At 31.6% G+C, this 141016-nt stretch overlaps 4 protein-coding genes across 8 annotated transcripts; 2 read left to right on the forward strand and 2 right to left on the reverse strand.

Moving 5' to 3' along the window:
• Nucleotides 1-363: 363 nt before the first annotated feature.
• Nucleotides 364-16442, reverse strand: ave (Protein aveugle). Of its 2 annotated transcripts, none has more exons than XM_067264901.1 (6): nucleotides 16371-16442; nucleotides 10797-10900; nucleotides 8209-8374; nucleotides 7882-7948; nucleotides 4515-4591; nucleotides 364-1047 (listed from the first exon to the last, which is right to left on the reverse strand). In XM_067264901.1, exons 2-6 carry the CDS (start codon nucleotides 10878-10880, stop codon nucleotides 1016-1018), a joined length of 426 nt encoding a protein of 141 aa, XP_067121002.1. In that variant the 5' UTR covers nucleotides 10881-10900; nucleotides 16371-16442; the 3' UTR covers nucleotides 364-1015. The 2 variants fall into 2 exon arrangements, with proteins under 2 accessions (XP_067121002.1, XP_067121009.1); XM_067264908.1 differs by lacking the exon at nucleotides 16371-16442 and adding an exon at nucleotides 16135-16197.
• Nucleotides 16443-19245: 2803 nt separating this feature from the next.
• On the forward strand, nucleotides 19246-63448 carry LOC136970390 (NFX1-type zinc finger-containing protein 1-like). 3 transcript variants are annotated; one of them, XM_067264832.1, is made up of 6 exons: nucleotides 19246-19569; nucleotides 34528-34695; nucleotides 37498-37560; nucleotides 40341-40403; nucleotides 53063-53119; nucleotides 58666-63448. In XM_067264832.1, exons 3-6 carry the CDS (start codon nucleotides 37520-37522, stop codon nucleotides 63026-63028), a joined length of 4524 nt encoding a protein of 1507 aa, XP_067120933.1. In that variant the 5' UTR covers nucleotides 19246-19569; nucleotides 34528-34695; nucleotides 37498-37519; the 3' UTR covers nucleotides 63029-63448. The 3 variants fall into 3 exon arrangements, with proteins under 3 accessions (XP_067120933.1, XP_067120945.1, XP_067120940.1); XM_067264844.1 differs by having other exon boundaries at nucleotides 53066-53119; XM_067264839.1 differs by having other exon boundaries at nucleotides 19246-19404.
• Nucleotides 63449-88303: 24855 nt separating this feature from the next.
• Nucleotides 88304-100633, forward strand: LOC136970367 (NFX1-type zinc finger-containing protein 1-like). Of its 2 annotated transcripts, XM_067264803.1 has the most exons (3): nucleotides 88328-88379; nucleotides 89264-89311; nucleotides 96305-100633. In XM_067264803.1, exons 1-3 carry the CDS (start codon nucleotides 88354-88356, stop codon nucleotides 100605-100607), a joined length of 4377 nt encoding a protein of 1458 aa, XP_067120904.1. In that variant the 5' UTR covers nucleotides 88328-88353; the 3' UTR covers nucleotides 100608-100633. The 2 variants fall into 2 exon arrangements, with proteins under 2 accessions (XP_067120912.1, XP_067120904.1); XM_067264811.1 differs by lacking the exon at nucleotides 89264-89311 and having other exon boundaries at nucleotides 88304-88379.
• A 137-nt stretch (nucleotides 100634-100770) lies between these two features.
• Pex13 (peroxin 13) lies at nucleotides 100771-134249 on the reverse strand. Its single transcript, XM_067264877.1, has 5 exons — nucleotides 134034-134249; nucleotides 121173-121693; nucleotides 113898-114089; nucleotides 107075-107200; nucleotides 100771-101183 (listed from the first exon to the last, which is right to left on the reverse strand). Exons 1-5 carry the CDS (start codon nucleotides 134099-134101, stop codon nucleotides 100963-100965), a joined length of 1128 nt encoding a protein of 375 aa, XP_067120978.1. The 5' UTR covers nucleotides 134102-134249; the 3' UTR covers nucleotides 100771-100962.
• Nucleotides 134250-141016: the final 6767 nt, after the last annotated feature.

Below are 141016 nucleotides of genomic sequence, written 5' to 3' on the forward strand. Positions count from 1 at the left end.
CTATTTTATTAGGCAAAGTGTAAAAGTCACATTCTTTTTTTCAAAATATGTAAAATAACTTCATTTCTATTGATACCAATGCTATTTTTACTTGCTATCTAAGTATAATCCCAAAGAAAGTTTTCAATGAAAGATAAACTACACAAATACAAACTCTGATAAAGTCTTATTAACAATAAATTCATTATAAAATATAATCTAACTTAAATATAATTATACTTTTATTCAACATTTAACAAAAGTACATTTGTAAATGTTATTAATTAATCAAATACATCCTGATTAATTTAAAAATAAATTGAAATGCCTGGTAAGTCATATCAGGCATTTTTAGTGTTTCAAAAAATATTTTAAGAACAAATATTGATCTAAAAATTTTCATATCTTTATTTTAATTTGTATTCATCAGTAACAAATTTTACATAATGCAGTTTTGTACAAACACACACACACATATATATAAAATAATCAAGTGTTGTTCAGTGTTTTTACTTATTTATATTATAAAAATATCAACTTTAACATCCAAACAGTGCTCAATAAAGGTAAATATATTTACAAAATTCTTATTTATGCAGTTTAAAGACAATAAACATGGATAAAATAATTAAACTGTAATATATATTAAGTAAATTATACATTCAAATCTCATTTGAGAGAACTTATTATATTTAAACAAAATCTTTTAATATTACTCAATTACAGACAATAATTGAAGGAATGCTAAAGGTTTATAAAAAATAATAAAAAATACTTTTAATATAAATCACCAAATATGTGATACAAGTAAACTGTATATCACAGAGCAGGAATTTATCTGAACTTTGTTTATTGTATTATTTATTTCATATTTTTTATATAAAATTCATTGAAATTTAACAAAATTAAAAATTGGTATTGTATACATTTTCAAAATATATATTTTATGAAAATAGTATAAATGTATATTAATGAATGTATTAACACTCTGGTAAGCTCTACCAAGATTTTGTATGTTGTAAATGTTATCTTGGTACTAACTCATTCCAAAAGTTGCAAATTCAGAACCTGTAAATAAATTATTTTTTCATCAAAATATAATTTAAAATTCAAAATTAATATATTTCTTACAATTACTTTAATATTTAATATGAATGTGTGCTTTTAACTTGACATTTTATTTTTGAACACTGTCGTCTTTGGTCGTGAGAAACAACAGCCCATTTGCCTTTGCTGCAACAGATATTCAAATGATTCCACAGTCATTAAAATATTTGCTACAAATTGCATTTCCCAACCAACAAGATCATAACAATTTTCAGCAATAATAAAAAGGTAATTCTAATAGAAATGTTGTCAAGTGATCAAGCACTAAAGAAACTGAAAAGTATTTCAATTAGGTTCATTCCTACTTGAATCACTGTATATCCTAAAGGTCACAACAAAAGTTTGGTGGACTATCTTGCCTCATCCACACACAGCTTTGATTATGCTCTTTTTCATTATTATCTAAACAGTCCTTTAAAAGAGCAATCTGCAGCAAGAAATTTGAGGATGGTGGCAATCTCTGAAGTTAACAGTTGTAATAGACTGCAAAGCACAACCACAAAGATATGTAGACTGTCAATCTCAGTGGTACAATAAAATTTGAAAGAAGACTACATTCAAAAATACAGGCTGTCCAAAAAGTTACTTTGCAGTGAAAAATTTGTAATGACATTAAAGTTATACATATGGCATTGCATATGAGATCTGCATCATGTCATAAAGGAAAAATTTAGACATTTTTATTTTTTCTAGAAATGACTGGAAAAGAGTTCTAGATTGTTCAATGTGAGTATATAAATAGAGTAACCAAAGGGCATTTTCACTATCTCACTGGAAATAGATGCATTGGCAATGTCTGATAATATGAAACTTTCAAAAGACTGATGATCTACATTTGCTTGGCATCATCATGATGGAGCTGCTTCAGTGGCGTAGTGAGAGAGGTGCAAAGGGGTGTATCATGCACCGGGTGCCACTCACAGAGGGGCACCCAAATGGTCTCCAAGACAAACTATATGTGTTTCTGGAGGGGGGTGGGGGCACCAATAAAGTGTTGGGCACCAGTTATGTTCACTACGCCACTGAGCTGCTTCCAAGTTCCAACTAACACTATCATGAAGGAACTCTGCTGTGAACAATTGGATTGTTCGAATACCAAGATCAAAGAACTTCATCCAAAAATTGACAAAGTCCAATACATCAGCACATAGAGCAAAGATGATCTGAGAGAAGCTGGTCAGTCTGAGCTATAAGGTTATGCCTCATCCAGCTTACATTCCAGATTTGATGCAAACTGACTACCATCTATTTTGTGCCCAGCAAAATCACATTGCCCAAAACTCAAGACTTTCTTCAAACACCAGTTATTCTAGACCCATGGGATTGAAAGTTTGCAGCAAAGATGGCAAGATGTGATTGATATTGATTGTGATTACTTACCAGGCTGAATTGTAATTGTTGTTGAATTAACTGTCAATGAAGCTTTTTATTCAAAATGTCTAAATTTCATCTTTACAACCTATAAATTCTATGTCCTGCATTTTCACTTTGTGATACTGGCATTACTGCTTGTTCAAAGACGTTCTGGTTTTGGGACTACAGTTTCTGGAAGACTTCTTTGCCAATTACATAATCTCCCATGGAATCTGGCCTGTTAAATCTCTGGACCTCATATAAATCCCCCAGATTTTGGAGCTCTGGGGGACATTTCTAGCATTTACTGTAAGGAAAACTGCAATATCATATGTAAAACTTTGATTAAAACTTTACTTAAACTTTTTCCATTGCACAGTAACTTTTCAGACACCCTGTAGTTTGCTGTATGTAACCAAAAATTCAGTTATGATTGTGAAATTATTTTTTTAAATTTTAAGCATTATTCAAGCCTACTGAATATTTTCTGAGCAATCCTCACATTTCCTAACTTGCAATCTAAAAAATATAATTTAAGTTTATGAGAATCAAATGAAAACACTAAAAGTTCAACATAAATTAGAAAAGAGATTGTACAAGCTATAATTTTTGTCATTAGCAACCATCCACAAAACATTCGGCTGATGGCAGCAAGAATTGTACAAGCTGCATAACACAGTTGCAATTTAAAGATGGTAAGACTTACATGGAACTGATGTTTTCTATTTTTCACATTCTAATTGATGTGTGATAAAATCTGTGTCCACTACCACCAATCAGAAACCAAGAGAACAAGTGAAAAGTGACATCCATTATCACTAAAACCCCAAGTAATTCTGCTTGCTGCTATAGCAGGAAATGTAATACCAATTCTTTTTTCAGATAAACAAAGCTTTATCATGAAACACTATGCATCTAGAGAGTACACTATTCTCAGAGACACACATTTGGCTATCCTCAAGATTCATATGCAAACTGTAATTGGCTCAAAATGATTTGGACTTCTGTGTACTAGTGTCTTGTTACAGTATGACCGTGCATAGCATCACATTGTACACCAACACTGTTAAAACCATCAAAGACTTGCAGTTTAAATGTACTTTATCCACATTCTCACCAGACTAAATCTGATGATAATGAAGGATGGTTTAGTCCAAAAACCATCCTCCATTATCATCCATTAAACCATTAAAAGAGACAATGAGTGAACAGAAGCAGTGCAGCACAGAACCAGATAAATTCTTTTCTAGAAAAATCTGGCTATAGTTAAAGACTGTAATTTTGATAAAATGGAGATTGTCAATGAAACACATTTATACAGGAAATTTTTTGTTCGTTCAAAATTCGAGAGACGAAGTAATTCTGACTTAGAATTTTTCCAAGATTTACATGTTTCTGCACAATATGCCAAAAGCCATGTCAGATAATTTTATAAAAAGTAAAGCAGAATTCCTCAAAATTTAGCTCAAATTATCTTTAAAGTGGCCCAAAAAGTAATAAGTTGCCCAAATGTAGGAACCTAGAGTCCTACAAATAACTCAATCTTCTACTTGTAGCCCAATCTTGCAATTCCAAAAACCAGCTGTATTTTATGAGATAAGAGGAAAAGCATGTAATCTATGGGTAAGATGACACCCAAAAATGTATTACTGTTAAAACAAACCTACATTAGAGTTGTTCTTGGTCGATTGTTCTCTTATAGCATGGGAGGCACTTCAATCTAAATGAATGAGTTAACATATGCATATCACAGTACAGACAGAATTTTCACTTCAATTTTCAAAGTGGCTGTATTTCAAACTAAGTAAATTCCTTAGCAAGTAAATCTCTGTATCCTGGCCAGGACAAAAGTATTGTTACAAGATAACAGAATTTCAAACTATCCAAGTTTGAATTAACAAGGATTTCCTGTACCTGTTTGTAACAATAGGAAAAATTATGGTTTTCTGGGATTCTGCTTTGTAAATGCAAGACCCAAAAATGAAGTATTTGTTTCATTAAATAAAATTAAACTTGCATAAGAAATTATTTAATATACTCATAATTTTGACTAATATAACATTTTACAAACAAACCTTTTCTTTCAAGATCCTTCATTTCCAAAATATCACTTTTCAATTTCAGTTTAAGAATTTCACGACATAATTCCTCTCTGGAAAATAATAATAATAAACAATTAAACAGTTAAACAACAAAGTAAATAATATTTTAAAATATTCATATTAAAAAACAAATTAACCATTATACTCCACTGTCAAAAATTGAAGTTCCAAACTATAATTTTGGCTATTTTATCAAAACAACTGAATAAAATATAAAAATTTTAAAAAAATGAAATTGACTCATCTAGTATATATAGTTGTAATAAATGTACTTTTTCTAAAAATATAAAAAATTTGTATTGTGCATCCAAATTTACTTGAGAAATACTTATATAAAATAAAATTTGCCTATTAGAAAGCAAAAAGACAATATACAAGTCAAATAAGTTGCTTACATAAGCCTGACAGACAGCACAATGAGATTTCTTTGAATGACTGCAAAAAACTTTGTTGCTTGCAAATGCTTTCCATATGCCTCATGTGTACCTGACTCAATGCAATGGACAATCTCAACTCAGGGTGCAAAGGAAATTGAATATCCATCCTACAATGATTTCACAGCTGTGGTAACAATTCAATGCAATTAACGAAGTATCAAGACCTTGTCAAGGTCACCGAAGTAGTACAATGCTAAGAGTAGACTTATTTAGCTTTAATCACAAGGTACTATAGATTGAATGTTGCAGGCAACTGTCTCCAGAGCTTTCTACAGCCACTGGGTTAAACATCAACAAGGCAAACCATATCACAGGCTCTATGAAGTTGACCTTTATTCCAAGAGACCTGTAGTTTGTATACTTCTTACCTTCCACATTCACAGGAACAGGACAACTCTTTTGGAAGCAATACTTTATTGATTTGAGATGGCATTTTAGTAGTCACACAATCCTCTATATGTTCAAGAGAAACAATTGAACATTGTATGTTACAGTGATGCAATCCTACTGCCCTGTCAGGCTTTTATGGAAAGTTGTTGGTCCTCACCTTTCTTTTAATAGACAATAGTACTCAACCTCACATGACAGATATTTTTCATAAGTTTTTAGGAAGTAAAGACATTCATAGCAAGGACTGGTCAGTCAGGTCTCCAGGTTTGATTGAACGTAATAAAGCTTGAAACTACCTGGAGAGGGAAGTTGGAAGACCTTGTATTTCCAAACAGGTACAGTACCTGAGTGTTAATATAACTAAACTTTTGTTATGGAATCATTTGAATATGTTTATTTATACTGGAGTAACCTTAAGAACTTTGCAGACAAGACTGCAACATACAAAGTGACATAAGAAAAAAAATAACTACAACAAAGCTCTCAGAATTCATGAATTCAAAGTTATGAAGTAAACGATAAAAGATAAAATTACTCAGAAAAGTGGAAAAATTCATCTCTTATTTTCATGAAAAATCATCATCATTAGGTCATATAACTAATTTTTATTCCAACTTATAACTTTTTCCCTACATTGCATGAATTGCTAAATATAAAGCTGTCTGATGCTTTAATTGACTTACATAAAATTGTTAAAATTCAATTGAAAAAAAATAAAATTTATTGTAAATATAAAACTATTTTGCTAAACTGACATCTCATAATTAATATTTTAGTAATACTTAAAATGTGAAAAAAACAATTGTGTTTGAAAACAACATTTGTAAATATTTTTAAAAATATCTTCACCTGCATATACAGTACATTACTGCAGTACCAATAATTTGTATCTATTAAAATCTATATTAGTTTTAGAATTTGTAAACTTGAAAAGTTGTTAAAGACCAAGTACTTATCTTTAACATCTATTTTAGTATATTTTAATATTGTTTATAAGTAAGTTTTAAGCTTAATTTAACCAATTACATTCATTGTTGTTCTGTAAAAATAAATATGTCAAAATTTCTCAGAAATTAAGCTGTTAATTGTTGACTGGCAACTGATTTATCGTCACAAAATTTAAATTTTTGTCTTGAAAAAACAGAGGAATGTTGTTTAGGATTGACATCATATTTTGGTCATAGTCATAATATCACTTCTGGTATCATATTACTAATAACTATTGGGTTGTTTGAAAAGTAATTTTGTTTTTTTATTACTAGAGGAATTAGATGTATTTTTACCAGCCAATTTTATTTTAAACCACATTTTCATTACATACTTCGACAGCTGACATTTTAAGGCTCATTTGTAAAAAATTTTGTTTGATTCTGTAGAATTGTTGGTTGGATTTTAAAGAAATTTTTTTTGAGCTTTTACCAGACAATTTAACAACTAATTCAAAAATGTACTGCCATCGAGTAAACAAATTGAGTAATATCATCAAACAGAAAAGGCCAGAATTGATCAACAAACAAAGTGTAGTGTTTTACCATGATAATGCCAAATTTCACACAAGTTTGGTAACTCGTCAGAAACTGTTATAGCTTAGATGGGATGTGTTATCATACCAACCATATTCACCAGATCGGGCGCACTCAGATTATTACTTATTCCGGTCTATACAATTTTTTTTTAACTGTAAGACATTTACTTGAAATGACAATGTCAAAAATCACTTGGATCAGTTTTTTGTAAACAACGATCAAAATTTTTATGAATGTGAAATCATGCTACTACCAGAAACAACGACAACAGGTATTTGACCAAAATGGTCAATATATAATTCAATAAAATATTTATTTATTATAAGAATATTGCATTTATTTTTCTATGGAAAAAACGAAATTACTTTCCGAACAACCCAATAATTCAATTAGTTTGCTATTATATAATAAACAATTAACCCAATAGTTATTACAAATACCAAAGGAACAGCTGGATTCTTTATCAAATTATAAGGCTAAATACTTACTGAGCAATTTTGCAGGAGATAGGCTATCAAGCCAACATCGCCTGTTAAATATAATAACAAATTAATTAATTAAAACTTAATTAATTAATTTGAGTGAAACTTGAATTTGCAACTCCTGCTTACCATGCAGAATTGGCAACAAATCTGCACGATAAAGGGAGTGTGGTTCAAGTTCAGCTCTGGGCTGATTATTTCTTCTAGAGTATTTTAAAATTTAAATTTAATTAATTAGTTTATTATTATATTTAACACATGGCAACCTGATGACCTGCCTCCTGTGTAACTACTTAGTAATTATTTAGCCTTAGAGCTCCACAAAGAATCCAATTGTTCCTTTGGTAGTTTGTCATTATTTTTAGAAATTAAAAAATGATAGTATTTAAAGTAAAAATTTAAAACTTGGCTGACAGTATTTAATATTTAAAAAAAAATATTACAAATATACATAGAAAAAATATTTTTTTAAAATTCTTGAAAAATAATAAATAAATAGTATTACCTATGGAGTTTGTCAACAATCCCCATCTTTTCCAAAGTAGAATCATTCATTCGAACTAATGAACGTCCTGAATTAAATTGAGATATTATTGTTTAATCATTAATTTCTGCTAATATTAACAATAAATTACATATTTTAACTAACAAAATAATATAAACTATAATAACAATTCAAGTGAAAATATTTTAACAAAAATTTCCAAAATTATAACAAAATAATTTTAAATTTAAATATCAGTTAAAATTAACTGGGATTAGTTAAGAAAAAAGTTTAGTTGTTTTATTCATATTTTTGCCATCATATTCAATTATGAAATAAATACATTACCAGTAATATCATGCTCAAGAAACAATCCAGCATACTGATTGTGATAATCCTGACAGTGACGTCTTAACCATTTTAAAACATCGGCATTACTCCAAAAGAAAACTGGTTTAGGACGAGTATGAGCTTTTTTCTGTCCATCTTTCTCTTTGCCTGGATTTGATACTGGCTGAAAAATTTTAAATATTAAGTATTAAATATTTTCATCTCTAAATCATTTCCAAATTTACAACAATCATCTTTCCACCTTACATTTTTCACAGAAATTTGAACAATTATTCCTTGAATGTTAGAACTAGATAAAGTTTGTTTTGTTTGAACATGAACTAAGAATTGAATCAAAACACAAGTAAGTCAATAATATTGTTTTGGGGGCCATCTGTGACAACCACTTGCCATTACCTTGGCAGTGATGTCACCACTGGCATAAAAAGAATAAAAAAATTGTGCATGCTCATGCTAGTGAGCTTGGACATTGTCACTTTGACCCCACTGTAACTCAAACACAAAGTCATGACTGCCATGTTTTATTACATTTTTGGGTTCCTCACCCCAATTAATTTAAAATGGGAAGGTTTTATCAAAATTAACCCCCAAGTTTGAAAATGAACTCAATGCTATAACCTATATAAAAATGGTTTCACTAATGCACCACCTTAATTAAATGTATACACTACTCTCTTCTACTTGTAATAGAATGTAATGAAAATATGAAACAGAAATTAGCAGTAGTGTATATATTTAATTGCATCTAATGCCTTTAATAAAAAAATAATTATTTGTTTTCAAATTTATTGATAAATTATTAAAAACTTGCTTAATTAAATTTATATCCTTTGTTAATCTTAACGTATTAGTTTCAATATCAATGTCTACAATTAACTAATATTGTACATGGTGATATCTGTTGAGATTATGTTATAAAAACTATATATTTTTAATTATTATAAAATAGCAAAAGACTTAATTTTGAAAGTAGAGACGAGTTTTAAAAACACTGTAAATGCTAATAAGTAAAATCTTCATTAAGTCTGACCCCTTGTGAGATATGACACATGACCACCTCCTATCTTTCCATCCCCTTGACCTTTCACAACCAAAATTTAATAGCATCAACACCCCTTACATACAAGCTACTGTGCCAAATTTTGTTTCTTTAGCTTCACCCCGTAATAAGATATTGAGTGAAATAAACACCAACACACATATCCACAGAATTTTTTTTGCTATTTTTTTTACTTTTTTGGATTCAGCAGGTCTCAAAACATGGAGATTTGCAAAAAAAACTTTGAGGATCAAATATGACCCAATTACCATACTTTCCCTTGTTATGTATATATAACAGCCGGAAAAGTAAAAATAAAAATCCTTAATAGTCTTTCAGAAAATGATTTACAGAAAGGCTATCTAAGTTGGCAGCATAGTATAAAACCGTGTATCAACACAAAAGGGAACTATTTTGAAGGAAAGTGTAGTTGATTTTCTCAACTTCTTAAATAAAAAGAGAAATAGACACAGTCTTGTTTTTTGTGTTGGACCTCATAATTCAATTCTTCATAATTACAAAATTTACCATTTCATAAGCTCAAACTGCATAACTGTTTTAATTGAAGTTATAATAGGAAAAACTGTTCAATGCTTTTGGCTATCACAATATCTCCAGTCAAATGATTGCTGTACTGAATCAGTGTACTTTACTGCTACTGTTGATAATTAATTTCTAAGTACTTTGGTATTAGAGGTAGGCACTTAATACCTACCTCTAGTACCAAATCAATACAGCAACCATTAGGCTTCTTATTAATACACATCAGGCTTTGGGATGTTCATAGATGTTTATATACACCATGCTGGGGTAAAGCAATAGCCGGCTCAGTGCCATAGTGTGTGATTATAGACCAAAAACATAGGAGTCATTCAGTTAGTAATTAGTGCTGTAAGTAACTGTGGATTGTTGTATCTATAATTAAATTTGTCTGAAAGCAGAGTCAGACAGAGGTCTGGGTACCATATTTGGCAATGCATCCACAAAGTAAGTGGGAGCTGTAGATTTGAGTCTTGCTCTGACAGATTCTTTTCTTCCAGAATTTTCTAAATTATTTAATAAAATATTAATTTAAATAGAATTATTAAATTTAGTAAGAGATGGAGCCTAATGCCTACCTCTAGTACCAAATTAGTTAGAAATTCATCATTAATAGTAAGAGTAAAGTTCTCAAATTCAATATGGCAATCATTTGGCTAGTTACTAATAAACATCAAGCCTTGAGATGTTCATAGATCTCCAGTTTTATCAGAAAAGAATAATTTGACCAAATGGTATTGTCATGAAGATAGAAAATTAACAACAAAGCATATCCATAGTGATATACTCTGTTTCTATGACAACACCTTTTGTCACAATGGATATGTTGCATTGTTGATTCTCTATCTCCATTGTAATGCTTTTTAAATAAGCCTAAAGATGGCAACAGCTAGAAATGTTTGCATAATTTTTTCTATTCATTCCAATTAAAGTGTTATTTGTATAACTTTTCTTTCTGATAGAGAATCCTTTCCTGTCTCAATTAAAATATTTAAAATATACACACCTTATTTTTATTTGTCATGTTGTCATCAGTTTTATTGTTTGCTGAAGACTCTTTCTGTCCTCTTTGAGAGCTATCTGCCATCATCCATTTTCATTTATTTTTATCTGTATTATACAAATAAAGTCAATAATTATCATTCAATATTGATTAAAGAATGCTTATTCAATTAAATTGATGTGATTAAATAAATAAAATATGACTAGAATAAAATATTATTTATTTATTTTCCATGTCATTAGTTCCATGTGAATTTGTAATATTTATTTATTGTATATAGTTTAGATTCTAACAAAAGCATAAATTTGCAAATAGTTCTTAAATTTAATTTAAAATCTTTTTGATTAGATCAGTGGTTCCCAGTTTCTCCTGCAGCAAATACTAAAATGTCCTCCAGAGGCCCCAAAATCTGGGGAGTTAGGTCTGGAGATGTAAAGGACCAGATTCAATGGGACATTATATGAATGGCAAAGAAATCTTCCAAAAACTGTAGTTTAAAACCAAAATGTCCATGAGCAAGCAGTAATGCCATCTATACAAAGTAGTGTTACTACCCGTCCGGTTTTCACCCGAACAGTCCAGGAATTGACTCACTATCCGGGTGAACTATTAATTTTGTCCGGGAATTTCATAGAAATTGTGAAATTAAATGAAACAAAGTTCTTGCAAATATTTTTATAAATTTACACCATTTGAACAGTGAAAGACCTCATACTCACTGAAACTCATCTGCCATTCCACCATGTTACTCTGATTATGCCAACGTGTGACGCGCAACCTGCCTCTCGACATTTTTTTTTTGCTTGTACATCCATACACATCTTCTATGGAGCTAAATTATCTGTTCTTTCTTTCTTAATTTAGGTTACATAAGTTACTCCTACACAAGTCTCTAGTCCCTAACTGTAACTGATTTAGGATCAGCATGCATATTATTCTTCGCATTGTAAAATGACATTGCCCAAAGCATCAGGAACTTCTGTTCGAACAAACTTGACCTGCCGTCTGGGTCAGAGATTTTGTAAAGGTGGCAACACTAATGCAAAGTGGAAATGTAGGACAAAGTTACTGGTCTTGTATGCAATGCTGCATGTATTATGTATAATGTCATTACAAATTTCTCACTGTATAGTCATTTTTTGAACATCCTGTATTATGTCAAATAATTTTACTTCTCAATATAAATTTGATATGCTTTTACAATACTTTTTCTTTTTTCTTCATTAGTCTCATCTCCTACATTATGAAACACACAAGATAAAAATAATTATTGTCCTTTCTCATTTAATCCTACTATTTTATCATTATCCTTCATTGTAAGTTTAATCAATTAAAGTATTAAGAATTTACTTTTTAAGTATTTTAAAAAAACTTAAACATGCTTCATTTATCAAGTGTTACAATATTTATTAAAATATCTAAGTTATTTCTATAAACATTGAAAGCTCTAATATATATCCAAATTGTTCATAGAGTTTGCAATGATAAGTAATCAGAAAAAAATTGCTAGAACAAAACTAAAACATTTGCTCTGTCATTAAATTTGACAGAAAGATAAAGTAAATGGATCAATTCTAGAACATTCTGACGATAGAAAGGTCAGAAAACAAACTGAAAGCAAAAAAAATTTTTTCCTATACTGGCCCATCATATACTGCATACCTACAAAAATAGCCATTCTCATAGGGCCCAAGGTTGTGATTGCACTTTAAAATCAGTATATAACTCACTCCATCACATAGCCTGCACCCCCTTTCAAACTGTCTTTTAAATACAGATAACCTGCAGATTATATGCACAAAAATACAGTATATGATTTTATTACATAAGACTACATTAACAAACAAGTTAATTAAAACTGATTTACTGTAGTAAGAAATCAAATTGAACAAATAAAATCAGTAAGAGCTTACAAGCTTATAACTCATCATCACGTCAAACAACACATTTTTAAAATTTTGCTTTTATCATCATCATCATCAATCATCATCATCATCAACCCTGGGCTCATTGCACGTTGGTGTCATATGCCTTTTCCACTATTTTCTTCCATTTCTCTCAATCCATTGCCAATCTTTTCAATTCCCATACATTCGTTCCACATAGGGATTGCAATCCAGCAGTGTTTTGAATCCAGCTGGATTTTTGCTGGATTGAAATCATTCCAGCTGGATCCAGTGCGAATCCAGCGTTGGTGTATTTTTGGTGCAATAAAGTGTTATCTATCTATCTATCTATCTATCCTGCAGTTAATGTTTTTTTAATGAAATAAAACATTTAAAAAAAATACTTTAAAAGCTTTTATTATTTAGACTGGTCACTATAAATCAGTAAAACTTCTTACACATTTAGGTAGTAAAATTAATTTTGGTTCGGTTTAACATTTGAGATAGAGATAATTAACTTTAAACGTTTAGTTAGATTATAATTATAATGTAATCTTTAAGTTAAATAATAGCAAAGGTAATTCTACTGATTAATTTATATTAATATATTATAATAATGTAAGGACGGATAATCAGTGGCTAAGTGGCTATCAGTCTTACCAGTTTTCATATATATAGGCTCTACATATTAGTCTGTAGTTATTTATAGGTATGTAAAACTATGTACTGGAAATAGAATAAGTTAAATAAACTACACCTTTATCAATCCAGCAAAATTTAATAAAATAATAACATTTTCAATCGTTTTTAACGATCTTCCTCGGTTACAAAAAAAATAGAACATTAAATATAGAACATAAAATGTGTTCGGAATAAATATGAAAATTAACGGAAAACGGCCAAACGAACAAAATATAGATAAATAAACAAAATAAATAGCGGAAAAAATATATAAAAGGTTTTTTTTTTTTAACTGACAGTACTCAGAAACATCTGTAAAGCAATCTAGCAGCCGAACTGTCGCCAAATTTGGGAGAGTGACTAAGGACGACATGGAAAAGAGATTCCGCGAAGAAAAAAGTAGTACCTAAATTCACCGGTAGAGGAGGATTTGGCACTGTTGTAGCAAAAAAGCTACCAGCACTTCACTGAAGAAAGGGTCATCAGTCGCTTTTTTCCACTTGCATGGCCGCCTCGCTCCCCGGATCTAACCCCGTGTTACTTTTTCCTGTGGGGTTACTTAAAGTCCAAGGTCTATCTTAGTACTGTCCCAAACTTGATGACTTTGAAGGACAACATTTCTCGAACTGTGATAAACATTCCTGCGGACATGTTACGTTCGGCCATAGAGAACACGGTGTTCAGGATGCAATGCCTTTTTCAGCAGGACGGTGATCACATTGAAGAAGAGAGAAAGTTATTTGCTGATTAATTAAACTTTCGTTATTACACTGAAACCTCTGTCTGATTATTCATTCGTGTGTTTGTTAATTGCAGCTGGATTTTATGCAGATTTTTAGCTGTTTTGCTACAACAGCGCCAAATCCACTCCTACCGGAAAATTTGGGTACTACTTTTTTCTTCGCGGAATCTCTTTCCCATGTCGTCCTTAGTCACTCTCCCAAATTTGGCGACAGTTCGGCTGTTAGATTGCTCTACAGATGACTCTGAGTACCGTCAGTTTAAAAAAAAACACCCTGTATATAAGATCCAATGAAACCAGCATTGTCCGCTAATAACATTAATTAATGTAAAAGGATCTCCACATGATAGACAATGAGTCCACATCTCTATGGTTTATACAACCAGTTGTCATGTGCGCCTTGCAGATTTCCAATCTCTCAAGATGTTTGACCGTTTGCCTATTCGTCGTCGTTTTTATAATTGCCACTTGATCCCATTGGACGTTAACATCCTTCTGTCTTGTGTATGATGCCAGCACAGTGTTGTCAAGGTTCTTACTGATTGTATATTTGTGCTCTTGAGCCTTTGTTTTAAACTGCGCATCGTTGCACCCACATAAACAAGCTTGGAATTGAAACGTTGGTGGTGTAAAGGCACCGAATATATACCCGTTGTTGAATTCCGATCCTCTTTCTTTTTATCGTTTCTTAAAAGTTTGAAAACAGTGGGATTAGGTCGGTATATAATACGAAAATTATCAGACCTGGCAGTACATCTATGTATCTTGTTTTAAAAAATGGGATGTAATTAAGCACTATTTTTTTTTTTATATTTATTCCAAACACACTTTATGTTCTATAGTTAATGTATTTTTTTGTAACTGAGGAAGATCGTTAAAAGCGATTGAATACGTTATTATTTTATTAAATTTTGCTGGATTGATTAAGGTATAGTTTATTTATGAGTAATTTAATTATTAGTGTTAGTAAAGTAGTGAGTAAGTAATTAGTAGCAGTCTAGTAGTCAGCAAAGCGGCAACGCGATGACATAGACTTTTTCGCAATTATTTAGAAAGTTAATTGAGTATTTGCGGATCCGCAGCGCTGGATCCAGCACTTGGTGCTGGATCCAGCAGGCCGAAGAATGCGCTGGATCCAGCTGGATTGCTGGATGAGGGATCCAGCAATTGCAATTCCTAGTTCCACACCATTTCTTTACGTCATCAATCCATTCTCTATATGGTCTGCCTCTTTTGTTGGATCCATCCATAATACCATAGACGAAAGTCTTAATTTTTCTGTTTTCATTCATTCTTTAATGTGTCCTTGCTTTTATTGATCAGGCAAAATCAGTACTATATTTTTTAAAGTATCTAAAAAACTGTTTTTAAAAGACTTTTATAGCATTGCAAAGCTATAAGTCTTTTAAAAGCATTGGAAGAATTCTTTTATTTTGACTTTTTATTTTTAATAATGATTACTATAGTTACTGTATCATTATATTTACATCAATACAACAGTTTATTGCTCTTATAAGCAAAAACAAACTGGCACACATAAGAACATACTCTTATTTGCACTGAAATACAGTATGTAATTCAGCCAGTATTGTTTGCATTCTATGATATTTTTGAAATAAGCTATAATAACAGCAATTTAAACTATTGTGTAGAGAGTAAATAACAGGTTAAAACAATCATTGTTTAAAGACCTGATAATGAGTACACATGATCAGTCTACGGTGAGAGTGATAGCATGAAAAGATAGCTTAAAAATTTTACTTACCCAAAGATGAAAACAACAAGTGATATGGTTATAATAAGCAACATTTCATAAGTATATTTTAACTGTTAAATATTGGAACCTGCTATTTGTGATAACAATATATGTGATTAAATGGAACAAACAAGCTAAGTGCAGACATATTCCTTTGAATGATATAGCATTGTTTTCTTTGTGTCTAGCCATATAGTGTTACAATTGTTTGAAAGGCATCATACATATACCACATATAAAACATCACACCAATTACTGTTACATAGATGTAATTACATCTTTAATTAGGTTACAATCTTAATTTTCATTCTCTGAATCATTCATAAGTGAATGTAATTAAGGTAGGTAAATAAATTGAATCAGTTTATATCTATAATAATTTCTTAGTTATTAGTTTATATAAATTGTTCTGTTAGTTTGAATCACATACTGAGATTAGAAGTAAATAGGATTCACTAATTACGAATAAGGAAATATTTTTACTTATTAATTTTCTAATTAACACTAAATACCTCATGAATTTCTTTCTGTACTTAACATTCTCACACAAACAGCAACAACCCCTAAACAAACATCTACACCCTGAATGAGCATTAGTTCTAAATTATGCCGCTGCGGCAAGCAGCGCCAACAGCCCTACTCACGATTTGTAGTATTTTCTGGTCATAATTACAAATTAAAAATGCTTTATTCGTAATTACTATTAGTTAAATTTTAAGATAGACAATTTACTTATTAGTGAATGATTTTTACATAAAAAAATTAATACGATAATGTTTAGAACGGAATGCTCTTAACTTGTAAGATTATAAGATGGGAATTATCAATAAAATAGAATATAAGGCGACTTAAAAGTTGATATTTTCTCACTCTGAGATAAGCTTCTGGAAATATTTTCTGGCTACGAACTTCTACAGTTTCAAAGTTATTGATATGTCAGGTCTGTAAACAAGAAATCATTATACAGTGAAACTTCCATTAACGAGCACTATCAAATAGCAAACACCTGTACTTAGCGGGCATTCTTACAATCCCCAGACCTTTCAAATAAGACATTTATATTTACCTTTAAATAGCGGACGCTGACATCCTTAGCCAACCTTACGAAAACGAAAAGTCCCGCCTTCAATATTCTGAAAGAATTAATTATGTACGAAATATTTAAAAACTAAAGCAAGGAATCGGTTCAAATAGCCTACTCTTTCAGAAGACGAATTTTGACCGTAGGAGTCTAGTAAAGACGCTGAAAATGGGAGTGGAAGAAGGACAGGTTGGGAAAAGCCGAACAATACTAATCTGGTGAAGTTGTCGATCATCACTTATCGTTATACATATTGATGTTATATTTACTTCTGTCTTATTGTTGGAATTAAGCTTGCGGTACCAAGAAACCATAAACTTTTCCCGCGTTATTCATTCATTTGGCAAGAACCACAGTACACCAGTAAAAAGAAAAACAAAAAAAAAAAAAAAAAAAACACTTAAAACGGTTACAACAGCATTTATGTGGCAAAAGTTCAAAGGTCGTGTTACGAAGGCGATTTGCCGTAAGAAGTTATTCGGTATTCTCGCATTCATGATGTCGTTTATGATCTTAACAGTTTTGTGGTAACTTAAGTGTAATTGGGCTGCAAATTTGAAAAAATTGTAGATCTATAAATTCCCACTATCTTTCCTTAATCTCGGAGTTATATGAACGGAGTTATATGAAATGAAATCCGAGACCTGATGTGGAAACCTTATGGTCAGGAGACCCCGATTAACTATATAAGAACTTCCAATGCAAACCGAAAGTTACGTTATTTCAATTCAAAACTTTTCCCTTGAAAGCAGTTAATGGATGACCGGCACTACTCTATTGTTAAAGGAAAGGTATAATATACAGGGGCAAGACACTACATTACTAATTTGAGGTGAAGAGTATATATTTTAAATTAAATAAATTAAAAATATGATTAAAAATTGCAGCACTACATTGTGATGATGTCACAATAAATAAATATTTGTTCTTATATCGATTTTTATTAGTCGCTTAAATCATAAAAGATATTATAAATGCAAGAATATCGAACACATTGCCTACCCCTGGAAATGGCTAACAATTTGCCTTCGAAACTCGACATTCGAACTCTCACCGTCTAAACCGACCTACATCTGCCTTTCGTTAATAATAACAATTTCACTTTTCTTTTACGTTATTTCTGCCCACGTCGTTGTTGATGAATTAATAGTTAATCAACATACGAATTTATACGTTTTGTCGTAATTTTTATGTTCCATTTAAAGCGTACCGTCAAATCTGTTTGCTATTTATAATTCAATTAAAATAAGAGTTTTACAGGCGAAAAGATAAATAATATAATGTATACACACCCCGTATTTTAATTACATATGTTATATATATTGTCTCCGATAGAATAATATATACTGATATTGGGAACGTCGCTATTAAAAAAAAAAAAAGAAAAATTCTTTCTTGTGATACGAAGATAAACACAACTTGCCAGTGGCGCACCCAGGGGTCCTGGCACTCCAAAGTAAAAAGAAATGAAACACTAGTAAATTTTCCAAAAATATTTTTCTAATTAAAATTTATTACAGTATTATTATTATTTATTATATTGTCTCGTGTGTTCTATTTTTATATTATTGTGAATTAGCGGTCACATAAAGCGGAAATTTTATTGAGTTCTCATTAAAAACTTTTTTATTCGTTTAATTCGGCTCCCCAAGATTAAATCTTGACTGCGCCACTGCAACCTGCACTTAAATACTTTAATATTTTTATCACTGTTGTTGCCTTTATATGCTTGCTTGCCTTAATATGCCCGTTTAAACGTTGACTATATTTTAAACCACACTCCCTACATTCCATTTTATTAAGCTTATAATGGTGATATAAGCTAATAATGATAAACGCGCTTGTTTTACTCTTCGGATCGGGCGAAAAAGCTGACGCCACTATGCGGAAGAAATTGGCATTAATGCTCGCTCGGAGTCTAGACATTTATCCACTCCTGAATAAAAACTACATCGTACCAAAATGCACCACTAGAGGCGCTTTCGTCTGTTTCTTAAAATAAAAAAAAATTATCAACATTATTATCATATTAATTTTATCTCTTAAAAAATAAACAAACAATAAGTATTCTTAATAATATTTAATTACAATTATAAATATATTGTACAAACATTAATATTAAGCGTTTCCCAAATTATTGGAATAAAATTTATTTTTATTGCATTAATTTTTATTTACAGATTTTAAAATTTTAATTATGTACTATAAATTTTATTTATATTTAAAATAATAATAAGTACATAAATAATATTTTCGTTTTTATATTTTACAATAATCTCGCTCATGCGCAATCATAAAATAAAGATTCCATTCAATTCGAATTGAATTATAAAATAACGAATTTACCTTATTTATTTACAATTAATTTTCACATTAGGAAATTTTAAAATATTTATCATTAATTAAACGTCTTTTAATATCATAATATAATTAAGACTTAGACGATTACAATTAGCCATGTTAATGTAAGTATTCAAGATTCTTATTGGTCCATTTGTTAACAGCGTTTGTATCATTGACCAATCGTAAAGGACAAGTGAAGTGGCAATTTCAGTTTTAGTTTCCTACTTTATTTGACGAAACGTCTTGAATTTTTCGTATAATTTAATAAATGAAAAAATTAATTTAAGGTAATTTTTTATGAAAACAAATAATTTTTTTACTTAAAATTAATAAATATAAGCATTATATATCCATTATATGAATACAGATTTAATAATTAATTTTTTGAATAATTTTAGTTAATAAATTATTCATTTGTGGATTTAAATACATTTTTTGTTCTTTATTTTCAAGGAAAATTATTATTAATCAATGATCGAATGGAGAAAACCTTTAATTCAATAAATTCTGTGTGTAAAATATATTTAAAAGGTCATCCTGTTGAGATGCTTTATCATCATTACAACTATGAAGGAAGCATCTGCTCAATGCCAAATCCTTATTCATGCTACTTAGAATTTATCTGCTTATTTCTCCCCCATTCACTGCACAAATTCTTATTATTTTCTTGTGATCTACTGCTTATATCTTCCATGTTGATGGTTAAAAAACATTAAAGCAGTTTTTAGGTCTTTGAATGTTGTAGAGTTGAGGAATTATCTCCGCAATGTCTTAAAACAAATTGTCACGTCTCCCTGACGTAGCCAGAATTTGGCCGATTTGCATGGACTTATCCTGCCTTGTAGGTTAAGTGGCCAAACAGAGTCGGATTGAAATTTGAAAATATATGCTTTATTAGTATTGGAAATGCATTTTGGACTTATAGTCTCTTGTCAGTTTAAACGGCAAGTAAAAGCAGAATTTCTGGGTATATATATATATAATGTGATGATCATGATTTCGAATTGTTAACCAAAGACTGTACATTTACCTTCTGAATAACAATTTTAAATCAGTAATAACACAAGTAAAAAATTAATTGTACACAGTAGTAGTTAAAACACAGTTGAGTAAAATATTTTCTTTTGCATGTTTTTAATTTAAAAAATTGTCACATTATTAAATTTGGACTTTAAATACTAGGCTATATCACATGGATCCACATCTAATCTATTGCCCACTAAATTTTCTGGATGTATTCTAATGTGCAGGACATTGTAACATATCTGTGAGCCTATATTTGTGTCATTTAAAAATAGCAATATTTTTTTCTTTTAAATATTGAAAAATAATTTTTATTGTGATAAATGTTATCAATTGGATTGTTTGTTACTTTAAATATTGCTCTTAATAGGTTTATTAAAGATTAAATAACTCTAAAGATGTCTCATAAAAGATTTGTATCATAAAAACATTTCAAAAATTAGTCCAAGCTTTGTTCCAGTGAAAGAACTAAAATCTCAGATTGTAATATCTACAATAGACTTATTTAATTTTTAAACAAATTAGAGAGAGAAAATTTTGCAGATGGTGAGTATCCTGCTAAGTTTCAATGATGATCTCAAGGTTTAGAAATAATTTAATATAGAACACAGTTTTGATAAAAATAAAGATTTGCACAATTCTTAGAAATTGCATTGAACTTATATGCTCTTGAGATAATTATCTTATATTCAAAATATATATTTTAAAAAATCATGCTTGTAGATTTCTTAATGAATTTTTTTTGTTTTAACTTTAGGTTGTTCATTAACAAAATCTTGAAAGAATTATTAGATACAGGGTAATTATTTACAATCAGTACATATATAAAGTATATAGATTTTCTTTGTCCTTGCTTTTTACATTTTTATATATATATTGTCTACTTGGACTTTGTTTATTAGTAGACTTATTATACTAGTGAAGTTTGATTAACAAAGAGGAAATCTGAATCAAATGTCAAAACAAAATATCTTTGTTTTGATGTTTGACTCAGATTTCCTCTCCTTGTTAATCAAACTTCACTAGTATAATAAGTCTACTAATAAACAAAGTCCAAGTAGACAATATATACACAAAAATATATAGATTGTTTTCTGAAGTGTTGAAATTATCCTTACTTCTTTGTAGTAATCATTACAGAACTGTATTCATTTTAAGTGATATTCTAATATTTAGGACTGAATCCAGAAAAAATGTGTCATATGTTTATTTATATATGATAAATTTTTCTTTGTTTGTTTTTCTTATATATATACAGTAGAGCATCGATTATCCAACTTAATTGGGAACCGGGGTTGGTCAGATAACTGAAAAGTATGAAAAAATACATTATTAGTATAGTGTATTAGGCCTGGTTTAAATACTAGTCTTCCTTTCATGGTCGAGCCAGTGCTGCCAGCTAAAGCATGCAAAAATTTAACAAAAATAATATTAAAGTAGACAAGACATAACCAAATATTGTAGCGCCACATCACTAGGGGACATTTGAATTTGCCGACTAGAACATAGTTGCCAGATCTGAAGGTTAAAAAGTAGCGTGGTTGTGCTCCAAAAGTAGCGGATTTCTACTGTTTGTAGCCCAAACAATAAAACTGAATTATTTTGCAACTATCCACTTTTACTAATGAAATAAGTTTGTAATATATATATATGGACATTTGGTGTATCTGCATCAATTTTCTCTAAATCAAAGCGAGTCATTCGCAGGCGCGGCGATTCATTTTTTGAACTTGGAAACTTAGCGACTGCGACTTTTGTTTTCAGTTTTAAGGCCTCTCTGTTTACACTGTATCAAGAATTGTTGTATCTGTTAGACTAGTTTAGAGATTGTCGGAGAGATTAGTAGAAACTAGTTAGACTCGCGTAACTGGTTATACAACAAAGAATACACAAAGATTACACTGTCTTGACTCACGGAAGGTCAGCGCTGGAAAGGGGAGTGTGAAACGAGGTCACCATCCCCGAAGGGTTAACAGCGTCACCAACCTTTTATTACGTAACGGAAGAACGTTTACAAAACATCGCGACACAATTCGTTGTACGTAACGATGTCGTATAACATTTGACAATAATTTCGATCGTTGATTTCAACAATATCAAAATTTAATAACTTTTGGATCGCGTATTGGGAGAGAAAATTGGCAATTCCAACAAGATAATGCTGCCATTCATGCATCAAAGTCAACTAAAAGTTGGTTTGCTGAAAAAAAAATTAATGTAATTGATTGGCCATCATGGAGTCCTGATATGAACCCAGGGAAATGTTAACAATGGAAGTGTTAAGAAAAAGCGACATGCAATATTTACAGGCGCAGATGCGTTTTTCCGGGAAATCAAACATATTTTCAGACCAATCTAAAAATTCTCAAATTAGTCTGGAAACAGGGAAACCTAATTCTTGCATTCTGTGAAAAAAGATGAGATTGGCTATAATGTAATAATTTTAATCTTCGCTGTCGTTACTTTTGCCCGAGCAACACTGGGCCTATTCACTACATTTTGAGTAGACGTTTCCTTTTTTTTAGGTATTCCTTGGAATACCTAAAAAAAGGAAAAAAATGAAACGTCTACTAAAAATGTAGTGAAATCGTCAAATTAGAGAAAGGAACGTTCTAAAACAGACATAGAATCAAGATGTCAAGCGGGAAAAAACAGGAAAACGAAGTAGAAGTACAAATAAATTTGTGAGTAGCATATTTTCGTTTTAAAAAAAGAATTAAAAATAGGCCCATATTGATAGATATATGAGAGGAAAAAATTAATAAAATTAGCAGTGTCAGTGGCAATGGATTGTGGATTACTGGAGCGAACGACGGATAGAAAACGGAAGCAAAGTATCTTTATCTTTGTTAAACGTTGCAACTTTATTTATACAATTAAGTGTAATAAAATTAAAACTTTATTAGTTTTGTATGATACAATAAATATTATGCGATTTTATATATGAAAATAAAGAAGTAGCGTATTTTTAGGAATTGTAGCCTGAAGGTAATTATTACTAGCCCAAAAAGTAGCGTGTCGCCCAATTTAAAATTTTTATAGCGAGGGCACTTAAAAAGTAGCCCAATCCGCTACTTGTAGCCCAATCTGGCAACTATGGACTAGAACGCTGTCGGTTAATCGGGGGTCGGATAATCGATGCTCTACTGTATTTAGGTGATTTGTGTTAATTATTGTTATAAAATTAAATAACTGTATTAAAATTCAAAATATAACTTAGTAAATAAATAATTAAATTAATATATATTAATTTAGTTACAGTTTGAATAAATAGTTAATAAACTAAATTTATATATATAATTTAGAAAAGATTATTTTATCTTAAATGTAGCAATTATCATTCTCATTAATAATGTTAATACTACAATCAAAATTTGTGAATTTAGATATTGATTTTCAAAAAAATTAATTGTTTAAAATATAAAATAGTTTCCACAACTGGATTTGCAAACTGTTAAATCATTATGAGAACCATTTAACAACCTGCTGTTTGTAAAGATCATCTGTTAAATTTATCATATAAGAATATCTTTTGCAGTCTCATACCTGTGTGTATTTTCCCATTCTATTTGCTATTAATTATTCAGGTTTTCTTTTAAAAATGATTGTATAATAATTGATTTACTTTTCTTTAATATTTGATAAAGGAAAACTCTTTGATATATTGAATTAAAATCAAGTTTTTCATTTTGTCTTTTTGATAAAATCTTTCAATGAATTCATTTAATCATACATTAAAATATTATAGCAAGCTGTATAATGAATATATGCTGAATATTTTGAATATATTTTTTTATTAAAAGAAAATAGGCCTAATGTTTTTCAAATTTTTCAATAATAATGGTTTAAGCTCATTGTTGTATTAAATTTTGAAATTTAGCTGCAACTCTTTAAGTAATTTTTTAATCTATTGGAAAAACTTATTTTATAATCAGAAGAAAATTATTCATAACTATAGAAATTGCATTTATTTTCATAATTCATTTATAAAACTGCTTATTTTGTAAAACACATGAGTTATGATTAAAGATATATTTCTAAAGAAAAGAAATTTTTTTATAAATTAAGTAAAATCATTGACTCCTTTTCTGGTTGTTTTATGGAATGATATACTTTTCTCATACTCCTGTTTTCTTTGGAAAAACATTGGATATATACAACAACTTCAACTTTGAGCTCATCACTATTATAATATAATATATGGGAGACTATCCGATTTTCTTTTGAACAATTGGTTTGAATTGCTGTTTTTTTTCTTTTTCTAGAAGGGACATTTGCATATGTGGTGTGGCGGACTTACCATTGGATGCATTTCATATTATTGCTGTTTGTTCTCTTTTGTCAAAATTACGTGAGGAGACTTTTGGGGTTCCCAATTTTTCATTTAATCAGTTTAAAAAAGTTATTTCTGATTTTGATTTATTCTTTAAGGCTTAAAGCGAAAGCTGTGCTTATTTATGTAAATTACGTTTTGGGGCGTGGTCTGCCTACTATTTAATCTGTGGCTGCTTGGACTGCTTGGGAGACTATCCGATTTTCTTTTGAACAATTGGTTTGAATTGCTGTTTTTTTTCTTTCTAGGTAAGTCTAGTTTATAATTATGTCCCAAGCTCGGAAGAGGAAGACCTTTTCTCCAACCGTTTCTGAAAGATCAACAGCTAGGTTTAGGGGTGAGACTTCTTCTGGTGAAGAGGATATTGCGAATTTATTACAGGACTCAAATTTTGATGTGGCAGAGGGAGTTAGGCTTTTATTGCGATTGCATGTTTCGCTGAACGGTAAGGTTGATGAATTTATCAGAAGACTGGATCATCTGACAGAGTGGCTTCAGAATGTAGATGAGGCGTTGATTGACTTCGAGATGAGGTTGGGGGAGGTTGAGTCAAAGGTTGGAGGGGAGGTAACTGGTGTTGAGCATTCGTTGGATATGGATAAAATTTTCACGAAATTTTCTTTTTTTGAGAGAGAACTGGATGTTATGGATAATCAGAGAAGGATGAACAATGTTGTTATCCACGGATTGGAAGAGAGGAAAGAAGAGACTTCTTTGGAAATATTTGACACTGTTAATTCTTTTGCGGTTAATACATTAAATTTATCCTCGCTGCATATTGTAAATGCGTATCGGGTTGGGAAGAGAGTTGGAGATAAACCCAGACCAGTGATTTGCCAATTTGGGTCTTTTAGTGATAAATTGAGGTTTAAAAAGACTGTATTTGAGAATCGGAATCTTAATGTTTCTGTGTATGATGATTTTTCTAAACGTTTGCGAGATATCAGATACAACCTAAGGGTATTTGGGAAGAAAAAAAGGGAAGAAGGAGCAAGAAGTGTTCGGTTAAGTTATGATAAGTTACTGGTAGATGGAGTTCGGTATAAAGTCGATGAAGTATCAGCTAAGGTGGTGCCGATCTCATAGCAACCAGTAATGTCTTCTGTGTTTTCTATTATGGCGTGGAATTGTGCTGGGATTGGTAATAAACCGCGGTCTTTTTGGAGTTATTTATTGAAGTATGATGTGGTCTTTTTATCGGAAACTTGGTTTATTAAGGGTGGGAGCAGATGCTATTGGGAGGAATTAAGAGAATATCATTGTATTGTTGGTGATGCTTTGAGGGCTCACAGTAGGGGTAGACCTATGGCTGGTTGGTTGCTTTGCATTAAATCATCTTTGAAATTTAATATTATTTATAGGGATAGTTACATTGTATTGATTAATATTCTGCTACCATTAGGAGAGTTTAATATTGGTTTTGTTTATATGCAGGAACAAAGGTGGCAAGAAATTTTTGATGTACTGTCCAGGTTTGAGGTCGACGAATCGAATTGGATTTGGTTGGGTGATTTTAATGCACGGACTGGGAACGATAATGTGATTTCGACAAATATATGTGATAGTAGTGGTATTGCTGTTAATAAGAGAAGTAGAGCCTCCAAAGATGTAAATATGAATGTGAGAGGACTGAAAGTTCTTGAGTATTGTGCAGATAATGATCTAATAATCTTAAATGGTCGTGCTTCTGGTGATGAAGCGGGAGAGTTTACTTTTGTTTCCAACCGAGGGTCCTCAGTAATTGATTTGGGAATGGTTACTCCTTCTGTGTGGAACTGTATTAAATGTTTTAGAGTAGAGAGTTGTTTTTGGTCCGATCACTGCCCGATAGTACTTTATTTGGAAGATCGTGCCATAGATTCTTTGGGCGGTTCTGGTACTTGTTACCAGAGGATTTTCTGGGACAGTGGTCAGCTGGAGTCGTTGTCCGCTGATTTGTGGCGTTGCTTGGAGCAGACTCCCAATTTATCTTTGTTGGAGCTAAGTAAGGTGATATTGGATTTTGCCAAAGTGAAAGGATTGACTCAAAGGAAAAAGACTATGGTTGGAATTAATGATTGGTTTGACTTGGATTGTCGATTAATGGTTAGAGCCAGAAATAGAGCTTGGTTAGAGTTCAAGAAAAATGGTTTGCCGGCTCAGAGGAGAGTTTTTGTGTTATACCGAAGTTTGGTAAAAAAATTATGTTTAGCAAAGAAGAAAGAATTTTGTAAAAGGTTACAAAATGTTAAAAATTTTTATAAAAATAATAGATTATTTTGGAATTTATGTAAAGCAAGGGGAAATTATGCTAAGGTTAATATTAGTTTATTTGATTGGTTCAGTTATTTTTTCTCCCTTTATGGCTCTGAAAGTCCATATGATGTTGATTTAGTGGTTTTTAATGATTGTGTGACTTGGTCAAACGAAATATTGGATTCTTACATCTCGGAGGAGGAATTTAGAGTCGTTTTAAGTAAGTCGACTGTTGGCGGTGCTCCGGGAATAGATGGTATTCCTACTGAATTTTGGAAAATTGATAGTGTTTTTCTCTGTTTATTAGATAATTTTAATAAGGTTCTGAGAACTGGTGTTATTCCAGATGAATGGAAGAGTTCTTTATTGGTTCCGGTGCCTAAGGGTGGCTCAAGGTCGGTGCTTACTAATTACAGAGGTATTTCGTTGTTGTGCTGCGTCTCTAAGATTTTTTGTAGAGTTTTGTATTACAGGTTAATAAGTTGGTTGAATTTGAGAGATATTCTGTCAGAGAGTCAGGCTGGTTTCCGTGCAGGTTACTCTACTGTTGATAATATTTTTATTCTGTATACTGTTATCTCTAAGACACTAAGTAGGAAACGGCGTAAGGTTTATGCTTTTTTTATAGATTTAGCATCAGCATTTGATTCTGTTGATAGGGATTTATTATGGAGGAAATTATTAAAGTTTGGATTAAGCTTTAAGTTTGTATCTTTATTGGCAGAGTTATATAGTGGTTCGAATGTTAGGATTAAATGGAGGAATTTTTGTTCTCAGCCTTTCTTTTCTGATAAGGGTGTTAAACAGGGTTGTATCTTAAGCCCTATTCTTTTTAGTTTATTTTTAAATGATTTATTAAATTGTATTGATGATTCCGGCGGAGATGGTATAGTTGTCGGTGGTGTGTCTGTTAAAGTATTAGCGTATGCGGATGATGTGGTAATTGTGGCGGATTCTCCGAGGTCATTACAGAGGTCGATTGACCTTCTGGATAATTATTTAAGCGATAATAGTTTACAATTGAATCTTGCTAAATCAAAAATTGTGGTCTTTCGAAATGGTGGTAAGGCTTCTAAGGCTGACAAATGGTGGTTTCGAGGTGTTCCAATTTCGGTTGTATCTCAATATAAGTATTTAGGTGTAATTTTTAAAAGTAATGGTTATTTTAATACTCATGTGAGGTCTTGTCAAGTTAATGCTGAGATAAAAATGGACAAAGTTATTCATATGTGTCAGTCTGCTAAGTTGTGTAATTTGAAGGATCGGTTAAGGTTATTTAATGCCGTGGTGGGCTCATCTCTCCTTTATGCTTCGGAGGTATGGGGGTTTCAGGCGGAGAGTTTGGATACGGTATTAACTACTTTTGTTAAGAGAATGTACGGGCTTCCAAGGTGTACTCCTAGTTATCTAGTGTCTATGGAATGTTCATTGATTCCTTTGTCTTGTTTGATCCTGAACAAATCTGTTAATTGGATTTTTAGAACGTTGAGTTTAAATGAAGAACGCCTTAGTAAGATTTGTTTGCGTTATGTTGTGAAACATGTTCAGTTGCCTTTGTCGAAGTATTGGTGGGCTAGTTGTTCAAGGAACGGAATCGATTTTGATAATCTGTTACAAGATTTTAATAGTGTTTATTTACTAAAGTTAAATAATTTTGATAATTATATTTTGAAGTTGAATCATGGCATATTATTAAGTTCTTATTGTGAATGGTATAAGAGTTTGAATAAACCTTTTTTTGATTGTTCTATTTATAATAGTAATTTTTCTTCTAATGTTATGGCCGTATTAATGCAAATAAGATGTAATTCATTAAGTTTTTTATGTAATTACAGAAGGGACATTTGCATATGTGGTGTGGCGGACTTACCATTGGATGCATTTCATATTATTGCTGTTTGTTCTCTTTTGTCAAAATTACGTGAGGAGACTTTTGGGGTTCCCAATTTTTCATTTAATCAGTTTAAAAAAGTTATTTCTGATTTTGATTTATTCTTTAAGGTATTTATTTTCATAAAGAGGGTTAAATTGATTATTTCATAATGTTTATTGTATATTTGATTTTCGATTTCTTTTTCATTGTTTTTTTTTAGGCTTAAAGCGAAAGCTGTGCTTATTTATGTAAATTACGTTTTGGGGCGTGGTCTGCCTACTATTTAATCTGTGGCTGCTTGGACTGCTTGGGAGACTATCCGATTTTCTTTTGAACAATTGGTTTGAATTGCTGTTTTTTTTTCTTTCTAGGTAAGTTTTAGCTCTGTTGGTTGTTAATTTCTTTCGGATAGTTCTCCCAAGTAGTTCTTTAAGTTTTATTTTCTGATTTGGATTTAGTTTATAAATTTTGCAATTATAATTTTAAATTATTAATGTTATTACAATTGATGAATATATCTGTGAAATATGTTTTGTTATTTTATAAGATTATGTATACTTTGTTTTGTTCTATCCCCGCATCAGGGTCTTTGTACCAGAATGCTTAAAATAAATAAATAAATAAATAAATAAATAATAATATATATAATATAATAAATAAATATATAAATTTAATGGATGATGAAATAGGAATGGTAATGAACTTTGATAGTTTGTATCTGTCTATTATTAAATTAAATCTTGCTTTGATGCAATTATTAAGTTCATGATTCAACATAAATCTGAGTTATCTGCTCTTGCCCAAATGAAATTAATGAGTTAGCCTCATTAGTTTGCCATCAGTCATTTTTTAGATTCAATGTAAAGTTTTATAAACAAAATAAAGGGGTTTTAATGGGACCCCTATGAAAAGGACTTTTATGCAAACTAGTACTATATAAGCTCAAGAAAGATATTCTCAGATATTTCACAGAAGACATCTTATTTTGTAAAAGGTATATGGATGATGTATTGATAATTTGGAGAAATAGCTGAAAGGTTCAGGAATTTTTGAGCATGGTCAACAAGAATAGACTCAGTTTTAACCTAAAAATGGAACAAGAGAGTACTAGTTGTCTACACTTTCTAGACATTGACATGCCAACAACACATTGCTGCCATATTGTAACAATTCAGCAGATATTCCATCCATACCTGCAGCTTTTCCCATTTTTAACTTGTTAATTGCTCTTCTCACCTCTTGTACACTGATCTCTTCACATCCATGATGGTCCTCATTCAGAGACATCCTAACCTCACAGTTAGTTACCTCATCATTGACAACTGCACATCTGAAAAGCTCACTGAAATACTCTCTCCACCTTTCCAATACATTCTCACTCCTCCACAAAAGATTACCATTCCTATCTTTCACACTTTTTGTTACCACATATGCATCACTACCTTTCACTTTTCTCATATACTTCCAGAAAGCTTTCTGGTCATCTTTAAATACCACTTTCAATTTCTATGTTCTTTCATCAACACATTCTTTGCTCTTTTTTGTGATTCCTTTGCATTCATGGTTACACGTTCTGTACTCATCCTTCCACCATTCAAATATCTTAGGTAAGCTTCTTTCTTTCTCTTTACAGCATCAGCAACCTCTTCATTCCAGCATACAGTGCTTCTCATTCATTTTCCTATCTTCACAATACCGCATACTTCTCTTGCACACTCCACCACACTCTTTTTTACAGCATTCCATACATTCTTAGGGTTTTGTCTAATATCCACACACAGCTGTTAGCTTAGCAGATACACTTTCTCTATACTTTAATTTTTGCTCCTTTAGGCACTCTACTTTCATACATTCTAAAAAATTATTTATGTAATTAAAGTGTTTTGACTATAAGAATGGCATTATTGATTATGATATTCTATGTTTAAGCTCATTTTAATGCATGCTAGAAGGGTCATTTCTCTTTTCACTATGCATGGATTATTTTTTCTTAAACATGCATTTAATTCTCTCAAGATCAACAGTAACAATGTCATATTTCATCTGCAGAAATATATTAAGAATTATAAAGAAAATAACTTAGATTATCAAAAAATTAAATGTAAATTAGAAATCAAAGCAATTTTAAATCAACATTTCATTAAAATAAGCTTAATTACATTTCATTTTTCCAATTGTTTGAAGAAATGTTTTTTTCACTTATGATTTTGTCTTGTCTTAGTTTTCTATAAGATATCCTATAATTTTTCCATGCTTTTTAAATTTATTAGTTTTTTTATTTGTTAATTTGTTTTAGCACATTTTGTATAAAGCAACTTATGTCATATTGCAAACAAATTGGATAGGATAAAAGTGTAAAATAGTGAAGTTATAAAAACTTATATCCATTAGGTGTCAGTATCTGTAGTAAGTCTTTCCAAGTTTTTCATTATATCTTAATAAATTTGATACTCAGAATATATAACTCTTTGAATAAAAATCCTTCCTCCTGATGAGTTGACAATACAAGTTTTATCACTAGAATTGTTCATAAATTATTTTTGACATGATATGAAGTGACATATTCAATTGTAATTGTTTTTAAATAGAAAACAATATATTGTTGAGAACTTTATTGCATTAAATTATAAAAATATATATTTTTATAAACATAGTGAATTTATAATGTATTTAAGTAATAATTAAAATCTGGCAGTACCATTTTGTTTGGCTATAACATGATTAATGCATTGCACAGTAAGCATGAATTGTGGATTCAAGTCCAAGTCTGGATCAATCTTTTCTTTAACAATTTACCTGTAGTCCAAACTATGTAATGTTAGAATTAACTCCAGATTACATATTATTTTGTTATATCCAGATTAAAACCAGGTAGTAACAATTATTACTATATTTGAGCTTGGTCTATACATAATTTTATTTAACAACTTAAAAATGTTGTTACAGTAATATTTTTCTAATTTCCAATACTGACTGACTGACTACATGAGGATTTTCAAGTAATTGTTATAGATTCTCAATTAATATTTAAATTTTTTTACAAAATCAAATGGAAAGTAATGAAAGATTAGTCTCAAAAGGCTGAATCTGATTGATCAGTATTGATTTTCAGTATGTATTGTTTGTAATAATTGTTTTTCACATATGCTAGTTTGTAGATGTTAATCACATTTAAGTTTTCATATTAAATAAATAAATGGCTTTATAACAGAAATCACTAGCAGAAATAAATATATAAATTTTATACTTTAACTTCTAAGAGTATAAGCCTAATACAGAATGTGTAAGAATAAAATATGCATTTAATTGTACTGAGAAATGAGTTTGTTTATACAGAAATTATGAAAAAGACAATTCTAATTAACCCTAAAGAAATTAAATTGCTTACATTTATTTTTCATCCTGAAATTATGATATATTATTAAAATTTTTGATTAAAAACTAAATATATGATTTTTAAAAATCACAAAAAAATAAGTTTATGGAAGCTGGTTACTTATTTTTACAATTTCAGACCATTAACATAAATTACATATATGTTTTTAATTATTTGTGCTTTGAACTGCACAATTGAAATACAAATCAAAAATTTAAATCTAATAAAAAAAATAATATCAGAATTTTAAAAATGCAAATAATAAATATTTTGATTATCTTTTTCAGTCTATTTGCAATAAACACAATTCTGTTTTTTGTACAGACATTTTTAAAATTTTTATTCAACACAGTCAAATGAAAAGTCACTTCTCTGTTTACTCAATATGTTTCAATAAATTTGACTTTTTAAAAATCTTCATTTGATTTTTAATTGTAAGAAAAAATATTCATACTTCCTTCTTTTTAAAAATAATTTCTTAGAATTTGAATTTAGGGTTTTTACACACACTTGAGTAAATTTTAAGATGTGGCTGTTTTCTACAACTTTGACTGTTTCTATACACATTCAAATGTCTTTATTGCAATTGAAACAGTCAGAAAAATTTAATTCAAAGTTTGACAATTTTATGATTGTTTCTTCTTTTTTTTTCCAATACAGAATAGTTGTGTTAAAAGCTAGAGGTATTTTAGTATTTAATTGAAAAAATTGAATAAAAAATAAAATTAAACAAAATTTATGTAAATAATATAAGTTTAGATTATGCTGATGAGTTATAATTGTCTCTTCTCTGATTTTATTAATTAAAATTCAAACATTTTGTTTAAATGCATCTTTTTATATTAATTGGTTTATTGTATTTTTATTACTGGTTTTTAAGGTCTGAAACCAATCTTCTATTTTTCTCCTTTTCATGAAAATAGAAAATTTCATTCACTTTTAAACATCCATAAACTGAAAATAGTTAAAAATGTTGTCAGTATTCAACAGATGCTCTATATAAATTTATATTATTTTTGATTATTATTATTATAAAATTATATATATATATATATAATTTTATAATTTTTATTTATATTTTTTATGGTTGAATACTGTATAATAAAGAAAATTTTCAATATTGAAAATGTTAAACTAGTGAACACACACACATATATATATATATAGTGTGTGTATGTGTTAAACATTTTCAATACTGAAAATTGTCTTTATTATACAGTAGAAGTTTATTAATCTGGCATCTAGTAATTCTGCACAACCTCAAGTTAACTGATAATCTATCATGTTGATATTCTGTGTATGTGTGTAGCTTTTGTAAATCATTGTGAATGCTGATTATGTGCAATAATATGTTCATTAATATTTTTTCAGGATTTTTAGACAAATTTTAACACTATATTTATGCACTGAATCATCTGAAAAATTGATTAAAGAGCATATATCATCAAGTGCTGTTACAAAATGTACAGCAATGTCTGTAATGTTTAGATTGCACATAACTTATAGAATTTTGTAAAAATTAAAAAGGTTTAGTAATTCCTCACCACTCTGGTCTCACTGTTAGGTCACTATAATTAATGAATTAATGATCATCTACTGCAGTGGTTCTTAACCTTTTTATACTTGCGGCCCACCAAATATTTCATAATTTTTTTGTGACCCCCATTTTTTTTAATAATAATTTATATTTGTTAAATTATCTATAATAAATTGATTTTTTTATTATTGCTGTATTTTTTATATAATAAATGTAAATCATAGCTTTATTATTTCATTATCTATTTAAATAACATTCAAACTTCACAATTAAGCATGAAAACTCATTAATTTTTAACAGAAAATAAAATAAGAAACATGATAAATCAATCCAAAGTTGATGCTAAAACTAAACTGAAACTAAAACACTCACAACTTGTTGTAAAGATTTTGCATATCTTTTAAAAAATATTTAAATTTTCAAAGCCTACTACTAAGTCTACTATTTTTCCTAATTATTTTTAAAATTCCAAGCATTAATAGTTTTTTAGAATTGCTTTGGAATAAAAGAAGTAAATACTGCGGTGTAAGTAGCATATTTGCATTTACTTCTTCTGTACTAACAAAATTGTATGTAGGAAGAAATAAAAAATAAATAAAAAAAACTAAATAGGAAAACTTTATCTTTCTTATTTCACTTTTCAACGCGATATTCAGTTATACATCAATTTTCTTTTTTATTATATTCTGAAGAAAATTTTGCATAATTTGGTGGCCCCTGGCAAACTTCTTATGGACCCCCAGGGGGCCGCAGCCCCCCTGTTAAGAATCACTGATCTACTGCATTGTATTTTTAATATACTTATTTTTCTTTTAAGTTTCAACTATCTTTACTATAGTAAATGTAATAGCATTATTATTTCTTACAGTTGCATTGCCGATAATCATAAAGAATATCTCCGTAATAGGTAAAGAAATTCCATATTTTCACGAACCTAACAGATTTAAAGAAAAATTAAAACTGGACAGTATCAAGAATTTAAGATTTTTGTCTTTAGAATTTATTTATATATTCAACATTTTTGTGTAATTCATCTGTGAGTAGAAAAATATTTTACTTATTTAGAGTTTAAACAAAAAGACACAACACCTTAAGTTTGCTGAGAAATTTAATAAAAAAACATAACAAACGTTTTCAGCCAAACCTGTTGGCCATCATCAGGTTAAACAAATTCAAATGTAAACAAAATGGAACAAAAATTTAAATACAAATAAAATAACAAATGAAATATACATATACATGTATAAAAAACATAAAATAAAAATTATTATAAATAACAAAATATGTATATAAATACATATATAGGTTAAATAAATATTAAAATGTATAATATCATCTTATATGAAAATGCAAGATATGCAAAAATAACAAAAATCAAGGCATTAAATTAAGAGTTCTCAAATCTTTTAATTAAGTATTTCCAGGCTGAAAGCAACCCTTCAACATCCCTAGCATTAATGCATGTATCGTGCAATCTGCTCTTATATATTTCAATTTTTTCGGCGCTAATCACCAACGTTGGTGAATGTACTGGTTTGATAATACTTGCTTTGTTCCGTTTGACCACTGAGCCCTGAACTTGCGCCATCTGTGATAGTGTTGTGGCATTAGATCTTTTGCTGACATCATACTTGTTCTCTCAATCTGACTCCTAAGTTTCTATTAGTGACACCAATGTAATTTTTCTTAATGCCTAGTTCCAAGTTTTCATATGGAATCTTGTATACTCCCACTCTTTTTTTTTTTTTTTTTTTTTTTTTTTTTAATGTCTTTGTCGTTCCTTAATAATTTGTACAGGTTGGGAGCTCTCTTGAAAACTAACTTGGACTTTTTGCAGGCTGATGAATGACATTGTGTATTTTAAAAGATACATAGACGATGTCTTTGTACTATGGAGAAATGACCAAAAAATTGATGAATTTTTTAGCAAGATCAACAACAATGATGATGGCCTCATGCTGAAGATTGAATAGAAATGTTCCTTACTAATACATTTATTAGACATTGATATGAATTCAAGGAAGGACATTTGGTCACTAAGGTGTACGTAAAACCAACACATAGCCCTCTGTACATTCCATCTCACTCGAATGATCTTTACCAATACAAAATGACTGCATTCCGTGCCCTTGTTAGAAGGGCTTTTCTCTATTGCAGTAGTGTGGTGGATAGGCAAAAAGAAATCAATTGGATATTATGTATCGCCAGAACTCTAGGGTACAGAGTGGATACAATAACAGCAGTGAGCAGAAGCTACAAAATAAACAAAACAAAGGCTCAAAGCAAAGATTTCGGCAAAATCACAAAGTTTACTTATGATAGAAAGAAAAAAGCCATCATGAAGGAAATCTCAGCTCACAAAAGGTCCAAGTTAGTTTTCAAGAGAGCTCCCAACCTGTACAAATTATTAAGGAACGACAAAGACAACATTGATAAAAAAAGAAGAGTGGGAGTATACAAGATTCCGTATGAAAACTTGGAACTAGGCATTAAGAAAAATTACATTGGTGTCACTAATAGAAACTTAGGAGTCAGATTGAGAGAACAAGTATGATGTCAGCAAAAGATCTAATGCCACAACACTATCACAGATGGCGCAAGTTCAGGGCTCAGTGGTCAAACGGAACAAAGCAAGTATTATCAAACCAGTACATTCACCAACCCCCGATTAACCGACTTATCGGTTAACCGACCACGTTCTAGTCAGCAAATTCAAATGTTCGCTAGTGATGCAGCGCTACAATATTTGGTTATGTCTTGGCTACTTTAATATTATTTTTGTTAAATTTTTGCATGTTTTAGCTGGCAGCACTGGCTCGACCATGAAAGGGAGGCTAGTATTTAAACCAGTCTAATACACTATACTAATAATGTATTTTTTCATATTTTTCGGTTATCCGACTTTTCAGTTATCCGACCAACCCCAGTCCCCAATTAAGTCGGATAATCGATGCTCTACTGTATTATCAAACCAGTACATTCACCGATGTTGGTGATTAGGGCTGAAAAAATTGAAATATATAAGAGCAGATTGCACGATACATGCATTAATGCTAGGGATGCTGAAGGGTTGCTTTCAGCCTGGAAATACTTAATTAAAAGATTTGAGAGCTCTTAATTTAATGCCTTGATTTTTGTTATTTTTGCATATCTTGCATTTTTATATAAGATATTATTATATGTTTTAATATTTATTTAACCTATATATGTATTTATATACATATTTTGTTATTTATAATAATTTTTATTTTATGTTTTTTATACATGTATATGTATATTTCATTTGTTATTTTATTTGTATTTAAATTTTTGTTCCATTTTGTTTACATTTGAATTTGTTTAACCTGATGATGGCCAACAGGTTTGGCTGAAAACGTTTGTTATGTTTTTTTATTAAATTTCTCAGCAACTTAAGGTGTTGTGTCTTTTTGATTTACATATTATTGAGTGAGTTTACTTCAATATTAGGTTTAAGTTGTAAATTATTCTATAAGTAATTTTTGTATGTTATGTTGTTATATTATGTCATAGCTAAATTAAATTAAATTGTTTCTAAAATCAAACTAATTCTTTATATATATATATATATATATATATAAATATAAAGCATTAGTTTGATTTAAGAACAATTTTAATTATATATATATATATTATTTTTATAAAATGAACTTTAAAACCTGTCATTTTGGATATTGATGGTTATTTGAGAATGTATTAATTAGTTATAACTTAAAACTGATTAGAATTGCATATAAGAAATTATTTTTCAGCATACACTATTTATGATTTTGTGTTTTAATTTACAAAATAATTAATAAATATCTTATATTGTATATAGGGTGAAGATTTAAAACAGTAAAATGCAAAAAATTAATGGAAAAAAAAATAATGCTGAAAGAAGGTATTTAATACATGTTTTTTATAGTAATTTTTTAATTAAGGTTTTTTAATGTTTTGTTTATGCTAATATATAAAAAATTTTCATTTTTGTGTCATATTAATTTTTTTGCACATTTTAAATTGCTTACTGTTTAAAAATAAATAAATATATCAAATCTAAACTTAACAAAGGATTATGATTTCATTGATTAAAGTTTGTGGTAAAGTTCATTTGCTATAAAATATAGTGAAAGTATTTCAAAATATATATTACAGCTAAATAAAAGACTATGTTTCTAAAACAATCTAATTTACGCAAATCTATTTTTATGAAATTGTGTACTCAGAACCGGTTACAGTGTGCACATAAACAAAAAATGAATGCAAACATTTCCAAACTCCACCAGAGTTGTTGTTCAGCTTTTGTAATGATTACCTGATGGAACATTCCATTGAGTAATCGTTACAAAGCCTGAAGAACAATGCTGGTGGAGTTTGAAAACATTTGCATTAGGTTTTTGTTTTTGTGTAATTTTTGGATAAAGTTATTTAAATATTATTTTCCATTTAAAACCATAGAATGTAATATCAAAGTAGGTGAAATTTAACCAATTGAAATAACTTTTTTATTTTTAAATTTGCTAAATAAATCTGTTGTTTTAGTTATTATTTAAGATTAAAGACAATAATGTTGTATGAAACCAACACAACTAAATAGAAGGTCTGAACTTAAATAAATAACTACTTATTTATTAAACATAAGGGGAAGTTTTATAAAAAAAAAACTCATTATTATGGAATTATATGTAAAATTTAATTCATTATGCCTGCTTTATAATTACCATGCATATTATTAAATGTCTACTTAGAAACATTGATTGAAATAGATATGTTAGGATCAGTCCTGTTTAGTGCCACTCTAAGCAAAAATAACTATAATAATTTTGAGTTTTGATTGATTTTCTTGAAGGTAAGTTAATTACTGCTCTGTTTAAATTGAATTAAAATGAACTACACTGTGTTAGGATTTATTAAATGATAATAGCAAGCAAAAATTATTATTTAATTACTATTTAACCAAGAGGTGATTGCTACATTTTAATTTTAGTTATCTTCATTGGTGAATGTGCATTTCTACTCCAATTGCAATAATTTTTTCTCAGAACAGTCCATTAAATTTTAACCATTTACATGGAGTTGCAGATGTAGGAGCGTAGGCTAATAACTTTGAAGACATAAGTTATTTTTAAATTGATTCAGTTAAACATAAAAAAATTCTTTAATAAACCTATGCATTGAACTATGAGATAGGAAAAGAAATGAAGCTCATCATTTTTAAGCTGAGCCTTAGTATTAGAAATTTATATTTTTGAATGTATGTGAATTGAAAAAATTATTATAAATTTAAGATTGAAGAAAAATTTCAATTTAAATATAATTGCCATAGAAATGCAAGTTCTGTTGATGAAAAGCAGTTTGCATAGAACATGACATTAATATATTTACTTATTATATTGACTTGGCTATATAGGTATATTATATGGCATTTCAGTGGTTTCTACCATGAATATAATAAGATATATTATAGTAGTAGTTGTAATTTTAATTTTTTTGTAATGAAGAAAGTAGGCAAGTTTAGAATCTAAACTTGCCTACTCAAATTATAATGAAATCACATTTAATTTTGTCTTTGATTCAGATACATGACAATAAGAATTATTCCGCTGTATAGCTATCCTATAGCTCTATGCTTCTCTCACCATAATATAATAATATAATATTTATCTTATTATCTAGGCAATATGGCCTGTTTATATTATAATAACCCAACATACAGTAATACTTATTTAACTCAAATGTCTATAATTTGAATATGTCTTTAACTTGAAAAAAAACAAAGCACTTGGCAGCAGGTCTCAATGGAACAACATAGGGATTTAATGTCTCCAGCTTGAATTTTTGTTTTTTATGGTCTCCTGACACTAATTTATGTTAATTTCAACTTCTCTGACTCAAATTTTAATATTTATTCTATCAAAAGTGATCCTAATTATCAGATTTCCTTAAAATTTTCAGACAGTTAGTTGTATCTACTCTTCAACATCAATTTTAAGACAATGTTCCAGTCTCAAGTGAGAAGTCCTCTCACTTTATCTCAACAAGATATATTTGCAAAATTGTTCAATTTTATTAGTTACATTGAACATTTTTCAGAAAAGCATCACAGGGGCTGTTTAAAACAAAAAATAACTATCAAAGATTTTTTATAATGCAAGAGAGGTAAAAGTACAAATCTATTCAGAATTGGCATTTTTTTCTTTATTAACTTAGCCTATTAGCCTACCTAACTGGAATCATGAATTAAGTAGTAGTTTTTTTACTGCTCCTTGGAGTTTCAAGTTAGAGAAGTTTTACTATATTTCTTGATTAAGTTCATAATTAGTAAAGTTTTCAATATGGTTTTGGATAAAATTAAAATCTTAGAATAGTACTTCTTAGAATAGTATTTACATTATTTTCTCTTTTTCCTTTTGATTTTTGATTACTCTGTTTGATCCTGGGAATCTAATGTGTAAGAGCATATCATTTACAGTTAGGAGGGATGACAAGTTTTAGGTTGACCAGAACCCTGAAAAAGTGAATTGTTTCAGAATATAAACCATTATATTTTCTAATAGCTCGTCTTTTATTCATTTTTCATTTGTGTATCAATTATATATGATTTGATTTAGAAGAGAGATATTTAATTAGTGAGAATTCAGGATCCTTGCAACTTGTTCCTTATGTATTTTCTAATTTCAGAAGAGCTAATGGTCATGAATCACATAATATAATGGAAAAAATGTTTCCACAGTTTCCTAAAAGGTATGTGTTATCAAATATTATTATTTTTAAATCCTTTTATAAGCTTAATTAATATTGATTGTTTACATATAAAGTTAAAAGTATTTGAAATAAAAATTTTATAATACTCCTAAATTTTATGATATATCAAAATGTAACTAGGTAACTTAAATTTTCCAGGATTTGCCTCAATATTTTGTTTTTTGTTTTAAATATTAGAGGTTTGAATGCATTTATTGCATTTAAATTTTTTTCTGAATAGATCTATCCCCATCAGTAAACCAGATAGCCACTTTATTTTTTAGTGAAATTGCTTTTGCATTTTCTTGTTCTGTGTTTGTTACTTCAGTAAATCATGTTTATGAACTGATTTATGTATGAAGTTTCACATACAACCATAGCATTTATCTGCTTATATTTGTAATGTTGGTGTTTAATAAAATTCTCTAATTGCTAATTAGAAGAAATAAAAACTGACTTTTTAAATTAATTTTATTCATTAAAATATTCTTGTTTTTAGAAATAAAACTATTTTAGCAAATTAAATTACTTTATAATTTAATTTCTTTGCCTTTAAACTGTAACTAGTTGTAAGATTCTGTGTTTAATATAGATAAATATTAGTAATAAACTAAAGTTTAACTAGTACTTGAAGGTTACAAGAGAATTTTTGTTAATTATAAAAATATAATTACAAAGGTTGTTAAATAAGTAAGTTTCCCAGATCTGGTAAGTTGAGAAAATTTGCTTGTTTAGTTAACACACATGTTAGCCTTCTCCTTCCTGCACAGATATTGTGTATTGTCAGTTATATCTGACTTTGTGTTTTAGATGCTGTAGTCCATGCTCAAAGCGTAGATGGTATAGTGGGCTCATTTTATTACTCAAGTGTACAGCATTGCAAGCATCCATATAAGAGACCACTCATGAAGAAATAAGGGCAATCATCTGGTATGAGCAGGCATATTGTTTGTTGGAAAGTGAAATTCACAAAAGCCTTGCAAAGGAGTATGAAATTGATGTGATTATCGTCAGTTCATGTGATGTGAAATGGGGTCAGATGTTTGCTGAAGGATGAACAAACATTTTTGACAAATTTTAAGCTGATTGTTCTTTAATTACTGCTACTGATGTCAAAACAAGTAAATAAATTCATAGAAGACTGGCAGATTATGGTGAGAGTTGGCTGAAACAATGAGCATTTTGCTTAATGTTTCATAGTAAGCAGAGTTAGAGACCACAGCAAACAGCATGGCCTGTTGTCATCAGGGATTGTTTTCATTCAAATAGTTCACAACCTTACACTGCTACAATTATATATGAAGTATTTTATCAGTTTTGTTGAGAAGCTTTCAATCATTCAAATTATAGCCCAGAACTTGGACCAAGGTGGCTTTAATCTTTTTACAAAAGTGAAGAAGTTTTTAGGGTGGCAAATATATGAGAACACATGAAGTAAAGGGCACTGATGACAGCTTTTTGAATGGACTGACAGTAGAATAGAATGATGGGATGCATATAACAACTGGTCTGAATATATGACAAATGACTCAATGTCTATGATGACTATATTGAAAATAAAGAGGGTTGTATTTATGATATGAATTTGTTTAAAATTAGTTTAGTTATAATACAAAAACAAGTAAACAGTTTTTCTTGAATAACTCTTGTATATGCAGTAGAATCAGCTTAGTGCAATCATGGATTCTTTTCCTTTGTTCTGTGGGTACTGAGAGGGCTCATAATATTGTCTAGTTATTTAATGTTGTTGGAATTATGGCATCCTGAAACATAAGTTAAAATATACAATGATGCCTCATATTTTGAACTGAATTCCTTCTAAGAGGTTGTTTGAAGTCCAAATCGATTTTTCACATAAGAAATAGTGAAAAATAAATTAATCCATTTACAGTCTCTGAAAATACCATTTTTGATAAACTTAAAACAGCAAATTCACATAATTTAGGGTAAAAATAACAGAATTAAATTATTGAATAATGAATTAAAACATGAAAACCATGAATAAACTGCATAAATACTGTATAATAAAGTGAAAATTGCTCATATATTGATCACATACTGTGGACTTCAACATCTTATAATAAAATCATACATCTATGTTAACAGTCCTGAAATTTAATATATAGAAGTGTGAGATTTTATTCTTTATTTAGAAGCTTGCTTTAAACTTTATAAATCACACTTTATTTGAATAACATCAAGTTGTAATTTTTTTGGATGAAAAGCATGTCGGACATATTATGCTTTATGAGTTTAGAAAAGAATATAATGCTGTACAAAGATCGAAAAAAAATTGTAACATGTACAGGTATATCTCAGGTTACATCATTTCAAGTTAAATCGTTCTCAATTATACATCATTTGTCCAAAAAAATATATGGAAAAATAAAAATCAAGTTTGTCATTTTATTTGACTTTACATATGTCCGCCACAAATATTGAAGTTGTAATATCACTAGAAAAGCATTAAAAGCACATTAATATGATTTTAAGTATGTACATTTACAGTAAATGTTTATATAATCATCATAAATCCTAGAGAATGAAATATGAAAACATCTGTGATTGTGTGGTGGTCTTATTTAGCGGATTTTAAGAACTCAATATTGGCATTTTCCCCTGTAGTTCCAATATCTACCATTTGGTGTTGTCGTCAGCGCCACTTGATATTGGTAAATTTAACATAAATTAGTTTATTTTTTACTGTTGCAAAATAATTTTAATAACTGTACAGTGGAACCTTGCTTAATGAGCACCTCACATAATGAGAAAAATAAATTATGAAAAAATGATTTGCTTAATGAGCGAATTTTTGCATAATGAGTGGCCAAGAGAGGGGAAGTCCTGGATTGTGCACATGCTCCATCTAGCACTCTTTCAGCTAGCATCTTAGTGTTGCTTGTGATCACACATTTTTCCAACACATATTACGTATAAACATCAACAACCATAGCCTGTTATATAATAAACCCGCCAAACAATATACCAAATTCTTGGGCTATGTAAAGGCTATAATTTCATATTAGAAATTAAGTAATTTGACTAGAGGTAGGTAGTTATGCTGCCATCTTGTATTAAATTTAATGACAGATTCCAAATTAAATTCCAGAAATGTCTAAATTAAAAATTAATTCATTGAATTTTTGTCCGATGGAGAAAAAATTTTTTAAAAATTAGAATAAAGACTAAGTCTGCCCAAAATGGGATCACCTTTTTTATTTTGTGTTCCAAGACAAACACTTTTCGGCGACTGACCTTCTTTTTTAGGTTGCTTGTCGCCGGAAGGTTATTAAAAAGTCCTTTTAAAACACATAAACGTCCAATTAAAATTACAAAAAATTTCTTAAAAAGGAACTGGTGACATAAAACAGACGTCTTGCTTACATCCATCTTGCCTTTTTCTGGGTGTCTTGGCTGCTTTTATCCACTGGGAACAGGCGCTGGAAAATGTAGATGAGACAGCTGACCCCTGGCGACGATATCTGTAGAGTTTTCATCATTGAATTTTCGTCCGATGGAGAGAGAATTTTTTAAAAATTAGAATAAAGACTAAGTCTGCCCAAAATGGGATCACCTTTTTTATTTTGTGTTCCAAGACAAACACTTTTCGGCGACTGACCTTTTTAAGTGACGGTTCCTTTTTAAGAAATTTTTTGTAATTTTAATTGGACGTTTATGTGTTTTAAAAGGACTTTTTAATAACCTTCCGGCGACAAGTAACTTAAAAAGGAAGGTCAGTCGCCGAAAAGTGTTTGTCTTGGAACACAAAATAAAAAAGGTGATCCCATTTTGGGCAGACTTAGTCTTTATTCTAATTTTTAAAAATTAATTATTTATAATTATTAAATTTAATATGAGATGGAAACATAACTGCCTACCTCTAATCAAATTAATTAATTTCTAATATTTAATTATAGTCTTTGCATAGCCCAGAAATTTGGCATATCAGTTGGTGTTGTTTATCGGACAAATTATCTGATTTTTTTTTTTTTTTTTGTGGTTTTCTGCAAATCAAATTCACATTTCAGGTTGATTCATTCTGCACTAGAAGAAAAGATGATGATTCATGCTCCTTAACAATGTTTATTGTATAATTTTCTTTGAATAAATCTTATACATAAAACATTTAAGTATATTTTTCGGCGTGGAACACGTTATCGTATTTTAATTTACATTAATTTCTATGGGAAAAATTGTTTCGCTTAATGAATGTTTCACATTACGAGTAAGACTGTGGAATGAATTATGCTCATTAAGCAAGGTTCCACTGTATTTGTTATTTAACCTTATCTTATTTTATAATGTCTTAGAGCAAACCACATTCACAAATGAAGAGTCCATGATGTACTGTAAACATGTACATTTACAAGTATGTACGTACATTTGTAAATTTAGATCACTTTTTTCTGTACTGTATTAAAAACTAAAATTTATTTGTTTTTAAGCTTAAAATAGATTCTTATTAACCATATATTATTAAAAATGCATTTATAAATAAAATACAGAACTGGGAATGGTTATTTGTGGTTTAGCCTAGTGACAAGTAAATTCGACTTAAGTCACCTTTTCTGGAACCAATTACCTATGTAAGGTGAGGTATACCTGTATGGGGAAGATGCTCCTAAACTTCAAATGTATCAAATGTGGTTTAAAATTTTTGGGAAATTTTAAACCACATTTAAGAAATTTGGGAAATTTTACACTAATGGATGCAAAACATACAGAACACCCAAATGCTCTCAACAAAGAAAGTTTGCAGAAAGAAATTGCTAAAAATCAACACATAACACACAATACAATATACAGGGGTTGGACAAAAATATGGAAACACCAAAAAGAAACCTATTATTAAGCCCTAATACGGTGTAGGAAAACCGTTGACATTCAAAACAGCTTGCAGTTATCTCGGAATGGATAAATACAGGTCCTGTATGGTTTTCAAAGGAATCTTGTACCATTCAACCTGCAAAATAGTGGCAAGTTCAGGTAATGATGATGGAGGTGGATAGTGATCACACACCTGTCTCTCCAAAGTAGACCACAAAGGCTCAATAATATTGATGTCTGGTGGCTGTGGTGGCCAGAGGCGATGCGACAAATCACCCTCGTGCTCACAAAACCACTTTTGGACGATGTGAGCTGTGTGAACAGGCGCCCTGTCGTCTTGGAACACAGCATCACCATTGGGGAACAAACATTGTACCATGGGATGGACACAATCGCCCAAAATGGTTACATAATCTTTGGCAGTAATGTGACTTTGCAGAGTAATCATGGAACCCATAGGAATACCTCGATATGGCTCCCCAAATCATAACTGAACCTCCGCCATGTTTCACTCTTGGCAGCAAGCAGTCTGTATCGTAAGCTTGGGATGGCGTTCGCCAGATGTAAACTCAGCCAAAGGTTGGAAATAGTGTAAAACAAGACTCATCCGACCAAATGACTCTTTTCCATTGCTCCATAGTCCAGGTTTTATGGCTTCGGCACCACATTTTCCTCTTATGGGCATTTGCGTTACTGATTAATCGTTTTGGAATTGCAGCTCGCCCTGAAATTCCCTGCTTATGGAGCTTCCTTTGAACTGTTTTGGTGCTGACAGGATTTGTGAGCTCCATATTCAGTTCGGCAGTGACTTTTGCAGCTGTAGTCATCTTATTTTTTTGTCACAATCCTCTTCAATGACTGTCTGTCACGATCATTCAACACACACTTTCGTCCACGTTGTGACTTAGCGGAGGATGTTTTTCCACTTGTTCTGTATGTAGTATAAATCTTTGATACGGTGCCTCTTGACACACCAAACACTTCGGCCACCTTGGTTATGGAAGCACCCACCATACGAGCGCCAACAATTTGCCCAAGTTCGAATTCACTTAGCTCTGACATTGTGCACTCCCACCTACACAAAACACAGTTCTAACAATGACTGACATGTGCAACGTATTGAGGAGATTGCATAGGTGTCATTAATAGTCAAATACAACAGCGCAACCTAGAGGCTTGGCTAGAATCAACATTTACGTTCAACTCTGCATTTCATGAGAGGTTTCCATATTTTTGTCCAACCCCTGTGTGTGTGTGTGTGTATATATATATATATATATATATATAACCAAAAATAAAGCAAAAAAAAAAAAAAAAAAACACTGAAAACATACAAGTATCAGGTCAGTCCATAAGTCCGTGTGCATTTTTATGACCTTGAGAAAAATCTTGTTTTGCTGTTAAAAATGTCAGTCTAATGTGATAATTTTTACACCGAAGTGTTAAATTGGATCTCATTGTATAATACTGTTCAGAATTGTGAACATTTCAGTTGTTTATTTTCGTTAAAATGGAAGTAACCGACGAATATAAAAGACACGTTTTATACTTTTTATTTGGTGAGAATGCTACAAATGCAGCCAAAAAAATAAATACTGTACAGGAGGGTCTAATGATGTGTTCACTTGTTTATAATCGATCAGCGCAAATCGTAACGGTCAAATCGTAACGGTCAACTCTTTGATAACAGGTGCGTGTCTGGGAATTGTAATGGATAAGTTACGGCGGCGCTGATCGATTATAAACAAGTGAACACATCATTAGACCCTCCTGTACATAATCAAATCGTAATTAGTTCAAGGACTGCGCAGAAGTGGTTTGAAAGATTTAGAAACAACAATTTTAGTGTGGAGGATAAGGCTCGTACGGGAAGATCCGTCGACTCGATGACGATGCTCTCTCTGCACTAGTCTGCACTGTAAAAAAGGCTATTTCTGAATATTTTGATTCAAAACCGAAATCATTTTACGAAGATGGGATTAAAAAGCTACCATCGAGATGGCAAAAAATTGTACAAAATAATGGTGAATACATTATAGATTGAAATAAAATTTAATTAAAATCTTTTGCTGCTTTTTTTGTAGATAAAAATACGCACGAACTTATGGACTGACCTGATATAACTCGAACAAGAGATAACTTGGTCGTGTAATTGATTGCATTTATGCTTCTAGCAGATTATCTCACTGCGCATATTTCGAACTCCAAGGCTAATTTTTTCAAAGTTTGCATCCAAACTTTGAAGCATTCAAAGTAAAGTTTCTAAGTACCACTGTACTTAGAAACTTTACTTATTGTAATGAGCATTTTGGTTATTATTATGATTATCTTAAAATAAGTAGGCATTTTACATTATTAGCTACAATAAGTGGCTGATAACATATAATCATTAGTTATTAGTCTTAATCAGTGCTTTACACATTAAATGTTAATCGTGTTAATTATTTTCTTGCAGTATATTACTAGAATTTTTTTCAATATATGCTGGCTAAAGGCAGTACTACAAAAATGAGTGTAGACAAAGATGAATTAATTAATTCTATTAATTAAAAACTTGCAAATTTAAGTGTGTGTAAAAATAATTGTGGTATTTAAATTTAAACTGTCATTTACTTAATTTTGAGAAAAAAATACCTTAAAAAATAAGTCTTTTTTACTTAACTGCTTAATATACAAATGCTGTTTAGAAATTAACCTCTGTTAGGCTGGCATGTCCACATTGCTTATTACAATAACCTGGCACATGTGCAGAAATAAACAATAACATATTGAGTCTGGCTACCCATGCAGTCAGCCATTTTCTTAAGTGCTTGTTGTACAGCAAGTGTGGAAACATGGCTCATGTCATCAATGCTCCTGCCAAATATGAAGTGTGCAGTGTTATCCACTTTTTGCAAGTTGAAGGACACATTGCAGCTGAGATTCACTGAAGGATGAGTGTATGGCAAAAACTTCATGAGAGTGACAGTTGTGAGAGAATAGTGTGAAATTTTGGAAAGGATGGATAGATGTGCATCATGAAGCTGGTGGAGGAAGAGCTGACTGTGGCAACTGCCAAATTTGTTGAATGCCTGGACAAAGTGGTTTGCAAGTACCATCAGTTCACAATATCCAAACTGTTGTGCCAGTTTTCTGAAATTTCACTAACGACACTATGAAATTGTGACCTTGATTCTAGGCTATCATGAGTTTTGTGCAAGGTGGGTGCCCAAAAACTTTAGACGGTCATTTTGTGACTGTCTAAGTGCAAAATCTGCATTGCAGTTTTTGCAATAATACCAAATGGAGGGCAATCCTCTTCTATTCTAGACAAAATTGTTACAAGTAACAAAATGTTTATTCAGTTTGTGAACATGGAGATAAAGGAACAATCAAAGCAATGGATGCACATCTTTTTGCTGGATAACAATTTCTTGAGTTTCTTGGGTTTGTTTGGCAAAACTTGCTAAACAATCCCAAGAAATTCAAGCAATCATTATCCAGCAAAAAGATGATGGCTAGTTTTTTGGGACCGAAAAGGAGAGTTGCTGACAAATTTTCCGGAGTCTGGGACTATGCTATTTCACAGCTGTACTATAAAAAACTTTGAAGAATGATTCAGAACGAGGAGCAAGTTATGTTGTCTTCAGGCCTACTTCTTGTCCACAACAATGGTTGCCCACATATAGCTGCATGCACAAAGACATTGCTTCAACAGTTTCAATGGTAGTTTTTTTGATCATCCTGCCTATGCCTTGATCTTGAACCAAATGACTTTCATTTGTTTCCAAAAATGAAAGTGTGGTTGGGAATGTAGCAATTAGTCCAATGAGAAAAGGTGATCTCAGTTGTTTTGCAGAGAGCGGTCACATTGGAGACCACATGTGGAAACCACAGACAAGAACCCAATAAGCTACATGGTATTTGTGGATGGTTTGAACTCCTAGGCAGAAACTTCTTTGATAGGGAGTACAGAAAGTGGTGCCACATTACAAATGTCTGAATTCTGGCAGAACTTACATTGAGAAGTAGCTAAGATATGCATGTATAATTTTGTGTGTAATAAATACAGTTTGTCTTTATTCTTGTTACTTTCTCAGCTGTTATAATGGAGGAAAAGTATGGTAATTCCACAAAAAATGACTCCCCCCCTCAGACTTTTACATTTTTGGACTCCTGACTTTGAAACGTTGAGAAATCCAAAAAAAATTGGGGGTAATTTCTGTGTGTGTTGGGCACAATTTTGTTCACCCTCTTTGAAACTTAACTTTTCAGAAATTTTCAACAAAAAGCACAAATTTTGCCAGGAGGATTGTTTATTAGGGGATTGATGCTATTCAATTTTAATGGTTAAAGGTCAGGAGATACTGGAGGTCATGTGTATATCCAGAAGGGTTGGACTTGATGATTTTACTCATTATTAGCATTTACAATTTTTTAATAAAAATCATTTCTAACTCAAAATTAAGCTTTTTGCCGTTTTTTAATACAAAACTTTGAAGAATGATTCATGACAAGAGGCAAAAGTTAAAAATATCATATTTTATTGAAAAAACGTTTTATAACAGATAGCACCACCAAAATCTTAAATGTTGCTGGGAAATTTGAGTAACTTGTTGCTGGTTTTTTTTCACTGCCTACTGGAGGTTAATTTCTGAATATCCCTTATAGTTATGGCTGTCGTATTGTCCAACTTAAAAATTCTGAATTCTGAAGAAAAATTTAAATTAAAAAGATATTTACCATGCCTATTAAAATAAATGCCATGGTAAAAACATTGTTCTCGTACATTTTCCTTTCTTAGCATAAAAATAATATATAGCCTATGTTAATCTGGAAGGAATAAGATTTTCAATAGCAAAAATATTGTAAAAATTAGTTCAGTAGGTTCCAAGATCACCTCTAGCAAACAAACAAACATACTCACTTTGGTGTGTATATATACAACAAACTAATTGGTTAAAGTATTAAAAATCACATTAAGAAACACATACTGAAATTCTTTTTAATAGATAGATAAAAGTAATGAATAATTGGATATTGAATAATAATTGTTTGCTACTACATATAAGTAACATATAAACTTAAAATATAAATGAATGATTAACAAAATAAAGATGTCATTAATCAGGTGTTACCTTCTGTTGATCATTAAAGTAAAACTGTTATTTATGAAGCCTATGGTTTTTCTATATGTAAAACACAGCACAACTTGTTTAGTTTGGAATGTGAAAATTAACTTAATACCATGAAATATTAAATTAAAAATACATCATCAAGATTTATAATGTTTTTTAGAAAACATTTCATTTCAGTTTCAATCAAATTTGTAATTTAAATTCAACGTAGGGTAATAAAATTAATACAAGACAATATAATAATAATTTTTAAGATTTATTTAAGTCTACATCTCATACAAATGACTATTACTTTGTAAATTGTTGACATTTTTTGTCCAGCAGTGGCATGCCATCATTGGAAGAGGTGGAAGCACCACTTCCCTTGTATTTTCTAAAAATTAAACACACAATTTTAATTATATGAAAATAATTGCACAATAATATTTTATTATAACTGCATTATGTATCTTATTACAAATTTCTATACCACATGTGAAAAATCGATAAGATTGCTATTGTATATTTGAATATTAGTGGCGGAATGGAAGCGCTGTATTGTCAGCTTCCAAACAGCCAGATTATACTCATTCATGCATGCACTTTACAGAGCACCAACCTTACCCAGTTTAGCTGGTGGAAGCTACACACTTATAACGCTTCCAATTCTAACCAGGACTGGTTCCGGGCTGTTATCTGCCTGCCTGCCTATATTTGGCTGCCCTCACCCGATAATGTGAATCACGAGTAGATTTATAACTTAACCCAACCGATAAGAATTTACTGGTATGATAGTTCTGTATAGTTGACAGGAGTTTAAAAAAATCCATTAAAATATTTGATATTTTTATTTTGCTCTCCCATCTTATATTACTTACGGATTTCAATATTAAACCAGTGATATTACGATTTCGTATGTCCCATCTATAAGGGTATGTAGAAAAAAACGTGTACAAATCTTGTACAATGTTAAAAAATTAACTATTACTTTGGCAGCATCGTTTACAACTAAATTTAATGAAAGATGCAAAAAAAGCTCTACAAAGAAGCTCTACAATTTATTTTCCTTAAATTTACGATTTATGTATCCGTTGTCATAAAAATTTGTCTTTCCACTTTTTCCCAAGACTACAAATATTCAGGTACAAAGTAACTGGTTTCAACTTATTGCTACTTAAGAAGTAATTAAATAATTAAGAGATTAAGAAATTGGGGACATAAATAAAACCCTGCCGAAAGAGCCAGAATTTTACTTAAACAAAAGCTTAACCCAACCAATCTCTAGCCCAGTACAGTGGGGACTGATTTCTTCGTAATATTAGATAATAAAGACAGAAATTTTTTCAGTTCAATGAGAGTGATCGAAAAGTTGTAAATTTTGGAAATTCCCTCGGACCCTGGTCCTAAAACGAATTAGTTAGAAAACAAATGACAGACAATCTATTAAGTTTATCATATTTAGATTTTTATAGCTATGGCGAGAAATGTTTAAAATATACAACAACCCTGTTGCCTCCTTTGAGGTATGCGAGTGATGCGACAAAAGAGGCATTTGACATTAACCGGTATCGGCACCCTTGGGATTTGGCATGCGCTGACTGGGACCATCTCTGATTCCATCCATTAGTCACTTGTAGGGAGCTATTTGACTAAGTGGATTGTTTTAAGATTTAAAAAGTAAAGAAGATTTTATGTTATTTTTATGTACGTTTCTTTACAAAGCTATATTTAATTATAATTTTCTTTAAAAGTATATTCATACAATTGAAGAATATTTTGTACCAGGTATGTATATCCACCACACATTTATTTCACCAAGTAAGTTTTTATTATTTTATTTATAATTTTAGCCCTTATATCGTGGCTAGCGATTCGGAATGTAATTGTGATATTAAAAATACATTTAGAGAAGTCTATGGTTTTTACTGGCTTATCAAACAAACAATACGAATGGAACCAAGATAACACTGACACGCAATTAACTTATTGCCCCCTGGAAGTGGGCTTCTCACAGAAACACAGCTTCCCTATCATCAAATGTCATGGCATGCCACTGTTGTCCAGTTGCCAATGCTTAATTTTTTTAAGATGTTCTTATGTGCTTTCTACTCTTGTATTCTTTTTTGGCAGCTGGATTTGATGTTGCAGTGGAGTTTGTCTCAAACAAACTTTTGGTTTTTATTATTTTTTTCCTTACTAAAGAACAAGTTCATATGACTATTTAATGGGATAAAATATGTATGAAGTATGAAAAAGTTGAGAAAAATGAGAAAACAAATCAGGCTACTTGTCAGACCATTTCAGAAATACATTCGGTAGTCCAAAGAAAATTTTGACACTCCAAGACAGTCGGACAACTAATTTTGAATTCTAATTTTTAGAAATCTGTGTTTTTTGGAATTTTGTGAAGAGTTCATTACAAGTGGATTATTTGTTGCTTGCTTTCAATGAATAACTAAATGTATTATTTGCTATTAACCAGTGATTTCATCATATTTTTGCAAATATTTTATATGGAAGTGGTATTTTGTATTATTTAACTTGGGAAACTTTAATTAGGAGATAATTCATTACTTATACTTCATTAATCTGTTTTACTTATATTTAAATATATGGTTTAAATAGGATTTGAATGTATTTTCTTTTATTTATTTATTTATACAATAATTAGTCATATGGTGTATATTATTGTATTTTGAGTATTATTTCCTTACTAATTTTTTTCCCCATTTCAAGCAGTCATAATGGATTTCACAATTCAGCAGATGTAAAGTTGAAAAATCTTTCTGAAAGGTAATGAAAAAATATGTATTCATAATCTCTTGGTTTCTTGGTTTTAATACTCATACTTTGTAGAGTGTGTGTGTATGTGTGTGTGTGTGTGTATTTATATTTGTCTTATAAGTATAGCACAATATTTTTTAACAAAATGATATGTGGAAAAAGTCTTGTGCTACATTCTAAAGGTTAGTAGATCATCAAAATTACTTAAGGCATGCTTTTCAAAACATCTTATATCAACTTTCCTCAAGCTTCAAGTCTTCATCTCACTTAGTAAATAGCAATTTATTATAGGAAATTGTCTTGTTTTCAATGTAAAGTTTTGTCTGTTTTTTTTATAAGTTTCTTTATTGTGATGTAATGCATCATAAAACTAAAATACAGCAAAACCTGTACAAACTGAAATTGCCTGGTACCAAGTTATTTTGTTTTTTAACAGGTTTTAGCTTTTTTTTTCTTTATTTTATTTTTAAACATCATCATACAAACATTATTGAGTTACATTCATTTTTATAGTAAAATCTCATTTATACCAGAAAATAAATTTTCTTACTAGGCTTAAATGCTGAATCCAAATTAATTGAAAGTGATTCCAGCTAAAGGTGGAAGTATTAAAATGCAAGAATTGGAAACAATTCTATTGCAAAGTGTTCTCCCTGTTCCCAAGAACTTGAGCTAGGTATTTGAGTATTAGCTCACATGACAGCAAACAAGCCAATTTGAGGTCCAGAATTAGTGTCTGCATCTGCCATCATAAATTTTAATCACACTACAGTAATACAGAGACAGAGTTATTCTGTTCTGTATTACTGTTATTCTGTGATCTAGCTTCTTGAGAAATTTTAATGCTAATCAGGGACTATTCAAGCATTATGTTAGTAGTTTATAGGTGAATTTGCTTTTATCTGATGATTTCTGACAATGAGGGATGGAATCTTTGAAAATCTTACACGATCAAAGAGAAAACTAGGAAGAAAAATAAACAATATGCCATTTATTTTCCCTCATCATCATATTTCATGTGTTTTCATTTTTCTGACAAAGTTTGAAATTGTTCTTGGAATAGTTTTCATGCTCTGCAGTGATAGTTAAAAGTTAAATTTTAATTTTCTACTTTATTCAGCTTACATTACATTCTTCATACCCAAAAACCTCTTCTGTTTTTGCTTTGGATTGGTTTCTGCTTGTAGTAAGATTTAATAAAACAAATTACTCTGTTCTGAAAAATTCTTTCTATATATGCAGGTTTCTATTTTATTCGGATTCTGTTTTAGTCAGACTTTACTGTATTTGATATAGTATTTGAACTTTATATGTTAATACATGCCAAAGAACTGTTGATGAAGAACTGAAGATTAAAAAGCAATGTTTAAACATTTTACATCCTAATGTGATAGTTTGTTAATTATATAAATGTTTTATTGTGATTTAATTACTTGTTATTATATTAGTTGGGTGTTTTGAATTGTCACACATTATAAATTTTTATTCTACATTATTTTAAACAGAGAGTCGGCATTTTTGTGCAGACAGATTTTTAAGAATGAATTATGGATGTTAAGTGGGGGATGCCAGTATTTCATATATATGTTAATTATTACTTACAATTGGAAAATAACACTATTTGTTATGCTAATTACAATGAATTATTATAAAATATGTATAAAATAATATGAAACTGTTTCATCACAAAACCTTCATTCTTAAATTAGTTAATAAAAACTAATTTAAGAATGAAGGATTTGATAATACTTCTGTTGTATTTTATCATTTTAGTATGGGGTATCAGTTTGGCCATACTATCATAAATGTATGAAAAGATTATACTATATTAATTTAAAGCCATTATGATTATTCACTATTAAAATTTTTGATATTGTAGTGTAAACTGTTAGCCACTGAACTTCTTATTATTTATTTATTTTTATTCCTGTACTGTGAGCACTAAAGAGGGCTTTTCTCCCCATACTTTTTATGGATTCAGTCAGGTCCATATTGGGGGCAGCCAGGTGTTGAGGGACAGGGTCTAACATCTCTGAGATGGACCAATTGTAAAAATTCCTGGGGTTTTTGACTGCCTGGATTTGATTCCCAGTCTCCCAGAACAGAAATCTGACACCTTAACCTCTTTGATCATCCAATCATTATCACTGAACTTTGAACTGTTAGATCAGTTACAAGTTACAATTGTATGTGTCTGTTTTATTGCATGTTCTTATGTTTGTTCAGGAAGAGTTGAAAAAAGTTCTTGCTATTCTTCCTTGCCATCCCTTCTGATGTTTAAATTTTAAAATAAATAAAAGTATTTGGAGGTTTGACTTCCTTATAGTACATGGTTTTAAGAGTAGAGGCTATTTTTCTGGCTACAAAGAGTTGTGGCTAAATGCCATCTTATTTTTGTATAATTTTAATTTTAGTTATATTCTACCTCTTTGAACCTTGTTCTTCCTTCTAATCTCCTTTGTTCCATTGTTTTCAAACTTCCGAGAATTCTGACTTGCCCCTTCCCCAGGAGGTAGGGTGTAAAACAATAGGCTATGATAAGGCTGGAGAGAAAAATCTGAATTCAAGTGGACATTCTTGGGCCGGACACGAGAGGAGACAGATGTATAACAACAAGGCTCATGAGTGAAAATCGTTAAGCGCTGTGGAAGAGGGTCTGAGAGAACCGAATCCAAGAGATAGACCTGGAGGTGAACCCTTGGAAAAGGCCAATTCATGAGAAAAGAGAATCTACAAAACTTGGAGGTTGAAATGAGGAACTACAGAGAATTATTCACCACAAAATTGGGTACCCCACTGTCCTATAACTCTTCTTACTTACCCTTTCGATCTATCCACCTTACATTTAGATTTAAGTTAGACTAAGGATCGTGCACGACCGTTAGATAAGTACTATTGTTGGGTTGGTAGTTGTGACAGGATCCAATTACCCAGATCACTGTTATGTTGCAAACACAGAATGCAATTGGAATTGTAAAAAGAGCAGGAATCTGCAAAGAACTTGTAAATATTTATTTCTATCACAAAATTAAACTTGTTTTAATTGGTTATCATGTGTTTATGTTTTCCTTTTATGTTGTATATGTTAGAGTCACCAGAATGGAGGAGGAGGGTCAGAATTTGCAAAATATTGGAATATGTAGTTTATGAATTTTCCCTTATGTCCTTTTATCAAACACTATATTATCATTCAATACTGTAAACTGGATGATGAAAACTGTATCTGTTGTCTTAGCTACATTAATTTTTATTCGTCTGAAAGAGTGCTGTTTTCTGCATTCATAAAGATGATATACCGTATTTTACGGACTATAAGACGCACCTGAATTTTGGAGGCAATTTTTCAAAGAAAAAAGTGCGTCTTATAGTCCGTAAAATACGGTAGTCCATTTCTTTAGGTTGAGCTTAAATCTATTAACTTCAGTGTTAAGTCTGTTTACAGTTTTCCAGGTAAGCTAATCTAAATCAGATCTAGGTGATTAGTGTTCATAAAATGTGTTGAATTTCAAATAGATTTTGAAAGAAAACGTTGATTCCTTGTTTATTGGTATTGTCATTAGTATTCTGATTTTTTTTTTTACAAAAAATATGAAATGGAATCATTTTCTTGCATTGGAAAATACATTGTACTGTTACAGGGTGACAATAATTAACCCATACAAGTTTATTGCATCGTAAATTTATTAAAGAAATAAAAATTAGCAAAACAACAGCAGATAGCAGTGACAATATTTTATTCATTAATCAGATATTCAGCCGATTTCAAGTGGCCTCCTTTTGCCTTGATGCATAGCCCCAAACGCATTTTGAAATTCTCGGCGATGGGCCGCAGCTCTTCTGGAGACAGTTTGTCCCACTCCGGGTGCAAGGATTGCTTCAGCGACTCTAAAGTTTTGTGGCACTTAGCGCAGGCCTTGGCCTCTAAAATGGACCACACACTGTAGTCCATTGGGTTCAGATCTGGTGAGTACAGTGGCCATTCTGCAGACGAGATGAAATTAGGAAAATGGGTCTTGCACCACTCCACAGTCTTCTTAGCCCTGTGTGCCGGTGCTGAGTCCTGCTGAAACATCCATTTCGCACCGCCAAAATGCTGCTGAACCCACGGAAGTACCATGGCCTTGAGAATGTCATGGCGGTACACATCTTGATTGATTTTGGTCCCTTGATCGACAAAAACAAGGGGTCTCTTGCCACTTGCACAAATTTCACCCCAAACCATGACTGACACATTGGATTTTGGCAATGTTTGATGACGGCTGAGCATCTGGAAGCCTCTGCAGACCAGTTCCTGTCATTTTTTATGGTTGTCCGCCTGTTGTATGGAGAAAAGCTTCTCGTCTGTTAAGAGAATGCGCTCTCATTGTCGACCTGTGGCCCAACGCTTGAGTTGACGGCATCTTTGGAATCACACGCACTTGTTTTCATTGGTGAGGAGCTGAACCTTTTAAACTTGTAGGGCTTGAGTCCGAGTTCCTTTTTAGCCATTAACCACACTGATTCGCAATTGATTCTAATCTCACAAGCAATTTTTCTCGTGGAGACCTTCACATGTCGGTCAACTCACTTTTTGATGATCTTGCAATTCCTAGACGTATTGATGGTGTGCTTTCTTCCACATCTGTAATTGTCACCATTGTGGCCAAGCTCCTTGAATCGCCGAACTGTATCTGAGACTGTCATTTTGGGAACACTGAGCAAACAAACAATTTTACATTGACACTTTCCTTGCTGGAATAGCTCCAAAACTGCACAACGTTTGTTCAATATCCTTAAAAAATTAAAGAACACTGAAAGCACATCTACACGGGCAGGAAATCAAGGAGAATTAAACACAACAGTATGTAAATTGGTGACGGTAAAAAAGTTCAGGTGCCAGCATTGCTACAAACTTTGTACGGGCTAATTATTGTCATCCTGTAATTAATGTAATATACTATTTTATATGAAAATTCTAAGATGTAGTGTAGAAGGTTCAGAGTTGAAAAATCATACATACAGATTAAGAAATAAATAAACTTACATTAACCGACAGGATATATTGATATATTACTATACAACTTATACTATTTGCCAAACAAAAACATTTTATACAAGAGAAGGGAAGTGAATATAGTAGTTGCAATTATCTAAAGTAATATGGAGTGTAGGTACCATGGATAATTAAAAACTTAAAAGCCCAGTACAATGTACAGATTTAAAAAACTGTTCTCAATATATTTATAAATTGAACACCTGTAATCACTTGTATGGAGCCCAATATTTGCTAAATTTGAAAGTCATATAGTCATACAAGCATTAATCTTGTAGCATTATTACATAGAAAATGATATAGAAAATAAAGAGTAGCTTATATAAAAATTCATAATAAATACAAAGAATTTAGTAGAGATTACAAATTGCTGTTGAATTTAATTAAAAAAAATAAATTTTTTTATTTTATCTGTTTAATTTTTTCCATGTATAATAATAATCATATTATAAAATACAAAAGCTACATTACTAAATATATATGTTGTATAACTAAATATAATTAATTTTATATACTTATTTAGGAATATCAAGAAGTTTCATCTGGCTCTGGAAATTTGGGAACAGCACCAAGCTGCTGAGAAAATAGAAGCCGAAAAATATCTGCAATGTAAATATTTAGAAAACCAGAATACACATCAAACGTTAGTACAGAAAAGTTGGTGTTCTACGGAGCAAGGTGTAAAAGATTTTTGTGTAATTTATAGACATGATGATGGTGATAAAAATAATTTATGTATTAATGGAAACTTTTCAAATCATATAGATCATAGAATGAGTTTCCACAAGGTGAAAGAATTGTTAATGAAGGATCCATCAGAAATTCTTTTTTCTCTAAATTTACCTCAAAACGGTTTTCTTAATTTGTTAAATGAAAAAAGCCTCGGACTTGAAATAATGTTTGATATTTTAATTATATTAGGAAAGTTATCTGTAGCCGAAGAATCTCAAAATTTAGCATCTATTATAAGTTGCATTGTCAATGAAAGTCCATTTATACAAACACACTTATATAATTTCATGATTTCGTTAGAGAAATACAATATATCAGATACAAAACAATTGGAATCTTTACATAATATGACATTATTTCTGACCAAGTTTCAAGAATTGCAACCAGTAACAGCTAGTAATAATTTGACATTTATTCTTCCAGTTTTAAATGATATATTTTATAAACTCCAGCAGAAAGGGATAAATAATTCATTTATTGAGATAAAAATAGAAAATCTTCAAAAGAATAAAGAATGTCTTATTAAAATGTATAATCGAAAGACAAGAAATGAAATATCTGCATTCGAAAATTTTCAAAATAAACAACCACCAGAGTATTTTGTAAATATACCTATATTCCCTACTAGACAAGATTTAATGGACAAACAGCCATTTCTTCGACCAAATATTGTATGCGGACGTTATCTCAACTTAAATCATTACCTAGATGTTCAGTTTAGGCTGTTAAGAGAAGACTACATTAGACCTCTTAGAGACAGTATTGAAAATTACAAAGTGAAAGCTTCTCATAGAAGATCAAGAAATTTTCATGTATATAATGATGTTCATATTATATACCCATACAATACAGAGGGAGGAATTGTGCATTTGATATCGTTTAATGTAAAACCATATTCTCATATTCATTGGAACACTAGTAAAAGACTTTTGTCAGGATCTTTATTATGCCTGTCTTCGGACAATTTTGAAACAATGTTGTTCGCAACGGTTGCAAAACGTGATCCAATAAAACTGAAAAAAGGTGAACTGGAAGTTCATTTTGAAAATCTGAATAATGAAATCTTTTCTATATCTCCATTTTCTACTTTTGTAATGGTCGAAAGCGAAGCTTATTTTGAAGCCTATCGTCATACATTAGCAGCATTGCAAGAAATAGCACAAGATGATCTACCATTAAAAGATTATATACTCTATGTGCAGTCGCAGGTGAAAAGTCCACAGTATTTACATTCCAATACTCTGTATAATTTTTCATCTACTTTTGATGCTCTGTCTTTTAACAGTACTTCACCAGTGATGATTCCAATATTAAATTTTGATATGTGGCCTTCAAATGAACTGTTGGATTTGGATGTTTCTCAATTCGTTGCATTACAAGCAGCTCTTACTAAAGAATTTGCAGTTATTCAAGGACCACCAGGAACTGGTAAAACATATATTGGCTTAAAAATTGCTCAGATGCTGTTGGAGAATTCAAATGTGTGGAATCTATCAAATAATACTCCAATTTTGGTTGTCTGCTACACAAACCATGCACTAGATCAGTTTTTAGAAGGAATTTCCTCTTACACTAAAGAAATTGTTAGAATTGGTGGCCGTTCAACTAATGAAAAGATTAAAAACTTGCAATTAAGTCACTTAAGGCGAGCTTCCAGGTTGGCTTGTAAAGTGCCTCATTACATCTATTTTCTTCGACGTGATTTAATTAAAGAGATAGAAGATATTGAGTACACATTAAATTATTTCACTTATTTAGTAGAAAACAGTACTCAACACATTTTGCCTTTACCCAATTTACAACCTTTTATGGAAAAGAAACATTTACAATCTTTGCAAAGTGGATTAAATTCTGAATATTCTATAATGGAATGGCTTTGCTTATCAACCTATGATTTTCAGAACCAGAATTCTGTTCCATCAGATCTTGATGATGATATAATAACTTCCATAAATGATATTGATATTGGAATTGATGAAGTTGATGATTACACAGACTTTGAACTTAGTTTAAGAGAAATTGATGAAGATGAATATAAACCAATTAATCCTTATCCGGCAAAAAATAAATTGAAACATTCAGATTTAAATGAAAATGAATTTGTTCATAATTTCCCTAAGAAAATGAAAGATTACATTAAAAAACAAATGAAATGTCAACAAGCAATGACATTATCAGAAGTAAAGCAAATTGATAATGTCTGGAAATTAAAAATTGATGATAGATGGCGATTGTATCAATTTTGGGTTGCACAATATGTTACAAATCTATTAGAAATTATATCAAGTCTTCAGTTATATTATCATAAACAGTCACAGGAATTATGTGAATTGCGCAAAAAGGAAGATAAAATATTATTAAATCAAGCTAAAGTCATCGGGATGACTACAACAGGAGCTGCAAAGTATCGAGAATACTTACAAGAGTTGCAGCCTCGCATAGTTATTGTGGAAGAAGCTGCAGAAGTTTTAGAAGCTCACATAGTTACATCACTCTCTATTAATACAGAACATTTGATTTTAATTGGCGATCATCAGCAGCTGAGGCCCTCTCCTACAGTTTATGATTTAGAATTGCGCTATGCTTTAAATGTTTCTCTTTTCGAAAGAATGATCAAGAATGGTATGAATTATTATCAGCTTTCATTACAGCATCGTATGCGTCCATGTATTGCAAAATTATTAACTCCTCACATTTATTCTAATCTGCAAAATGATCCAAATGTAGAAAAATATGAAAACATAATGGGTATTGGAAGCAATATGTTTTTTATTAATCATTCTTATCAAGAAACTGGAGTAAACGATTCTAAAAGTCATAGTAATTTACACGAAGCAAAATTTCTTATTGCTTTATGCAAATTTCTAAGATGTCAGGGATATGATGCATCTAAAATTACAATTTTAACCACATACACAGCACAATTGTTCTTACTAAAAAAATTGATGAGATCAGAAGAGATGTTACTAGGAGTTGGTGTAACTGTGGTAGATAATTTTCAGGGAGAAGAAAATGATATTATATTAATATCATTTGTAAGAAGTAATGATATTGGTTGCATTGGTTTTTTAAAGATTTCAAATAGAATATGTGTGGCTCTCTCAAGAGCAAAAAAAGGACTGTACTGTATTGGAAATTTTGAATTATATGCTGAGCAAAGTAAAATTTGGAAGGATATAAAGAAAAAACTTCAACATCAAAATGCAATTGGTAATGCTTTAGCTCTTAACTGTCAGAACCATCCAGAAACTGTAATCAAAGTTTGTACGGCTGAAGATTTTGCAAAATACGTTCCCGATGGGGGCTGTACAAAGTACTGCAATAAACGATTAAAATGTGGGCATATTTGCACGAGAAAATGCCATCCCTATGATGCAGCTCATTTAGAATTAAAATGCATGATGATCTGCAGAAAAACTATTTGCAATTCCAAACATAAATGTCAGAAACGATGCTATGAAGAATGTGGAAAATGTACAGTTCCTGTTGAAAAAGTAATTCCATCTTGTAAGCACAAAATTTTTATTCCATGTCACCTGGATCCAAAGTTGTATAAATGTACATTAACTTGTCATAAAATTTTGGATTGCAGTCACACTTGTTTGAAAACTTGTTCTGAATCATGTGTACCATGTGTCGAGATGGTTTCAAAGATATTCGATTGCGGACACCAAATAAAAATTCCATGTTATAAAAGTAAATCTGTTCAGATATGTCCAAAAGTATGTAATGAGATTCTTAACTGTGGTCATCCCTGCATTAAGGCTTGTGGATTAAAACCTTGCCCACCCTGCGAGAGTTATGTCGAGAAATTACTCCCCTGTAACCACAAAATTGCAGTCAAGTGTAATTCATTCCTTGGTGTAAAAAATTGCGATCAGATATGTCACAGAATTCTAAAATGCGGGCATAAATGTAAAGATAAATGTGGCCATAGCGGCAGTTGCAGCCCTTGTGACGAGCACTGTAAAAAATTACTTAAATGCGGACACAGGTGCGCTTTAAAATGTTCAGAAATATGCACTAGCACTTGCCCAATGTGCCAGTCTGTAGAGTTTCCGTGGATGTCGTGCGGAAATTGGATAAATCAGCTTCTTCAAATAAATCCGCTTTTGCAAAACAACCCACTTCTTCGTCTATATGAATCTAGGTAGAATTTTTATTTTCAATTTTAAAATAAAAAGTTTCCTATAAAAATAAATGAAATTTTTAAGATGATAGAAATATTGATTTAATATATTAAATTGTTTTGTATTGTTATAATTTATGCACTAACGTATTCCAAAGAAATGTTAATTTATGAAATTTTATACTGTTTAATAAGGATATGCCTCATATACTTATTGGAAAATATTTATATTTTATGTGATTTATTTTTTTTCTGTAGATTATCGTTTGCAAATATGAATGCTTTGTCTAATAAATGTTCACTTGTAAAATATTATACATATATACATAAATATTTTCTTTTAATGGGTATTTAAATAATAAATTATTTAAAAATTTGTAGGTATAAAATATTAGTCTGTTTTAGTTCACATAAATGTAGATTGATGACAATATTCATCCGTTCACCATGAGAAATGCAGATTTAAATTGGACAATAAATTTGGATTGTACTATTGGTTGCATACTTCTAGCTATTACTGTAGCCTGTTCCAGAAAAGGTGATTATTCTTATTTCATAGTATCAGGGTGGTTTAAAAGTGTTGACCTATATATTAATTATATTCTGTTTATTTAATGCTCACAAAAATATTTCTAGAGTTTCTCTACAATATTATGTAAACCCTATGTAGCATACTCCAAAGACAAGACAATAGAATATTGCAGATTTCATTGGGTATTAATTTGTCTAAAATGAAATAATGGAGCAGGAAATGAATATTCCTAGAGCTGTTAAAGGAAAGATTATTTTGCTTTAAAAAATTGAATTACTTCTGATAGGAGAATGAAATGTTTAGTAATAGATAGTAGATATCTAACTGTAGACTTTCAATTTTAAGGGCAAAAATATAAATATCTTAAATGTAATTAATAGCTAACACAATTAAAATGGAGATAAGACAATTAGAGACATTATTAGGAAGAGTATAATTAAGGTAGGATTCTCAAGAATGTCCAGGGAAGATGATATACAAACCCCCACGCTTGTTTATCGTTAGAAAACATTTGTGTAAAACTTGTGTAAAACCTTCAAAAATGCTCTTTATAATTTAAAACATTGAAACCCTTACAATTACTAACAAAGTGGACGTTATGAACGAATTTCTATTAGTTTTTTCAAGATCAAATATATTCTCAATTCTATGGAGGTTTCAAGTCGCCATTACTAGTGACGTCATGAGCATGCGCAATTGTCCGGCGCCATCTTTGTGATTTGTTTACGTTATATTTGTATTTATGCTCGCTTTAGTTTTAGTGTTGTTTATTCATCGCGAATTTCACTATGGTAAATTGGGTGTAATGCCAGTGAGGTCGGCCGGGGGTAGAGAGTTGGGAAGATACTCTTTACTACTTACTCGGCAGCCTGTTGGAGGAACAGGCCCTCTGTTGTCTAAAAAGGATGGCTTTATAACTTAAATGAGGAACAAGGGTCTGCAAAGATCCCCTGTAGGTTTGTTTTTCCTGACACCAGATAGGGTAATTAAAATAAGCGCCTAACTCGCGTTTACTTCTATTAATAGATTCTATGACGTCCGAGTGAAAACGTCCATACAAATCATAGGAAAGTTAATTTGACAAGTGGAGCGTTACATGAATTGTTAATCTTCCGAGATCAATTAATGAGACCCTATTAAAACAATAACAAAAATTTAATATAAATTAAATGGATAGATACAATAAAAATACAAATGATATGAGAATACAAATTAATGGAATTACAACGATATATTCGAGACTTATCTCGTGGAGATACTAAACTATTTATTTTATATATTAAGACCAGTGGCGTGCCGTGACATTTGATGACAGGGAAGCTGTGTTTCTGTAAGAAGCCGACTTCCAGGGGTAATCAGTTAATTGCGCGTCAGTGATGGTCTAGGGCAGTGGTTCTTAACCTTTTTATACTCGCCGCCCACCAAATATTTCATAATTTTTTTGTGACCCCAATTTTTTAATAATAATTTATATTTGATAATTTGATAATTTATCTATAATAAATTGATTTTTTTATTATTGCTTTATTTTTTATATAATAATGAAATAATAAAGTTATGATTTACATTTATCTATTTAAATAACATTCAAACTTCACAATTAAACATGAAAACTCATTAATTTTTAACAGAAAATAAATAAGAAACATGTCGATAAATCGATCCAATGTCGATGCTAAAACTAAACTAAAACTAAAACGCCCACTTGTGGTAAGGATTTTGCATATCTTTTGCAAAAATATTTAAATTTTCAAAGCCTACTATTTTTCCTAATTATTTTTAAAATTCCAAGCATTAATAGTTTCTTAAAATTGCTTTGGAATAAAAGAAGTAAATACTGCGGTGTAAGTAGCATATTTACATTTATTTCTTCTGTACTAACAAAGTTGTATGTAGGAAGAAATACAAAATAAATAAATAAAAACTAAATAGGAAAACTTTATCTTTCTTATTTCACTTTTCAATACCATATTCGGATTATACATCAATTTTCTTTTTATTATATTCTGAAGGAAATTTTGCATAATTTGGCGGCCCCGGCAAACTTCTTATGGACCCCCAGGGGCCGCGGCCCCCTGTTAAGAATCACTGGTCTAGGGTCCATTCGTATTCATTTGTTCGATAAGCCAGTAAAAACTGTAGACTTCTCTAAATGTATTTTTAATATCACAATTACATTCTGAATCGCTAGCCACGATATAAGGGCTAAAATTAAAAATAAATTATAAAAACTTACTCGGTGAAATAAAATGTGCGATGGATATACATACCTGGTACAATGTATTGTTCGATTGTATTAATATACTTTTAAAGAAAATTATAATTAAAATATAGCTTTGTAAAGAAACGTACATAAAAATAACATATTCTTTACTTTTTAAATCTTAAAACAATCCACTTAGTCAAATATCTTGATACGAGTAGCTAATGGATGGAACTAGTGACGGTCCAGGTAGGTGTGTAGTGAGTGTGTGCGTGCCAAATCCCGAGGGTGCCGATACCGGTCGATGTCAAATGCCTCTTTTGTCGCATCACTAGTATATCTCAAAGGACGCCACAGGGCTGTTGTAAATTTTAAACGTTTCTCACCGTAGTTTCAGCTACGTGAGATTTTACAGAATCTAACTATGTTAAACTTAATAGTCATTCGTTTTCTAACTAATTCCTTTTAATACCAGGTGTACACGGAAATCAGTTTCCCACTGTACTGAGCGAGTGATTGGTTCTGTTAAGCTTTTGTTGAAGTAAAATTCTGGCTCTTTCAACAGGGTTTTATTTATGTCCCCATTCCCTAATCTCTTAATTATTTAGTCACTTCTTAAGTAGAAATAAGTCGAAACCAGTTACTTTGTACCTGAATATCTGTAGTCTTGGGAAAACAGTGGAAAGACAAATTTTTATGACAACGGATATATAAATCGTAAATTTAAGGAAAATAAATTCTAGAGCTTTTTTTTGTATCATTGTATGTACTGTACGTCTCATTCATTAAATTTGGTTGTAAATGATGCTGCCAAAGTAACAGTTAATTTTTAACACTACTAGAATTGTACACGTTTTTTCTGCATCCCCTTACAGATGGGACGTACTAAATCGTAATATCACCGGTTTAACATTGAAATCCGTAAGTAATATAAGATGGGAGAGCGGAATAAACGCAGAATAAATATATCAAATATTTTAATGGATTTTTTAAAACTCCTGTCAACTATACAGAACTATCATAAAAACATGCCAGTAAACTCCTATCGGTTGGGTTGTTATAAATCTAGTCTAGGGTGGGCAACCCTTTTTATAACATGGGCCAGAATAAATTTTACGTTTTTTTCCGCGCCGTAGTAGTAAATTGACGCCTTCTTGTGACTCGTAATTTTTTTAGTCTGCAAATATGAAATAAATAAATAAAAAGTTAATTACTACATTTATTTTTTTATCGTTTTCGAAAATTACAAAGAATTGGAAAAATAACTAATTAATAGTTATTTTTCCAATTTAATGATCTATTAAAGATCTCGCGGGCCGGATAGAAACATTTCGCCAGCCGTAGCTGGCCCGCGGGTTGCCCGCCGTTGATCTAGTCTGCTCATGATTCACATAATCGGGCGAGGGTGGCCGAATATCTAACAGGCGGCTAACAGCCCACAACCGCTCTGGGATATAAAGTCGCATACTCTTTACGCGTGTGTCGCTTCTACCAGCTAAACCGTGACGTTGGTGCTCTGTAAAGCGCATGCGCCAATGCCTATAATCTGGCTGCTTGGAAGTTGACAGGCAGGCGGCTAACAGCTCAGAACCGGTCCGGGTTATAAAGTTGGACTCCGTACGCGTGTGTCGCTTCTACCAGCTAAACCGGGTGAGGTTGGTGCTCTGTAAACCGCATGTGCTAATGCCTATATAATCTGGCTGATTAGAAACTGACCCGGTTTCGACATTTTTTCCTCCACCGAATTATTCGAATATACAATAGCAATCTTATCGTTTTTTTTTCACATGTAGTATAGAAATTTGTAAAAGATACATAATGCAGTTATAATAAAATATTAATTTTAATTAATTCAAAGTACGTTAAAATATGAAAATTTATATTTTATAAAATACAAGGGAAGGTCATTGGAAGGTGGAATCGGCGCTTCCATCGCTTCCAATGACGGCACGCTACTGATTAAGACCTATCTCGCGGGGAGAGAGTTTACAATATTTCTAACACTACACTACCTCAGTAACACTTTCTTTCGTTTCGTTTATGTTGAGAGAAGGTTGTATCTTCTATGCCATTATTATTACGTATGACGTCTCCATGCACTATTATAACATCTTGCATGACGAATTCTGTCTTCTAAGAACTACCTAACTTGTATGGCCAATTCAGGTATCGACTGGATTACCCAAGAAAGGCGGGAAAATCGTCCCTTTTTATAGAGACGGCCCAGTAGCGTATGCAAAGGCCGCTTCTGACTCAACTTGCTAGTTGGCGGTCTAGAGGAAGTTCAACTTCCTTTCAGAAACGAAAGTATACATCCTTTGTTAAAAATTTATCAAATTAATTCTTTTCAGGATAATTTAAAATAGTGGTCTCCTAATAAAATTAATCTCCCTAAACCGCGGATCTCACACTTGTTCACTCAAGAACAAAGGAACGTCATTTTTTAAAATTCCCGGCATTATTTGTAATCAAGACCCCAAACTGAAGAGCTTTCACTGCGAAGACAATCTGCATGGCTCTCGAGAATTGACCAGAAAAATTTCAATACGGATAAAGTGAATATCAATACAGGAGTTTGTCGGAAACATTTCATTTCAGGTAAGCAATAACATTTGATTACTAGTCCTTTTGGTGCGGGTCGCGAAATATTAATTTTATTTAGATTTACTATTTGGAGGTCGCGGAGCTAAGAAGGTTGAGAATCGCTGGTTTAGAGTAAACTTCTCAGAGTAATAATACTCTACAAATGTAAATGTATTTTTTATGAACAATTGAATAGAAGGTTATTACATCACACCCGGTATTTAACAGCCAATCACTTTAAACTTTTGAAATCGTAATAGTTTACAATTCGCATTTTTAAACAATTCGCCTTTTTCGCCGGATGCTCGCCCTCTAGTGTTTAAAAACAAACTATTTTATCTGGGTCGTTTGAATCATTCTTATGTATTGTCAACAGTAAAGATGAATAGCAATAGAAAAAGCAAAGTTTTCTCTTGCCTTCGAAATCGCAATTTCAAATCCATACGGGAACCCAATATAAGTTTTCGTCTATTCCCACATGAAAAACAGATGATTATCGGAAATCAGAATTCGGAGAAGTCATAAATATAACTAACAGAAAGAGTGGATTCGACTGTTAAGAATTGACAAAAGCGTTTCCCGATTGTCCGGCTTTATATCAACAAGTTATTCTGTCAATTTTAAAGGATTTTTCCTTAAAGTTTAAAATGCCATTAATTTTGTGTGGGATATAAGGCGGATTTAAGCATTTCGAGACCCTAAACTGAACTCTGTGTCAAGTCCCTTACCAACCTTTCACATTTTTAGAAGTCTGTCATAAAAAAAAAAAAAAAAGAAAATTAACACAAACACATTAACTACTTTTTATTTTGTGTAGTATTTAAATATATTTTGTTGGTTTGTAAAAAAAATTTATTACAAAATTTGACTTCAATTTTCTTTTTTGTAGAAATTTTTGAGGCCCCTTGAAATTCGAGGCCCTAAGCGAAAAGGTAATATAGCTTACTCGTAAATACAGCCGTGATGGGAAATGTCAAAGCTAATGTTTTTTTTTAATACAAAGAGCATAAATGTATAGAACGATCTCGCTCATTTGTTTCTATAATACCACACGTGTCCCGCTAGCAATAATTGTTCTCCTATAAAATTCTGGATAAACACAGCTATAAGCAGCATATATCATTATATCGGACAACGGATGTCGTTTCCACTACGGAAGGTATGGAAGACTCCATACCCTTTATTCTGAGGTATGGAATTCCATACCTCAGAATACCGAAAAAATTATTTAAAATTTAATGCAAGGCAAGCCGAGGTATTTGCTCTCTGTATGAAAACAAATGTTCCTTGGAATGTTGACCAATCGAACTCTTACACTTACACGAACTTTGAATTTGCATATTTTAACGAGGCATCTTATGGGCAACTAATTCATAAACGCCTATTAACAGATGTACACACTGTTTCTTGGGCATGGATAATACTTGTAAGGCATTGTGTTGGCTCAACACAAATAGTGATCCCCGAAGCTCAGCCTTTGCATGTGTCTTGCCATCTCGTTTTATGTAGCACTGCATTGTTTTGCTGTCGAAATACACATCATAACCTCTTTGCATCATTTTTAAGACCGACAATAAATTCCCATTTAGTTGTGGTACAGTACATATAACACATTATCTAATTTTAACTTGCCATACTTTCATCACAAATTAGTTCACCATGTCCAACTCCGTTTGCAGGCACTTCTCTTCCATCAGCCACACGAACAATTTTACTGTTGTTGTTGTTCAATTTTCTGAAGTTCCTGTTGTTTGTCATGTCAGCTGTTGCTGCTGAATCAACATACCAATCTCTTGTAGTCTTCACAGCAAGACATTGTTCCATACCTAATGGCATATTTTGTGTGCTCACACATGCAGAGTTGCATTCGTGTGTTTCATCATTGTCCAATGGATCATACTCTTCCTGGACTTCAGTTAATTTTACTTTGTATTCTTTCTTTTTCTTTCCTCTGCCTAATTCAGGATAACCTCTTTTCAAATGGGGACCCCCACAATAGTAACATCCAGTTTTCTGTTTACGGACCATTGTTTTCAAAGCCGTGGCTTCATCAGTATTCATGGTATGTCCAATCGATCCTCTTGATTGCTTCTTATACTCTTCCATGATCTTAATCTTTACGAATCCAAGAGTGAGATCCGTATCTGCTCTTGCCTCAAGAGCAGTCGTTAACGTATTATAATTATTAGGCAAACTTCCCAACATAAGAATTTCCATGAGTCTGTCACTCATTTGTTCTCCCGAAGCGGTTAACTCATCTACTAAATCCTCTATACCAGTGTTTCCCAACGTGGGGCCCACGCCCCACAAGGGGGCAATTTGATTGTTAAGGGGGGCAATTTGAAACTCATTCAGAGTTTAAGTTAACCGTATAGCTGCTGTATGCCATATTTATTGTAAATATTGATTTAAGTTAGTTTTAATTTTCTTTGTTTCCCTTTCTTTCTAGAACTTTCCTTTATAACTCTTTTCCCTTGGGGTGGGATTAACAATTCTGGGAACCACTGAAAACAAAGGGAAAACAAGGCCCTGAGGCCGGTGAAAGAGGAGAAAGAACATTCTTTGCCCAGACCTTGAGGTGGGCAGACGTGAGTTGTGGTGTTCCAGGTCGCGTTTGTCAATGACTGGAAAGTGCAAGAGACTTTGATGAAGGAATTGTTTTATCGTGGTTACAATAAAACAGTGTGACAATTAAGTGCAAGAAAAAACTTCAACAAACACGGCAACGAGAGACCTTCCAAAAGAGTTCAACATATATGTCGGGGGGCATAAGAATTTTAGAAAGGCTTAGGTGGGGCATAGCACAAAAAAGGTTGGGAAACACTGCTCTATACTATTTAAATGTCTTTCCATATCCTACCCCTCTTCATACTTTAAGTGAAATAATTTCTTACACAGACTTACTTTTTGTGTAAGTGTTGATCTTCGATGGCGTTTTTCTAACGATTCCCACATTTCTTTCGAAGTTTTTGCCTTTTTGATGAGCTGTAATTGCGAATCTTCTATGAGACCGATTTTACTTCTTGCTTTTCCATCTTTTAGTTTCCATTCATTCGTCTGTGGCTCAGGTGGTGGATTGCATACAACATCCCATAAGTGACTGTCAATAAGTAGCAGCTCCATTTTAAACCACTAAGCTGGATAATTATTCCTGTTCAACTTCGTGATGACCGTTTTCACACTGTCGGCCATCTTGTCTTCGTTCTTGTACACGTACGCTAAATAAACTCTTTACATAAAATAAAACTTTGTCTCGCTATTCACTCAGTAAATACCTGTGTCTGGGCCCATAACCTGTTAAATATATCACTGTTGCAAGCAGGGCCGGATTATCGAATAGGCAAAGTAGGCAAATGTCTAGGGCCCGTAACTCGGAGGGGCCCGGCCTTAGTGTAGAAGATTGATCTGTTTCAAAACGAGTTGAAAATTATTTAAGAAATTCGATAGGACAGAAAAGGCTGTATTTGACAATTCCTACTAAGCTCCGCTCGACTAGTCATTATCTAAAAAAAAAAAAAAAAACAAACAAAAAGGTCAACAGCTAACCGTACGCCACGAGATCTCTCGCACCATCTAGAAATATTCCTAGGGCCGCATCTCGTGGTAGTACTGACGTATGGTTATGATTTATTTTCTAAATCTAAACTTTTACGTCGCGACATCGCATATTCGATATAGCGTTTAAGTCGAGTGCGAAGATATTACAATTCAATAGTGTTTTATAAAAGAGTTAAAAAGGGTGACACTACGGTGTGACTTGGGGTGACACTACGATATCCGTACCAGGTGTCACCCATGCTAGCTACGCTAATGTCACATTATATAAGATTTATTTAAAAGCAACTTATTTAAATGGGGCCCCAATTTAAATTTTGTCTAGGGCCCACTAGAGGCTTAATCCGGCGCTGGTTGCAAGTTGTGTTCACAGATAGTGAGTAGGATACCTTACAAATAAGTTTAAAATCATACACAAATACTTTGGTCCATTTCAGTCATACCGAACAAAAAAGTGGCGGGCTTGGTAGAGACGCCACGTCATGGCCGTTTATTTGTTAGAAAAAATAATACAAAGGTTATATAATACGAAGCGTTGCTTACACGATACAAATACAAAGGTTATATAACACAAATCATTGCTACACACATAGGTAATGACAGGAGAGGAATTTAACAGGGTAAAAATTTCGAGAAAAATGCGGACCTAATTTATGGACAGCCTCTTATAACCACTGTTTTTTTATTTTTTTTAAGTATATCGTTTATCAACAGCTACCTTACATGTCTGTATGCCTCTTCAAAATTTTGAATCTTCAAAAACTTCATCCCCTACATTTCTTGCTACTGCTCCTACTTTCTGCTGTACTAAGGAATTGCTGCTTAAGAGATGTAGGAAGAAAACTGAAATGGCTAGAGGTATATGTTAATTAATTCATTATTGTGAGGTTAGCCGACCGACTGCGTTAGTCAGGATGGTCACGACCAACGTGTGGGAGTAGGAAAAACTCTCAGAGACGGGTTCCCCATCGTCAAACTGTTTAACAATAATAAAAATTCCTTATAACTAAGCTGACAAAGAGGCGTAATGCCAATCCAACGGAAGGAATAAGTCCTTCACAAATAATAAAAAAGTCCAAATATCCCGACGGTCGTTTGGTTCCTCTGGCGAAAGTGAAGCGGAGAACACAGTACAATTCGTAGCGATGACCACTGATTACCAGGTGCACCTGGGTTGGTTCTTGACGGGACGGAAAAACGAATCCTCGGATGTCGAGCAAGCCTTCGGTGTGGAAGGATAGGAGTACCAAAAAATTCGGGGGAGAGGAGCGCTATCAACCAAGAACCAAGAACGTCGCATCCTTTTTTCAGACGGTTTCTATAAGTTTCTTTTGAGTCCCAGATCGAACATTCCGATAGGTCGATGCCGACTTGCCCCCGCTCTCTAATTGGTCCCCCTCCTCGTTACGATTTGTAACGAGATCGGGACCCAGATCGTGGGATGAGTCAACACCGACTGACAATTCGATCCCTATCGAAGATGTTCGATCTAAGTACTCAAATTCATCTATTGTTTTAATCTGAATAGTTCGATTTTCTCAGAAATTTCTACAGACATGTCCTTATATGGACATAAAATATTCATTTTTCGTTTCCCTTTTTTTTCTCTCGTTTGACGGTTTCTTTTTACAATGTTATAATAATAATAATAATTATTATTATTATTATTTTCTTCTATACAAAAATAATAATAAAAAGTTTCTTTTTCTTTTTGCACAAATTCTAGGCCCACTTCCGAAGCATCACATTATTGCATGTTGAATCTGCTAAGATTGTCTTCACATTTTATGGGAGCGCAGCATCTTCACGAATCTTCCAGTACTTACTGATAAACCTGTAAACCTGTCTTGGAAAAAATTTGCTACTTCTAACCAAGTTTTCGGATGTCTTATCACTGGTTCTGTTAGTAATGATAAACCCTTCTTCAGCAATTGACACTCTGAAAGGTACTTTTAAAAACACCTTTTTACCTGTAAAATAAATCCAGCTTTACATGAAGAGTGATGCTAAGTTTTTGCGTATGGCGTCTAGCGTGCAGCAAAATGACGTCAATTTAATGTTATTTCAAATCATATGGTATTCCGATAGATAAATTATTACAATAAAAATGTCACAGTGTGATTCACAACAATGATGCCAAACTTCACCAATGTCTGTAGAACGATACAATGAACGAGCAATTTTTATGACAACGTCACTATGCCGGGCTGCAATTTTTAATTTAATTTAAACTATGTACAGTACTCTCCACCTCAAATTAGTACTGTCTTGCCCATGTTACTGTACATCATACTTTTCCTTTAACAATAGAGTCGTTCCAGTCATCTAACTCCTTTCGGGAAAAAATTTTTGAATTGAAAAGCGTCTTCCGGTTTGCAGCGGAAGTTCATTTATAAATAATTGGGACCTCATACCTCTAAGCTTTCCATATCTGGTCTTAACTTTTATGTATCTCATTACGTTCTCGAGATTAAGGACGGACGGACGACAGTGGGGATTTATCCAAAAGTTTCCATAGAAGTTTAGTGCCCTGTCACTAATTTGTTATACGTATATTTTTTTCTTCCTTTTATTTTTTATGTGTATCGGGATCGGCCCTGCATTGGAACCCTACATTGTCGCGATATGTTTTTTTTTTTTTTTTTTTTTTTTTGTAAAACTTTCCGTTTGTCTCGTACCTTCGTCTTCGGCAACCACTCATTGGTCTGGGGTTGGTTGTGACGACATAACGTAACTGGCTAAAAGCCCCGGATGGCGGGGGTTATAAAAGGGAGTGTATAACATGCACGAGGATTTTTTTTCCTTGGGACTTCACCGTGGACAGAGTGGAAAATTAATCATACAACAAAAGGATAACTTGCCTCTTCTGATAAGCAACAGCAAAAGATTTAAAAATTGGAGAAAGATTGTCACTGACCTCTCTAGCAAATGCTTGAAAATAAAATCAAAATACAAAAATATTCATCAACAAACGACAAATCCTAACCTGAACAACACCCATATCAATTGGACTGAAAGCTGGAATATCAACATCCTTCCAGCAGAATGGAAAGATACCGCATGGAGGTTGGTTAACAACATTATAATGTCCAAAGATTTTCTACACAACTACAACCGCTTAAGGAACAATAAGTGCCCCCGCTGTGGAGGGGTAGAAAACACACTTCATATTTTCTATGAATATATCACTGCAAAAAAAAAACCTGGTACTGGATCCGCAAAATTTTTCATGTCTCACTCAGCTGGGACATAATCCTATATCACATTGATATCCCCGTGAAACATCAAAACAAGTATCTCTTCAACAATATGTAAGATTCGCCGACTTTAAAGGGGGATACAATTAATCCCGCGTCGCTGACACCAGTGTAAGATTTGGACTGGTGTAGACTGGGCTTAAATATCCCACGTCAGGATGAGCTTAAGGGAACCCGTGTATGTGGGCGGTGGCGAAGGAGGCAAATGATGACAAGTGTTTATAGGCGGAAAACCGTTTATTTGGACGAATACATGCTTACATCGGTTAGGTTGATCCAAATCTCGGCGATCTTCAGATCGTAAGAGTTCGGCAGGTCACTCTAGTCCCGGGCGGACGAGAAGGGCTGTACGGCGATGTCGACGGGCGGTGGCACACTTTAAGTTCCGAGGGATGACACAGCACACACTGGTTTAATCCTCAAGTGGCACGTCGGTCATTCCGAAAAACTCTGTCTTGACCTTGAAGTCCCAGTTTTTATACGTTTTTCCGTGTCCTGTCCACCTTGCGGATTGGTCCCTCGTCCCTTTCCTCGCTTCTCGATTGGCCTCCCCTTTGTTTCCAAGTGCAAAACGAGACCATGTCGGGTCGCGGGAAAGGTCCGATTCGAGGTGTCTATTTGACACCCTTTTTCGACTATGCTCCAAGATTGTTGATAGAACCACAACACCTGCACTCATAATTTAATCCGTTGTTTGCAATTGATGTCATTTTGGAATTCTAACGATCACGCGATATTTTTCTATCTCTTCAATTTTTCCCTTTTTCTGAAATTGTTTTCCTATGTTTAATTTTTTCTTTGAATACTTGTGTCAACCTTATATCTCTTTATGAGTGCGTGTGTCAGAGTTCTACCTTTGGATTAAACATTAACAGGTCGTTTAACACGCGTTGACGTCATCCCGAGACTCGTTGTTTACATTTTTCGTTACGTTGTTTTGATTAAGAGTTTTTTTTTTCCTCTCTCTCTCTCTTATATAATTTATCGTTAATTTTTTCACAACAGAATTCTGCATTTTTGCTATTTCGGACCTCGTCTGGGTCCTTACAAATATAATAACTCTCACTAAACGTTTGATCCGGAAGGCCAGGTGCGCCCTGTTCTATGACAATAAAAGATGGAGTCCAACGCTTATCGTTGACAAGATAAGAAAAGAAACTATCCGTAAAATTAGGACTGACTACAACACTTGGATAAAAAAAGACTTTAATAAACTCTACAATGGAACTAACTCAGTGATCTGGAAAAGCGTGAATAATAAAATTGTACTCAACGGCCAATGGTAGCATGTATATGCCTCTATATATGTACTTTTAAACACCCAGTGTTCTGTTGTAATATATGTACAGTGACTTTTGAATACATTGTAACAAATATACATGTTCAAATGTAACCATTCTGTGGTCTTGGTTTGCCTATGTAACGACAACTTAGTCTCTGTATCAATATCTTATTCTATTTTCGTTATTTTTAAATTTTAGCCATCTGTTAAATAGTATGTTATATAATGTCTTTCCTCAAACCCGGCATCTGTAAATATTGTAAATATCTTAGCCTCCTACGGAATTTGGGGAACTGCTTGTATGCACTAACCATACGGTCTTAATTGTTTTTACATTGTCTGTTATATTATTAATGTAACATGTTTTACAGCCAGCTAATGGCACTGTAACCGGTGTTTTACATGAATTAATAAACTATTTGAAAGGAAAAGTACGCTAGCGGAAGGATACTAAGGTGAGGAAGCTAGGACAAAAAAGGAAACGAAGTAAGGGTTGAAGATAGGACTCAGGTTTGGACAAATCCGTTTGCATCCACATGGATATTCCACCCAGAGTGTAATAACTGTTGATGAGAGATAGAGCAAGGGTGAGCAATCTTCTTAATCAACGGGCCAGTTTAAATTTTAAAATTTTTTTGGCGGGCCGCACATAAAGTAACACTTATTAATAATTTACAAAACTTTATTTATAATAAACATTAGAATAAAAAAATATAAAATTTAAAAAACAGTAAAGATTTCATATACAAATTTTAATGCAAAATAAAAACAAACAAGAAAAGAACAGAAAAACGAATTTACTTGAAATTTTTAATGAGAAATTTGGCACTTTTTTCGATACAAGCTGATCAATATCAGCCGGAATTGATGAGGTAGCTACACGTACGCAGCTTTCTAATCGTGCATCACTCAGTCTCGATCGGTGGTCATTTTTGATTAATTTCATGGTTGAAAATAATTGTTCGCAAACATACGTACTTCCGAACAGAGACATCATTTGCTTTGCACTTTTCGTCAAAAGCGGAAATTTCTAAGGGCTCACATAAGATTTATAAAAATTTTCGATGTTTACTGAGAAAAATACATTTTTTAAATCGGTATTATTCTGCATGTCAATCACTTCCATTTGAAAGTCTTCGGGAACTGTATCCACATCGATATTAAATGGCGAGGAAAACATTTTCATGGAAACCGCTGTCTTCTCAGCTTCGAACATTTGGAATCGTAATTGAAATTTGTTGATTAAAATGTCTATATATTGTGCGTATTTTTGAGAAGTAGTAACGTTTTCTTTTTCTAAATGTGGAAAGTGAGACACATTATTCTGCAAAAGATGCTGTTTCCACAATTTTAATTTGCGCTGAAAGCCCTGAATTTTATCATACAAATTGTGAATAAACTGTCCTTTGCCTCGAAATTCCACATTGAGATCATTGAGATGCTGAGTCATGTCGATAAGAAACCCAAAATCGCACATCCATTCTTTATTACCAAAATGAGGAAAGGCATATCTCTTCATATCCAAGAACAATTGTATTTCGCTTTTTAAGTTGTATACTCTTTTTAGCATTGCACCTCTACTAAGCCAACGTACTTCGGTATTAAAAACCACGTCGCCATATTCAGTTTATAAATCTTTCAGGAATTTTTTAAATTCACAGTGATTTAACGCGCGCGACTTTATAAAATTGATTAGTTTAATTATTGGTACTGTGACATTTGGCAAACTCAATCTTTTCGCGCACAGATTTTCCTGGTGAATTATGCAGTGGTTAACGAATATTTCCCTTCCTGTTACCTTCTTAATGTCTTGAAATAGCCTTCCCGATACTCCTACCTCTATGCTTGACATTGCTCGTGCTCCATCTGTCGATATACCAATAATCTTTTCTAATGAAATTGAAAAATTTTCCAACACAGACTTTAGTTCATCGTACAGGTCTTTGCCGGTTGTAGTCCCTTGGATTGGAATCAGTGAACACAATTATTCGGTAATATTAAATTTGATGTCAATACCACGTAAAAGTATAGCCAGTTGTGCTGTATCGCTAATATCGCAACTCTCATCAAGTGCCAAAAAACAGTATTCGAATTTAACAGTATGCGTTCACGAAGCGTTGTTGCTATGTTCTTGGACAAGTCTTCAATTCTCCTTGCAATGGTGAATCTTGATAAACTAATGTTTGAAATAATATTTATTTTATCAGGAAATGCTATTTCTGCAACAGCAGTCAGACATTCTTTTATCATCTCTCCATCCGCAAAGGGTTTCATTTTTTTTTGCCAGTATTTGACTGACAACAAAACTAGCCTTTACTGCCGTATTTGATAAAATAGCTTGATTTTTAAAAATAGCCTGTTGGTTTCCCAAGTTTTTCTCCATTTGATTAAACTTATCTATCCGGAGTTGTCCTGTTAAGTTTTTATATTGTTGTTCACGTTTTGTCTCGTAGTGCCTTTTTATGTTATATTCTTTTAATGTCGACACAGCCTTTGAGCGTATTAAGCATACAGCTTTATCTTTGACGAAAATGAAAAAATAATCAAATTTCCACTTTTCTTGGAAATGCCTGTGCTCATCCGCAACCTTCCGTTTTTTTGTTTGCTTTTCCGACATGCTATTATGGATTAAAAATTTGAAAGTTAAAAAAATTTGTAGGAAAACTTAATTTTGAATAAAAAAACTCGAATATTACCTTTTTGACAATAATATTGCACTCACGCCTTTCAAGAAACACAAGAATTGCTAAAATTGCTAGTTAACAGCTTACCAGTCTGACTGATTGTGTGACAGAAGCAAACACAAACAAGCACAGACGCGGCGCGTTCGTATTGCATGTTTAAACAAGTCGCCGACAAGTGAGTAACTCGTCACAAAAAATTGTTTCGGTTTAGTATGTACTACCATTTTATTATAATTAATTTTATAACAATATATTGATGGGAGAAAGTCGATAAAATAAATTCAATTTTAGAAATGCTTGGTGGGCCGCATAAACATGTTTAACGGGCCGCGTGTTGCTCATCCCTGAGATAGAGGATAAAGGGAATAACCCATACTAGTGTGTAGTGCACCTGTTCGTGTTGAAAAAATTTCTTGTTCAGATCGAACAATATTTAATTAATGTGTTGGTTCTCTCAGCACGTACTCTTCATTGTTATATACTGTAAAATTTAATATTACTATTAGGCTAAGCGGTTCTTTATTTTAGCAATTAATGTAGTAGTGTTTTGATTGTTGTATTTTTTTTTTTTTTTTGTCATATGTATATATAAAGTTTAAGTTTTCCTTCCTGGAACCTGTGTCCGAGAGATAATTCTTTGTACGACCCTTGTGTTTTCCTTACCAACTGTGAGACCGATTTTTATCGATACCATACTCACTACAGAAGGTTCATGTATTTTCCCGTATTGTAGCGCTACTGTGACGCCGCCATTAAAATACTGCTAGGGGGAGGGGGAAGGAGGAGGGAGGAGGGAGAGGAGATAGACAGTAGAAACAGATAGGAAGAACACAATCATTATCTATTCAAGCTAAAATCTGAGGTTAAAATTATTTAACTTTAGTATTAACAAAGGGCAACCGGCTCGTACACTATGATACTAATGCAAAAGTTGATTAGATTAGATTCAATGATTGGATATGATACTCATATCTAATCGTTTATTGATAACTTTATTAATAACAGTAAGCCTTACTATTACTAATTGAATTTTGACTGTAATTATAAGTGTAAATTTTTTAAAATATATAATCACATTCAGTGGCGTAGCTACATATTCAGCGCCCTGGACCCAGGGTAGCCAGATTTAAATTTTTATAGAGAGCCAACTAAGATTTAAAAAAAAGCCAGAAAAAAGCCAAAATTTATTATATATTTTATATACATTATACTTTAATTATATTTGAATGCTATTTTATTATGTCAATGCTTCTTTTTCAAAAAGCATATCTTCATGATTAAGAGAAGAAATTGATTCAGAGGAATACAGTTTCTCAAAAGTAAAATACCCTAACATTTTATGTGAAGGGACAAATTCTTTGCAACATATATTTGAGGACAAAAGTTGCAATTGTTAGGATTAGGTCACAACTAGAAGAGAAAGTTACATTCTATTCCTTGCCTTATTCTTAAAATGAGTTAAAAGTGAAAACATCCTTTCTACTGTAGCATTGCTAATGGGTGTTATTAGGCAATTGAGGGCAAAAGTCGCAAGTTCTTTGAATTGGGGATTTTCTAATATTTTTTGCTAAAAAAGCTCACTTTCATTGGGTATTCCACGTTTCTTAAATTGATCTTGGTCTATCCGATTGACAAAAGGTAATTTTCTGTATTGCTCTTCAATCATATTAAGATTGTCTTGTGCTAAATTCAAAAATGGGAATTCAGAAAACTTTGGTCGTAAAGCTTGGTTTAAAATTATATTTGGGCTTAATTGTGCTAGATCATGAAATAAATTCATTGCCGATGGAAGCCTTTGTTGAACTTGGTTTATAAAGCCTCTTCTAACATGTGAAAACACCTTTCTTTGTTTGATAATTAGAAATTATTGCTTGATTTTTTCACCATTATTATTTACTTGCAGGTATTTATCTCATTCATTCAAAAAATTCATTTCAAAATCAACTTTAGAAATACTTTTCTTATAATTACCATCATCAAGTCTACTTTTTAAAGTTTTGTAGTGCAAAATAAACTTTCATGCAACTGATAAGGGTCTGCTTTATTTTGTTGAAAAAGACCATTTAACCTTCCAAATTCTTGAACTATTGGAGTTGCAAAATGGAAATAGAGATAATTAGTCTGATCCAAGATCATTTTTTTAATAATATACAACTTAGAATGCCTACTGGTAAATATAAAATCGGATTTGTTAAAAAATAAAATTATCACGATGTTATTTGAAAAAAGCCAAACAAAACTTTTTTCACCAATCTGACTGAAAAAAAGCCAAATTTCGCAAATATGGCGTCAAAAAAGCCAATCTGGCAACCCTGCCTGCACCAAATAGAATCTGTGCGCCCCCTTAATCTTCGGAGGCTCGCGAAATTTATTTTGAACATTTAATTTAAAAACATATTTAATTATTTCGATTTAAAACCTTACTTAATAGCGATTTATTTGAGATTCAAGGCATTTCAATAATAAGATATTCATTTTAATAAATCTTATTATTATCAACCCATCTCGATTATAAGTGCAGAGCCCAAACAGAAGTTGAAAGCTGAAATTTGGTACACAGGGTACGCCATACCAATGCACACTAAGAAGAAATTTTTCGAAATCGGTTAAGGATTACCCTGAAGAACTTAGCTTCTACTGTACTATTTTAGATGCGGTATTTTGCGTTTTTGCGAGAAATCGAATATATTTTTAGACCTATCTAAAAATGCTCTAATTAGTCCCGGAAGAGGGGGACATAATTCTTGCACCCAGTGAAAACGAGTAAGATCGCCTATTATCTAATATTCTTAATCTTTGCTTTCGTTAGTTTTTGCCCAAGCAACGTCGGGCTCATTTAGTATAAATATAATAGCTAGTATAATATAATAATAAAACAAAATGTAATTCTTTAAGTACGGAGTATCTAATAATATTTACTACTACATATCATATAAACTGTAATGACAAAATGTAAGCAAGTTTAGTTTTATAACAAATACATAATAATACATAAGAAAACTTCAAAATTGTTTTCTCGCTTTTTCGTTTGCAAATCGGCCAATCACTTTCTTCAGATCAAGTTGACAAGCTATTGTTTTTTCAGTTGATATAGTAAGGGGCGGATCTAGATTTTTCGGGGCCTGGGGCTTATTGAAGTCCAATGGGGACCCATTTTTTGTTAATACAAATAATACTATAAATTATCATTATTAACTATTTTTTACTTTACGATAAATGTTCATTGTTAATAAAAAAGTATTAAAAATTGATGATGATGATTCAATTTTTGTGGGTCTTTGACACTTGGGAGCCCAGGTCTTAAGCCCCATTAGTCCCTATGTAGATCCGTCCCTGGATATATAGTAGTAACCAGAGTTAAGACAGTGTTGTGACATGCTGCTTCTTAAATAAGTTTTGATTAATTTTAGTTTTGAAAAACTTCGTTTTGCTGTTGTTGTGGTTGCTCGTAAAGTTAAAAAAAATAAGACATGCTGCAATAATGTCGGAGAACCTATTTGAGGCAGCGGTGTGAAATAAAAGTAGTTCAGCAATTCGCTTATAGAAGTAATTTCTTTTACCTGACTATAAAAACACATTTTAAATCAAAGCAGTTGAGATCCAAAACTAAGCGAATGTCGAAGGGATATGCCGATTGTAACAATTCTGATTGTTTCAGAATATTTTTATCAGATGACGCGACAAGATATGCAGGCGATAAGCACTTGAAAAGTGTACATAATTGTCGAACGGATTCAAATCTAATCGTTAATTGATTAATTATTAAATCCAAATTTTTTTACAAATGTTTTTACAAGTTTTTATTTCGCCCTTTCTAACTTGGTGCCCTCAGGATTCGTGCGCCTGGAGCAGTTTGCTCCAACTGCTCCACGGTAGCTACGCCTCTGATCACATTGCACTAATTTTATACATTAAGAAAATACCGACAGTACAAAAAATGTAATACAACTATTCCTATTATTTTATGTCGCTGCATTTATAGCGACGGGTAGAACATGCATGTATGACCAAGGGCGTCGCCAGGGGGAGGGGCAGAGGGGCAGTTGCCCTCCCCTAGAAATTCGAAAAAGTTATTTAAATACTAAGTTTTAATTAAAATAATCTTCTTAGGCTTCTTGTAAGTTAAAGAAAATGTTTTATTTGAGATATTTCTTTTCCGGTACATAGTAAATGATTAAAACTTTATGAATCGTTTCTATTTTACTTACATACAATTCATATCATCTATCAATTTACATCATCTTGCCCCCCCTTACCCATCGGCTGGCGTCGTCCTTGTGTATGACGTGAGCAATTTACAAGTTCCAACTTGATGTGTACGTGCTCTTTGTAATTTGATCCACGTATGGAGAAAATTTTAAATGAAAAACAAATGCAACCATCACATTAATTTCTTTTCTTTACATGTGTACTTATCGTAAGTAAAACGTTTATAAGTTTATAATAAATGATTTTTTCTCGTAAAATGATTTCATTATTGTCTCGCGATCCCCCTTTAATATTACCGCGACCCCCAGGTTGAGAAACGCTGTTCTAAACTATTCAAAATTAACTGTCCTTATAATTTTGTCCACTACAGATTCGAGCGTAACGACTGATTTTCTTTCCAGTTTCGAAAAATGCACGCCCTATTGTTCCGCTAGAAGAATAAGTTGACAGGAAACACGTCACGATGTCACGTGGCTAAGGAGAATGACGTTTCCAGGTAGTAACGTAGATGAGGTCACGTGACACGCTTCGTACGCGTCTAGCTCCGCGGCAAGTTTAAGAACCGGTAAATAGTCCTAAGATGTTTTGTCTATAACGTTTTTTCAATGGGTCTCCCCCTAAAAATTCTGCGTTTTTGCAAATGTCTATCAAGTTATGTGTCTTTTAAAAGAAATTTAATAGAAAACGTGTAATGGTACGAATCTATAGTTTTATAAAAAAATTAATTACCAAAATTCTTAATAAAATTATGTTTGAACAAATTTCATCGATACCACTTCATTTATTGTAATAAAAATAATCTGAATCATAAACATCAAAAACGAAAACGAAACTAGATTATTTTTAGAAGTTATAACTCAATAAGTGTGACGTCACACTGATATCCTGGTTGCCGCGGTGACTGTTTTAGTTTCGGTTTCGGTGTGAGAGGTAAGACCTCCCAGGCAACTAGCGATATCTGAGAGTTCTAACTTATTACCGGTAAGTTATAGTTAGTATGCATAAATTTAATTAAAATAATAAGTAATAGATATTAGTTTTTACGGTATTAGGAAAATACCACCAAGTTTAATTACTTATATCGTTTATAGTCGTGTATTAAACAAGACGTGTGACAGATTAAATAACGTGTAATAAATAATTTGAAACAGAATTTTAATTTAATTTACCCCTAAATTGATGCTTTTTGAATGTATTTTGATTTAATAAATTATATTTATTAGTCGGCGCTTCCATCGCTTCCAATGACGGCACGCCACTGAGGTCGTACTCTCCACGTCAAACTTTTCTCTTGTTATTTTTCTCTCTCTTTTCGGGGCTCCATTAAACTTGCTATTAGATATAAATGTGTTTAATACTTATAAATCCATAGATCACCCATCTGGCCTCCACCTGTTTTCCCAATTATCATCCAGGCTAGAGAGTTCGTTTTTGGGCTTAATTCAAGCTCCGAATGACATTAACATAGCTGTAGAGCATACTCATAGGAAAAAACAGTCAAAGGAACCATACCACATGAGCAACCCTTTGCAAGATATAGCCCTCTAAAATTACTCTGTGACATATTCTTATTGCTTTTTTTCCTATCTCCAAATCCCCCACGATGTGGCGTGCAGTGACATTTGATGATAGGGAAGCTGTGTTTCTGTAAGAAGCCGACTTCCAGGGGCAATCAGTTAATTGCTCGTCAGTAATGGTCTAGGGTCCATTCGTACATGGGTGGTGGCTGTAGAGACAAAGACGACAAGTATTTGACAAAAACCGTTTATTTTAACGTAAAATAAACATACACTATGTACAAAATAGTTTGCTTTAGGACAATTAACCGTTCGGACGTCCCGGGCGTCGACGTAATTCTTCAATGGTCGATCGAAGGTGGCCCCGGGACAGTGGCGTTGACGAGTCTGTAAGGCACGGGGAGACTTCTTCCGTTGGAGTCGGGAACACGGTCTAAGTCCAAAGTGGCACTGGTTACAGGTTGGTACAATAGACGAGAAACTGTTTTTTTTCTTTTTTTTTTTTTGCGCGTTGACACACGGCGTTTTGGTTATTCGGAACGTTAACCGAGTGCCAGGTGTCCTCGATTGTCGGGGGATTATGTCAATCTCCGTTCTTTCTTTTGTCCATTTGATTGGTCATTCTCCTTCAATCACGCTTCCCGAGTGGTCGGTCCCTGGTTACTAAGCGTAACGAGACTCTTACCTGGAGCGCGAGAAAAGTCAAAATCGAAGATAAATTCGATCTTCCATCGATCATAGGACGACTTCCTTCCGCGATTTACGGTTTCTGCCTGGCAGTTTGATATAAACAATGGATGTTCGACTACAAGCGACTTTTACCTATGTTTTTTAAACTAATAAATTTTTCTGTAAATTAACCGTTTTTTCGCGTCTTTCGTGACGGGTCAGACCTGTCCGGAACCTCACATTTCCATAAAAGTTTTAAACAAATACTGGAAATGACAAAAATAAACAATTTATGTATTTTAGTTCTAAAATACAAATAATACATACATAATACAAATTGATACGATGCAAACAACGATAGAAAAACTAGTTTTTTTAAAAAATTTTTATAAACTAATTCTATTCGGTGATTTTTCCGCAAAGTCGTTAATTACTTTATCATAAAAGTCGCTGGTCGTCGACTCCATCAACGTATTTAAAAGCACTCTTTCTATCGAAAGCAACGCTAGCGACGACAATTTTTCCTCCGACCGAGTGTTCCTGGCCAATGTATGAATTCGCTCCGTGGGTCAAAAAACTGCGCTCAGCAGACCCACTGGTAGATGGTACCATAAAAATTAATGATATTAAATCATATAATTCTTTTAGCACGTCTTTGTTCGAATCGACATTAATTACAATATGTTTTATATTTAAGTGTTACTTGTCAATATAGTCCGGGCACGAATATAAATATTGCGATTCTCTACGTAATTTAGATAAAATCAAAAAAATTCCTATAAAATTTACTTAATTTAAAGAATTAAAACACGCTTGAAAAATTGTTTTTCATAATATTAAAATTATTAACATCTAAAAGTGATAAAATTCTAAAGATTTTGTCTGAAAATCTGTCAATATAATTACAGTATAATTAAAAGAAAATTATAATTAAATATAACTTTGCAAAAAATGTACATAAAAGTAACATTGAAAACTCTTTACTTTTTAAATCTTAAAAAAATTCAAAATATTATTTATAATTGTATTTTTTTAACTCTTTTTGCCCTGTGGGCACTAAGAGGGCCTCTTTTAGTAGGCTCATTATGGGTTCGGCCAGGCCCACAATGGGGCGACCGGGTGGTGAGGGACGGGGCCCGACATATCCGAATGGACCACCCCCCGAAAAATTCCTAAAAATAAACAATTCACTTAGTCAGATAGCTCCCTACCCAGTGGCTAAGGGTTGTTGGAAACGTTACACGTGTGTAGTTTTCACCAGCTAAACCGGCTGAGTTGGTGCTCTGTAAAGCGCATGCGCCAATGCCCTCTGGCTGTTTTACACCATTCAGTTATTCTCGCCGTGGAAGCTGTCTCGTAAGCGCTTCCATTCCGCTATCGATATTCGAATATACAATAGCAAACTTGTCGTTTATTTCACATGTAGTATAGAAATTTGTAATGAGATACATAACGCAGTTATAATAAAATATTAATTTTAATTAATTCAATTCTTTGAATTAATTAAAATATGAAAATTTATATTTTAGAAAATACAAGGGAAGGTCATTGGAAGGTGGAAGCGGCGCTCCACCGCTTCTCAATGACTGGCTTATTGCTTTTTTTCCTATCTCCAAATCCCCCACGGATGTGGGTATTTCTATGTGATAGCCACCTTTCGACTGCTACTTCTGGCAGGTGATCTGGAGTCACTCCAACTATACTTTATTCATTTTCTTATTAATACACTTATTTTATAATTAATAAGTACATGTTTGAAATATTTTATTGTTAAATGCAGTTACACAAATTTGATTGGAAACTCATGGATAATGCTTGTAATCAATTGTAAGCATGAACAAACAACATGCCAGTCATCTGTCAGAATTTTGGATGACTGGCACCTTGAAATAATAACTGTTAAGAAAAATACATTGTTTAAATAAAGAATTGTGTAAGTCCCAAGATCACTCGATCACCAATTTCCAATCCCCACCTCTCTGATCGGGATTGGAAATTGGTGATGAATTCGTTGTCGACATTGATCTTTACCGCGGCCCGAGTTGGTCTCGAATTATCCCTTGGAAACGGGTAAGAGACCGATTGGGAAATGAGAACGAGGGATCGAGATCAATTGGGATGTACGATTGAGGAGCAACTCAATCTTATAAAACCCTGTGTCTCGAGAACGTCGGTGCTCTGTTTGTCCGACCTGTTGGCCTCCTTGGATTAATCTTGTGTTGATGCCTTAGGGTACGACTATGCAGACACAAATCTGGTAGTGAGCGATATAGTTCTCGCAAAGGAAAACTATGCACAGGTGAGAAATTTTGCCAGCAGGAGCAAATTTCTGGCGCTCTCAAATATCTGACAGGGTTTGATATTTATTGTCTCTCACCTCTTCTCGCTAAATACTGTGCATGCACCTTGGCATGAGTAGATGATTTCTCATATCTTTCATTCACTGTACATATAAAAAGATTTTTGTTTTTTAAACTATAGATATAAGTATTGCCATTCCATGACTTTATGTATATCTGTAATTCATTAGCAAACACGTGTAGTATGTACGTACATTAAGAGGACAGCAGTGGCAAATTTCACCCCAGTAATTGAATTTTGAAGAAAAATTTTTCTCTCAAATTGAAATTGCATATTCAGCATGATATGTATACCAAATTTGGTTGAGATTTGACCAATAGTTTTAACTACAGAAAGCTCTGAACATCTACTGTTGGAGATATAGGGTGATCATAATTAAAGGAAATCAGTATTTAATTAATCATATTCAACTATATAATAAAGTTTAATGTATTTATGCTTGTATAATGAAATATAACCTTTTATTTTTTTATTATAGAAAGTGTGAAGTAAACAGCCATGAGAAGAAACAGACAAAACCAAAGGTAAATTTCATAAATAGGAGATGAACATGATTCTAATATTTGTATAATTAAACAAAATTACTTATCTTCCTTTATAAATAATAATGCTTTTGAAATTATTTTATACTTTAACATTAATAGAAAATTACTATTAGTTTTTTCTGTTATTGATTTGTGTGTTACTGGAAATTGAATAAACCTAAATTTGACTGGTGAAAGCTGAAATAAGTTTCTAGTTTTGTCCAGGTAATCTGCAGTCTATTCAAGCCCACTTGGGTAAAACTGAATTTTATTATGGAGAAAAGATGTGGTGAAAGTGACATTATGAAAAGTGAATTTATTAGTGAAAAGAATGTTTTTATAATTTTTATAAAATTAATAAATAAATGTGTTAAGAGTATAATAAAACCTCAATGTAATGGACAAAATTTCTGGTTCTTTTGTCATTTGTGAAAATTTCCTAAGTTTTGTTTTCTTTTTTAAGAATATTAAACTTTAATTGTATTTGACTAAACAAATAAATAAACATTTTTTGGAAAATGATTATTTATTACATTATTTTACATTGATTCCCTGCAGTTATTTTAGCACATAAGCATGCACCACATGCATACACTTGTGCAATCTTGCTGGAAAGATATTTAAGTGAACACTGTGTACACATAAGCTCCATTATGTGATAATCAAACTGGTTAATCATCTTATCATTATCAAATGAAATAATTTATGTAATTAATTTTATATTAATAAATTGCATTCATATATTGGAATCTTTTGAATTAAAAGGAAAAAATTAATTATATGTAATATTTAATTAAACTTTATTTCAATTTAAATGAAATGTAGAATTTTATTTTTATTAAAATAACTAAATAATTCATTTGTTTAAAACTTCATTTTTTCAGTTTTATTGGCACAGAGAAAATGAAATTGAATGAAGAAATAAAATTAAGGTAAAATAATTTTATGGTATTGTTTTCAATAATTTTAAAGATAAGTTAAAAGAATGTTTTTATTTAAAAAAGATAATTGACATTGATGATATCTTTAGATCTCATTATAAAAATTGATTCTTGGAAAAACGTTTTTTCCCCAGTAAATCCATAAATAAATAGTATTTAGTATTAAATAAAATTATTATTTATAACATGAAATGTTATATAATGAATTTTAGTACTTGCCAAATATTAACTTGCCAGATTTTCTGGCTATAATTAAGTACAAAACTGTAATTTGATCTAAAGGTAAGCATTAGGCCAAATTATGGAGTTTTGTAAATAATCATTAGCTTTGTGCTATCATTAATATCCAGCAGTTAATATTTAGCTATTAATTGGGTTTAGTGGTTTGTGTTTGTGTGCATGCTTGAATGCATAAACTATAATTATTCTTACCTTCACAAAAGTTATGTATAAGTGGATTAAAGTGCAAAAGTGCCAGTGGAATGACTAACTCTTCATATATATTTCATAAATAGCAGGACTTGTGTGACTGAATATTTTCAAATAAAGTAGCGCCTGCAAAGTACTGCAAGTAATTTTGTAAATGGGTAGCATTCTGTAGCACAGAAACTTAAGAACATGCATCCATTATTACTGAACTGAACAGATGTCATCTATTGTATAGAACCATTCCATTGTCCTGTATTTCAGAATCCCACAAAATTCTGTTTATTTTAAAAAGTACTTCTATCTGTAAAGTAAGCAATTGCTATAAGCATTCATTAATTACTCTTGTTATAGATGTAAAAGCTGTAAAAAAAATTTTTGACATCCTGGTTGTTTGGTTGGTGATGTATATGTTGCTATGTAGATAGTTGTCAAAAACAGAAAATAGCATACCAATACCGTGTATTGTTACATATGCAGTTTGCTGGAATAATTATTATAAATGAATAATAATGATATCACAAAGTATACTTTCAATATATCTGCATGGTGTTTTACAAATTTTAATGAGAAAACAATTATTATTGCAAAAGATACATGAAAAAGTTGGGAATCCCTGGCCTAGGCTGAGTACTTTTCAGGGGATGTATCATCCATCTCCTTTAAAAGTAATTTTTCCACCAACCTTATTAAATATATATATTTTTTTAAAAAACATATATATATACATATGTTTTTAATGTTTGGAAGGTTTTGGAAATGATAAAATTCTTGAAAATATTTTCACTAAATGATATCACTTACTTATTTAGTAAATACAATTTAAAATATTATACAGTGAAACCCTGATAACATGGTTAGCTTTCCAAAGGTTATCAAGTTAAGTTATTGGCTTGTAAAGTTAATGAGATTTTGGGAGATTTTAATGGTTTCCAGTCATTAAATACAATACTGTATATGCATTTTTGTCACACTTTGTTTGACTTCTAATTTGTATATAAGAGGAAAATTTGAATTATTTGAAAAAATATTGACGAACCAACTTATTCAAAAAGTATCATTTATAATACAGGTGCTCCCCTACTTATGAACAGATTAGGTTCCCAAGGTTTTGTCACAAGTCAAAAACTAACCTAGAAAGTAATTTGTACACAGAATAACCACTTACTTTTAGTGTTTGATCTTTTGATGTATTTAATAGAATATTTTATGCTTGTTTATCCACACATTACTCTTAGCAAGTGCTTCAAAAGCAATATTTTTCCATCTAACACACTTAGTTTTTTGATATCCAGTTTAATTTCCATGGTAATAGTGTATTTATCTCCATTGCTAGATTTACTATTACTATTTAGATGCATTAATTGAAGCACTAATCATAAAAGTTTATAAAAATTGCCATTACTCTGACTACCAACTTTAATGCCACCTCACAAGTGAAAATGGAACCTCAGAATTTGTGCAAAAACAAACAACAATAAGTAATAGAAATACAAAGCCTGCATTATTTATTAAAAAGTTTATTATTTATTACTACAAAAAACTGTTCTGTACCCCATGAAAATCAAAAATTCTTCACAATCTGTGCAAAATTTATATGTATGTTCAAATTGTTCATAAGTGTGAAAGTTTGTAAGTTGAATGTTCATAAGTAGGAGAGCTCCTCTATTCTGTTATCAAGATTTGCTTTTGTTTTGACAAACCATGTTAGAATAGCTTTTTCAACAAGACCAAAGTTGGACATCTGTATGCATTTTCTCATAGTTTGTCAATTTGAAAGCTTTTAAAATTTTCTTTTTAATTCTTCAGAAATGTCATTACTATTACATGTGGGACACTGCATTCTTTTGCAACATCAGAATGCTTATATCCATAAAATTTCTACTTTTGTTTTAAATATGTTAAGAAAGCTCTAACAACTAGCTGTGGTTCTGAAAGTACTTTTACTTTTCCCAACTGTTATGTATACATAACAAGGGAAAGTTTTGGAATTGTGTTTGATTTGACCTCTGAAGTTTTTTGCAAATTTACATGTTTTGACACCCCTGAATTCAAAATAGTCACCCAGAATTTTTTTACCTTTTTTTTTTTGTGTGTGTTGGTGTCTATTTTGCTTAATATCTGGGGATGGGATGAAGATAAAGAAATAAAATTTGACACAGTAGCTTGTATGTGAGGGGGCATTAATGCTATTAAATTTTGGTTGTGAAACATCAAGGGATTGAGAGATAAAGGCTGGTCATGTGTCATATCTTGCAAGAATCAGACTTAATGAAGAGTTTACTAGTCAGCACTTGGTGTTTTATAAAACTCATTCTACTCTCAAAGTTAAGTCTCTTGCTATTTTATAATTTTTACAACAAAATCTCATAACAGATAGTGCCACATAATTTATTTTGATTAATACAAAACTAAAATTGTGTTATTTTTAAAGTAAAATCTCTAAAATCCAGGAAAGTTATGCAGCTGGTTGCTAGATTTTTTTTTTGTTTATTTCGTGGTAATTGGATTCAAAAACACAAAAATAAATATATTCATTTACAGCAATTTCTTAAATCTGGCACAAAGCTGTTACAGTATTTTATGGACTATAAGATGCACTTTTTTCTTCGAAAAGTTGCCTCCAAAATTCAGGTGCATCTTACATTGATTATTGTATTTTACTGACTATAAGTCCAGATAAATTTAAGAGGAAGGTGTTATTTTAAGTTGGGGTGGATGGTCAGTATAGCCCACACTGACTTATTAACATTAGTAATAAGTCCCTAATTGTTTTATTGTCTTTTAAAATCAGGGAGAGTTTTTATGTCAGTCAGATTACAATGATATTATATTACTGTACTTGAAGAATGTTTTTTAAACTAACAACTAGTTTAGTTAGATCTGATAAACTGCAACTAATATATAAAATTAAACTGGAATACCAGTTAACTATGGGATTTCTGGCATGCTGGTCTCTCCTATTTATATGCGGCATGCTGGTCATTATGCTGAAAATATGGTATCATGCAATTTTCATGTCCCTTTGTTGAACAAAAATTAATTCATTTTACTATAAAAATTGCAATAGAACTAATGCACTATCCCCTAAAACTGTTGAAATCAGATTGAAGAAGTAGTGCTTAGCAGAAACATTAAATAAAGGAAACTTTTTTGAAAGTTGTGGCATAAGAATAGTGGAAGCAGATTTGGCAGTAAGACTCAACATGTATTCAAAGTGCACATTAGACAGACAACAACTACAGGAAATTTTGGGTGAAGCAATATCACCATGACAATAAATCAAAAAATAAACAGTGTCACAGATAAAGGCTTCGAGTTTTACTTTGTGCCTCAAACTTCCTTCGCAGATACTACTTAAAGATGTTCTAACATTCAAATGAATATAGTAAACGACTTTAAGGCACAAAGTAAAGCTCAGAGCCTTTTTCTGTGACAATGTTTATTTTTTGATTTATTGTCATGGTGATATTGCTTCACCTAAAATATTCTGTAGTTGTAGTCTGTGTAATGTGTACTTTATTCACATGTTGAGTCTTACTGCCAAATCTGCTTCCACTATTCTTATGCCACAACTGTCCAAAGTTTCCCTTATTTAGATGTTTCTGCTAAGCTCTATTTCTTCAACCTGGTTTCACCACTTTTTTTTATATAAATAAGATATTCATGACTGAAAAATATTTGATAACTTCATAATAGAATAGTTTTCATGGTAATTCTACATTTCTCTGACAGTCATGTGATAGTCCTGATAGCCTGCAATACGTCATGTCACATGATAACTGCTTGACTTATAATATGCCAAAATTTAAAAAATTCAATGAGTAGCTTAACTTTCATTAGTCTTGGAGATATTAAGGGTCAAAGATGGCAGTTTAACATGTGTTGCTGCTGAGAGAGTAGGATGTCCAGGTTTTTGTGGTAGCCTAAACTATCCTTAGTGTCTCAGAAAATAAATATAATAAAAAATAGAATGCATAGGTCTCTCTGTGTTCTTAGCTTTTTATCATCTATATACAGTTGTAGACAAAGGGTTTCAAAACGTGGAGATTTGCAAAAAAAAACTGAGAATCAAATTTTACACAATTCCAATACTTTCCTTTGTTATGTATAGGTATATAATTATGTATAGGTACATAAATACCACAGAAGTAAAATGGGACATTATTTTATAATACTCTATTTTTAAATCATTACTTTTAATCAGTTAATTAATACAAACCTAATTGCAAAATGTCACATCATGTGGTAGACAATCGCCCAATGAAATGTTTATATTTAAAAAATAGGCTATGATTTTATAAATATTCAACCAAATCCATCCAACGAACAAAAGCGATAATAAATATAAATATATTTGTATAGCTTTGCAGATAATATTTAGAGACAAAAAACAACTTTCAAGAGCATGGCAGGCTATTTATGACACAATGCAATAACAGCTGGCGCAGACACACGTCTTTTGGAGATTTAAATTTTGAAATTTTAAAAAATAAATTTCAAAGATAGAAGCATTGAAGACTGGAACATTTAAAAATCAGAAACAAACTCATATCACACAAGAAAAATTTACAGAACATCTGAAGAACCTAGAACTGGGTTGAAAATGTTACTGTTATGTTCTAAATATCTGCAAAACTATATAAGGTTAGTGCAATGTATTTGAACAAAACATTCAAAAGGACCACAAAAGAGGTGGTTAGCTCTTGAAAGAGCTATTAAGCATATGCAAACTCCTCCTAGATTTTCTGGTAGCTTGGTGTCACAAAAATTGCTGTCATTGTAAATCTAGTGGAAAAAAATGCTAAATAGTATAAGGCTGCGACGATGCAGATGCAAATTTAGTAGCGAGTGATATAGTTATCGCAAAGGAAAACCAAGCACAAGCGAGAAGTGAGAAATATCGCTGGTGACAGCAAATTTATAGTTTTCACCCATATCTGACAAGGTTTAATATTTATTGCATCTCGCCTCTTCTCGCCAGATATTCTCGCTCACGTCTGCATAGTTGCACCCTAAGTCCAGAACAATCCAACAAATTTATTCAAAAATTAAAACTTCCATAGTCCTTATCTCAGATACTAAATATTTTAAATTTTATCCAAATCAGTCTGTTGGTCTTTTAGATATTAATGGTCAAATTTGGCTCTTTAATATTAGATGTGTGGCTGAGCTCTACTATAGTGTTGCAGCACTCTATGACATATTTGTGTACTGCTGGAAAGATCCCATGTCTATAAATGTTAAATCAGACCTTTGTATTAAGCAAATTTATGCATGACATTAAGGAACGAATGAGGAGGGATTTTTACATTACCCTTGGGAAGAAGAAGATTATTGCTGCATTTCTCTTGTAATTTGCATTCAGTAATTTAAGAATTAAGATGGAAAATACAATATAAAGCAATGGTGTATTTAGTGCCTTTAGAGGAAGTTAATGGGCAAAAAATTTATGTAAGTCTATGAGATGGAATTTAGGCACAGGAGTAAAAGAAAACAGAGATGATCATGGCACTAGTAGAGAAAAATATGAAGAGATGAGGACATAACTTCAATGAAGAAGATATGAATAGCAAAGGAAAATAAAGAAGAGGAAGTGGCTAATAGTATGAACACAGATTTATAACAGTATAGATATTGTTAATAAAATATTGTTAATAAAGAGTTCAAGAATAGAAATGTAATTATTTTAGCTAGAGGATGAAAAAGAAGTAATTCTAATGTTGACAAACTTTATGATGGGATGTAATTACTTGGCAGGGAATTGTTTAGAAAGTTCATTTAGACGGTGTCTAGCACCCAACATTTGATATAAACCTGAAAATGCAAGGGATTTTTTAAAACTGTTTATGCCTCAATAAAGCAGGAACTGTACAAAAACAAAAAAAATCATCTTATTGATGATTTTCTTTTGGTTTATATACTATATATACAGGTACTCCTCACTTTACGACCGTGTTCCGTTCCGACAACTACATCGTTAAGTGAATTGGTCAATAAGCGAGGAGCTTGCACCAGGAATATAGGATCATTGTAAAATTATACAAATTATGCAACAAACTTCAAATTTATTTATAAAAAGACTATTAGGCCTATAGTAATATAAAACAATTACAGTACGTGCAAGCCTATTATAGTATGCTTAGTGCACGTCACCATTCGCCACTGATCGACACTCAAGCTGAGAAAGGGGATTCCCTGAATTGCAGGTCGAAACTCTATTGGTCGTAAGTACGAGTAGTCGTTAAGCAGATAGGTCATAAAGTGAGGAGTACTTGTACACTTTTCTTTTTGAGCTTGGTATACATAGTAGTATTGTTAATTCATACATCTGATATATAATGAATCAGAGTTCCATGGTTAATCTGATATTTGTCTAATTACTCAATATAAATTCAGAAAAGAACGTTATTAATGATTTTTTAAAGGTAAATTCTAATCACTCAGTGATTCTTAGAAAATGAGATTTGAAGGATTAATTCACTATTGTTTTTATATATAAAAATTCTATTTAAGATTATATGATAATACTTATATTTTATTTAATTTCATTTGCAGAAATATCCGACAAATTCAAGCTGCATTAGAGATAAAACAAAATTATCAATCAGCTGAACTAGCCAAGGAAACAAATAAAAATAAAAAAGCTCAGGTGGTGAATAAACATAAAAACTTGCAAATAAAAGACCTTAATATAGAGGAACTGCTTAAAGATAAAAAAGAACAATCAAACAATTTCTTGGAAAGGAAAATGGGATATAAGAAATTGGAAGAACTCTGTTCAAAGGACCCATCAGAGATACTGCTTGCTTTAAATAGTCCTAAAAGTGGATTTATAAAATTGTTAAAAGAAAACAGCATTTCTAATGATATGATGTCAAATATTATAATAGCATTGGGAAAGACATCTAAAGCTAAGGAAACTGCCAATTTGAGTTCGTTAATAAATCAAGTAGCTTTTCAAACTCCATTTTTAAATCGACATTTACAGTGTTATTTAATAAAATATTTCAGTCTGTCTGTGGCTACTATCAACAGCATTCTACAGTTTTTGAAAAAATTTCAAGAATTTCAGCCTGTAGCATCTAGTGAAATATTAACATTCCTTATTCCCAGCTTGGAAAATGCTCTGGAGAAATTTAAGAGAAGAGGACTTTCTGTGCCATCAATTATTAAAAACAGTATTGAATCTCTGAAGGAAAAAAAAGATGGTGTAATAAAACAGTATGATGAAAAAGCAAGATATAGAATATCAAGTGATGAAAAATTGCATTCTGAAATGCCTCCTGAAGATTATAAAACAATACCAATTTTTCCAACAAAAGATGATTTTGTAAACAAACGGCCATTCCTGCGTCCAAATATTGTTAAAGGAAATTATTTCAGCGTGAACCATTACCTTGATGTGCAATTTAGGCTCCTTCGTGAAGATTATGTCAGACCTCTTCGAGAAAATCTGGAAAGCTACAAACAATCTTCAAACCAGAAAGGTGCAGAAAAGAAATTTCGTGTTTATAACAATGTGCAAGTATTGTGCCCTTATAACACAGAGGGAGGAATTGTGCATTTAATTTCATTTGATGTAAAACCATTTTCTAGAGTCCAGTGGGAAGTAAGCAAGCGATTACTAACTGGATCATTATTGTGTTTTTCATCAGATAATTTTGAGACTATGAAATTTGCAACGGTAGCCAATAGAGATCCATCAAAACTAAGAAAAGGACAGTTGGAAGTTCACTTTGAAAAGTTAGGATGTGATATGTTTTCAATACCTTCTTCAGAAATATTTGTAATGGTAGAAAGTGAAGCTTATTTTGAGGCTTTTAGGCACACGCTACTAGCTTTGCAACAAATAAATGAAGAAAATTTGCCTTTGAAACAATATATTGTGCATGTAGCAAATGAAGTAAATGCACCAATGTATTTAAACCCTACCAGAGAATATAATTTTCTGTCTACTTTTAGAAGTCTTTATTCTGCTAATAACAAAGGTATGGTTCCTGTTTTAGATCGAAATCGCTGGCCTTCAAAAGAAATATTGGGTTTAGATGCTTCCCAATATTCTGCAATACAAGCTGCATTGACTAAAGAAATGGCTATTATACAGGGACCACCAGGGACAGGGAAAACATTTATTGGTTTAAAAATTTCACAATTGTTGTTAGAAAATTCTTCTGTTTGGAATAAAGAAAAAAATTGTCCAATTTTAGTTGTTTGTTATACAAATCATGCACTAGATCAGTTTCTTGAGGGAATGCTAAGTTTTGAAAGTAATATTATAAGAATTGGTGGACGAAGCAATAATGAAAGGATTAAAATGTTACAGCTCAGTCAAGTTAGACAAAATGCTAGACAAGACAGAAAAATTCCTTATCATATATACCTGACAAGAAGAGAGACAATGAAAAAAATAGCAAAGATTCAACGCTATTTAGATGATATTCAAGTACTTTTAGAAAACAGCACTCAAGAAATTTTAAACATTCTACAGCTGCAGAACTTTATAGAAAGAAGACATGTATATTTCCTTCAGTCTGGTCCTATACCTTCTTTAAGACAAATGTATTCTATTTCTGATTGGCTCGAAATCTCAAGTGTCAAGTTTGAAAATTTAGAATTAGATGATGATGACGACAAAAATATTAATGATGACAACACAGAATGCACATCTACACAAAATGAAAATGTTGATGGTGAAGAAGATATTGAGTTTGAACTTGGTTTAAGGGAAATAGATGAATATGAATTCAAACCCATTGATTATTTATTTCCTACTCAAAGACAACCTTTATTCAGAATAGTACAATCAAAGAAGACAGAACGACGTAAGAAGAGAAGATACATTAGTAAACAGTTAAGACACAATGACATCATGACTTTTTCAGAAGTAAAAGAAATTGGCAATGTGTGGAAACTAGAGAGAGAGGATCGTTGGCGTTTATACAGATTCTGGGTTGCAAATTACATCATCAGTTACATGCAAATTTATTCCTATTTTGAAAAATCTTACCAAGAACAGTTAGAAAAACTCCAAGAATTGCGCATGGCAGAAGACAAATCTTTAGTACATCAAGCAAACATAATAGGTATGACAACAACAGGTGCAGGTAAATATCACGAGCTCCTTCAAGATTTACAACCTTGCATTGTTATTGTCGAAGAGGCTGCAGAAGTCTTAGAAGCCCATATAGTAACTTCTCTTACAGAGAACACTAAACATCTTATTCTCATTGGAGATCATCAGCAACTGCGACCGTCTCCGACAGTGTATGAACTTGCAGTGCGATATTCATTGGATGTTTCGCTATTTGAAAGAATGATTAAAAATGGAATGCCTTATCATCAGCTTATGTTACAGCATCGGATGCGTCCATGCATTGCAAAACTACTAACTCCTAGTATTTATCCTAATTTACAAAATGACAATTCTGTAGAAAAATATGAAAATATTTTAGGAGTTGGTAGTAATATGTTTTTCATTAATCACTGTCATCATGAAAGTGATGTTGTTGATACTAGAAGTCATAGCAATATACATGAAGCAAAATTTCTTGTAGAGTTATGTTTGTTTTTCAAACTTCAAGGATACAAATCGTCTCAGATTACAGTTTTAACTACTTACAGTGGTCAGCTTTTTACACTGAAGAGATTAATGAAAGGGAACGAACAGTTAAACGATATTCGAGTGACTGTAGTTGACAACTTCCAGGGCGAAGAAAATGATATTATTATAATATCTTTTGTAAGAAGTAATGAAGAAGGGAGTATTGGATTTCTAAAAACTTCAAATAGAGTCTGTGTAGCTCTTTCGAGAGCAAAAAAAGGTTTATTTTGTATTGGGAATTTTCAATTACTTGCCGAAAAAAGTGTTTTATGGAAAAATATCACAAAAGAACTCGAGCAGCAAAGTGCCATTGGAACTTCTTTGAGTTTAAATTGTCAGAATCATCCAGAATATGTTGTAAATGTTTCTGAACCAGACGATTTTAAGAAAAAGCTTCCAGATGGTGGATGTGTAAAACCCTGTAATTTTAGAATGGAATGTGGTCATTCCTGTACAAGAACATGCCATGCTTTTGATCGTGAACATACAGAATTAAAATGTAAAAAACCTTGTAAACAATTATTATGTTCTTTGGGACATGAATGTCAAAAACTGTGCTATGAAAAATGTGGCAAGTGCACAGTTCCAACAAAAAAAATAATACCAAGTTGCCAGCATGAAAATTTGGTCCCATGCCATGTAGAAGCTGAAAATTTTCCTTGCAAACATAAATGTGATAAAGTATTGAATTGTGGTCATATTTGCTTAAAATCATGTTCACAGTCATGTGATCCATGTACAACTAAAATAGAAAAAGCTTTTGATTGTGGTCATAAGATCAATGTACTTTGCCACAAAGCTGATTCTGTCAATATTTGTAACAAAGAATGTGGAAGAAGTTTGCTGTGTGGTCATGAATGCAAGAAATCTTGTGGAATTACTCCTTGTCCTCCATGTGAAACATTAACAAAAATTACTCTTTCCTGCAATCATCAGATTAAAATAAAATGTCATGAATATGAACTGAAACAATTCTCTTGTGAACAAGCTTGTGGAAAGAATATGGCATGTGGTCATGAGTGTAAAATGATGTGTAGTCACCAGGGATTATGCGAGTCGTGTGATGAAAAATGTAATAAGGTTCTTGAATGTGGGCATTTGTGTTCATTAAAGTGTGAAGAAACATGTCCTGTAATGTGTAAAACATGTGAGGTAATCAACAAGATTAATCAGAGTATAAATTTGTTACCCTTTAAACATGGTAATTTTGACAGATACAATGAATATGAATCAGATTCAGATGATAGCTGGAACTGAATGTTAAAAAAAAGTTTCATACTGTTGATTTTTCTGTTTTTACTGTTCAATGTTTTTATGCAAGTGTCATGCTAAGGCAACATGATTTGAACAACTTTTATTTAGAATAATTATGAATGTTATCTACATTGTGTGTAAAATTATTTTAAAATATTTGATACTATTAGAAATTACAAAATATTTATTAAAAAATACAATACAATTATTACTATTATACATTTAGTCAGTATTGAGGAATTTCGTACAAAGTGAAAGTTATTATCTCATATTTCACAGCTGTAGAAAAAAGAAAATTTAAACCAATTTACAAAAACCACACATCATTTTCCTTTAAATAAAAGTATGTTTAATTTTCTTAAGACTTTGAGTAATCTTGATTCATATCATTTGTATTTATCTTGGAATCCTTTCTATCAGAATTATTGGAACTATGCACCTGAACAAATTCGTTATTTTGATTCTGATATTTTAAACCCGTCCTGAATCCAAGAATTTTTACGTAATTTGCAGGTACTAATCCCACTTTTTTCCCATCAATACTTCCTAATAACCAGCCCTTGACTTTTGGTTGTAAATCTTAAAATGTAAAAAAAAGATTTTTTTTAATATAACAGAATAAATTGCAGATTTAAGAAAAATTGTACTTGAATATCTAATCTCTATCAATCTTATACAATGTATATTTATAAACGTTTTTAAGCCGTAAAACCTGTCAAAGTACAATGTGATTGTCAGCCAGAAGATTTTGTTTTATATGGAATTATTTTTATTAATGTAGAAAATAGTTGAGAAAAACATTACCTTGGTGAAGAAGCAATTTTCATGTTTAACATTTAATTTTATCTGCTTTATATATACCCTGTATTCAGCACTAATTAAATCATGAAGCTAGATTTACCTTTTCAATTTTTCTCTGTAATTATTAAGAGAAATTATTTTCATAGGCAATATAAGAATTGGTTTTTGTTATTCCTCATGTTAGTAATACAGGTAGGAATACAAACTAGTGTTATCTCTAAGTTAGTCTCTTGTAGTTTCAGGAATAGCATGAAAATATAATATTGTGTAGGGTTTCTCATTTCCCAGTCCCCAGGATAAAAGTGAACTGTTTCCCAGGAAATCCCGGGACAAAATTAATTATTTTTAAGATATACAAAATATCATGAAATCAAATGATACTTTAAAAAACGAAAAATTATTATAATTTAATATGTTCTGCAACCACCAAAATCATATTAATAATGCTGTGTAAGATATTTATTAAAAATTACTTTGAATTACATAAATTTTTTCTATTTGTGAAAATTTCTATTAAAGTTTGCTGGAAACTGCATACAACAACTCATTTACTAAAGGAACAAAAAGTGCCTTTGAATTGAGTTGAAAATTAAAAAAAAAAAGGAACTTAGATCAAACTTCTAACTTAGAAGGTAATTTTTGTTTTTTAAATAAAATATAATACAAAATATTGTAAACTTTTATAAGATTTTAAAAGCAAAGATGGTCAATACTCTGATCACTCAATCTAATTCTTATTTTAGTAATGAAAAGTCTTGCTACTGAGAATGGCTTTTCTGATTCAATTGATGTTGATGTGATTGGAATCGTGTTTAATGCATTTAAGAGAAGACAAATGTGTTTTTCACCCGTATCCTGAGAGATTTCTAATTCGTTTTTGAGATTGTAGTAGTACTTTTTTTCCTCTAGTGCTCTTGATTTGTCTACCTTGACTGCTTTAATAGAAACATCATAGCTCAATAATTTGGCAGTTTGTTTGTCTTTGATAATCAGGTTATGAAGAAAAACTTCATACTTGCAGACTGCGTACTCGTTTGTGTCCTTGCCCAATTTGCACAACCTGGCGTTACACAGTTATTGAAGCTACTGGGCATGGTTAAAAATTAAGACAGCGTAAGCACAATTATTCCAGATACTACAGGTTCTGACAAGTAAAGAATTTTCAGAGTCCTGCCAAAAATAAGCTACATATTGATTATTGACCATTTGTGATGTGTCATAACGAGCAAAAATTAAAAAAAAACTAATAAGTAGGTTTAAAAATAATAAACTGTCAGAATACATTTGTATTTATGAGTTAATTATGCTCTCTATTTGCAAAATTTCCTCAACCTTAACACAAAATAAGAAAAAGGTGAATTTTTAAGAAATATGCGGGATTTCTCGGGATAAGAAAAATTTCCCGGGTTAAAAAAACAACCGGGATCCCGTTTGAGAAACCCTAATATTGTGTCATGAATTTTAAGTTATGAAAATGTTTTTCAATCTAAATTACAACTGAAGGACAAAAGTCCTGCAACGAGCAATTCTTTTGAAACTCAGTAACTTTTTTATGTGGCAACAAATTAAATTTACATTAAAATTATTAATAAAATAGGAAGAGAGATTCTTTTCTTTTTAAAATACCACAAATTTTATTTTGAAGTTATTTTCATAGTGCAATACAAAAGTACACATAAAGACAAAAATCCTGCAACTTTGATTTTAGTATTGTGCGGATCCACCTTTGATGTTTAAAACTGTGGCTTGGAATAAATTAATCTCGCATTCTTGGGCAGTAATTTCTTTCCTTACTAGATGTATGTTTTTGTCTACATTCCAGCATATAAGATGACCCCCAGACTTTTACAGTTAAAATATAGAGTTTGATATCGCCATATAAGATTATCCCGCGTACACCAAATAAAAGTAAAAAAAATCAGATTTGATTTCAATATGGTAATTTTAATTCAAATGTTTATGACATGCAGGTACTTAGCAGGTAAACTGTCACTTATAAACAAGGCTGTTTGTCATCAAACATGTAAACAGACACTACGTGACTAGGGATTGCAATTGCTGGATCCCTCATCCAGCAATCCAGCGCTGCGGATCCGCAAATACTCAGACTTTTGCGCCATTATTTAGAAAGTCAATTATGTTGTCGGTGTTGCCACTTTGCTAACTACTAGACTGCTACTAATTACTTACTCACTACTTTACTAACACTAATAATTAAATTACTTATAAATAAACTATACCTTTATCAATCCAGCAAAATTTAATAAAATAATAATGTATTCAATCGCTTTTAACGATCTTTCTCAGTTACAAAAAATACATTAACTATAGTACACAAAATGTGTTCAGAATAAATATAAAAAGAATAGTGCTTAATTACATCCCATTTTTAAACAAGATACATAGATGTACTGCCAGGTCTAATAATTTTCGCATTGTATACAGACGTAATTCCACTGTTTTCAAACTTTTAAGAAACGATAAAAAGAAAGAGAATCGGAATTCAACAACGGGTATATATTCAGTACCTTTACACGACTACTGTTTCAATTCCAAGCTTGTTTATGTGGGTGCAACGATGCGCAGTTTAAAACAAAGGCTCAAGGAGCACAAATATACAATCAGTAAGAACCTTGACAATAGAAAGTCAATTATGTTGTCGGTGTTGCCACTTTGCTAACTACTAGACTGGATCCAGCTAGAGCTGGACAGAAGGATGTTAACGTTCAATGGGATCAAGCGGCAATTACAAAAATGACGACAAATAGGCAAATGGTCAAACATCTTGAGAGATTGGAAATCTGCAAAGCGCACATGACAACTGGTTATATAAACCATACAGATGCAGACTCGTCTACCACGTAGAGATCATTTTACATTAATTAATGTTATTAACGGACAATGGTCGTATTGTTGTCATATCTTATATTTTTTTCCTTTTCGCTATTTATTTTGTTTATTTATCTATATTTTGTCTGCTTGGGCTTTTTCCATTAATTTTTATATTTATTCCGAACAAATTTTATGTTCTAATTAATGTTCTACCTTTTCGTAACTGAGGAAGATTGTTAAAAACGATTGAAAATGTTTTTATTAAATTTTGCTGGATTGATAAAGAGGTAGTTCATTTAACTTATTCCATTACCAGTACATAGTTTTTATATACTTATAAATAACTACAGACTAATATGTAGAGCCTATATAAGAAAACTGGTAAGACTGATAGCCACTTAACCACTGATTATCCATCCTTACATTATTATAATATAATATATTAATATAAATTAATTAGTAGAATTACCTTTGCTATTATTTAACTTAAAGATTACATTATAATTATAATCTAACTAAACATTTGAAGTTAATTATCTCTATCTCAAGTGTTAAACCGAACCAAAGTTAAGTTTACCACCTAAATGTGTAAGAAGTTTTACTGATTTATAGTGACCAGTCCAAATAAAACATTTTTTAAAATACTTAAGAAACTTTATGTTTTTTTAAAGAAATAAAAAATTGCTGGATAGATAGACAACACTTTATTGCACCAAAAATACATCTGCGCTGGATCTGTGCTGGATCCAGCAAAAATCCAGCTGGATTGAAAACACTGCTGGATTGCAATCCCTATACGTGACCTTTCGGGTAGGAAAAATTTGGCAGAAAAACACACTCGCGATAATCACTATCATCGATTGCGAGCATGTTTTTCACTATCAATTCTTTTCTCTCAATAATTTTTTTTATTTCAAGAAAAAGATTGATTCTAGCTTGATTTTGAAGAAAGATGTCACAACATACCGGCCCGCCCTTGTATCCTATTACCGTACCTCCTTCTCTGCCTCTCAGATCTTTCACATGCACGTCTGCACCGCTTCACTGCAGTCCTCAGGAGCAAGATCTGAGAGACAGAGAAAGAGGTACGGTAATAGGATACATACAAGGGCATGCTGAATGGGTGAAAGATGCGTGTTTTTCTGGGCATGGCGCCGCTCTATCTCTATCCATACCTCGGACATCCCGGCCAACTGCAGCAACCGGTATATAAGACAACCCCCAACTTTTGAGAAGATTTTCTTGGGTTAAAAAGTTGTCTTATATGCCGGAATATACAGTATGTTTTTGTTTCAATTATATATTTACTTTATCCTACATTTTTTCTATGGGATTAGAGTCTAGTAAATCGATAGGCCAATCTAATATCTCTATTCCCAGGTTTTCAAAATATATCATCATTTTTTTGGCTTTATGGGCAGGGGCACCATCCTGTTGATAAATATTACTTTTCTGACAGTGAATATATTTAACTGTTGGTATATGATTTTCACCCACTATTTTAATGTAAAGTGATAAATCAATATTTTACTTCACAATTTATAAGCTCCTGAATCCATAAGCAGTTAAAATTCCATAACCATAATCCCTGTTACAAATTTTATTCTTTGAAATGCAATTAGGATATTCCTCACCTATTTTTATCACAACACCTTTGTGTTTCCATCCTTAAATAGACAAAATCTTTATTTGGGACATTAATAAATGCAAACATTTATTGATGTCCCAATCTTTACATTTTCAAAATTGAAGGACTTTTGTCTGTTTTCCTGTGTTGCAGGATTTTTGCTGCTGTTATTCTTTTTCTTTTAAAAGACCATGTTGCTACAAAATTATTTTCACAGTGCAATACAAAAAAGTAAAAAACATGTCTTTTTCTATTTCATTAATAATTAGATTTTTATATAATAGCAACAATCATATTTATATTACAAAGTTATTGAAGTTCAAAAAAATTGCTCGTTGCAGGATTTTTGTTCCTTGGTTATTGTCTCTTATGCAACTGCAATACAACATGAAACATTCCAATTAAAAAACATTTTTCCCCATTGTTTTTGATACAGACAGTAGAAACATTTGGTCCAAAAACAATTTTTTTGCAATCTTTTGATAACTTGTGTTCCTATTTTTTTCATAAACTGGATTAATTTTAATTTAGGGAAGTCGTGTGATAAATATCTGAAAAAGTAATTATTAATGTTTAAAAAAACTATTATTCTTGATGAGAGAGAGAGAGAGATTGCATTATCACTACTACTTTCCAGACATTGAAAATACAATGTTAAAGAAAAAAACTGACTGACTTCTTGGTGATGGGAGTTAGTCTATTATGATTCAAGCTTACAGGTTACAGAATTAATTATAAAATTTAGCTGCTATTATGCCAAAAAATTTTCTGTTTGTGTTAGAGAAATTTCTGGTTTAACAGTATTTTATGTAGCATATTAATGACCTGCCTAAATGAAAAATAATGATTTATTTTTGCTAGCACTTTCAACAAACTTATGTTCTTCATCTTCAGGCAAAATTTTTAAAATTTTGTTTTTCTTAAAAAACTTTAAAATGTCTTTATAGTAAGCAATCACTTACTTTTTCTAATGTTTTCCAGTTAATTGTAAAATATTTTACTGACCTAAATTTTCTTAATATTCTATCTATTTTCTATTTTATTGTTAAAGATTTCTGTCTTAAATAAATCATTGAATTTGATTAAATTTTGAAAATTAAGAATTCATTTAACTTTTAAATAAAAATATGAAAATATTTTAATATAGTAAAATTAGTAGAAAAATTATATTTATCTTTAAAATAAAAATTGTTACAAGTTTAATAATTACTTTTAGGAGCCAACACTATTTCTTGTCCTGCCTGAAATGATATTTCTCGGGGTTCTTCTGCACGGAAATCATATTGTGCAATTCCTAGGTAATAGTCTTCATTCTTTGTTGCCCAGTGATTAGAATCTAAAAATAAAATTAACTTTTTACTATTACTAATAACTTTAAATTACAATTACTAAGTTATAGTACAATTAATTAATATTCTTTTATATAATTTATAAATATAAAAAAAAATTAATTTATCTTCAATATACCAAAACTACATATAACTAGATTATGTACCCAGACTTGCTTGAGTAAAATAGGACAAAGATAAAAGATTTATATAAAGTTTTGAATTTACTTTTATTACTTAGAAAAAGCTTATACATAATCAACTCTTATACTTTCTATTGTAGAGCTTTCTGATAAACAATAACTTGTTTTTCCCTCTGGCCAATACATAAATTTCTCAGGACATCTGACTCTACAGCAAACCACGTAGCTGGCCATGAGAAAAGCATGCACTTTCAAAGTTCATACCTACCACTTTTAATGATTGTCCATGCAATTTGTTTATAGTTATCGAAAAGACTAATCTGACTGGAACTTCAACTGCAGCTTCAACTGAAATGATATATCCATGGGAATCAATGTTATTCTTGGAATTAACACATCTCTTGCTACTCTTCCTGTTAATATTTTCAGCAACAGTTCTTTTGTGATCATTCTTGTCCCATTGTATAACTTTGGTGGGTCCAAAATTCACAAAAACCTTACTGGTGCTCCAACCTTTAGCTTTAGGTTATGATGTGGTAGTTAGCTGATTCCAGGGAGTTTAAAAACTCCACTGGGTCCTGGGCCTGATCTGCTTCAAAAACAGAATCAATGAACTTGTACATTGTGCAAGTTCCTGGAAGTTGTGCTTCGATAAGAATTGACACTATGAATTTGCATGAGTCTAAGTCATGTGATACTATTAATAGAATTATGTAATGCCACTAACCTATTATTATTATTATTATTATGTTAGGTTTAGTGGGTTATACTCGGTTGACACTGGTGGTTGTGTACAATGCCAAACCAGAGTCAAGGCATAGCAACTAAAACAAAACTAAAATTAAATAAGTGTGTCAGTGTCAGTATTCAGGAATTTCCTAACAATATGGCATGTATTCAATATAGTAGCCTTTTGTAGTGTGATGTATGTATTTCTATTCAATTGTAATGTTCCCAGGCTTTTGTGTAGTGTGTGTGGTATGACACCTGTAGACAAGAGAACGACAGGTACAATAAGCACCCTATCCATCCTCCATAGATGCCTTATTTCCTGGGCGAGTTCTGTATACTTGCTAATTTTTCCAGTGAATGTGTTTTGTACATTGTGAGTATTTGGAATGGATATGTCTATAATGTATGTGATTTTATTGTGTTTGTCAATGAGCGTGATGTCTGGTCTGTTGTGGTAAATTGTTTTATCTGTGATTATGGCTCTGTCGTAGTACATTTTGTGTGTTGTTTTCCAATACTGTCTGTGGGATGTATTTGTAGTATGGTTCGTGGATGTCTAATAATTTGTTTCTTTGCAAGCTCAGGGCTTAAAGCAGTCATGGCAATAAAAAAAAAGTGAGAAAAGAGAGTTCACACTGAAAAAAAGCTAAAAAAGCTAATAGTGTTAAAATGAACGAAAACAGGCGTTATTAAAAAAAACACACAAATGAACACATATTTTGTATCAATAACATTGCATATGATATTAGATTGATTATTAAGTGGACTGATAAGATTAAATATGAAAATAGTTAGGCTGAGTTTATACTCCAGAAAAGTGACCAGTAAGACTGCATTAAGTCAGAACAGGCCCGCATTAAGTTTTCATGTGCCCCGTACAGAATTCCCACCGTTACACAGCAAAGCAAATGGAATAGTAACATAACTACCAGAATGTGTTTCCATATAACATGCCAAATTTCAAATGCCATTTATTTCAAGGTACATTTTTTGATTTCTTCATAAAAAAAATGTAATTAAAGAAGAAAAAAAACAACTTCTGGCAGAATCAGTGGGTTGCATGTTCATTATATAGCAGGGGTGGGCAAGCAAAAGTTCAGTGGGAGCCGAAATGTAGGTTTTGCAAAATGCATGGGAGCCGCAGTTCTGTACTTTTTTATTCTGTACTGCAGTTCTGTACCTGGATTTTATTATATAATATAGAACAAGTATTGAATTTTTTTAATAAACATATTTTCACAAAATTGTGGAAATAAAACTGTAAAAATAATAATAAAAAGCAGAAATTAACACTTTCAGCAAGAGCCACATAAAATTCAAAAAGAGCCGCATGCGGCTCTCGGAGTCTCATTTGCCCACGTCTGTTATATAGCAATACCACTAGTAATTGTGACCCAATCATTTATTTGGTAATTTTATCAATATTTTTTAAATGATTAAAAATAAAATTACAGCATTCATTACTGGTAATACTAGTCTCCAAATCTATTCCCCTGAATACAATAAAACAATTTGTTAGTCATTCGACCCACAACTGACAGAGAAGAGAGTTTATGAAAACAATGTAATTAAACATTTAGCAGTTTGTTGTCCTTCACCGTGGGGAACCGGCAGAGTTTATTACTTTCACGGGAGAAAATATACAAAGCTTTCTACTACCCTCAAGTTGAAAAATATACAATCCCATGAAATTTAACAAATCTGACGTTAATAAGCAAATGATGAAATTATTTACAGAGAGTTGATATTTGATAAGTTTAGTTTTTTGCTCTTATAGATCAAATTACAGAAATTATAAATAAAAATCTCATTTTTTAAAAATTAAAATCATGAAATTTCGCTCACAAAAGATTGAGATGGAACGCACACTTTTCATTTTTATAATCGCTTTGTTTTATTAGACACAGATATTATTCCTATATAGATTTATTAATTATAATAAACATACATTATGTATAAAATTACATTAAAATAACACTGTAATTAATGTCTGAAATGAAAAAGTAATTGAATCGAGTCTCGCCTCCATATTAATTAACGCGTTGTTATGGGGGGCCTAGTAGAAGCTGTAATTTTCTGGGGAGGGGCACCAAGTTAACTGCGTGGGGGCTGGGCTGTAATTTTCTGGTGAGGGGCACCAGGTTAACTGGGGGGGTGTGCCCACCCATGCCCGTTCCTGGCTACGCCCATGTTAACGCGCCACAGTAATTAATTGATTACGTTGCATCAAATTAAATAATTTATAAAAATTGAAATAATAAATATGTTTATAAAATAATTGGCTGTATCTGTTCGCAATGATAATGTAAAACACACTGTACTTATAGTTTAGCATTTCCGATATTTAATTTATTTTTGAATTTTAAAATATAAGAAAAACAATTTTTTAAATAAAGTTTTACGCATTTATATCTGCAACTTTAGATAATACAACGATATAAGAATCCATCAAAAAAGTTAATTAATAATAATTAAAATCAAGAAAAAGTATAAGTTTCTTTCGAGGTAAGGAAACTTGTAAAAAGTCAGGTACGCGATCACATGATGCCCGTCTCCCCACTTTGCGTAACCAAATGGTCGAGGTTGAAATAAAACCCCAGCAGAAGTAAAAACAAACATCGGCGCATGTATAGGACAATAAACTTGAACGGGAGCGAAGATGAGACATGACACCATGTAATTTATGCTAATTACTTTCTAATATTAAAATATTAAAATCTTCAATAAATTATAATTAAATTAATTTTTTGACTGAGTTCGACTAGAAGCATATCGAAAAGCTAGATTAAAGTGAAAATAGCAGTTTTTCGACGCTAAATATTTACAAATTAATTTTTTAATTTGGTGCCGGATTGACCGCAGCTGTTCGAATGCGCACGTGCATGAAGAGTTTTATAGTTTGTCGAAATGGAAAATGAAGGACACCGTTAGAATGCAGAAAACCATGGTGCATGCCAAATATATAAGCACCCACTTAAAACCAAACTTTTGTCTTTGTCTAAAGATTGTCTCTACAGAAGTTATTAATATTTAGGATATTAGTTTAAAATCTTGTATTTCCTGGCACGAGATTCGCTCGATCTTTAATTTTACAGAGTGCTAGAAAGATACAAGCTTTGAAACGAGTGTCCTACAACGTTTTATTTAATAATAACAGTAGAAATCAAATTTATTATCGCTCAACAATTATTTTTTCGGTTTTTCTACGGTAGTCAAAAACGAGTAAATGTCATCGTTTAAGCTCAAGAATAGCAGGCGGTTGGGAAGAAGTTTGCTTAGCAACTTACTTCAGAAAGTATTGGGTTCTATACGATTTTCCGTTGCTAAAACATGAGTTTCTACTGTTAGTATTAAATAAAATCTATTTCTTTCTTTTGTCCACTGCACTTAAATAAATACAAATGCTAAAAATAATGCTGTATAAAAATCACTCTTAACGCCAAACTAGAAGTGTACTTGACTTAATGCAGCGTGATTATATCGAAGCGCTGCGGAGATCGGTATTTCACAAGGATACAAGCAAGGAGAACCCACGTGCAAATTCCTACAGCATGTGCAGAGTATCAAGCTTTGGAAAGCTCCTCGTTTTGTTAGTCTATATAAATGTAGTACACTACATGTGTGTACGACAGTGCCTTAACATGTTGCGCACAGTCCATAAGGCATACAGGGAAGTGCTGGTTGCTATTTCGCTCCTGAGCGCATTTACGAAAAAAAAATTTCACATGGGAAGTGAAAAAAGCTAAAAAAGTGAGTTTTTCTCAGAAAAAGCTAAAAAAGAGAGGAGCTATGAAAAAAAGCTAAAAAAGCTAAAAAAGAGAGTCACTTTAAGCCCTGCAAGCTCTTGGTGTATTATATTTGCTACTTGATTGTGTCTATATAAATAATCTGTCTGTGCCAAGAGCTTGCAATCAAAAGTGATGTGTTGTATACTTTCTGGCATAATGTGACATTTTCTGCATGTGTCATTCATGAGTTGTATCTTTGAGTATGTGTTATCTGTAGTTTTTAGTATTTATGTCCTGAACCTGTATGGCAATCATGAATCCTTCCGTCTCCCCAAAGAGGCATCCCCGAGCTAACCAGCTGTTTGACGCAGTTTTGTCAACAAAATCCTGGGCCAGGTCATAAGAATGCCTGCCATGGAGTGCCTTTCAAGCCCACAATTGCTTAATGTTGTCTATGCTTTTTATATTTAATGGTGTGTTATTCAAGTCTGCTAGAGTTACTGCTTTATGTAACTGTGTGGGAGTTTTTCTACAAAAAGCAAGAAACATCAATGTCCATATTTGTTTGTAGTGAAGGTTAACTATATCAATCAGGCCATGTCAACCATCTTTACATAGAAAGGTTAATCTTTCTGTGGCAGATTTAGGGTGATGATGTTTATGCTTAGTAAGTGTTGTTCTTGTTTTCCTTTGCTCGAGATCTGTGTGAGTCCAATGTATATTGTATTTGAATGTAACTGCCAAGTTTCAATTCATAGAAATAGGTCAAATGGCCTAGAAGTGTATAACAAACAAACATCCTCATTTATATAAATAAAAAAAATTATATATCTATAATATTATTTTAAATACACCAAAAATACAATACAATAAATATATATAATTAAGAATTGCTAATAGTGCATAAATATCACTTTGATGTTATGGTATTCCATAGTGTAAAGCCAACATGGAAACCAGAAGATATCCTAATGTCACCAGTTCCTTTTTAGAAAATTTTTGTATTTTTAACTGGATATATTTTTTGTGTTTTTAAAAGGACTTTTTTAGCTTTTTGCCTAAAAAGAATGGTCAGTTGCCAAGAATGTGTAGTCTGGAACACGAAGTTAATAAATGGTGGCTTTTTTGGACTTTTGTCTTCAGATATTTAATTATTATATATATGTTAATTTCACCTACTCTTCTATTTTAAACATGAAATATTTAAAAGTTAAGTAGTCATTTCATTGCTTTGCCTTAGAAGAATTAAGAGAGAATTTATATTTTAATTTGAATAGAAATATAATTTTATATCCTTTATAAATGAATTAAATATATTAATTATACATTTACTACTTTTTATATATCACCTTAGTCATTATAGTAGTATAGCCATCTTTAATAGTAGATTTACTAAAATTTATTTTTTATTTTGGTCTTTGTTGAAAAGAAAGTTAATTCATTTTAATAACAATCTATATAAATAAAAATGTAACGTTTGTTTGTTCCTAATAGCTAATCTCCGAAAGTTCTTCACCAATTCCTTTGAAATTTTCACACAATGTTGCATTTGAATATGGGCGTGTTTTTATATAATAAAATATAATATAGATGTCGAAATTCCCCCAGGGGAAGAGGGACAGGATTAAGGCTTTTATGTCCAACAGATGGTGCTAACTCTGCGAGTATGACGACCTAAGTTTGCTTTTCTGTGAGGCATTATTTAGATGAACTAAAGCAGATCATCTTCTATCTATCTATATAAATAAAAATGTAATGTTCATTTGTTCCTACCGATTCCTTTGAAATTTTGACACAACGTTGCATTCGAATACACACCTGTTTTTATATAATATACATGTCAAAATCCCCCCAGTGGGGGGACAGGATTAAGGCTTACTGTGAAGAACTTGGCTTCTATTATACTATTTTAGATGCAGTTTTTTGCATTTTCAATTGTGTTTTAATAGGGTATGTCACAAGAACGTACAATAAGAAGGGATTTTTCGAAATTCCCCCACAGGGAAAGTGTTATACATTTATAATCGATACATTTTGAGCCACAGCAATGCGTGGCTGGGTCCGCTAGTTGTAAAAATAAAAAGATGAAATGTTTCAATTACCTGAATCAGGATTTCTAGCAATAGAATTGAGAAGCTTCCATATCAACCATGGGGCACCAAAAACAACTGCAAAATACATTAATATAGGCCAAGAGGCTTTTGGTCTTTTCATGTCATTCTCATCCAATGATATTGGCAATTTTGAAGCATTGTTCCAAGCTTGTTCTGCGGCTGGATTTTCTTTAATTAAACCTAAATATTAATGAAATTTAAATATTTAATATTTTTAGAATGAATGAATCAATCAAATCTATAATCAATTATAAAAATCTGACAAGTATTTTTCAGTTACAGGTAGCTCTCATATAACACAGTAGTCACGTTCCAAAAAAGTGCTGTGTTATGTGAATCTGTGCTATATGAAACAAAGGGCTAATACAAAACATGGGGGTTAATTTCCAAAAGTTAACAAAAGTACTGTTTTTTGTCACTAAGAGAAATATGTTTATTAAAGCAATCAATAATTTATTTCCAATATATAAGTATCGTATTACAAGAACCCAATGTATTAATAATCAACTAAAAAACAGCCTAATTAATCAGGCAATATTATGTTACAAATAATATATATAATAAACATCCCAAAGCATGATATATTGATACTAAACCAAACTATTTCCATAATTAAATCAGACTATTATTTTGTTATCAGTAATAACTAAATATTAAGTAATTTGGTAATAGAGGTACCTCTATTACCATATTACATTTCTTTAATTAAATGTGTTATATAGAGAAGTATATGATAATGTTGCTAATGTAGACATTCTGAAGATCACACCTTATTAATTTTATCTTTAATTATAATATTGTAAAATGTATACAGTGAAAGCCACGTCGATAGTCTCATTTAATGTTGTTCTTATGTAAAACTTTTCAATGAGATTTCCTTAAGGTTTTTTCATGGTTATCATCATTAAAATCTAATATTTCAACCACTATTTATTCTAAGTGTCATCAATCTTCATATAAGTCGGCCAGAAATTCAGTTAACTGTGCAAGCATTCAGCAATTTTTGCAAAGATTTGTAAATAATAAAGTTTATGAACAAGATAGCAATTTGTCTTTACAAATGTTGACTGAATTTTGGGTCATCCTGTATAAAACTATCAAACTAAATGATTAATCTAAATATATAAAATTACTTGTCCTGACTGATTGATGAATCATTGCCCAGAGAAAACCACTGAACCTAAAGTGGTGAAATTTGGTACAGTTAGCTACGGTACATCATGGAAACACACTAAGAAGGGATTTTTTAAAATTCCCCTTGCAGGGGGAGAGGAAACACATTAAGGCTTAACCTGAAGAACAGCTTCTGCTGTACTATTTTAGATGCAATTTTTTGTTTTCAACTACGTTTAGTGTTCATTGAGTACTTAGGTATATTAAATTGATAACATTTCAGACATTGTTATAAATATTTTTATATATTGGATTGTTCGGAAAGTTTGTAGTGATTTTTAAGAGAAATAAAAGAAATTGTTTTAAAACTAAAAATATACTTTTATTCCATTATGTATGCGCCATTGTTTTTAATGACGTGTTGCCATCTATGGGGCAGCTTCATGATACCCTCTTCGTAGAACTTTCCAGTTTTTTCCACGAAAAACTGATCCACGTGGTTTTTGCAAGCTTCCAAAGTATCAAAGTTTTTATCATGAAGGGAATTTTGTAGAGAACGGAACAAATGGTAGTCCGACGAGGCAAGGTCGGGTGAGTAAGGGGAGTGGGGTAAAACATCCCAGCCTAGTTCCAATAATTTTTAGCGTGTTTGTAAAGACGTGTGAGGTCTGGCATTATCTTGGTGAAACACAATGCCTTTTCTATTGGCCAGTTCCGGACGTTTTTCTTTAATTGCCATGTTCAGCTTATCCAATTGGGAACAATACTTATCAGAATCAATTGTTTGATTCTGTGGAAGCAGCTCGTAGTACAGGACTCCTTTCCAATCCCACCAGACAGTGAGCATGACCTTCTTTGGATGAAGACCGGCCTTTGGAGTTTTTAATGGTGATTCATTTTTCTTACCCCATGATCGTTTTTGGCTGATGTTGTTATAAATGATCCACTTTTCATCACCTGTCACTAAACGCTTCAGAAAAGGGTCATTTTCATTTCGTCTTTCAAGAGAATCACAAATGGAGATGCGATCCAGTAAGTTTTTTTCCGTTAAGTCGTGAGGTATCCAAATGTCATAACGATTCACGTATCCGAGCTTCTTTAGATGTTGAAATACAGTACTGTTTGATGACTTCACTATGTCTGCAATCTCTCGAGTTGTGTAATGAGGGTTTTCATCCAATAATGCTTTGATCTGGTCCTCTTCAATAACAGGAGGTCTTCCTGAGCGAGGAGCATCTTCAAGGCTGAAATTACCTGTTTTAAATTTTGCAAACCACTTTCGAACAGTTGATTCTGATACAGCACTCCCACCATAAACATCACATATCTTTTTTGCTGTTTGTACAGCATTTTTGCCTTTACGAAAAAAGAAAAAAAACAAGTGTCGATAATGCACGTTGTTCGCATCTATTTTTTGCAATGAGACAAATTAAATGCTATTTGAATAATCTTAACGGTTTTTTTTGTAACGGACTCGTCTCAAGGTCATTTATCGTAATATTCATTGGTTTGTACAATTCTAATCATTTTTGTGTCAATCGGTGTCTCAACTGTCGGCTATCAAAAATCGCTACAAACTTTCCGAACAACCCAATATTTCGATTTTTTAACCAAATGTTTGAACTGTTTTTAATTTGAATTTGTTATTGCATATTGGTTTAATTAATAGAACAATTGTAAACATTCCAGAAAATTGACGAAATTGAAAACAGTTTGTTTGATTTTCAGCAATTCTCATCATTCTCAATGGTAAGTGTTATATAGTTGTTGAAATACTTAATATAAATGGTGTTTGCTTGCAAAATCCGCACAGGCGAAGTTGTGGATAACAGCTAGTCTTATAATATAATCGAGATGGGTTGATGATGATGATGATGATAATGATAATGATAATGATAATAATAATAATAATAATAATAACAGCACAGTCACAGTAGTGACACACCATGGGCTGAAAGTACAATCACAGACAAACACACAGAAAACAAAATTCTATCACAAGCCTGCCTGGCAGAGAAGAATAGAAATACAAATAAATGACATTAGACAGCAATTAGGCAAGCTGACACAATACGCTAAAAACAACATAACACCCAAATTAAGGAAACAGCTCAAAAACATTTTCAAGAAAATAAAAACACACACAAAACATGAACATCACAACACACACATTACAGAATACATTGATACACTAAAACAAAAACTTGCTGCCAAAGCACGTAGACTCAAACGATACAAAACATGTACACTACGAAAACAACAAAATAAATTATTTACAAACAATGAAAAACTCTTTTACAGACAAATCAATAACAAAGCAAACACTGTTACACAGCACAGTGGCACACCAACAGAAGAAGAACTCACAACATATTGGTCTTCTCTTTGGTCCAGTGCTGTCACGCATAATGCTGATGCAGGCTGGATCGAGGAGGAGAACAGAAACTTGCACAACATACCAACTATGCTCTGTGTTGAAATAAGCATACATGATTTCCAATACACTGTTAACAGAACACACAACTGGAAGACACCTGGTGTAGACAACATTCACAATTTCTGGTACAAAAAGTTTACATCACTGCACCAGGAACTAGCTAAACATCTAACACACATCATCATCAATCCACAAGACATGCCAAATTTTCTTACTCAGGGCATCACCTACATGAAACCTAAAAACAACAATACCACAGACCCCACACAATACAGACCAATTACATGTCTTCCAACACTCTACAAATTATTGACATCCTGTATCGCAAACAAAATATACAAACACGTTGAAGAACACAACATTCTAACAGAACAGCAAAAAGGTTGTCGTAGAAACCACAGGGGATGCAAAGAACAGTTACTCATAGATTCAGTCATTCTACGGCAAGCACACAAACAACACAGAAACATACACATGGCATATATAGACTACAGAAAAGCATTCGACAGTGTTCCACACAGTTGGCTGCTACATATTCTACACATGTACAAAATACATCCATCACTCATTGCATTCTTTCAAAACACTATGCAGCACTGGAGAACAACACTACATCTCAGGGTTAGTAACACTTCCATACAAACAAACCAAATTTTTATTAGGCGAGGAATATTTCAAGGAGATTCCTTGAGTCCTCTCTGGTTCTGCTTAGCCCTGAACCCATTATCCAACATGTTAAACAACACGCAATATGGTTACAATATCAGACACGAAAAAACAACACAGTTTACACTGTCACATCTCATGTACATGGATGACATAAAACTTTATGCATCCACACAAAAACAACTTCATCAACTCCTACAAATCACACATTCATACACCAAGGACATACAAATGGAATTTGGCCTAGATAAATGCAAAACAGTTCACATAGAAAAAGGAATCCTGAAGAAAGAAGATTTTGCACTTGGAAATGGAGACATTATTGAATCCATGGAAGAGGGCGAGTTCTACAAGTATTTAGGATTCCAACAGGCCAAACTAACAGAACATACACAAATAAAGCAAAGATTAATTAAAGAATACCAAAGTAGGTTAAATGCTATTCTCAGAACAGAGTTAAATGCAAAACACACAGTTAAAGCAATAAACACATATGTCATCCCAGTACTCACATATTCTTTTGGAGTTATACATTGGACTCACACAGATCTCGAGCAACTCCAAAGGAAAACAAGAACAACACTTACTAAGCATAAACAACATCATCCTAAATCCGCCACAGAAAGATTAATTCTTCCACGTAAAGATGGCGGACGTGGCCTGATTGACATAGTTAACCTTCACTACAAACAAATACAGTCACTGCGAGAGTTTTTCTACAAAAAACAAGAAACATCACAATTACATAAAGCAGTAACTCTAGCAGACTCGAATAACACACCATTAAACTTACACTCACATCATATGGACACAACACAACATATAAAAAGCATAGACACCATTAAGCAATCGTGGGCTCGAAAGGCACTCCATGGCAGGCATCCTTACGATCTGGCCCAGGATTTTGTTGACAAAACTGCGTCAAACAGCTGGTTAGCTCGGGGATGCCTCTTTGGGGAGACGGAAGGATTCATGATTGCCATACAGGATCAGGTCATAAATACTAAAAACTACAGAAAACACATACTCAAAGATGCAACACTCACAAATGACACATGCAGAAAATGTCACATCATGCCAGAAACTATACAACACATCACCTCTGGTTGCAAGCTCTTGGCACAAACAGATTATTTACACAGACATAATCAAGTAGCAAATATAATACACCAAGAGCTTGCAAGGAAACACAAATTAGTAGACATCCACGAACCATATTACAAATACATTCCACAGACAGTATTGGAAAACAACACGCACAAAATGTACTACGACAGAGCCATAATCACAGATAAAACAATTTACCACAACAGACCAGACATCACACTCATTGACAAACACAATAAAATCACATACATTATAGACATATCCATTCCAAACACTCACAATATACAAAACGCATGCACTGAAAAAATTAGCAAGTACACAGAACTTGCCCAGGAAATAAGGCATCTGTGGAAGATGGATAGGGTGCCTATTGTACCTGTTGTTCTCTCCTCTACAGGTGTCATACCACACACGCTATACAAAAGCCTGGGCACATTACAATTGAATAGAAATACATACATCACACTACAGAAGGCCACTATATTGAATACATGTCATATTGTGAGAAAATTCCTGAATACAGACACACACACTGATACACTTTAATTTCTATTTTGGTTACTATGCCTTGACTTTGGTCCGGCATAGTACACAGCCACCGGTGTCAACCGAGTATATCTCACTTAACCCAACATAATAATAATAATAATAATCACAGAGCCCAATGATTAGGAGTTGAAAGTTGAAATTTGGTACAGTTAGAGTACGTCACGAGAACGTACACTAAGAAGGGATTTTTCGAAATTCCCCCCACAGGGGAGAGGGAGAGGATTAAGGCTTACCCTGAAGAATTTGGCTCCTACTGTACTATTTTAGATGCAATTTTTTGTTTTTAACTGAGTTTTAGTAGGATACCACGTGGGGATGAAAGAAGTGTATTCCTTAACAATGGAAGTGTTAAGAGAAAGCGGCATGCAAGATTTACAGGAGCAGATGCGGTTTTTTGCGTTTTTGTGGTAAATCGAACATATTTTTAGACCCATCTAAAAATTCTCTAATTAGTATGGAAACAATGGAACCTAATTCTTGCATTCTGTGAAAATGGGTAAGATTGGCTATAATGTAATAATCTTAATCTTCGCTATCGTTACTTTTTGCCCGAGCAACACCGGGCTTATCTGCTAGTTGTTTATAATTATGTAGTGATTTAAATATTTAATAATTGTTTCAATATGTTGTAAGGGACTTTCTTTCCTCCATCTTGCAGAACAACTAACAGATAGATTTGAAAAAAATTAAAAAATCTAAAAACTACTTAAAGTTCTCTTTTAAACTAGTGAGTTAAAATTACTCAGGTTTTCCCGACTTCAAAGAAACTCAAAATACACAAGTGGAAAGAATTGAAGTTAACAATCACCTCTTACTTTATTAATTATTTGGTGAAAAGGTTTAATAAAGTAAGAGGTGATTGTTAACTTCAATTCTTTCCACTTGTGTATTTTGAGTTTCTTTGAAGTCGGGAAAACCTGAGTAATTTTAACTCACTAGTTTAAAAGAGAACTTTAAGTATTTTTTAGACTTTTTAATTTTTTAAAATTTATAAATAACTGATTCCATTGCTTTTTGTTTATTTTTATACATTGTAAGAAAGATTTGATTTGTCCATGTGAGTGAAGTACAGTACATTCCTGTATGATAAGTCCTTAAATTATCAATGTACTCCATGATTTATAAACACATTAAAAATATTAACCATTGGTAACCATTAAATTAATGGTACACTTAACTATCTCAATATAAATAATTGAAGTAAAAAAAATTTTTTTTTACTACTTTTTAGTTTTATATATGGAATACTGAATTATCAAAATTCTTCTTGGTTTAGCATTTAATTGGGAAGTGAGTGAAAATTGAGTTACAAGATTTTATGTAAACAGAAAAAATAGGCCTACAGAAAAAGTTAATAAAAAGCATACCAAAATATTTCTGTTAATACTTACCAAGTAAATACAAAATTCTTCTACAACACCAATGTAAGGTTCTTATTATTGCAAGTGTAGATAATATACGAGTTAAATGGTTACGCAGTCGAGAAAAATGTTCTGCCACTCCTAAAACAGCACGAAAAGAACTGTGCACTGCATGGTAAGTAGATTCTAACATCATACTTACGGAACCAACTGCATGAACAAATGATTCAATTGACTGAAATGCAGGACGAGAACTTTCCTCGGCAATATGAATAAAACTATTATTATTATCAGAAAAATTGTTATAACAGTCATAGTTATATCCATATCTGTTACCACCAAATCCATAATTATACATAGAATTATAAGGACCAGATAAACCAGTGAAACTATTATATGGACTAAAATGATTGTAACTTTGATATCTAGAATATTGATTATTTCGATCAATAGGTCTTGGTGGCAATGGTGGAGGTAGGCCTTTTTCATTCAGTGACGAATCTGAAACAGTTCCGGCAAATTCAGAATTCATCAATGGGCGATTATTACTCCTAGAGACAAAAAAGATATTGTATTACATTATAAATGCATATTAAATTCAAGCATTAGAAATTAAAATTATTATTACAAGACTAAACTTTTATATTTATACAATTCAGATATAATGTTTACTCAATTAATAAAATGTCAATGAAATCTTACACAAACATAAAAACTTTCTTTAAAAAAATCAAATTTTACTATATTATCTTATAAATATATTTTTAAAATTTAACACAATTAAATAAATGAATTCTGTAAGTATGTTGCTCTTTGTAAACTTCATGCTATTATAAAAAATTGAAATGTGATCATACATACATATAAAATGTGGAACAATTTTTCATAGTGTGATATATTTGTTTAACAAATATACATTACTTCAAATGCACAATAGCTTTTAAAAAGATTTTCAAAAAAAAAAAAAAAAAAAAAAAAAGTGGAATGATAATCAGAAGTAAATATAGCTTATTCATTTTTTTACTCTAATAAACTTTTTTAATGTACTGGGTGGTCATAATTAAAATAGCCTATTCAATACTATCCAGAGCATTCTTGATCAACCTGCAACCCTTGGGCTGCAATTTCCTAATATGCAACTCTGGTAATGTAATCTTATTTTCCTGCTTTCTCCCCCATGCATTATGCAACCCTAATTATAATGATATTTGTGATGAAAAAACATTCAAACTGAATTTGATCAGTAAAAAGATGAGACTAAACTATATATCAGTGTTTCTCAAACTTTTTGGTCCGCGACCCCCCTCTTGCACTTAAAAATTTCAAAGGACCCCCGAAGAATGATTATGTGTAGGAAAACATCCCAGAGGGAGGGGGTTAAGTACTCTCTCATGGTCGCTCCAGTGCTGCCAGCTAAAAACGCACACCAACTAAAATAATATTGGAGTAGCCCAAGACATAGCCAAATATTGCATTGCCACAGCACTAGCAGAAATTTAAATTTGTCGACCGAAAAGCTATCGGTTGATCGGTTTTCAGATAATCGACGCTCTACTGTATTTCTAACTCGACTTGCCTACAGACAACACTGCTAGCAAACACCGTTCCAAATGACATTGTTGTTCTATCATAGTTTAGGCCAGTGGTGTGCAAACTATTTTCATTTCCGACCCTCATTTTACGTAAAACTTTGTCGTGATCCCTGGATAGACGGTAGACTTTTTTTAAATAGTCAACGTAATTAAAGTTCTTTCTGGAATTTGCGCTTACGTTTCTTCCTTATTAGAGGTTTGAAAAAAACACATAATTTTACTGATATCTGATACTTGTTGAATAAAAGCCTTATATTTTTTATTGTGAAATGAATTTCTTTGAATTTGGCGACCCGAAAAATTTTCTCGCAACCCCTCTGGGGGTCGTGACCCACGGTTTGCACACCACTGGTTTAGACTGAGAGTGGAACTCGGGGATTCTCCAATAGCGCACAAATTTATAAATATTAGGCTCGTATTAAAATATTTATATTGTTTTTTATTATTTATATGTGCAATTTATTTAAGTAAAAATTATTTTATATATTTTTTATTTCTATTATTTCTAAACATGAATCCATAGTAAATTTATAAAATATTTGAAAAAAACTGATCTGGCATCAATTTTTCAGTGACCCCCAATTTGAGAATCACTGCTATATATATTACTAGTTTGCATATCATTAGCATATATTATTTTAGTATCAAGTGTACTGATGCTCATGAAGTATGTTGATACTTAGCAGAATATAATCTGCAATGTCATAAAAAAATGCATACAACCTATCACAAGCCTATGAAGTTCACTTGGGACCTGCATCCAGGAAAGGTTGCTCATCACTAATCTAAAAGGTATTTTACCAACCAAATTCCATTTTATTTAGTTTGGTTTAATTTAATTTTAATCTTAAATTTGTATTTATTTATGAAAGTTAATGACTTGCATGAAAATCTGAATATTTTTTAAAGAAATTTCTATAACAAATTTATTAATTGATAGATTTTTTCTCAATTAAAAAGACACAAGTTATAAATTTTATATATTTCTGTAAAAGCAGAGATACTAACCAAACAATCATCATAATTAATTGGACTATTATTTTGCTATTATTAATAATAGCAAAATAATAACACAATTAATTACAGTGATAATTTGGTTTAGTATCAATGCATCAGTCTTCAGGATGTTTATTATATATAAAGCAGAGATGGAAATAAATTACAAAAAATGCATTTTATTTATTTTTGTATAATTTTAATCTATGGATAAATGAGTAATTCAATGTAATAATTACAATTAAATTCTTTAATTTAATAGATAATATCCATATGAAATTATAACCTACGTGTTGAAAATATGAGGGAATAGCTAATTTTTGTAAAGTCACATTTGAGAACTGTCCTCTGATTTTGAACAGTTTGAAGTGGTTGTGGAAGAACTTTACATTCCAAATCAGTTTTTCTTGTCTTCTTTCTTTTATGAAATCTCACAATTTATGTAACAAAGAAAGATAATATTCATAATTGGAGATTGTTTTTTTCTTTTTAAAATCACTCAGGACATCATCATAATTCCAGAAACTAATATCCATAAACTTGGTGATATTTTTGCTATTCTAGAATGGTTTCACTAGGACAATATCATACCATCATTTCCTTTTGTGATAAAGATAAAAGAAAACTGCAATCTTAGTATAAGATTGCAGTTTTATCTCAAATTATAATAACTCTGTTCTCAAGAATAAAGAAAGATAGTAGGCATTTATAAGTCTACAATTTTTTGAAATTGCAGCCCAATAAATGTTTAAGTATCACTTTCTCTGCTATGGGTTTTGGGCATTTTCATTTAAGTGTGCATTATAACTGCTCTAACTGTTAGCAAATAATGTTTGATCACATTTGAGTTAATGATCATGAAAAAATAGATATGGAATACTGAGTATGAAAATGTGTTTTAACGTGGTTTGTCAAGTTTGCTCATACATGAGGTCAGAAGATTTGAACCTTTGCCTGTAAATATCATATAAATGTGATTAAAAAATATAGCCATATTACAAAATAATAATAACTATTCATTTATTGTTTCATAAAATTACATTATTTTTGTTTGAATAATTCTATTTTTACTTTTCCAGTTGTTTATATATAACAGAGAGAAAGTATGGGTGATTTTTGGACTCAGGACCTTGAAACATCAAGAAATGCAAAATAATCGGGAGTTTCTATGTATGATTGTGTGTGTGTGTATGGCACGATTTTGTTCACCCTATTTGAAGCTTAATAACCCCTGTGCTTTATGTTGAAAATTTCTGAAATTTTGCAGGAAGGTTCATTTATTAGGGAGATTGATGCTATTAAATTTTAATGATTAAAGGTTGAGAAAGTGGGAAGATAAAGATGGTTGTTTGTATCTCCAGTAAGGTTAGACTTAATGATGATTTTACTTGTTATTAGCATTTACAATTTTTAATAAAATCCATCCTTATCCTAAAAATTAAGCTTTTTGTCATTTTATAATAGTTAAAAACATAAAAAAGTTATTTTAATAAAATATCATAACAGATGGAGCCACCAAATGTTGCCAGGAATGTTGCACAACTTGCTGGATTTTTTTAAATTAATAATAAGTTCAAAACTTTGTAATTGTAAAATTTGAAAAAATATTTGATGAAGAAAAATCTTTATTATTTTACTGAATTCTACAGTTAGAAGACCAGACATTAGTAGATATTTATTTGCAAAATTTAGGAAACATGTTTTCTTAAAATAAATTCACCATTAAAAATGAAGAGTTGTTATTGACAAACAACAACAAATTAATTTTTCTCATCAAAATAACCACACCACAAAAACATTAACATGCAGTGATATTTTTAATTTTCCAATATTTTCAATCATTTCTTAGGAAAAATTTTGTAAACAGACATGCATATTGATTTCTACAATATGCAATCTAATGAAAATGAGCAATTATTTATTGTGACAGCATCACAATGCCAGGCTGCAGTTTTTAATCATATTTTTAAAATTTATTTACTTTAAAATATATGCTCTCCACCTCAAATGAACAGTGGCTTACCCCTGTACATCATACTTTTCCCATTAACAACAGTGTCATGCCAGTCATATATTAACACCTTTCAGGAGAAAAGTTTTGAATTGAAATAACATGTCTTCTGGTTTGCATTGGAAGTTTGTATATAGTTAATCAGGGTACTCTTGCCCCTAAGTTTTCCATATCTGGTCTTATGTTCATCTATCTAACTCCATTCTTGAGATTAAGGAAAGACAGTAGACAGACAGATGACAATGGAAATTTATAGGTCGACAGTTTTCTCAAATTGCTGCCCAAAAATATTTTTAATGGAGTAATAATTAAAAAACTTGAAAATCATTCAGTCACTTAAGAGCTTAACTACTTTTCTTCAAAAACTCAGGAGAATGTTCCATTGCTATGAAAGCATAAATTTACAAAAAAATCAATCATTGTTACTATAATAATGATTAATCTCAAGTTTTTGCTCCCATAGCAACAGAACCTTCTTCTGAGTTCCTGAAGATGAGCAGTTAAGCTCTTAAGTGATTGAATGATTTTCGATTTTTGTAATTATTACTCCAATAAAAGCAATATCTTTTTCCTTAAATCATTGTGGAGTTTTACTTTGATATGAAATTTAAAATAGTGGATCTCTGCTTTACAATGTTAACCTGTTCCAAAGACACCTACTATATTATTAAATACAATACTACAGCATAAACCAAAAAAATACATTGTGCTTTGATAATTAATTTCAAAGACTCAGAAATTGAAGTAAGATAGTTTCCTCTCTAAAAAAAATGATTTTTACAACAAAATTATTCATTTGTTTACTTTTTTTAAATTAAGGATTAAACTTTTTTCCGTGTCTCCTAACAACAAAGAAGGGAAAAAAAACCAGCTTACAAATGGATAACATAAAACTGAAACAAAATTTTTGAAAATATTACAATTATTACAAATATATAGTGCAAAATATCTTTCACCATAAGATTTTTAAAATTTATTTTTATACTCTTTATACTTAGATGATTTTTAAGATATTCACATAAATCTCTTCTGTGTTTATAAGATCAAAGTCAAATATATCATAGAAGTGCCTCCCTATGCTATAATACAGTATCTTAATAGTTTAAAGTAGAAAATTTAAACAGAATCTAATAAAATAATTTTTTTAAATCAAAATATATTTGACGAAAATGATAAATGAAGATTACACAAAACATTGCATTTCTCTGCTATTTGAACTAATCTTCACATGAGATCTGACTGGTGCCAATTGTAAGCCTCATTATAAAATGAATATTTATCATCAATGAACCTTATTTTATTATGGACAGTATCATTAAATAACTAGATACTATGCTAAATATTTATAGTGAGGATCCACTGTTATATATTTGTAAGTTTGAAAAATCCATATTTATTTCTATCTGCAAGATATTCAAGATAAAGACCAAAATTTTAAAATAAATTTAACTCTTATCCAAATAAGGTGAGTTTGTCAGATTCTTTTCAACATATTAATTTGCATATTTCTTTTTAGATTTAAGATTATTATTTGCTGATTTATGTATTTGTTAATTTATGTTTACAAAACTTTATTTTTATAATTATAATGCAGTTTGTGTATACTAATCTAAAATATTTTCTTTTACTTATAATATATAATATATCTTCAAATGGATAACATGAGTCTAATAGACTCACTGTGTCAGATGTACATTTTTCTTGTTCAGAAATACAAAAAGAATTGCACAGACTCTGACTGTTGTTGTTTGAAAGTGCTACTTCTTTGCTGTTCGATTTACTTGCTGCAAAATTACATAAGTATGCATTTCAAATGTATTTATGTATTTTGTTTCTGATAACATCTACTTCAATTGTTAGAATGTCTTTGCAACATGGACTGTCTGATCAAGAACTGCGGGATATTATACATAACCTGTGTTAATGAACAGACTATACTTGACAATGTTGATGAAGAAAATTCTGAAGAGTTTGATCATAAACCAGAGTTATCAGATATTTTAGACAATATAATCACTTCTGAATCTGAAAAGGATAATCATGATTTAGGTACAATGGTAAATCTTCCATTCCATCTTCATAAAAGAAAATTCAGTCACATAACATTATAAGAGGGACTTTACACATAGTTGCTCTTCCACCTGGAAAAAGTTGTCAATATACTTGACAATTTTCACTTATTTATAACTTCTGGTATCTTTTTACAAATCGTTCAGTTTACTGTAAAAAACTGTACAAGTATGCAGTAACCATAATCTGAGACACTAATGGAAACAATCTGACATAATAGAAATCCAAGCGTTGTTTGGACTTCTTATTACTGCAGGATATTTGAAACTCAATAAAACCAGTTACAAAGTTTTGTGGAGTCCTGTTTTTTGGTCCTCTAATTTGCAGAGCTACTATAAGACTGTCAATTCAAGAATCTTTTTTAATTTGTCATATATGATGATAAAAGTATAAGATCAGAACATTATTAAAAAAACAAGTTTGCTCCAATACACTGTTTAGAAAATCAAATTATATGCAACCTTAATCTTTCTGCAGTGGGTTAGTCAGGTATGGTGCTATCCCTATGTAGTGGAGAATAAACGTGGGAAATTTTTTAAGTATTTTCCCACACGTTTTTTCTCATTACCATTTTGAAAAAAGATTTTGTAAATAGTTATGTCTAGTAAAGTATTTTTTTATTGTCACTACTGTTTTCACCTGGACAGTCTGGGTGAACTATTAATTTTGTCTGGGAATTTTGTAGAAATTGTGAAATTACGATGAAACAAAGTTCTTGCAAATATTTTTATAAATTTACACCATTTGAACAGCAAAAGACCTCACACTCACTGAAGCACATCTGCCATTCCGCCATGTTACTCTGTTTACGCCGACGTGTGACACACAACCTGCCTCTCGACATTTTTTTTTTTGCTTGTACATCAGTACACATCTATGGAGCTAAATTATCTGCTCTTTCTTAATTTAGGTTACACACGTTACTCCTATGCAAGTCCCTAGTCCCTAACTGTAACTGATTTAGAACCGACATGCACGTTATTCTTCGCATTGTAAAATGACATTGCACATGCGTCAGGAACTTCTGTTCAAACAAACCTGACCTGCCATCCGGGTTGCAATTTTGTAAAAGTGGCAACATTAATTGTCATATAATTCCTTTTTTATGTGAATTTTTTTGCAGTAGTTTTTGGCGATATTCGCAAAATTCTTTTGTGGATATAGCTGTCATTCACAAGTGCCACACGATTGCCCTTGACAGATATATCCTTCAGTCACTGCAGAGTGGTTAAGAAACATTACTTTAGTAATCTTTCACAGAAGGTGTCCACTCAGACAGTACAAGCTTAAAAATTTGGTGGTTTTGTGATTATAACACATTTTATTCTCTAAATGGTATTCCATATGTAAGAAAAGAAAATGACCAAGAGAACAAAGATTATCTAGTTTAGTTTCAAGACTAATAGAACCATATTATCATGCAAATTGCAATGTAACTTCTGATTATTATTTTATAGATTTTGAACCAGAAAATCATCATCATCAGACTAACAATAGTTGGTACAGTAAGGAAAAATAAAAGCTTTATATCTACTAGTTTCCTTCCTAATAAAAATAGAAAAAAAAATTACAGTTTTAGTTTCTTATATGCCTAAACCAAGAAGAGCTATAATACACCTTTTAACTATTCATTCAACACGTACAACAATTGAAGATAAGGATAAACCAGAAATAGGTTTATTATAATAAAAATAAGGGTGGCATAGATTCCTTAAACTAAGGTTTCCAAATTCCCAACATTTTGGAACATTTGAGAATTGAGAATGGAAAATCTTATTTCAGGAATTCTCAAGATTAGATTACTAGATTAGAAAGATTATTTCAGGAATTCTTGAGAATTCCTGAAATAATCTTTCAGTATATAGCAGTTTTTCAGGCTATAGCAGTTTTGGAGCATAAATGGCAATGAGCCGATTCGTTATCTTATCTTTTCTAAAATATTCCCAACATTCTTTACACTCTTTACTCATTGTGATGACAATCTATAAAAAAATATTAAAATATGTATTTGTTAAAAATAATAATTGATAAAATTAAGAAAGACCTATATTGTGCAGTGAATATTTATAGCTAAAAAGTGCCACCAAACATTATGATATGAGATTGGAAATTATTGTAACATTGAAATAAAATATTAGCAGTGCAAGTTGTTTTTAAATAGACTGACATATCCACAGCAGCTGAGAGCTAAGAACACTCACATACATCACAATCATCAGCTGCAAACAAACTGATTGAATGTGGTTGGTAGTATTGGCCGTCACTTTGTGAAAATGATTCATCATGGAGAACAGAAACAGTTTGTGTTTACACAGAAATATTTATTTTCACAACCCAGGATTTGACTGTAACGTCATATAAAGGTAAGCTACCTTATACTTCTTTAGTTAGTTTACCTGAAAATGACTTTGTAGTCAAATCCTGAGTTGTGAAAATAAATATTTCTGTGTAAACACAAACTGTTTCTGTTCTACATGATCAAATGTGTTCAATTTACAAGAGTTAAAATTAGCAGATCACGTGTTATCTGATTCTGGGGTCATGTAATATTGTAACACAGTGTAACTTTAGGTAGCAATAAATAGGAAAAATGTCTAAAAGATACATTGTGAGTAGTACGTTTATTTTCCATTGTGGGTATTACTAGGTTCTAGGAGCTGATTTTCTCGATTTCCCAACCAACTTTTCTCAGGATTTGGGAATGGGAAAATGAAAAAATTCCCAAGAACAGGTGGAAATTCCTTCCTGCCCAGAAACCCTATGTTAGACCAAGTAGAACATGAATACACAAGTAAAAGAAAGACAAATCATTAGCCATTTGCTTTTTTTTTCTGAATGTACTAGTCTGTTGTTGTGTGCTGCTTATGTAGTCTGGTCTAACTTATACTCAGATTGAAATGGTAACAAACATAAAAAGCAACAAATTTGTTTGAAGGAACTTACAAACACTTTGATTATTTCACACACTGAATGAAGAAAAAGTACTAGCAGTCTACACAGAGTAACATTCAATGTAATGAATAAATTTCTCAACGCTATTTCTATGGATGAAGGTCATTCTAGTGGAAGAACCACAAAAGAAAAATTATGCTTTTTGTGCTCTGAAGAAGTCTTGAATGCAAAAACAATGGTATGATGTTTATAACAATAGTATATGCAGTGAACATTCAGTAAAATAATAAGTCCAAGTAAAATTTGTTGGCATATGGTATTACAAAAGGATTAATAAAAACATGTTTTTTTATTAAATTAATAATGTTGCTTAAAATAAAAATACCATAAAAAAAATATTTATTAAACCAAAGAATTAATGCTGAGTCTAATGGACTCAGCATTAATTCTTATAATACAGTTCATCTGGTCAGGGGTTTATCAGTTTAGCAACAATATATACATTTAGATTTTATAATATAAAAATTTATAATGAACAATCATCTTTTTTATATGAAATAAAATCAAATATGATTAAAGTTTGATAATGATAAAATCAACAAACTGATATCAAATGTCAGTACAAATATTACTTTACTTAACAGAACAGAAAAATTAATATTAAATATAATGCAAATTAAATAAAAATTGAAAAAAATTAAAGTAGTCTGTAAACATGTATATATTTACATATATGCCTCTAAAACTTTTGAATACCTGTATTTAAAACTGAAAAAATTTGCAAATGATAAAAAGTGAATTATTGAAATTTATATCATCAAAACAAAATTTCTATTTCTAAAAAATGAGTAAATAAGAAATAAGTTCAAAATAATACATAGAAATATTTTTCACTTTAAACAGTCTATAGGGTCTACAAAAAATGTGTGAGTGAAATATATTGCATGTTGTATATAAATAATACAATACTAGTGTTACCATCCGTCCAGTTTTTAACTCACTGTCCGGGTTAACCATTAATTTTGTCTGGGATTTCGTAGAAATCCTGTCTACCTTTTTTTTTATCTTTTTTTTTCCTGCTTCTTTGCTCTGCCTGTAAGGCCAAGTTATTTCATTTCTTAATTTAAGTTACTCCTACACCACAAGTCCTAACTGGTTTAGAACTGGCATGCAATTCACATTATTCCTCGCATGGTAAAATGACATTGCGCAGGCATCAGGGACTTGTGTTCGAACAAACCTGATCTGCCATCCATGTCAGGGATTTTGAAAAGGTGACAACACTATACAATACAAAAGTAACATTAGACAAAGATTAATTAAACTAAAAGCTTGAAGCCTAAATAAGTAGGTCAAAGTACTGTCGACTGTTTGTTTATGCTAATCAGTTATATATTATCTGTGACTTAAGTCAATGAACTAAATCATCCTAAATATTAAACAATTCAAATATATTTGAGTACAGCTGCTGCCATTAGTGATATTATTTTGATTTACTACAGTGTTTTTTTTCAACCTATTCTTATTGTGGCACAAAAAACTCATAGTCTACACATGACCCTTCATGAGATACAGCCCCCCAAAATCAGCCTGTAAACCAGCGATAGGTCTTAATGGAGCATACAGTGTGACTCCAATTGCATTGCAGAACTAGTTGGTGTAATGGCATTTCACACGTTTTATGACTTTTTAGCCATCTCTAGTAAAGTGGAAAACAATCAATTTTTAACACTGTTTTGTGGAATAGTTTTGGGGTTTTTCATTTTTAAATTTTACCCCATTTTTGGGATCTTCAAAATTTCAGATAGGCTTATTCAGGGGGTTATATCTTGTGAAAATCAAACATAGACCATCAATTCCTTCGACACTTTTTACTCCTACGGGCATGATCTATGGCTCTGATAAGGCCCCATCTCATTCGGAGATGTGAATTGAACCCAAAAATCATAATAAAACTAAATTTCTGTCCTATTAAAATACTTAAAACACTTGAATCATATATTTTTATCAAATTTCTTCTATTTCATAAAAGAAAAAAGCACATTCTAAACCTAGTCACCCTTCATATGGGTGTACTATAGATTACCACCTATGGAATTTCAGGACTTTGATTATATATTTGAACTCGGGGGACCGAGACGAGTTCAACGGTACCCTATTTTTGGACCGGAGACGAAAAATAAAAAAGTTATCATACTTTTTAAGTTACCATACTTTTTTAATGCTCTCACGAAGACGGCACCATAGTTGCTAGTACTGCCATCTTGCAGTATAGTCTGCAAACCATGACGTCGGACTACGGTCATCTCCACGAGAGGTTAACACGCGATACGAGAGCGGAGAGAGCGACGTGACTTCCGATCATTGCGCGATTGCCATTTTGGTTAATGTTACTTATGGCAGCAAACATGGCGGCCATTCCCACTGTTCGTGCTCCCGATTGACCTCCCAGAGGGGAGCCGCCGGCAGGCCGCCATGTGCTAAGCGTCACTAGTTATTGATTCATGGTAGTTCTTGAACAAAGTAAAAAAAAGGGGGAAACGTCTACTAAAGGCAATTTTAACAGCAAGCGACACGACTCCCGATCGCGATAGCGAGGCCGACTTAGCGAAGAGAGCAACACAACTCACTATCATCGCGCGATCGCTGGAAAAAAATATGATAACTTTATTATTTTTCGTCTCTGGTCCAAAAGTAGGGTATCGTTGAACTTGTCTCGGTTTCCTAAGTCCAGTTATATACTCAAAGACCCAAAATTCCATAGGTGGTAATCTATAGTATCCCCCAATTCATATTTGCAAATGACCCTGGAACAAAAACAAAACACAGTTAATTAACTACCGGACCACTCTATATTTATATATTATGTAAAAATAGCATCTGACAATAAAACTAATATATTTTCATTCTGTTTGCATCATCAGATTTTATCGTACTTTCCTTTATTTTGCAATTCATTAATTTGGGTTACTTCCTTTAACATAACCTGTTTTTACACATATTTACACTGCTTTATAAAAATAAAATCACTCAAATTTTAAATGCATTCTTAACTATTCTATTCAAAAAGAATAGTTATAAATGTTCCACGGCTTTTTAAAAACCCATGAAAATGGCCTTTAGAACAGGTTGAAAATGTTTGTTAGGATTAATAAATAATTCTGCGCGAGATGAGGTATTTGTTGTGGAAATTAAAAAGCATCTAACTGGGTATTAATTAAGAATTAAACAATTAATGCTGTTAATACAGTTTTTTCACTAGATTCAGTATGTTCTTTTATACCCTAACGACCTTTATTATCTAAAAATAAACAAATATTTTGTCCTTACCACTGATCTTTGGAAAAATGTCCCATGTTTTGTCGATTCATTTCCCAAGGTTTTAATGGAGACGTCATTTTATATATTATAGTCTTTTCTCTTATTATAAACGGCCGAATAATCTACATAATACATTCAAAAATCCATATTTATGGGAAAAATTCTCCTATACTTTAAATTACGCAAAACGATATTTCACAGTCGTCACAGACGATATTTCTTAATTAACCCTCTGGTGGTTATTTAAAATTCGATTTTATAATGTCGTTAGAATATTAATTTGTATGGGAGTTTTATATTATTATTATTTCTCTTTATTAAATATTAGGTCGATATAAAATGTGGGTTATTTTATTCTACATTCTTAAATTTTTTTTTTTTAATATTTCAATGTTTTATTGTAGCGGGAGTGAGATCATCAGTGGTAAAACAAAAATAATGTCATCACAATAAAAAGCAGAATCGAAAGTCAAACAATGGAGGAAGTGGAGCAGTTTTGCTACTTTAGTAGCATGATATTAGGAGATGGAGGTGTTGAAGTTGATATAAAACGCCGACTTGGTAAAACATCAGCGATCTTTCAGACTCTCAGTCAACACGAGTAATTAGTGTAGCGACTAAGATAGGCTTCTACAACATCATTGTCATTCTAATTGTAATCTATGACTGTGAAATATGGAAAGACACAAAAAAGATTACTTAGAAATTCAACGTATTCCATCAACGCTGTTTTCGAAGGATACTTACAATTGGGGTCGCCGCTAGAAAACGCGGGGCCCTTCAAAAATATACATTATATAATTATTACAACAATTTTATTGAAATAAATAAATTTTAAATAAAGTTAGTTCTTTAATCTACGTAAACCAAAAAATACAACAATAAAACTATATAATTATTGAATTTTTTACAGTTTTGTAATATAAGACAAAAATTAAGAGAAGAAATTATTAATTAAAAAGAATTACATTGTAAAATTTATTTTTCGTGCTTTTATTTTAGCGAAATACTTAATTCTATCATTAAAATCTAACTATTCACATATTTTGTGTTCTATTGACAATAACGCTAAATTAGACACTCTCTCTTGTGACATAGTCGTGCATGGATAATTTTTTATTATTTTTAATTTAGAAAAAAAATTAGTTCAGCCAATGTGGCAGTAATATGGATGGTTAATAGAATTTGTCAACTAATAGTTAGATTCGGGAAGGAATTGTGCAGTTTAGACAGCATATTTAAACACAGTAACGGAGTCGCATTAGTTACATCATTGCAGAGTACGGCACAAAATAATTTAATTTTGTCGTATAAACCTTCACCATTTTTCAGTGTCAAATCTAAATCCATACAATGTCTCTTAAGATCATCCTCGTTCGTTGTCTTTAATACAGGAGAGTTGTAAAGAAAATGGCACTTTGCTCTTCAATTTCTTTAAGTTCATATTCTAGTCGGCCGAATGGCCGAGCGGTAAAGGTGGCAGCCTACCGCTCCGTAGCCCCGTCCCTCACCACCCGGTCGTCCCATTGTGGTCCTGGCCGAACCCATAATGGGCCTTCTAAAAGAGGCCCTCTTAGTGCCCACAGGGCGGAAAGAGTTAAAAAAAAAAAGTTCATATTCTACTAGAGAATTTCATTTGCTTTTTATCTGAAAATCTTCTGTTACTTCACTTAACTCTTCCAGTGCATTTATAATCTTATCTAAGTCAAATTTAATTAGTTTTTTAAAACTTTTTTCGCCCTGTGGGCACTAAGAGTGCCTCTTTTAGCAGGCCTGTCATGGGTTCGGTTAGGGGTTAGGCTCACAATGCGGCGGCCCGGTGGTGAGGGACGGGGACCGACATATCCGGTCGGACCACCCCTCCGTAATAATTTAAGCTGTTCTCATTTGAAAGCATTTATTTTTATGTCGTCAGAAAAAATAAAGCAATTATGGATAAAATGTACAAAAATTGCAATTTATTAAGACGTGTGTTAATGTAATATAAGGACGGATCAAGAAACAACCAGTCGAAAGCAACAGCATAGAATATTGCCCGGCTGGTTAATCCACACTTAAATGTTTTAATTAATGTATCGATTTTATATTTATATCTTGTATGTATAATGCAATAAATATAAAGTTTTAAAATTATAGGGTCCAGACGGAAAGCAGCTGAGTATGTACAAACCGTATATAAAACTGATACATAACTCGACTTCTAAATAGTAATTAAAACCTTACTGAATATAAGTAAATTCAGAAAAAAAAGGAACTGTTGAGCCTTTTTTTCAAAAATGCAGGCTTACGCTTCTGAATAAATGCCCGATTAATTTTTATATTTTAAATAAAAAATCATTTAAAAGCATCTTTTAAAATCATTACTTTAAAAATGCACATAGTTCCATAAGAATAATTGATTTTTTTTAGTATTAAAAAAACTTGGATGATGAAGAGATTTTATAATTAAACATTTAGAAGCTTTTGCAAAATATAAGTTAAAAATATCTTCAATTCTTACAAAATAATATAAATTAATTGTGTTAATTATTAACGAATCGATAAGTTTCAATTTTATTCTTATCGATTTATCGATTCATTTGCAATAATTTTTGTAACGTAATAAAACTGAATTTTTTAGATACATTTTGAGAAGTCACAATTTGAAGTTAAATTAAGAGCAGACAGGAGAAAATTATTGTTGCTGGTACACAAAAATAAATGCGTGAATTATTGTGTATATTTGTAAATATGTCATCCCTTTTTTTAAATTATATTTTTAATTATATTTGGTAAAATTTAGTCTCAAAATAGAATGTAATATCTTTGTATTGTATTCTGTAAGTTTTGATCAAAGAAGTTTGAGTTTTTCAGTGGTTTAAGTCTTTGTAATTACAGCATTAAAGCGTGGTTCTCGGATCAGTGCCAATTTGTAGAACGTGTTTGTGATAAGTAGTCACATTATGTTGTTATACAATTTAACAGAAAATATATTTAACAGAAGATTTATTAAATAATAATGTGTTGTTTGTGGACTGAAAACATATTTTAATTTCAATTATTTTATTTTAAGTTTTAAAGCTATGTTATTTAAAATAAAATTTTATAATTGAAAATAATGTAATATAGAGTACAGTCCCTACTCTGTCTATTCGCAACATACTGAGTAAACGGGTCGTAACTAAGTACTAGAGTTGATATAAATTTACACCCAAATTTTTAATATTCGTTTTATTTAATTAATTGACTTCTTGTTTATAGGTCATTTACGTTCACATTAGTAATTTTTATTGACTCACTCGATACCAACCAATGAGCGTTCTTTCATAACAGTCCGTTCAGGATTTCCCCGCGAAGAACCAATGTCTTGCAAAGTCACGTGATTGGAGTCAGAAAGTAAACAAACGTTCAGAAAAGTTTTTATCATTTTTAGCTGTAATTTCACTAGCTTTCATGTTACTTACACTACTTACTTTACTTTACTACACTAGGTTTCATGTTACTTACACTACTTACTTTACTTTACTACACTAGGTTTCATGTTACTTACACTACTAGGTTCACTTTACTTACACTAGATATCTAATCAAAAGCTTCCAGTCAAAAATTTACCGGGAAAGTCATTAGGGGAGAGAAGGGGAATGGGGCCCACCTAAGGTATTTTGCATATTTTTAAGAAAACTTTATAATAACTTTTCACAATATTGTTATGGTGCAAACAGTGCACTCTAAGAAATAAAGTGCATGTGTCAAAACTTGAGTATTCCTCTCCGTTTACAAAATTCCCAATACCCTCAAACCTTTATATTCATAACATTCTCCATTTACAACGCAGACAAAACGCAACTTGCATTTTGCAGTGAACTTCTCTTGTTACCTTGCAAAGACAAGAAATCTCAAATATCATATCTAAGCAATGGTTTTGCATAGAATATCTTTAGTTTTAAAAACACTGCCGGCAACGTTGTAACTTATACTAAACCAAGTTATAAATGTGTTAACTTACATCAGGCCAAGATCATTTCAGATGCTTAAAAAAAAAAAATGAATATCTATGGAAGCTCAGTAATAAATTTTTGCTTTTGTACATTAAAGTAAGATACAGGACCAAGCGTTGTATCTATTTTTAGAACTTAAGAATGAATTGTTGGCCTTTTTCTTCAATAAAGATACAAATGCTTTTATAAAATGCCTTAAAAATGATATTTGGTTTGTTAAAATGACACACTTAGACGATTTTTTAATTAGGCCGCCTCATTGTGGATCTGGACGAACCCATAATGGGCTTGCTAATAGAGGCCCTCTTAGTGCCCACAGGGCGGAAAGAGTTTTTAAAAAAAAATGTAGACCTGATATTGATGAAATCTACAAAAACTGACAAGCTCGTGTATAACAAGGGAAAGTATTGAAATCGTGTCAAATTTGATCCTCTGAGGTTTTCGCAAATCTCCACGTTTTGAGACCTGGACTCAAAAAAGGCAAAAAATTTCGAGTGTGTGTGTTGGCTTCTATTTCGTTTAATATCTCAGGATGGGGTAAAGGTTAAGGCACTAAATTTGGCATGATAATTTATGATTATATAAGGGGAATTGATGCTATTAAACATTGGCGGTTAAAGGTCGAGGGAATGGAAAGATACAGGGTGGTGATGTGTCATATATCGAGTGGGGTCGGAATTACTAAAGATTTTATTTGTTGTTAGCATTTACAGTTTTTATTTTTTAAAACTCATCTCTGTCCTCAAAATGAAACCTTTTGCCATTTTACAATAATGAATAATATAGAATTTGGTCGGCGCTGCGAGTGACTTTTTCTGTGAACCTTTCATTTGTGCAGCGAAGTGGTGAATTACTGTTTATTTGATTAACTTATTATTAAACAAGTTTAAACTAACACTAACTAAGTGAAGGTAAAGGAAAAAGCAATAATACAAAAAAATAATAATATGCAAAGATCTCCAGTCAAGCGTGGAAGACCTCCACTGACCAGAACGAGGACAGAGAACAAACAAGCTCAACCAAGCACTTCAAGCTCCAAACTCATTACGGATTACGGAACACAACCGAAAAGTGATTCACAAGAAGGAACAAAAGAATTCTCGAATCAAAATATGGAACCTGGTCAGCAGAATTCATTAGGCTCAACAGGTGAGTCACCTAATATTAATTCAAGCCTTCTTACTAATCCAGCAAGTCAACTTGACACCACAACTGCACTTCTATGGACTAAAATATCAGATTTAATAAATGCTTCAAATGATAAACTGTTAGAACAAATGGTCTATATAAAAGAAGACGTAGAACGAATACGTCAAGATATACGTGAGACTAAGGAAAGACAGATATATATGGAGGAAGAAATTAAAAATTTAAAACAACAACTAGAAAATCAAAAAAGTGAAAATGAACTAACGCAATTTAAAATAGACTCTTTAATTAATGATTATAATTATAAAAAAATAATTGTATACAAATATCCAAGCTCGAAATCCATATCTACGTTAGAGGTATATAACTTTATGACTAATGTACTAAACATTCACGATATAGCCCAAACTGAGATAACAGAAACAAACTTAATAACTAAGAAACCTAATACAACAGTAAGAATAACATTCAGCAATAAGCAACTTCGTGATAAATTTTTCTATACCTTTATTCAAAAGAAACAACAAAAAAACGCATTAGAAGAATGGGAAGATATGCAAATATCCCCAGATTTGACTAAAAACTCAAGGATAAGAAAGAAAAATTTACTCCCAATACTTCATGAATTACGAAAACAAAAAGACCAAGTTAAACTCCGTAATGATATATTAACGATAAACCAAGAAAAAATAACATATAGCCTAAAATTGAGCAAATTGGTTTATGTAAATAATTTTCGTCCTTATAGTAATCAAATAAATACAGACAGTTGATATCATGTTAAGCAAAAATATACGCAACATAACAAAGTCATAAAGAATAATCAAATGGTTTCCATTGCTAACTGGAATGGCCAAGGAATAAAAAATAAAACGTCACTAATAAATAATTTTTGTGTTAAATACGATCCGGATATTTTAGCAATTACTGAAACTTGGATTACTTCAAATTTGTATTATAAAACAAAATTTTTTAATAACTTTATAGTGGAATCGATCCAAGCACAAAAACCTACAGGTCCAGGCCGTCCAAGTGGAGGTATATGTATCCTTATAAAAAAGAACCTTGGTAAAATAATTGACATAAAAAAATTCAACAATTATATGCTACTTCTTATCTCATTACAGAAGCCTACTTTGGTAAATAAAACGAATAATTTAATAACATTATTAATTGCTTATATTCCGCCTGATGATCTAAGTACTTTAAAAAATATGTTTAAAACATTAGAAAGTTGGAGTCATATTTCTCCGCTCATTTTGGTAGTGGGAGATTTTAATGCAAGGATTGGTGAGTTAATAGATTCAAAATATAAAGGTGCCAATTTCAATATATCTAATAAACGTCTTTCGAAAGATAAACAAACCAACAGATTGGGTAAAAACTTTATCGAGTTGCTAACAGAACACAGATTGTTTCTTCTTAACGGCAGAATTCAACAGGATATTCCAGCTGAACATACTTGCTTGACTAATACGGGTGCTTCGACCATAGATTTCACAATTTGCTCTGAATTATTCTTAGATTGTTGTGTAGAATTTCAGACTACGAATTTTGATATTTCAGATCATTTTCCTACAATAGCAAAATTCCGTTTATTTCCTTTTGAGAATTCGGATTATATATATAACAACAACTTCAAGATAAAGTACAAATTGGCTAGTTATGAGTCCGAAATTGGAAATCGGTTTAAAAATATGCTAGAAGTAACTAATAATAACTGTGAAGAGGTATACAAAATAATGATGAATATCATGAATGATTATATAATATCAAACAAGGATAACAAATACGCGCAAAATAAAAATAAAAAAATCTGGTATGATTCCGATTGTTACAAAGAAAAACGGCGAAAGCAACAAGATT

Source organism: Centruroides vittatus, unplaced genomic scaffold (genome assembly GCF_030686945.1).
Source record: "Centruroides vittatus isolate TY-2023 unplaced genomic scaffold, ASM3068694v2 contig_1048, whole genome shotgun sequence".
Taxonomy (NCBI): domain Eukaryota; kingdom Metazoa; phylum Arthropoda; class Arachnida; order Scorpiones; family Buthidae; genus Centruroides; species Centruroides vittatus.

Coding starts and splice junctions, on each gene's coding strand:
- ave (XM_067264901.1), bottom strand. CDS start 10,880: ATGATGGCAGATAGCTCTCAAAGAGGACAGAAAGAGTCTTCAGCAAAC. Junction 7,949..8,208: donor TCTTGAGCATGATATTACTG/GTAATGTATTTA, acceptor AATTTAATTCAG/GACGTTCATTAGTTCGAATG. Junction 4,592..7,881: donor ATTGTTGACAAACTCCATAG/GTAATACTATTT, acceptor ATTATTTTCCAG/AGAGGAATTATGTCGTGAAA.
- LOC136970390 (XM_067264832.1), top strand. CDS start 37,520: ATGCAAAAAATTAATGGAAAAAAAAATAATGCTGAAAGAAG. Junction 37,561..40,340: donor AAAAATAATGCTGAAAGAAG/GTATTTAATACA, acceptor TTCTAATTTCAG/AAGAGCTAATGGTCATGAAT. Junction 40,404..53,062: donor TTTCCACAGTTTCCTAAAAG/GTATGTGTTATC, acceptor CCCCATTTCAAG/CAGTCATAATGGATTTCACA.
- LOC136970367 (XM_067264803.1), top strand. CDS start 88,354: ATGAGAAGAAACAGACAAAACCAAAG. Junction 88,380..89,263: donor AGAAACAGACAAAACCAAAG/GTAAATTTCATA, acceptor TCATTTTTTCAG/TTTTATTGGCACAGAGAAAA. Junction 89,312..96,304: donor AATGAAGAAATAAAATTAAG/GTAAAATAATTT, acceptor TTTCATTTGCAG/AAATATCCGACAAATTCAAG.
- Pex13 (XM_067264877.1), bottom strand. CDS start 134,101: ATGACGTCTCCATTAAAACCTTGGGAAATGAATCGACAAAACATGGGA. Junction 121,694..134,033: donor CATTTTTCCAAAGATCAGTG/GTAAGGACAAAA, acceptor TTTTGTCTCTAG/GAGTAATAATCGCCCATTGA. Junction 114,090..121,172: donor AAGAATTTTGTATTTACTTG/GTAAGTATTAAC, acceptor ATTAATATTTAG/GTTTAATTAAAGAAAATCCA.